The sequence below is a fragment of the Nipponia nippon genome, unplaced genomic scaffold, assembly GCF_047370975.1.
Source record: "Nipponia nippon isolate SJK-2023a ecotype South Korea unplaced genomic scaffold, ASM4737097v1 scaffold_3, whole genome shotgun sequence".
Classification (NCBI taxonomy): Eukaryota; Metazoa; Chordata; class Aves; order Pelecaniformes; family Threskiornithidae; genus Nipponia; species Nipponia nippon.
In genome coordinates this window covers 78,955,694-79,099,872 of record NW_028262347.1, presented here as the reverse complement: position 1 = coordinate 79,099,872, position 144,179 = coordinate 78,955,694, and the positions used below count along the sequence as shown (strand labels likewise).

At 39.1% G+C, this 144,179-nt stretch overlaps 1 protein-coding gene across 2 annotated transcripts; it reads right to left on the bottom strand.

Moving 5' to 3' along the window:
* Positions 1 to 31,011: 31,011 nt before the first annotated feature.
* ATXN10 (ataxin 10) lies at positions 31,012 to 138,750 on the bottom strand. Of its 2 annotated transcripts, none has more exons than XM_087765805.1 (11): positions 138,615 to 138,750; positions 133,046 to 133,237; positions 129,923 to 130,005; positions 108,382 to 108,478; positions 107,286 to 107,450; positions 95,097 to 95,177; positions 89,041 to 89,206; positions 83,882 to 83,990; positions 80,438 to 80,607; positions 48,388 to 48,451; positions 31,012 to 31,560 (listed from the first exon to the last, which is right to left on the bottom strand). In XM_087765805.1, the coding sequence occupies exons 1-11, from the start codon at positions 138,737 to 138,739 to the stop codon at positions 31,373 to 31,375; spliced, it is 1,440 nt and encodes a 479-aa protein (XP_087621931.1). In that variant the 5' UTR covers positions 138,740 to 138,750; the 3' UTR covers positions 31,012 to 31,372. The 2 variants fall into 2 exon arrangements, with proteins under 2 accessions (XP_087621931.1, XP_087621932.1); XM_087765806.1 differs by lacking the exon at positions 138,615 to 138,750 and adding an exon at positions 138,176 to 138,553.
* Between the last annotated feature and the right edge of the window lie 5,429 nt (positions 138,751 to 144,179).

The window sequence follows — 144,179 nt, the reverse complement described above, 5'->3', positions numbered from 1 at the left end:
GATAAATTAGCAAGCTCGAATCACCTGAACAAAGCTTTAGATGAAATCCATCTTCAAAACAAAGGACAACAGAGATGATTTCTAAATGTGACAGGATTCAGAGCAGGTTATAGCATAGAACCAACAAAGTCCAATCTCAAAGGGGCATTCAGAGAGGAACAATGGTGACCTTCCCACAGAACATTGCCAGTATACAGGGGCACATCTACCTGCTCTGAGCTCACAACTACTTCTGGAAGAAACTCCCAGTAAATTTTGCAATAGAAAGCCTTAAAATCACAGTTCTGTCTTCTGCACACGTGCCATAAATAAAAAGTATTCACTTAATGTGCTTCAGGTTCCACCTATACCATTAGCCATTAAGGAACTTGTATGCTCAGTATGCCCTTGTCAAGTACAACAGTAATCCACTGCAAAAGCATTTTGATTTCAAGCTCATATTTCAAAGGAGGCAATGATAAACAACTAAAAAGGGAACTACAGCATTAAAAGACAAGCTGAAGTGCATTCCCAATGTTGGAGGCCCAACTGCTACCGCAGCATTATATTAAGCTCTGTTCACCCAACTCACTATGGTTTATATTATCATGCAAAACTTTGCAAAGTGAGTTCACAGCGGTTGGTCAAATGTTCCCCCTTTGGTCCAATAGCATATTACAGGAGAGTAGAGAGCAACTGAAAGTGAAACACAAAGGGAGGAACTCCTTCACTAAGGCCTCTGCCTTACCTAAATCTTCTAAATTGAGCTGAAGTTATTCTTAAATGCAAATGTATATTGCATCTTCCATAGTTTTAGCTGAACGGGAGATACCAGTGCCATTTGGGCAGAACTGAGATGGGGCAATGACTGCTTTGAGCCACAGCTTCAGGCACAGAGACAGTCCTGTTCCACAGAAAAATAGAAAAGAATAAAAAGCTGACAGCCTCAGACAGCACAAGGCTGTGTTATCCAGATGATGCAGGCACTGTAGGGATGCAGGCATAAGCAACGCCGATTCTCTGGCTCCAGGAAGGTGTAATAGCATGTGTCACTGACCCAATGCACTCGCCATCGTACTGTTCCTTTCCAAAACAGGAAACATAACTCTTGTAGAAAATTACTGCAGTCTGAAGATTATATGCATCTACTCAGGCAATTACATTCAATATTCAAAAATCTTGATTGGCATTAAGAATAGCAGATCACTTCGGCCAAGTCATCCTCTTGCCAGAAGTGACAGATCTCTCTCTCTCTCTCCGCTGCAAGCCTTGCTCTCAGCACTCCAGCCACTCATTGTGCTGTAGGTTCAGTTGCGACGGATGTTACTCGTATTGGCAACCACCAGCCCATATCATTGTGCTTCCTATGCAGCTGCTCATAACTCTAGGCCTCTCCACAGCACTGAGCCTTCAATCAAAACAAATTGTTTGTTTCTTTCTGACCACAAGAAGAAGTCTGGTTTCATCATTTGCTTTGGCTACGTCGCCTGAGTAAAAACACGCTATAATGCTAGGAACTCCACTCAGCCCTCTCCGGAGCTAAAGCCATACGGTTGCAGTTTACAGTTCTGACTGACAAAGCAAAATAATTCACAACCACTTTTGAGGCCGTGGCACTCACCAAGAAACCCTTCTTTGTATGCCTTATTCATATACTGAAGTCCTACACAAGTGTGAAGGTGAAGATACTTACTGAAGGGTTTTGAAGGATGGCATGAGAAAGGGTTTCCAAGGACGGTGTAGCGCACAATGTAGGGATACTCAAGCTAGCATGGAAATGGTAAGCCACACAGCCGGCGCAGCGTGGGGCTCCCCAGGCACCAGTTCACCCTGTCCCCAGTAACCAAGCCTCCCTAGCTCAGCCTAGGCTGCACTGCAGGGTAGGGGATCTACTTTCACTCCTCTGACAGCAGGTTGGGAACAGTAAGAGAAATAATGTTTGGAAACATATTTTCCGACTTCATGCTCCTCCTGGCTGCTGGAAGAGCCACCCTGAATCCTCATTCTTCATGTTCTGCTCGCCAATGTTGCCTCCTTTGCCTTCCACAGTCCCCGGTTCCCTGGCACATTGCCTCATTGTCAAACAGCCACCAGCAAAAACTTGTGATAAGCTTCAGCATTGGTCCAATCCCACAGCTAATGGAGACAGAGGAAAACTATACTGGACTGGGACAAATCTGTAAATTTAAACCCCCATCTTTTGTATCATCTAACGGTATGTCAAGATCGTAACACAGTCTGAAAGAGGGTAACACAATGTGGTTTCCTGAGACTGGGAGGGACTGGAGCCAGTGACCCAGGAGGTCCCATCCCTTCCCATGCTCTTCTTTTCTTTCCATGCTCCCCTCTTGCTGCCACACATCTAAATTTAGGCTGTAAACTAATTTTAAGTGTAAGGGACATGGGGTTGACTCTTTTGAGAGTCTGACACACTGTAGGAGCAGGGTAACTAAAACACAAATGCTTATGTAAATTCATCTTTGATTTTGCAATCAATTTAGTTCACTAATTTGTTACAGGGATTGGCTGAAGTAATGTGCCAGAATTTTTACTGCCTCTCTGCCATAAAACCGACAAGCGTAGGTTTTCTGTTTTTGTTTTTACTTCCTTTCAAGTGTAATAACTTCCCTTTTCATAAAATGCCAACATATTCTTTTAAAACTGTCAGGCTGCCATCAACCTGGTCATGATCCAGTGCCAGGCCATAGCCAGACAAGATGAGTTACAAGGTAATCTTTTCCCTGCCAAACAATACAAAGATATTGGCACCTTTCTCATGGCTGCAAATCAGCTCAAAGGGCCACAGAAATCAGAAACCCAAGAATGACGACTTCTTCTTTTTGGTGTTTGCCTTGTGAGGAAAGTGGCGTTCTGCAAGGAATCTAATGTTTTCATTAATAGCACACTGGCTTCTCCCCTTTCTCCAAGCCTTTTCCTCCACAAAAGTCCTGGATATGATTTTAATGAAATTGAGGATACCCTCCCCCCTCCAAGTTACACACTGGATTCCTGAAGACTGGTTTCAAGGAAATGCTACTCCCGAGATGAAATACAAAGCAGCTGCACAACTTTGGCAGGGGAGGCTGCACAAATGCCACCAAAAAGTGAATCGCTGTCTCAGCCTAACTGGAAGTGTATCAATATTCCTATTCAGGAAGGCCGTGCAGCATTGGAGACCGTCACTTACATCATGTAGAAAAAATAGTACAAAAGGCCACAGAACTGGAGTATTGACCCCATTTTTTCCGTATGACTGACATTGAAAATGGGGCTTTTCAAAGTCCATCAGCTGGTAAATCAGCACACTCAGACTTTTAAGACAGATCTTTAAAGCAGTGGTAGCTTCATGTGATTTTGAGGCTGCACCTACATTCTTTGCTGCTACAGTCCCTCCAAATTCCTGTTGCTTTTACATGATTTGAGATACATGTGGGTGGTACCAAACTTCCAGCTCCTACCTCCATCCCTCATCTGGGATTTCAAAGGAGGACACGTCAGCCTCCTAATTTCATAGTTCAGAAAGTGCATCAAGAATTATGATGAAAACAAGTGTCTCCACACAGTACTTTCTATGCCCCTTATCCTAGTAAATGCAGAACCAGCAGCTTTGTACATGCAGAGAATGGGTAGAGATTGAAGAAGATCCAGTTAGTGCTGCTGGGAGAATTTTCTTTTTTTTAACAACTTTAATTGTATGACCACTGTACACAGTCAACCTAGCAACATTAGTGCATCAGTCCTTCCTCATACCAATTTATTGAGCAGCATGGTGCTTATGGTTGCCAAGCTGAGAAAAGTTAGCCTGGACTCTGACTGCAGTCAAGCTGGTTTTCATTTGGCCTACATAGCACCACCAGTAACAGAGATTCCTGGAGCCAAACTCTGCCCTCAACTCAATGTAGATAACTCCCTGTTTCCAATAAGGTAGAACAAGGGTAAATTAAAGGCAGGATTTGCATCCACAGTAGCAAAACAGTTAACAGTGCCAAGACTTATTCCAAAACTGAGACAGCTGCACACTTTGGCAGTGCTTGCAGCAATAAAAGTAGTAAATATTAATTTCTTTCACAACAGCAAGCATATAGGGATATGTTATCAGGTATTTGCTGATAATGGTGTGTTATGAAGCGATAACGGTATGTTATGAAGCAATAATGGTATGGAGGAAAGGTGAAATTTTTTCAGAATGACTTTTCAAAGTAGAAACGTCCTCTGGAAAGCATTGGGTTAACAAATATATTACTGATATTTATTGATATTACTGATAATTACTTGCTATTAGAACAAATATGCAGGTGTATCCACACACAGTACTTGTAAAAATGCCCACGCAACAAGTATAGTATGCATCACTCTCATACTTTTTGAAAACTTGGACTATCATTGGAATTTAGTCAGCTTTGGGCTCTGCACAAACTATTTAGCAATAGACAATAGCCATTTAATAAAGGATTTGGGCAAGGTATTATCTTTGGGAAACTTGAAGAAGAATTTACAGGAGTAGCTTACAGCTCCCCAGACTGGTAAGGGTACGTAACTCTAGTATTCACAATTCTGGTGTTTGCATCTTTTAATCCAATACAAGGTATCATTAGAAAGGTAATGTTTGCAGTCACGTTAGAAATCACAAACCCCAAAGCATGCATTATGAGAGAGATGGCAGCTGAATATCAAACTCACTAATTTTAAGATACGAAGTTTGAGACAAGCACGCAGAACGTGATAGTAAAACTTTCGCAATACTGCAGCTCAATCATTCCAGAAGCATGAAAAGAATGATTAAAGAAAATAAAAAAGAGAAAGGTTACACAGCTCACTGAAAGCATGAAGTGATTTGGGAGTTTGTCTAGTTCTGCTTAGGAAGCCAAACGAACCACTCACCAAGGGAAAACGATATCCAGTAAGGAAAGAAAATCAGATGAATACACAATTTACACACCGTCTAGATAAGAGATATTTACCTTCAGATAACTTTAAATTCAACTACTGAAATCAAGTATTTCCGGTCTCCAAAACTCTTGTGACTTAGACCAACATCTTAATAGCTCTAATCCATGTAGTTGGAGATGAAAAAAAGAAAAAAAAGAAAATCAAACAGAACTTGAGGTACCTTACACTCCAACTTGATCTGTTACTGGATACACAGTGAGATAAGGTACACTCAATAAGGAAGTCCTCAGGCAATCTTCTGCCTATAGAGTACTCCAAACAAAGTAGTCCTCTTTTTCTTGCTCAGTATATTTCATTTGCAATGTTTAACTAGAAAATGGGATTATATTAAAAACAAATTTCCAGGGAGAGTTGCACTTCAGCTACACTCCAAAGCTCAGTGCAAAATATTAGACATGCAAGTTATGATGATGGAGAAACCAAATTTCCACTCTTAAATTTATATAGTATAATTAGTAACAAATCTACTCAGAAAAATATTTTAAAAAGATTTTAGTGGCTAAGCAGCACCTTCCTTTCCTATGACATAATGTTATTCTTTACATCAAATCCAACCTCACTCAATAGCTGCTTTTGATATTAAAGTGGAGCCTAGTAGCATGAAAGAATATTAAAACTGATGTAAAATTTAATTTTACATGCTCTTCAAGGCATCTTTAAAAAAAGTGGTAAAAGGTTGTCTTGATGTTATTGGAACCCAGTTTCTTTGGTAATACAGGAAAAGCCTTTAAAGGTTTCATTCATCTGGAAAGGAACAACATACTAGCATGACACTTGTCAGTGAATCATGTAAACCAAATGAAAATGTACCCACTGGATCTCAGTGGGTCAGGAATCAGCACCAGCATCGTTCTCGTCTTGATCTCTGTGCTAGTCTCCATGAAATGGTCTATCATAATCCCAAAGAACTCAGGAGGACAAAGCACCAACAATCCCATTTTGCACATTGTGCCCACAGCACCAAGGTTTTTGGACAAAAGCATGTGGAAGAGTGTGAGGCAGAGGTAAAGGGGAAAACCCACAGAATATGTCCTATCAATGAGCTAGCCATCTCTTCTAAGTGAAACCTCATGTAAAGGGACCACTGCTTTTGTGCCAAAGCTGTAATAACATACAAAACAAATGACTAACCTAAAAGACGAACCTTATAAAAGACTAACCTAACTCCTCTCTTAAGGAAAGGACTCACTCTTCTTGGGAAGTACCATATGCTGTTGGATGTATGGAGAGTGGGCATTAATTATGGGCAAGGATCTAGGTGCTGTATGCACCTGGAAAGTAAGTTTGGTTCTTGCCTCAGAGAACTTCCAAATAACGAGGTCAAGAAAGATGGTGTAGATTCAGGCAGACAGGTAAAGCACACAAGATGCACAGGGACAAAGGAGGAGAACAGCCTTGTGAAAGCACCTGCAACAAGCTGTAGACAAAACTTTCTTTGTAGGCATTCTTGCAGTGCAGGCTCAAGGAAGATTTTGAAGGAAAATAACATAAGATGTGATTTTGTATGACTATAGAAGAATCCTCTGACATACGAATAGCAGCAGTAGAAGGGAAGCTTGACATATTCAGCATATGGCAATGCATCATTTTTAATAGTCTTCACTAAAATAGCTCGTGAAATGTCACCAACATACCTTGAGCACAGGGTGATATTTTTTATTTATCTTTATTTGTTTTGACGTTTCAGCCTTTACTATTTACACACTCTTTAGCATTAATGTTGAACCAATCTGGCTTTATTTTAGCAGGCAACGCTTTATTAACACTCTAAAACTTCAAGTTTCATCAAAAATGCCTTCAACATGCAATTTGGATGACAGCCACGCATGAAAAGCCACTTCTAACTGAAAAGTATTAAAAAATGGAACGGACTTCGGAATGGAGAATATGTATGTTCAGTTACCTAAGTCTTATGAAAATATAGCAAACATGAAGATTAGATGGTATGCCACAGGGAAAAGTCTTACACAGGTTGATTGCCTAATCAACATTTCTTTCATGGATGCACTCTCACTCATTGCACACTGGTGAGTAAAGCAGTGCCAGTACTTTGAGTTACATTCACATGTCAATTCAAACTTTAACTGTATTTAACATATTTGTCTCAAAGAAATGGTCCCATAGTAGTCTCACAGTCTTCCTCAATCCCCCCACCCCAGGCACCCTACAACTAGGAGGGAATCATTTGCTGCAACATGGGTGTGAGAAAAGCCTAAATATGGCTTGAAACATTTAGCTAGCAACTTTTTTTAAAAGTAGTTTACCTTGAATATGCATCCCATGTCCCCCCCATGCTCTATCAGCATGACAGAACTTACAGCAACACGGTGGTGACTCTCTCCACTTCAACTCCAAGGGTAGCTGTAAACCTTCACAACCATGTTTTGCCCTGCGTTGTTTGCTTCAAAGAGAAAGCAAAAAAAAGAAAAAAAGAAAAAGCAAAACAGGGCACAGTGTTAGCACTGTCCTTTTCACTCCTGCGGCTGACCAGGAGTAAGGATTAGCTTTCTTTCAGAAATCGTTTAGCCTTTAGCCTTTACAGGCCTGAAGAGAAGTAATGAAATTTTGCTTGTTCCTCTTCCTGGGGGTTTAAAACATGACTAGATTTTAGGAATTGAACCAACAGGAGAGGGAAAGTGTTCTCACAACTAAGTGCCTTCCTTGCATTCTTTCCCAGCATTCATGGGACAGAAAAAAAGCCAGAATAAAGTGCCTACCCTGCCACACCTGGTCATTATTAATTACATAGTTAATCAAGCTGGAATGGCCACACAACCTAATTTAAGCAGAAACTTGGACAGAAATCACTTTTTTTTTACTGTTGATCTTCCACCGCTTTGTATGTGTGGGTAATCAGAAGCTGTCATTTTCAGACTGCGTGGACAGGCAAAAGCCAGAACTAACATATTTAACTTGGGAGGAGGAAAGGTGAGATTTATGGTGAGTGGCAGGAGCCAGTTAAAAACTAAACACCTGTCATATTAAATAGAAAGAAACCTGCTATCTACCGAAACTCTACTGAGCAGAGTCTGACCCCACCTACAGAGAGCTTGAATTACAAGATATTTGTTATAACAAACAGAAAAATACTAGGGAACCCAAGGCAGGAGTCAGGCTGGGCAGTATGTTGCTGCTCTCTCCCCAAGGTGACAACCTTTCTCCCAGTGCAAAGAGCAGCCCTGCCGAGGAAGAATTTATTATTTGCATAGCCAACCTCCTTTTTCTCCCTTGGCCCCAAGGCTGGGAGTAAGCAGTTGCTGTTCGTGGCCATGGTCCCATGGGAAGTGTTACCCCCTCCTCATATAGGGAACTGAAAATAAGATGTTTTGTGTGAAGTGCAGAGATTCTTCAAAAAGCTTCAGACAGGTGAAAGAGTAGGCCTATCGATGGGAAGAAATACTCTGTAATACACATAAAGAGTCAGTGTATAGTGACAGAGGGAAATGGGGAAATTATAGTAAGAGGGAAATTATAGTAATGCTGTCACCATTTGTGCCAGGTGAAAAAGCATTTCTTACCATCTTGAGTCTCTAAATAATCATCTGGAGAATGCTTCCCAATGACCTACACGAAGGTCCTTACCAGAGGAAGCTGGGGAACTCAGGACCTCATATGCGCCCAGGACTGGTCTAACACAGCAAGAAGCAGGATTGCCACAGAACTGCAGGGCATGCACTCACTCCTTCAGCCTATCGTCTGCCATATTTTGTGGCTAGCTGATGAGAGATTATGGCCACAATTCTCTTACAACACATAAACCAGAAACAAGACTAATGGCATCAGAAGCATTACAGCAGGGCAAAGGCAGTAGGAAAAGGGAACAAGCTCTATGATTACTTGACATAAGATGGGTGAGAAAACAGATCCCATCTTAGGAAACTACTATATAAGAGCATGCCAGGTTAGACCAAACCACCATCTAATCCAATATCCTGCCTCTGATGGTATCCAGCAGCAGATGCCTAGGGTAGGTGTATGAGAAACATAGCAAGAATAAAACAATCCTCCTTGAAATATTCCTTCTCAGCTTCCAGCAATCCCGAGTATTACGGGGGCGGGGTGTGTGTGTGTGTAGAAAAACACAGATCGTATTCCTGCTGATGTGCTTCTTGGACCTGTGCAAATCACCATCCTTCTCTGCCTACCCTGGCTTGCCCTCCTTCCCCCAACCCTTTTTGCTGCTCTTTAGACTGAATCACACCTGGGCAAGGGCTGCCTTGCAGTAAATGTGAGCAGCACTTAATACAAAAAAGCCCTCATCTTGGATGGCCCTCAGCAAGGTCTACAGAAGAAATTGTAGGTTAAATCTCATCTTCATCTAGAAAAGTCAAATAAAAAGAAAAAAATCATGTTCTGCTTCTGCATGCAAAAACAGAGAGATGATATAGATAAAATCCCTCACTATGTAATTCCTCCCAACTTTTTCTGCTGCCAGAAGAACAAAGGAACTGAAAACAATTTTTTTTGCAACTTTTTTCCTTTCCATACAACATCAATAGCATAGAACAAATTCAGAAAGTAAGCTGAAATACAGCAGATACAACATAAGAGCTACTACTGCTGCATTTGCAAGAACTAAACAATCTGGTGATCCATTAGAGAACTAAGATAGCGGAGAGGATTGAGAGGCCAGTCACTGCCTTCCATATACAAACTGACTATGCTATAATTATTTTCATCTCCTTACTTACAAATAAATCAAAATTTTATTTGAAGGCATAGTTACTCTTCGGAAGCAATGGCAAGTATAAGCCACAGCCTTAGTGTAAACTACTTGCTTTCCAATGTATTTGGATACCATTATAAAAAGTGCATGCATGCAGCTGAAAGGTTGAACAGCTATAATTGAGGGGAAAATTTGACCTGGTCTCTAAAATCATGCTAAAATGATAGTTAGATCCATATTAAGTATAGCTTTTTTTTTTTTTTTAAAGTATCAAAACCATTAGTTTCCTATCTTCAATCTCTCGCTGAAAATGCACTTTAAAATCTGATACTAAACAGCCCAGCCATAGGCCTGATACAAAATACAGTACTACAGATGACACACTGGGAAAAATAAAACAAAATTAACATACCAATGTTTGTGGCTGGACCACTATACCATTACTGGCATTTTGCTTATGTAGTGATTCCATTGGTGTTTTGCATTACATGGCAAAACCATAGGTTCCCCTTCTAAGAAAAGAATTGCTTAATGTGCCAAATGGTACATCTGGAGAGAAGTACTGCCAGCCTGCAACGATAAAAAACAAAAAAAAAAAAAAAAGAAAAAAAAAAGATGAATCTGATGCTTGCTGGCTAGGTTTCTAAATGATGATGCTCCTCACAATATTCCTACTGAGAATCATATTTTGGTAATGTATTGTCTAAAGCTTTCTGGCTGGAAAGCATCTTTAATCCATTATTCTATGGCTTTTTATTTTTTTGGCAAATCTGGTAGCTGCAGGGGAGACGACTGTGGCTTTAGTGAGATAACATGTATTATTAGTGCTTTGCTTTAGCTTTTTAGTTAAAATATTCTGTTGCCTTCCACTGTCAGAGACATTATTAGGCACGAAATCTGTTTGATCTTTGAGTGACTAATGCAAAATGAAGCCTTTTGCCTTACAGTGTGGATTTAGTGTCATGTGGTATTTAAGGTTCAGCACGTGTATCAGAGAAAACAGGTAGAAAGGATCTATTAGATCATACGTGATCCATTATAATATGTTTTTCTGAAGTATATTACACTACTACCATATAAAGTCTAGTTGGCCCTTCCAAGCAATGACTTCTGCTACTTCTTTGGAAGGTTATTGCACAAATTAAGCTGTTCCTGGCAATGGGATTCCTGCAAGGAGGACCTCTGTGCCCCTTGTCTACTGTTGCAGGGCTCTGGGCTGCTAAAAGGCTCTGACTGCGCAACTCCAAGTAGAGTCATAAGGTGTAGCAAACCTCCATCTGAAGTTTTTAATTTAATTTGCTTCAAACTATGCCTCCTTTCTAATGGTGTTTGGTTCCTGACATTTCCACAGAAAGAAAGAAAAAAAATCCCAAGCATTTTAGACTCTGGAGACTCAAGTTTGCAGCGGCGAGATCTGCTATGATTTAACTCCAGTGATTATAAAATATAACCTCTATTAGCAGAAGTAACGTAACATATGTTGTGGAAGATGCTACTGCAGCAAGGTACACAAGTAATTCACGGTAGGTTCAAAACATCACCAAACACATCTGTCCCAGCAGGCAAGGCAGGGATACAAAGATGCCTTGGAGCAAGGCTCTGCGTTGCTAAAGCTGTGCCAAACCATCCAAGAACACAACTGTGCAAATCTGCAGCAGTTTCAGAAGCTGAAGGAGCTCTCTGGTTTTGAGGTTTGTAACAGTCCCTGCATTACAAAAGGCCATCCAAAGAATACAGATGATTTTTTTTCCACTAAAGGTGAATGATTTTCCAACTGAATACCTCCCTGATTTGATGGTTCCAGCCATGCTTTCTAGAGTTTTTGGAAAGAGACCTACATTATAGATCTCGGAGCAAAAGTTCTCAAAAACATTGCTCTGGAGTTGTTCATAACCAGTCTGAAATAGTCTGTGGACCATATTAAATACTCAGTGAAGAAAAAAGGTGAGGCCTTTTTCCAAAGAGTATTTCCCACCAAAAAAAAAAAATAAAAAAATCCAGAGACCAAGCTGAGATAGCTGAGACAGGGTACTTAATACAGCAATATGAATGCTTCAGGGATGAGACATCAGTGTGTGTGACAACGTAGACACAACACAGGTGAAATATTTGAAATTCTGTAAAATGCTAAGGCTATTATTACTAGCTCGCACTGCTAGGTTGGGGCTGGGAGGGGGAGGTGAGAAGAGATGTGCCTTTCAGGGTTACACCCCTCGGAAACTGCCTTTCTGCTGTGAAATTTCTTATCAGTTAGAATGAAGACACTGGTAGAGTGGGCTTGGCCAGACTGCTGGTTTTGAATGGCACATGAGCTGCCACACTTTGTCTGCTTCCCTGCTGGTTTAGGCATCTGTAATTGTGCTACAGATGTCCCTTCAGCTCTGCTGGGTAGATGTACTAGTCCAGTCTTCTACCAGGTAATTACCTCTTCCCATAGTATTAATGAATACTGAAAAATAGAATTAAACCCATACTGACTTTTTCAAAAGTCTCTGTCATTATCTCCCCTACACGGGATTGCCAGCCATTGCAGACAGCTTCCATGTTTCATAATGTGAATAGTATAAACTGCTTTGACTTTAATCAGTGTTTCCTACATGTGGAAGCACCTCCTCACAAACTGACTGCACACATTAAAAGACAGACTTGAAGTCAAGTTTGGCAAACTCACCTGTCCTCCAAATATATTGACATTTTTCATCTCACACAGCAGTTCCTTTATTTTACCAAAGATCAGAATTTTTACATTCCAGGTGGTAGTTTTCAGGTTCACTCTTTAGTTCCTTCCTGAAGAAACATGTTTGAAAATTGATCTTATCTAAGTTATTTCCCTTCTCTGACACAGAATATTAATGAAAATTTGAACAAAGAATTCAGAGCAGCATGCCTGTCGACAAGTGGATGAGGAGTGTCTACATTCAGGCACAAGTGACTGAACTTTTTGAACAGCTTTGGGAGACTGATTTCTACAGAGCCTGGTGTTATTTATTTACTTTCAATGTCCAGACCTGCGCTTCACTTTGTTGAACAATCAATTCTGAAGTCTTTCCAGTGGTATTTAATGGGCACCTCTTATTTTAGTGTCAGACATCAGATCCACAAGTATGGGTCTCATGGCATGTATCCTGAATTTCTGCTTAACTTATTTTTACGTAGTGAAAACATTGTTTTTCCTGAATAACAATGTAATAGCAAAAGAACAAAGTTCACAGTGAAAATAGACATGGCATGGTTCTATCCTACGATAATGTAACAGTTCCTTAATATTTAACTTTTATAATAACAGCTAAATGAGATACATGCTTTCAGAGACACAAACTGTTCCAAGCCTTACTGTTTCACAGACGGTGGATGCAGAGATTAAGTGACTGACTGAAAGTAACACAGGAAGCCTGTGGCAAAGTCAAAAACCGATCCAAGAACTCCTGATTCCTATCCACTGTCTGAACCACAAGACTATCGTGTCTTCCAACTTGTATTATTATTTTGTACCTGTATATATTGTTTGCCCTCACCATGCTCTGTTAAAAGAGCTATCGATACCATTAGAAAACACCAGTTCTTATCTCCGATAACGCCCATGTTCAGCCTCACAAGCCCTAACCCCCCCTCAAACCTGAATGGAGATCCAGGAGGCCCTTCCACCACTGTTCCCAGACACACGGCACTGTCAGCCCACCTCTCACCAGTCCTATGAACACCCTCCCACAGACCTCCCACCTCCTCCCAACCTCTTGAGCGCAATCTGCCTCACAATCTATTTGTTGAGCCTGCAAATCTGGCAGCATAACTGCCGAACTGAGCATTGTACGTGAGTCTTCTCTGTCCATTAGTGTCTTGAAAGTACTTGTGGTTCAGAAACCCCTTTCCTATCTGGTCTGTGAGGTCCACACTCAGTCTGGTGCCCAGCAGCTTCATCCAGCCAGCTCCAGCTGCAGGAGCGAGCTGCCAGTGCTCTTGGGCACGCAGTAAATGTCACCTCTGCAAATATATTTTTGCAGAACTTAAATTCCAGGGAAGAAACCCCCAAAGTTTTCACCTTTTATTTGGGATAACTGAGAACATGGAAACAGAAAGACTGTATGTGAGGGATTCAGAAAAATACAACCGGTTGTTAATCACTTCATGTTATTGCGTGTCAATGGGAAATAAATACCAGACGCGTGTCTTCGAAAACCTCCCTGATGTGATTTGTCTAGAGCTGCAAAGCGCACACACCAGAAATACAATCCAGAAATTGCATACCATTGTGTCCTGGCACTGATCACCACAAAACAGCTTGCTGCACCTCTCATTCACACATGGAGTGCCTCAGGTTCTTGCTAAGCGAAAAGCAATTGCAGCGCTTCTGAAGCCATCAAAATCCAGCTTCTGTAAATCTGCTAAAAATGCTGAGGGAAAAAAATGAAACAAACATGAAAAATGTTTGCATAGAGCCATAAATGAATATGGAAGTCTACAGTGCATATAAAATTTAAAATTAATCACCATTTTAAAAACAGTGATTATCTCCCTTTTAAAAATCCCTTAATTTTCACGAACACACATACCTGGATTTACTGTTCCATAAACCAGCTCATCCAGATTCATTCCTGTTAGCCAGATTCCATAACTTACAGCGGACTAAAAATGAAAAGCTGGATCCTGTCAATGGATGCCAGACAACTTGTGATTAAAAAAGATTTTTGGGACGAAGTTTCCTGAGTAACCATGGAAAAACCACATATTGATCATTTGAGTTCAGTGTTCTCCCTTTCCCAAGGGAAAGAACATAAAAACATGCATTTGTTTACATCAGCTAGAAAGGAAGTGGTAGAAAGAATGACTGTAATACTGCCCTGTCCAACATTATTTCCTGGCTCTCTCAGCATCTGCTGATGTTTGAAGTGAATCTGTACAAAGCGTACCTTTGCTAAACTTCTCAAAATATATGAAATCTCAACTATTTCTGAACAAAATCAGGTAATAATGGATATGCCAGCCAAGGCCACCTTCTCTCTCTCTCTTAGTCCACCAGCAGGAGCTAGCAAAGCCTATCCGAATTTTTATTTGAACCCCACCAGCACCAGTAGGAATGTGCTATTCAGAAATCTCAGAACAATGTTTATTTCAATACTACCACTAATTTCTGGTCCCTGCCTCCGGTTTGACCAGTTCCCATAGAAAAGTGAGGAAGCTGTGGAATGGCAATGACAGTAGATAAGGAAAAGAGGATTATCATCAAAGAGACCTTACAGCGATCATTTGTCAATATTTTAGTTATGCCTTTCATTATCATAGCATTTGCCATATTCTTTACATTATAGACACAGAAATGCCAAGGAAATACTCATTTCAAACTATGAAGTTATTCCAAGGGTGATCATTTCGAAAAAACAGAATACCTTACGCATGCTACTCATGAAGTTAGTTGCACAACATCGAAAACAGGACTGCACTCTTTCTAACAAGCATAAAATGGAAACAAACAGGTCTCATGTGGAGACTCCTGCTGTTGATTTGATCAGTAAGCCCTGGAAGACTCTCTGCCATTGGTGTATTATCCTCCTGTTCCATAACACAGCTGCCAATTTATTGACAATTTATTTCTCTGACATTCTATTACACCTGGGTGCACTGGGCAGCCTCCAGTCTGTAGCAGGCTCCAAAACAGCATGCTCCTAAATTCACAGTGCCTCATTGGCTCCAGTAATGATTGAAATGAGAAGGGGCAAGATGCTGAACATTTTCTGTGAGGGTTCTCTTGTGTAGCAATGCACACGACTGGATTTATAATCCCATTAACTTTGTTACCTCAACAATAAGACCAGATTTTTTTTTTAGTTTTTTTTTTTTTTAGGGAGTGATAGGAGATAGCAGGACAGCAGTGAATGAAATAGAAGGTATCTGTTTGGCATTCAGTGCCTGATAGTCGCTAATGTGGGTTGGAACAATTTAATTGAAGATTTGCCTTAAAAGAAAGAGAGAAAAAAAGGGTAATAAATAGAAGGAGATATCTCTTGGGGTCTAGCATTTGGAGAACGGTCAGTGGATTGGGCACTCAAGAAGAAGCAGCACTACTCTTCCCTTCATACCAGCTTCCACACAATCCTCCCCCCCCATCTCCAACACATCCTTCACAGCAACAAGTTGTCCTTGGCATGACCCACGTTTCCAGCTAGTAAAGTCCTCCGCTGTTCCCCCCATCCCCTCAGAAGGCATCAGTTTTCTATTTAAAAAATATCAAGTCACCCTATCTCAGCTGCATTATAAACAAAGACTAACAAAACAACCCAAAACTGTTTTGTGTGTGTGGAACAAGAACAAAACACTTCAAACCCAAAGAAGTTTCCAATAAGTCACTCATTGAAATTCAGGAAGAAAAAACCCCAAAGGGTAAAAATACCCCCACGTATCCAAGTTCTCTGAGGCCATTTCTTTCCCTCATCTGTGTTCCATCATCTTCTTCCTTATCCAAAAAAGTTGCGGTGTCCGTGGGAGTATGAAAAAACATTGGTGTGACCACCGAAAGGAACTCTCTGTCTGGCAGCATAAAGCCACGCGTTATCCCGTCTCCAGGAACTCAGCCTTGCTTTGACGGTCATAAATATTCTCTGATGACAAAGCAAAGGGTAGTTATTCATCCACACTGAATAATACTTTAAAACCTTGAAAAGCACACTGGGATCTGTGCTCTGTCCCAGGCAAGAATGTAAGATCCATGGGAAACCACCTCTGATTGGCCTTGCATGTAGGACACCCAGCGCTGCCCACCTCCATCTTCAGGGTGATCCAGGCAGGAAAGAGTGTTGGGCTTCTCCCTTTCAGAGGTCCCAACCCAGCTGGTGGCCATTAAATTTATCTGAGGACAGTGTGAAGCTTTAAAGCCTTCCCAATTCCCTCCCTTGTAAAAATACTTGCTAGCCTCATCCCATCTTGAATGTGTATAGGAAGCCAGTCTTCACCTGACGCAGGCATCACTGGATGTAGTTTCACAGGGCAGCAAATTAAAATATCATATCAGTCAGAGGTGATCAGCATCAACTACATCACTGAATGACACAGACACATGAAGGCTGAAGAAAGGATCCAAGCACAGGCTATCTGATTAATGATAGCTAGTGTATACTAGTAAAGGGTACCCAGAAAGTTAGGTCACCTTTTTGGATACACTCTGCCCTTGGAAGTTTTCAAAGCTTTACAAAACATTTACACACGTGTTTTTAAATGGGAGAGAAAAAAAAAAAAAACAACAAACCAACCCAAAACTCATTACGATATTAACTGTACACTATACTGCGTAATCAGAGATGTCCTAATTTTCAAGAGAGCATTACTTGACATCTTGTTGCATAAATATTCTGCTTGTGCAAGGAAATCTATGAATGATCAGTAATGTACGTCATAGTCTTGCAAGAGTTACTGATGAGAAAATTATCTTTATGGCCAGATTTCATTTAGTCAGTAGGAAAAAAAAAAAGATCTAAATGTAAGTCACTTTCTTCTTTTGGCCTCCTTTTCGACCCCCCAACCCAAAATTAATAATATATTCACAATGACTAAATAATAACTTTATGCTTACCTGTATATGCCTTCTCCTTTTATGGTAGGCTTTTAAATTAAATTTAATCTTGCCATTCAAGGTAGAAACAAGTCATAAAACTAACCTGTCTATTAGTCAGTGTAGTTTTAGAATTACATTCACATTTCTTCCTTTGAGAATGTAACTGATTGTTGACACAATGGAGGCCAAGCATGCATTTATGGTGCATGATACCATTGTGTGGCTAATAGAGGGAGTTTACTTATTCCACAGATGACTGCCACAAGAGAATGTAATTGCTCAATAATGTGTCAATGTACCCATGGGAAGGATTTAAGTCATCTGAGACCTGTATTGGGAACTTGCCAGGGACCCCAGCACTACCTCTAATTTGCACGACATGGAGGAATTGTAGTCATCTTCCGCAATAAGGATAAACAGAACGAGGGAGAAAGTCAGGAAGAGGCAAAGAGGCACCTCAAATCCAAAAATTGCTTAGACTTCCAGTTGATATGAATAAATTGGAGGTTTAGTGATTTAAAAAAAAATAATCAAGTTTTTAAGTTTCTGATTTAAGAGCAAGACTAAGAAAAAACATTACATTAAAAAAAAAAGCTTTTTAAAAAATTTTAATTTTTATTTTTTAAGGGGTCCAGGATGTGAAGAGTATTGCCACCTAGCCATAAGATCCTAGCAAATGTAAATGTCTCCACAAAAAATGATTATGACATGCTACTTTAAGAAAAAAGAAAAAGTATTTCTCAGAAAATTGAACACAACTAGAAGCGAAAAACGGTTACCCAGATGCAGGAAATAAAAGCTGTAAGAGTAACAAACTTCCAAGAGGACAAGTCAACATAAGTGTAATATACTCCAGCACATAAGATGATCTGCTTAAGGGAGAAATCACCTCACCACGAATTAAAGGCTGGAAAATAGATACAACACCTGACTGAAAAACTATTTACAGACAATGAAATCTTTGTACTACCTGAACCATGGCTTTATTTTTTTAATAATGTATCAAGTTAAAGTGGAACATCTGACTGACTGGATACTAGTGTGAGAGAAAAAAATAGTCAAAGCAGAGTTAAGAGCTCACTGAATATTGCAAATCAAGTAGCACAATGCAGGATCAACTCAATAAATAGGAATATTTTCCATACTCCTCAAGGATGCAGAGTCACAGGATGGGATTCAGCTTGTTGGATGCCTACTTTTAAGTACAGAACTCCTATAATTGCTTTTGTGAAGGCTACCCAATTGCTTTAGTTCAGGTACATGTGTAAAAAAAACTGGGCAAATGAAGGACTCGATTAGGAATTCACCTTTGGATGCGATGAGAAGCTTTTCAAACCAATGGAAATTGTAACTCCAACGAGACCCATAATAATGTAAAGACACCCCCTGGTTAAAACAAGAACCACCAGACAGCCCCCAGTGGCTAGGGCAGAACTGGAATTTAAAGCCTCTCCCAGTATCCAACTGGAGAATATTTCCTGAGTTTTAAAAATGGTTTATGGTATGTTTTCTGTCCACCTTTCCTCAAGACACAGCTCAGAAGCACTTGCCCACTCTTAGCACTAAGAGTTTAACCCCAAACCCCATGAGCCAAATGATCTGATTCAATGACATGCACTGTGTCATGATGTGATGCTCAGCTCAGGGCCCATGTGTAACCTACTACACTTAAAAAAAAAATCCCCCAAACAACAATTATACTAGTTCAGCTAATTTCAGGTTAGTTTTTCAAATGGGTCCTTTCCCCCAGCCCTCCCTCTATTCCTCCCACCACCCGTGATTTTTCCCATTTTCAAATAAGATTTAGAAATCTGCCCAAGGCAGGTGGGTGGAGGCGCTCCAGATACTATGTATGTTGGTAGCCCAGCAGTTATTTGTGGTTGACTTTTTTGGTTGACCACAGGAATTTCCAGGGTGGTGTAAACAGACAGATGTGGGTTCTTTTCTGCTATATAGATCACACCATAGAGAGATATCAAAGTTAAAAAACAAATCCATGAATAATGCACTAGTGCCAGCGTTTGAAGCTCAGAACTTTAAAGACTGGCCTCTGAATTTATTGGTTTAATTGTTGGGTATGGACATTTAGGCCACCAGATAGCTTTTGAAATCAAATCAGCACTGGAAGGTTTCCCAAGTATTTAAAAGTTCATACAAAGTGAAAGTGGGCTCAAGTACTGGCAACTCAAAGCTGCCCCTGTCCTGACAGTACTGCCCTAGTCTTAAATGCTAAAGTTGCTCTTTCCTTCTTTTCCTCAGTATCATATTGGTTTGCTTTTTACTTCAGTGAGGTATCTCAACAACTATTCCATGGCTCTTTGCTGCTGTACCGTTGGCAAGCTAAAGGGGAGGGCTTCGAGGGTATGGGTGACAAGGCAGACTTCTGCTGGCGTAGATGAGTAAAGCTCCACTGATCTCAGGCTAACTCATATAAGCCAGGAAATTTTGCTCCTCATTCTCTTTTTCTTTTTTGTTTTTACTGGTACCGTTACGCAAAAAATTATTTTTGTCATGTGATTTTTTGTGCCTTGTGCTCACACAACAGACACATCATGGCATTTTTTCCCTTGAGATTAACAAGCAGCACATGATTAAAATCATGTTAACTCAACAGTGCAATTTGCTAATCATTCTTACTCTGGAATTGCCAGCTAAAGCTCTTTTCATCATTTATTTTTTCAGGAGGATTTGTATAGGTTTCTGTCAGTCTATTTTAGAGCATGGCAGGTTATAGAGGCACTTTGATTCATGGCTGGACATAGATTATTTTAAGTAGAAGGAAAAAGGAGTCTTGGTTTTAACAGCATTGCACTGTCATCTTGCGGTTGCAGCGCTCAGTTCCTAACCCTTATTTGGAAATGCCTTGAACAAGAATCCGATGTGAGCAGGAAGAAATGGTAATTGCCTCACTCCCAGGGCTTTGGTTTATTTGGAGGCCTCCTTCCTGCCGCTCTTGTGACAACAAGACAGGCTGGCCTTGCCAACTGTTTCCACTTCAGTTCCTTCCATCTCCTTCCTTCGTGAGAGGAGAGCATGACCTCCTCCATAAAACCATCATTATTTAGAAGACTTCATCTCCTCCGGAATTGCAGTACTTCGACTATGAAAACTTACTCGAAGTCACATTTTCAGGGCAGTGTTGTGTACAGTCCTCCTTCCTGCCTGAGCTTTAAAGAGGGAATGCTCTACCACTGTCAGCTCCTGATTAGTTATACAACTGTTTCACAACTGAGGCAAACCAATTCAAACACTTTCTTGGCTTAATTCACTTTTTGCAACTTGTAAACAGCAACCATTTTTGCCTCTTTTTCTGGACTGCTCAAGATACCAGCCAGTGTGGGATTCTCCTTGTAGACCCTTCCAATCAGCTCAAAAGAGTTAATTTCCTGAGCTTGTCCAAGATGTAAGAGAAAGCCCTGAGCTAGGCCTCCCTTCGCCTCCAGTTGTGCTGTTCCCACCTAGAGCACTGCTCTCCCACCAGTCTCCTTATTCCAGAAAGATACACAACACAGATCCAGTCCCAGTGAAGCCTGACCTAATCATCTATCAGTGCACGAATGGAAACCATGAAACGGTAGTCAGCCTAACTAGTTACTTGGAAGCATGTAGCATGATGATAGCCCTAACCTAAACCACAGATTCCAAAAGCTGGGACCCTGTCCTCCTCCTCAAAAGGCAATATGTAAATTCCCTATTATACAGATTCTTCCTTACCCTTTTACCAACACCAGGAATCAAAAGCTTAAAAATCTATGTTACTTGTTTCTATTTGTGCTCTTCACTTTAGCCATTTCTTTCAAGCTAGAGAAGAAAAACTAGTAAGGTCACTATTGTTACCTTCAGTTTTGGCTTTCGTATTTGGGCTGCCAATACTTTGAGGGAACGTTTATTTTTGCAGAAACCACTGCTAACATTAAAACTCAGGGAAAAAAAAAAATCAGAAATGGGTTCCTACAGGGCTTAGTTTAGTATTTGGGGAAAAAGCCATTGTATTTTGCTTAGAACTGTGTTACTATTGTTCCCCTGCATGGAATCTGGAGTATCCATACTGAATTCCCCATTTTCAGAAAGAACTGCCTACAGCTTATAATGCTGTAAACCATGTTTAGTTCAACTTTTTTTAAATGTGGAAGTTTTTGTGATCTTGCAAATGGATTACCACAGATAGACTTACGCATCAACCCAAAATCTTACTACCAGCAGAGGGATCCTCTGTAGGCCTTGGAATCCATTAATGCACCACTCAGAGTACACGAGGGCTGTACTCTAAAACTCCCAAAATACAAGATATTTATTGCAAGATTCTTCTTTTCAGCTATCAGACATTTTAAAAGGTCAGAATTACCTATTTTTTCTTCACACCTTCAAAATGGCTACATTTTGGTTTAGCTTCAGAAAAGAACAAAACTTCTTGCAGAGATAAAATGTAAAAACACCTCAGAAAGGAGACTGCAAAACGACGGGGATAGTACGGAAACTTTTGTGACTGACAGCTACCACCGGTGCAATTGCCATTATGAAACAAATAGACTGAAATGTGAAGAATTTTATTTGTGGTAGATTTAGCAGAGAAGTTAGGAGACTAATCTGACTGATAAAGGATGTGTGGGAAAGTCCAACCGCCAGATATGGAGATGCCCCTGAAACCAGGAATCAATAAACTGCAGAGGACAAAGCAAAACCAAACCAAAACGGGGACACAACTGACAGATTGATATTGCAGGAGTAGGAAACGCTGCAGTCTCCGCAGCGGGAGAAAATACACACGCACACACAATCCAGGCCGTGTCAAAACTAAGCTGCTGCTGCTGCAAGACTCCGAGAGCAGGGTGCCTTGGCTCTGTTTCGGAGAGACCACCTCTAACAGCAAAAGACAACTCGATGGCTAATTCAGTCCTTCGCCTCACTTACCCATACTGCCAACAAGGCTGCTAATTAGTACTAACTGTGACGGTGGTTTCTGTGATGTGGACAGCTGTTTGCGAAAAGCTGGACGGAGACCACCAACTCACTTCAGACAGGCCACTAAACAGCCATCTGAGGGTAACCACTAGGTCGCTAGCAACTTGGGTTAGATTCAAACTAGTGACTTCGAGGTGAAAAGGCTCCATATTCAATTACCAGTCCCCTGAGTCATCCCATCCACCCTCTACAGTTATTTCAAAGTGCTTTGGTAAGCAATATCTGAGGACATTACATGTGTTCAAAATGCTAAAAATACACGTCTAAGAGGGCAGGGAAAAGATCAGATCACCCAAAAGCAAATTTTCCTTTCTGTTTAAAAAGAAAATAAAGGAAAAAAAGAAAAAATCACTATTCTAATACTTTAAGCTTGTTTTTTGTTTTTAAATATAAAAGCCCCCCTCCCCCCCATGCCATTTCAATTAATTCTTGCAAAAGAAAGAGAGACTGTTCTTGGAAAAAAATAGTAATATTCCTTTTACCTTTATATTTTCTGAATAACCAAATCAATAGTAGAAAGAAGGGGAAAGCACTTGAAGGTGGGGGTGTGAGAAGGGTAGCAGGAACAAACCAAAATGCTAAAAGATGGATTAAAAAAAGCCCCACGCTGAAAATGACAACTCCCAGGGATTCTACCCAGGGCTTCTCAAACTTGCAGATTTGTTTTAAGAGCGACGCTGCCCTCTGGTACCCTGGGATATGGTATTTTCAATGCAACTCCAGAGGTCCACCAATCTATTTTTGTCACCTTTCTTGGGATCTGACAACTCTCACCAGGGGCTCAGTTAAACAAGCCTCCAGTTTTTAAACAAAGTGGATTTTAATTGAGAAGCACCTGTGGTGAGCGAGTCTACTGGCATTATTAAAAAGCAAATTTATCACACTGAATCATAGAAGCAGGGGGCAGAGGAGCGAGCGGGGAGGGGGGGGTCCACGCATACGTCATACCTGCAGCACAGTACCATTCCTTTCATAAAACTCCCTTGAAGAAATGTGTAGGATTTGTCTGCACCCCATGAAGACTGTTTTTCCCAACAAGCTGTTCCCAGGATGTTGAAAAGCTATCATTCATAAAAAATTATTGAGGGGGAAGGAGGTAGCAAAGGGGAGTTCAGAAGGCCAGGGATGCCAGTGGAAACCACAGAATGAGACCCTCTGTGAAGCACGCACCTGTTTATGGCCACCATAATAGCTTAACTAGAAAGCTTAAAGTTCCAAATTGTGGGGGGTGGGAGAAGGGGGGAAAGAGGGAAAACATAATGAAAGCTTGTTCTAATATCAAAATACGTTTTAACCCGTGGAGTGCAGGCTCACAACGATGGCTGCAATTTCGAATAAAGCACTGACAATGCAAAATCCACAGAACTGAGGAGGACACTCTTCAGACACATCTTGGTATCATTAAATAGACATGGGCTTGGGCCAAAGACTGGAAGACACACCACTTTATAAAGTACGTGCCTAAAAAAAACCCTGCTTATTAAATAATATTTAATATTGGCCCAGAGAGCAGTTGAGAGTAGAGGGTAGGTGCCAAGGTCTGTCTAAATGCAGTAATAAACAACTCCTGTAACAAAGAATTTACAAGGCAAGGAAAAGAGAGTGAAGCCACCCTGCAAAGACTTGGACAATACACAAACGTTCAGAGTGACAAAGAACGTGCTGTAGTTTTAATGACACTATTAGTAAAATCCCTTGGTGATTTGTAACAGTGTTATGCATGCACTTTCCCCTCAGTAACTGGTAAAAATTGTGTACTCAAGCCTGTTGGTCCAGCTGAGAAGACTTGACATTAAGGATGAGACTCCTCACAGGTATTAGTCGGTAAGGACGCTTTTCTCCCAGGAAGAAGCTAGGCATTTTCATCCATTGTTCTCTTTATGAAGTGGTTTCGTTGACATTTGTGCCAAGACTTCTCAAAACATTTTGAGAAAAGAAATCTCAAACTGAACTGAAGGAAACCACAGGCAGGGGGAATACACATATCTCACAGAGAAGCTGGGTTTAAATCTTTTATCTGAAGTACTCCGAGTAATGCTGGAAGGCTGCCCTTGATGCAGAGCACTCAGTCTTGTTGACAAACTAACACTTCCGGCAGAACCTATCGTGATGGGCCTATAAAAAGCAGAACAGGAGGGCTGCCCCAGGAGTTTGAAGGGGAACACGGGGTAATAGAAGACAGTTGTATGTTTCTTTTCATTAATATTGTTAGCCCAACATTTTCCCATTTACTAGCGCATATGCAATACTGCTGGCTATTTTTGCCTTGTTTGTATAAATCAGCCTACTGAACCTCACTTTTAATGAAAAGTAGGAACAGTCTATGATGTGCAGAGGAAAAGAAACACATGGTGCAGAATAAAGGGGGTAAGGAACTGAACAGAAATACCACCTGCTCTACAACCTATGTCTGGGAAAACATGATTTTTTAATTGGTTTATCAACAATTTATGGTTGTTTTTGTGGTTTTTTTTTGTTTTTTGGTTTTTTTTTTGTTTTTTTGTTTTTTTGTTTTTTTGTTTTTTTTTTTTTTTGTCTTTTAAATTAAATCACCCCCAAAGTAATAAGCTACTTTTACCCTGCCAGAGGGCTTTGATCTGCAAGGCTTGTCTTTTTTAATTTTTTTTTTTTTTTTTTTTTTAAACACAGGCAACTTAAGACTGTTTAGATCTGTATTTCTAGGGCTAATCTTTTTTTAGTCAGCCTGTCTTATATATTCTTCCAGCATGCTCTTCCCCTCCTCCATTTTAATTCTTCCATATAACATTAACAGCTGCAAAAGTTCTGTAGCAAATGTAGGCAACTTCATCCACAGTTGATGAATAGGTAACCTGAAGCAGCAAACGGATTCTTTCACCCCTCCCCCAAAACACCCAATCCAAAAATAAAAAAAAAAAACATTGCAAAGCCCAGCACAAGATACTGACCTTGCAACATGAGACCGTAAGTCCAGGCACTCCAGACAGAACATGATAGCTTCTTATCACTCTTTCCACTGTTCTTCCTAGGCATTGCTCTACCCAAATTCAGTATCACTTCCTGATAGTTCCAATAACAAAATATTTTCAGAAATTACTGGGAAGGGATCATCACTTACCGTTTAACTAGTCAAGCTGTGAACTATGTAAGTAATTAGCCACAAAAAAGTCCTTTATCATGAATGTTTACTTGCCTAATTTTTCCCCAATTTTCCTATAAGCGATTTATCTTACAAAAGCCTAATTTTTCCCCAATTTGCCTATAAGCAATTTATCTTACAAAAGCCCACATACACTGGTTTCATGATCTGTTCTATGAGAAATGTGTCAAACAACATGTTACATGCTAATGCTCAGTGTTAAAATGATTTCTCAGTAAAGTTGTTTAAGTATATTTAAAACAAGCAACATATAAAGGATTTATCATGAAGAACCAAGAAAATGCTTTTATAAGCATTCATTAAATGCTCACAAAGAATAGATTTTAAAAGGTATGTAATAATAGAAGGATTTGGCTTTATAATAACTTTCAACAAACACAATTTCAAAACCCAAACTGCCCAGGCTAACAGCTAAAAACCCCCTCTATACCCAGAGTTGGGACTTGATATTTAAGATAAATTACATAATCCATATTTTTTTCCTTATTATTGTGCTGTGAATACAACATAAACAGGTATTTCTGAAAAAGAGGTCAACAGTAGAATAGCTATCATCACGAACATTTGCTATGCTTATGTTTTAGAGTTAACACCACTGTTGAGAGGCCTGTCCAGTTCGCACATTTCAGATGTATTTTTGAGATTTTTTTCCTTAGTCAACATAGCTTTTTTGCCTACTTTGGTCACATTTTCAAAACCCCATGAGAAGAAAACCTCTTAAAAACAACCCCATCAAAAAACAAATAAGAGGTTAGACTGTTCATCTTCTAACAAATATTGACTATGAATGTATGTCAAAAAGTGCTAATAAGGTGTTCAGCACTCTTGAATTATTACAACACACCCCACCAAAACTAAAGGCATTGCATAACAACTCCACAAGTGGACAGACAGGTTGAAATAATTCTTGAATGACAAAGTAAAAATTCAAACAGAAATCCCTTTCGTGCTATTGTCTCTCTAAACTTATGTTTGCTTGTACTCAAAAACAACAGGAAACTTTTAAGTTTAGCATAAATATGTTATGGGAGTCACCTGAAGTTTAAATGAGACCAAAGGCAAATTACAGTGCATCTTACTAATGGAGCTTCAGTGATGTCTCTATATCACTATTGGTGAGGCGTTAGCTGTGCTTCTGAACTGAGGTGAGATGCCACGCAGCAAAAAGAGGATGAGGTTAACTCTAAATGCTCTGGACTTCCACCTGTCTTTACCTCCAGCTGCTTTTTCCTTTCCTATGAAAAGACATGAAAATTAGAATTCTTGATTTATTTATATATTTTCTGTTTTTGATCTAAATATTTTAACTATTTAAGTATTTTCTGAACCATATACTACTTTTAGAGTAAGCTGTACGGCTGCAGAAAACGCTGAGCCAGAGAGCAGAGCATCCTCGATTCCAATAAGGCAATTAAAAGCAGTACAGATCCAATCCTGTCCAAAATAAATTTGGGGTGAAAGTGGACATTGCTTTGATCTTAGTCTGGAGAGGGGAGGCTCTTCCTAAAGGATACCTTTTGGATAGCAAACTTCTGCAACTGTCAGAGTCTAGGAGGAATGATGTAAAATAATTATACTCCCTCGTTTGTTTTACGAACAGACTGATAAAATGTTCCCCATCATCTAGAAGTTCTCTCTTGGACCTGAACTACTCTCCCTCTCTCATCCTCTGAGATCTGTTTTTATTTGTTGCTGCCATCTCCAGCCTAAGCAGTTCTTTACTCCATGTTAGACAGACATCACCAGGCAGCTCAGAGAGAAGTGCAGAGAATCCCTCAGTTCTCGATTTCTTTTGCCAGCACCACCCTAGTGAGGAGCAAGAGCTGTTGAAAAAGCCCTGTACAGACCCTGGATTCATGACTGGAACAGAGACAACGCAAAAGCAAATTCAGCAAATTTAGTAGCTCAGCTCTCACAAGTCTCTACTTACAATGTACAAACCAAGGATTTCCAGAGCTTACAATGTGGCCAAATTTGGACTGGATTATGACAGAGGAAAATGCATAACCCTCATTTATATTGGAAATAGATATAGTCTTAAAAAATTATTTTAGGGATACTACTAACATATACAAAAGCCAATGCTAGTTTCTCATCCTCGTAAATTACCAGATCTTATCAGAAATCACTGTGAGAGAAAGTTCCCATAAAGAAACCAATTAAGCCTAAAGCAGCACGGAAAATTTCCACTGGAATGGTTACGATTTGGCCAAGCTACAAGCAACTGGAACCGGATCTTAATATGGAAAGCATCATTTAACCCCAAACAGAGACACTGCTAAACAGGTCTGCCCATAAACAACAAAGACCTAAATATCTTCCACATGTAACAGAGTAAGAAGCGCTCGTCTTCGGGTATACTTTAAAACGAGCACGCACACTATCGCGCAGCTGAGACCTCAGCGTACTTCCTTTAGAGAGAAACTCGAAGGCAAACAGTGGCACCTGAGCTATGAAATTGCCGCCGCGGGGAAGGAGGCGGGAGGTTCGCAGAGCTCTCCCGCTGCCGAGACATGGCCGGTTTCATCAGAACCTTGGACAGCACTGGAGGGACGCCACCGAGGCGGAGCTCCGCCGCGCCGGCCCCGGCCCCCGCCGCCGCCCCCGGCCCCCGCCGCCGCCCCGGGCCCCCGGCCCCCAGCGCGCCTCCCCTCCCTGCCCCCGGCTGCCGCCGCCACCTTCAAATACCGAAGCGGTGCGTATCGCGTAAGGAAGCCTTAGCGATTTTAAGAAGGAAGCGAAAAAGGAAGGGAAATTCTGTTCTGCTTTACTTCAGAAATTTCCGCCCTCCCCCCCAACATTTACCACGAAGAAGTCTACTGTAAGCAGACAGCAAATTCTAAGTCAACATAAAACAATGATAGAGATAAGGCTAGGTACAAACCAAGATTTACGGTAATTTTGGGTACAGCCTCACATTTTTAATACTTCTTCATTTGCAAATAAAGGGGAGTTTTCAGAGTCTCACCATGCAAACACACGAACCTCAAAATATAGAATCAACCGCTATATAAAGATTGTGACAATGGCATTAACTGCCTGGGCTTTTGTTTTTTCTTGGTTGCATTTAAAAATTTATTTTACAAGCGCTTTAGGCAAAACAAACCTAAATTATTAGAAGCAGTAAAAATTCAGAACTTTGCAAACATTTAAGCTTACTTCCCACAATTTGCAAGAAAGGTCTTTAAAAATCTGTCCACTTATGATGAAAAACCAACTCCCTATTCCCTTTTAATAACAAATAGACCTCAAAAAAAAAGACCTGATCACTATTGTTTGAAAGCACTCGAAAGCAATAAGATGGTCACAAGACTTGATCTGACTGTTCTGCCCCTTTACAAACTCAATAAAGCTTGCTTTTTTATGACTGATTGCTGTGCTGTATTAATCCCCTAGCATATAAAACAAGCCTATTGGAGACTGGGACTCCACTGGGGGAGGACAGGGAAGCTGTTGTGTTCTGAGAATTAATCCATCTAGGAAAATCAAAAGCCAGCCACTCACAATACAGTAATCAGCATGTTCTCCACTGTGAAAGCACTACATTTCCCATTTAGAAAACACAACTATTACTCCATTATGTACGGAAACACACAAAACCCTTTTATTTATTTGTGTTTGTTATGATTTGGCTTATATTTATGGGTTTGTGCGTATTCCATTGGTGGGTACACAAGCATCAAGTTAAAAAAAAAAAAGTCTATTCCCAACTGCTTAAAAGGAAAAAGGGACTCCCACTGCTTTTTCCACAACCGAAGTTCTTTCTGGATTTGCTTTGTGAACCGGATTTTAACTCTTTATTAGCCTAAATAGGAAGAAATTCTTTGCATTTTTCCCCTAAACAAAGTTCATTTTCTTTTCAGGATAACTTTTTTTTTTCTTCCTTTTCTCACTTTGTTAAATTATTTAACATGAGTTTCCTAAGTAGCAGTGCTAAAGTAAAAATGCTTGAGGTTTTATAATTACTCAACTGAAAACTACTACACTTTATTTCTAGGTGCTATTCTATTTGATGCTCCTTTGTTAGCAAAAATTAAATTATTTCCTTTTAAAGTTGAATGATGTAGCCTTCGGAATAAAACAATTTTTTGTTTTTAAAGAGGAGAATTCTATTTTTTGCCATTTAGGTGCTAGGAGTATGAATTTTCCATTGTGTTATGGAGATGAAGATTAAAAAACCCAAACAAAACCAGCTGTAAGTCTTATGTGACACAGTAATTAAACTGCTAAATGAATTCTGGCTTAAACACAAGAATTAAGGCTTACGGAAACCATTGAGAAATCACAATCTGACAGACCATGTGCTCAAGAAGAACCAAAAACTTATATCCTTTTCCATTCAGCTAGCAAAAGGCACCTACCTGTGTAAAGAAGTGACTTTATAAACCAGCACTTAAACACAACAGTTTTTAATATCCTCTGAAATGTTTCCTGTCAAATTATTTTTAAAAAGCAAATAAAGCACTTTGCTTATATTCACATTTATTCTTTGCTCAAAGAACCCTTTTCTCCCCCATTTGTTTTTAAAGTAAGAAGTCACTACAAGCAACAAAAGTTATAGTCTTTGTTCCTATTGCCATTATCCCTTTATATACATCCTTTACTTAATAAACATCCGAAGAGAGCAGTTTTATATCATTGCTTTAAAACCAACAGGTGACAAGATCCCACTAGGTCAATTCCATAGTCCCACCTGGTCAGCATGGTAGACACTGGAATTTTATGGTTATAGTCCGGCTATACTCCCCATCAGTTTTAAGCATTACTATATATTTCTAATATTTCAAGGTACCACGTGGTTTTTTTTCCATTTTTAAATCAAAAAACGAATTGGAGGAGCAAAAGCTGATACACATGGCTGAGTGTCCATTACACGTACATGTAGTTTTAGGACATAAACCTGCCTTTCCATTTAAGAATGGCATCAAATGATGACAACAACACGAACAATTCAACTTTTCTGGGACCTTCCTGTTAAGACACAACTGAAGATAACCAAATGACAGCAAGGATATACAAGCACTAATAATATCAAGCTGTAATTCTTGTTTTGCTTAGGCACGGAGGATTACGTTTCTTGGCTACCAGGGCAAAGCTATGGCACACACAGAGTTAACCGTGCCCCCCCACCCCCCCTTCACCCCCCTTCTCCCCCATCTCATTCATGCCACATTCCACAGTGGCAGGGTCCAACAACAATATAGGAGGGTACCCAAAATGAAGAGGCAGGGCCTTCCATTCTTCTGCCTCTCTTGAATTAATTAACTGGAAATGAGTTTTGTCAATGTTTTGGAAAGGCAGAGGGGTGAAAAGAAACTGCTAGAATTAATCACAGTGAGAAACTACCTCTTCAGCAGTCTGCCAGAGTTCAGAAAACCCATGAGAAGTGCAAAATAAAAGGAAAGTGGGCTGACTTACTATCCAAAGGAACAAATAAAATTCAAACAAACACCCAAGTCTCCAAAACAGAGACATGCCCCAGTGCAAAGGAATGTAGCATCTGTTGCCACAACAGCTTCAGCATTGTTTTTAATACACTTGTCATGAAGACTGAAAGGTAACAAGGTAGAAAAGACAATTTACTAATAATTTAAATACACAGAAGGCATGTTGTGTTTAATTCACTAAATATTCATGTACACCCAATGTTCCACTGATCCTTATATAAGCAGAGATATTTAAGCACGATGATTGAAAATGAGTAACTTTAATTGTTTAGCCCTGACTCAGCACAGATCTTTTAAATGGAGAAGGCAGACTGCAAAGCAGCTATATCTTTGTTGAGTTTTTAATGATAGTTATCTCCAGGTTCAGCAATGGAAATTGTAACAACTCAATACTGCACGCATGACATCTTTCTACTAACGAAACAAGAAAGTAATGAAATTTCAACCATCTGAAAAGAAGGATCTTTTTCCATAGGTTAATTTACCTAGGTATTCAGAAAACGTGTAGGTGTCCTTTTGTTTACAACGGTGAGGCAGAAGTATCATTTGGCAGTTTTTCTGACAATGAACGTAGCACTTCCAGCAGACTGGAGCTAAAACTGAAGAAATCTTGATTGCCTGAGCAGGGAAAAATATTTTTAAAGAGAAATCCTCTTTTAATGATTTGACTGTTCTTAATGTTTTGATCACGAGGGCTTTTTCCTGACAGATCTCAGAATTAACTTGTCATCTTGTTTCTCTATCTCTAAACCCATACTCTCAAGGGCAGAATTGTCTGCCAGCCCCTTCTCTTCCATCTGCGCAATAAGCTCTTGGTTTCTCTCATTCTGTTCAGTCAGATTTCGGATAGCATATACTGCCCACTGGTTCACAACTGTTGGACAAAGTTAAGGATAATTTACTTATTTAAAGATGAAACAATGCTTATTTTAATTTATTACTGCATTCCCTTCCCCCTGCTGCCCGCCCCCCCCCCCCCCCAATCACTCAAACCCAGAAAAACAGTAGAAATCAAGGGCTGGAAAAAGGAAGACACTTACAGGCAATGACTCTGAACCTGCAAATACTTGCATATGAGGTAATTTAAGTTTAAATGAGGTATGTCCATTAACTTCAGGCAAGTTTACTAGGTTTTATCTTGAATTTAAAAAAAAAACAAACCCAAACCAAAACATAAAGGAACTGCAGGAATGAAAAGGACATATTGTTTTAAACCAAAACTACCGTTCATTGAAATGTTCCAATGATCTTCCTAGTGAGATTAAAAAAAAAAAAGTCAGTCACCATGTTTACGATCTGAACACTTCAACACCACACTTCCAAGAACTGGCAAACAAAATGAGCTGTAAATCAGGTGCAAGAAAGAAGACAACTATTATTTTCACTGTATGAGCTGAAGAAATGTAGAAAAAGAGAAACACATCTTATCCAGGTCAGCAACTGAAAATAGCATAAATAATGTGGGAGACACTTAAAAATATTTAACTTCTAACATTATCTAAATTCGGTTTTTCGTGCCTGGGTGCTTTTACAAACTTGCCAACAGAACAGACACTAAGATCACCAGCAGGTAGCTCCTGCTCACGTTTAAATGGGCACAAGCTGCAACTTATTCACCTTCTAAGGTGGTCCCTTGAGGCCAGGATTGAGGCACATGTCAGGGCCACAGACAAAGGATTTAAATTCCCAGGATTATCAGTCAGGCATCTTCCAAGTGAACTACAGTGTTCACTTTATGAAGCGTCAGAGATGTTAGCCCCAATTCTGCAGCTGAAAAGCTATGTTATGATATAATCTTTCCCAAGTTACCCATATGGGAGGCAAGCCATTCTGAATCACACAAAAGTGGTTTGCCTGCAGGGCACCAATTATTTACTACATGTAGCTTCACATCCAGTAGAAGATATGCATAATTTACTCATCTCCTTGACGTCTTTTGGGTTGGACAGTGTCTAAGCACAGCGATAAGACAGTGTTCTTACGGGCATTTGCCAGGGGGTGACTGGAGGGGAAAACTCCTCAGTTGTGGAAGATGGGAACTTCAGCCAAAACAATAAAATACAGGAACTGGACTTTCTTACACAATCTATCGTGACAGCATTTGGAAAATCCAGTACCACTGCATGCACATTCTTAGAGTAGCAGTCTTGCCATTTTCTCTGCACACCTTGCACTGGCTGTTGTGCCTACCTTGCTGCCACCTCCAACTACCCCTTAGGCTTATACACTTTCAGCAGAGGCAGTCTTTGATGCCGGGTTGTTGGATGCAGCAGGCAATGTGGATGAACAACAGCGTGTAGCAAAAGTAGCTTTCTTAATATAAGACCAGGTTCTGCCTTCACAAGCTTACATTTTAAGAGAGGGGAAGTGATAAACTGAGAATACAGAAGACCAAAAAAAAAACCCGTTTATGACGATACCTAACCACAGTGCTACTTAGATGTCAAAAGAGAATAGAGAAGGGACTGAAATAAAAAGCACACGAGGAATCCTCAGCAGAGAGGGAAGAGTTCAGATGAAGAGTAGCTTGGACAAACATATATGCTAGGGAACAATCCTGCATTGGCATGCATCAGTGAAACAGCCCCCTGCCTTTTAATAGCAGTTTATATTCATTTTCATATTCAAGCAGCCCAGAACTGAAAATCAAAAATGGCAAACCAGTAACAACTATAGGGCTTTTTTCTGACAGAGTTCTTCAGACTTTGTCAGGAAACATGCTGCACACCTCCTTCATTTAAAAAATTCTGTTGTGAGGTAATGACAGAGGAGAGAAATTAACAAAAAAAATATCACATCAAAGCCTTAATGGTGACCATGACAGAGAATATCAATGTATTCCCTTCTATCAATGCATCACTGCTATAGTTAAGTGAAAAGACAAGTGTCAAGCTACATTTAAGTTACATAAACTGAGTATTTCCACTGAAGATTATATTTGAGCATATAAAACAACAATAAAATCCCAAAGAAATAAAATCATATATGAGCAGAATCTCACTCATCAGCTCCAATGATGAGAATAAATTTCAGAATAGTAAAGTATGCAAGCTGATGACTGCAGATGAACAAATGCTGATAGCTAGCAGGTCTTTCCGAGGTCTGATTTAGGGCATTTCACGAGCGCCAAAAAGTAATGTGAAGTTCTCCCAATGGACTGTGAGAAACATGCTACCACCCTCCCTGGTTCTGCTCCTGCGATGAGGAGCAGACTTCTCTTCTTGTGTTCCTAAAATACAGCTTTGCATAAAATACAGCACTTGCATAAAAGAATACCTCCTAAAAAAAGAAAAGTAATTTTCAAAGACTGACAGTTCTCAATCACGCAAAGTGCCACACAGAAAAAAAAGTACTCTCAAAAAAATTTTTTTGTGTATTAGCCTTGGGAATAATCCTGTTACCATCATCTTTATGTCTTTCAACACAAAAACACTGCTAAACCCCACAGCAAATGATGTTTTCCTATTATCATATCCATTCATGCTTACATAATATCTAAGACATCCCCATTATCTTATGAACTCTATCATCATTATGGCATTTATCATTATTGACTACTGTAGCTGAAGCTGCAAAACGGTTTCAATAACGTTTTCACTCATTCAAAAACTCTTTTCTGTATGTAGGTTTTCCATTGTAAATTCAGTCATGAATATGCATGATTTCCCTTGTTCGCATGCTGTGTGAGGCTAAGACCTTTGGATGGCTGTGTGCAGACCTAGACAGACTTAAGTGTCAGCAGAGATTAAAGCTAGTCCCCAGCTAATATTCACATTACCCTCTTGCTTCTTTCCAAAGATAGAGACACAGAGAGAAAATTAAACATATTCTAGAGTCTCTAATCCTACCAACACTTTAAGCACTTTATTGTATGCTCAGCTTTAGAAAGAGAGCTTCTAAAGTTTCCATAGTTACTACAAATAAGAGCATGAGCCTATTTGTTGTGAAACTGCATAAAAGAAAAGAAATGCAGCAAGCACAGTAGGTCTGATTGCATAGACTTGTCTAGGTTTTTCCAACAGGACATATTGCATTCTCAAATCAATTAATATTATAGACAAGTGAAGATTACAATATCTCTGTCACAGTGCAGAGGGCATACAAAAGTAAAAAAAAAAAAAATTCTGTTTTGCAGGAGCTTCGTTACTAGACTACCTGTGTTTAGGGAATAAAAGCAAATATTTGTACGCATTTATAGCAACTCCTTTTCAAAATCCTTCAGTACTGTATGCTATGGGATTCCTATGTTATTTTGACTTATGCAAACAATAACAAAACTGAATCAACTTGCCCTGTGTTCCATACTTGCGTAACATCTTCATACAGTAATTTAAAATTTATCATCTAAACTCCTCTGGGTTGTAACTTCAGTTGTCAGGGAGGGGGGAATACAGGGAGAAAGGAAGAGAGGTGGAGAAAATGTGCTAGCAATCTGCCCTAAAGGATGACAAATTTTACTATCTACATAAACCATGAAAATCTATGCCACTAAATCCTGTGGAAGTTTTGCCATTGGCTGCAAAGGGAACTTTTCACAATTCCCTTGTTTCTTTTCATATGGATTCTGCTACAAGAGGTTGCTATAGTCAATGCTAGCAATAGCACAGTGACTGTTTTGTAAGTTTAATGGTGTGTGAAAATACAACCTCATACTGTCAGGAGTCGCTAACCAATATCCTATTGCAATGCATTACTGAAGAGGAAGACTTACAAACCGTTTCCCAAAGAGAGTATTCCAGCTTTTCATTCACATATTAGGAGGTCCAATTTGGACTAAATGTTATTGGCAAGTCTATTACAGCCACCAGGACCTCTATGAATTGTTCTACACAACAATTTGGATTTTATGGATGAAAGATAGTAGACGTCATTATTAATGAGGTTTGAATCTGACGAGGTAGACATACAGCAATGCATAAAGTAAGGTTGAAAGTACGTTGCTTGAAAAAGGCAAGTAGTAAGTTTTAATAGTTAAATGTTATCATTAACTAATATAGGATACTGAAGAGTGGCAACAAGGAGAACGAAATACGTACATCTGTTTTCTTAAGTCCCCTTGATATTTATTGATACTGAGGAATTTCTAAATATAACATCCTTGGTGAAGAGTTTGATTTATTACATAGTGTAGATACTTTTTTTTTTTTTTTTTTTTTTTTTTTTTAGGTAGACCATTTCCTGCACTACAGTTGATTTTCAATAATTAAATGATTACTTGGGAAACTCTCTTCCTTAAGAGTCATTTGGCCTAATGAGAAAAAGAGAATATTCTTTGCTCAATTCTATTACATCATTTAAATCAGATTTTTGACTATTTAAATATTTACTTCATTTCAGTCAAATATAGGAAGAGATACAAAACCTTATCAAGAAAGACAACCCACATGGGCTGGCACCCTAGTCAAACGGGCTGTTTATGCAACAGCTAAAGCCACCCAGCTTCTCTACGAGCTTTTCTGCAACAGGTCTATAGGGCTAAAAACCAGAGACCATGAAAATACAATTCTTGTTAAATATATTTCTTTCTGGTCTTCAACAAGTAATCCAATTATCGCTAAAACTTCTGTAGACAGGAATGAAATACTAAAGTGTCACATTAGAAGAATCGCTTCCACTTATAGACCTGACTGGACCACACTGAAAAGACATAAACCATTTCCCCTTCAAGTCTTTCAGTCCTTTTTAGTACTTTTGGTTCACAGCAACTTGAAGATAATTCTTCTCACCATTAAAAGAGGTCTCTAGACAGCTACCGCAACTGTTAATCACAGTTCGGATCCATGTGTCGTGACTGACCACACGTAGTAGACAGTCAGGATTTTGGTCCCTCACAGTCAGCCAAATTGCTTACAAAGCTCCACAAGTTTCTTCCTGTCGGGGGTTTTAGTAGTTTTATGAAGTCCTAGCAGCTGTATAAAATGATACCAATTCCTTACAACTCCTTTACCTTATTTACGTAACTTCTACTTCTGTTTAAAACATTACGAGAAAAGTAATCACAAAAAACGTAAAGAACTAAAGGTGTTATCTCAATTTATTTACTTATTTTAAAGAAGCTAATTCATATTTTTAGAATTAATATTTTGGATTCTATTTATTCCCGACATTAAATTACCTGCATCAGAAAACTTCAGAAATTCAGCCTATACAAACTTAAAATACTCTGCCTAGAAGTTAGAATAAAAAGGTCTAAAATATTTCGGTTGCCTGTATTTTTATTTATTCCGTATCAGCTATTACCATCTATTATTGCAGTCACCCTGTTCTGAGTTTAAAGGCTAGAAACAGGCAGTGTTGTGTCAGCCAGGAACGTTCTTCCTTCCCCTGCTTGACCTGGCTCTTGCAGAGCAGACACAGCACAACTCATCTAACCTAGAAGCCTCCAAGGTGGAGAGGCACCATTGGATGCTGGAAGAGGCATTTATTCCTGATCACACTTTTTAGGGATTAGATTTGTAACACTGGGGAACCTAAAGCAGAGGTTCATTTCTGCTACAGGTAACTCTCACCCGGTCCAAGAGATCAGGAGGAGGGTTGGCCATCCACTGCCAAACAGGCTTCAATCTCCACCACTACGTGGCAGCAAAGCTTCACTGGACATGCATGAAATAAGACGCCTGCAGCCAGCCCTTTCCTACTCCTGACTGGGACAGGAAGGCCAGGGTGGGCTTCTGATGCTTTCTGCAAACACTCCCCATTCAAATCTGCCTCCACAAAATGTTTTGGTAAAGACCCAAAGCCTATCCCCAAAAACCTGAACTGGGGTTTGCAGCTCAAATTCCACTCTGTAGAACACTGCTTTGCCAGAGAAAGATCTCAAATGATACCATCTCAGAATAGACAAACGAGGCAAAACTACTCCAAGTAATCAAAATAGTTTCAATACTAAGGCAGCATTCTCTGTAATTCACAGCCTACAGAAATTAGGAAACATCCGCAGCAGAAAATAATTGTACATTAAATATTTTTTTCCAGTTCCCACACCTTCACTAACCTCCCACACCAGTAGTTAATCTCTTCCTCGAGCAGACAAACGCCATCTTTCTGGCTACCTGTATTTATACCAGTCTCCAAATGTCCTACCTATCATTTGTAATGATGAATCCATTTCTTAAAGTGTGACTTGTGGGATACAGGTTTCTTTAAAATGGGAATTATATCTTCTGTGTAATCAGACAGGCATGTTATATCTCATGTATAACTTTCAGTGAAACTTCACCCATTTAAATATTTAGAGCCAACAAATCTACTTTAAGACCAGAATGGGCAATTATACCTCTTTTGCCCAACAGTTCTGCACAGATCACAGATGACCAAGGGTCAGTCACTCTTGAAATCAAGCCTCTCAGTTCTGTTTCATGTACAAGATATTTCACGCCTTTTTCTGAAAGACATCCAAACTTGACTGGGAGATTTCCGTGTGTCCCTAAATAAACTGTTCCAGTGGGTAAACTCATTACAGCCTGTGATTTATTTCTGGTTTACATTTGTTTAGAATTGTTTCCAAACATTGATTTTCATCACAGATTAAAAAAAAAAAAAAAAAAATTCACAGATCATAATCAAGGCACTTGGTAAACATCTTTTGCATGAACTAAAGAGAGAAACTGAGGGAGATATTCCAAGCTTTGCATAATTTTATACATCTTCCCTCCATTTGTATTTTTCAGCATCCCTTTTCAAGCATAGGCACCAGAGCTATGAAACAAATTCTGCCAAAAGTTTGCTATATGGCTGATTACAGATGCAACGCAACTGCCTGCTCCTGCTGGCTACTAATAATTCAGAAAAAGTGAAAAACAAAAAGCGCACAACATTCAGCTGCCCTCTCACTCCTAGCTACACTCCTGCAAGAAGAGTCCAAACTCTTTCTCCAGGTTATTCAGAACCACATTTTCAGCACTGTCCAATTCTGACACCCAGAGTCAAATCGTGAGGCTTGACTGCTTTTAACTACATACTCACTTCAGTGACGTCCAGCTAAATGGTACCCCAATGTTCATTAAAGTGCTATTTACTACTTCAGCAATTTGGGTTACTAAGGCATTTCTTACCTAGAGCAATGTGGGGATTTTTCTCCCCAGACCACTACTATTTCTAGGTTAACAGATTACACAAGACACCACTGAACAGTATTATATATCTAGATTGCTATTAGTCTGTAATGTCTGCCAGCTAACAACAGTTAATCCATATTCTATGCGCCTCCTTTCATGCTCTGTGGGACTTAAAAGCACAGTGCCAACACACCTTCATATACTAGGAAATTAAACACAAAATTTCGGTCAAGTACTCCAGAGCTACAAAAGCTATAGTACATGTTTAGCTATGTCAGGCTATTTTTATTATAATGTCTCTTATGCCAAAACTTACAGAATTTTTTAAAAAAATTAAGCCATAACCTCTAGTTTGTTTTACTTTTTCCTATACTCAGACTTGTAATACTAGCTTAAAACCATGAATATGACACATTCATTTTTGCTGCTTAGGCTGCCAATTTTTTTTTAGAGTTATGACTTACATTTTTAATAGAAACCCGTAATTTATGAGTAACTATAAATCATCTGGTTTTAAAACAGGAAGAATCACACTCTTGATCAATCTTAAGCTAATGCTCCACAGTAACAATATTCTGTTCTTACAGTCCCTTCTATTACACTAATCCCATTTTAAGAATTCGTGACAACTAAATCTGTTAGTTATCTACAAGAGGTACCAGAGAGTTAGCAGGTTGTTACATTAAAAAGAAAAAGCTTCAATTGCTGTTACCTAACTGTTAAAAATGCTTTAGCTTATCTTCTTTTCCCAGGTACAGAAAAAAATGCAAAATTCCATTAAGTTGAAACTCGCAAACACTGAGATGTAAAGCACTAAAGCATAGGGGGATGGTAATTGTGTTCACAAACTGATTAAATATCAGGCAGACTGTAGTCATTTTAAATTTCCTTGGACATGTAAAGAATAAAGATCCACCTACACATGGAAATATATTCATGTGCATTTATATGCATACATATAGAAATAAACCGCTTTTCTAAAACGCTTTAAAATGGAAATTACAGAAGTCAAATAAAACTTTCAAAAATTTGGCACTAGACTCAAAAACCCAACCTAGTTAATATCTGAGATGTGGTCAAGCTAATTATAATTTATCACTCTAAGTTAGATGACAAGATAAACTTACTCACAATTTGGATAGAAGCTCTTTTTATATTTATAATCTCCGGAGATTAATCTTTTTATATACATTCAACGAGGATACGTATGCCATCTTATCTATCAGCATTGTACTTGAGTATTTTATTAATTCAGGGTCCCTGAATAACTTCTGTGGCATAACTCCCTCCCCTGCTGCTTTTGGTAATTTCAAATGTTACTTTACAAGTAATTGGAACAATGAAGGTAAATGACAGTCCAGTCCCAGTCTCATAGATACCCGATGATGTCCAGTGTCCGTCCAAAAATAACTACAGTTAAATAAATGGGTGTTTTGAAAGATGCAACTAAATTATAACCAACTAAGGGTTTTCTCCCATGTTTTGCAAAATTGCCATTAGCCACAATTATATCTGCTACAATTTCAGGAAATGGTTGCATCTCCTTGAAGAAATCTCAGAGCACCAAGAGACAAGAACAAATCAACAAGGTCAGTGGAATGGACTAAAAACATATCCTTAGTGAGAAAGGAAAGGTTAGATTTTGGAAACCATTTCAGAAATAGAAAGAACAAAGTCTAAACAAAGATCTGGGGAAGTGAGGGAAAACGATTTAAGGATCAGGAAGGAGCTACACAGGACAATGCATTTGCCAGCTGAAGTTACAGATTGTTTTAATAACAGTGACACAAAATGGGACAACAGAAAAGTGTCAGAATAAAGATATTATGCAAAGCATTGGCCATATGACATCCGAATATTCTTTGGAGGCATGCAAGAAACAATGTCAAGAAGACAGACTGAAATATGATAAGGCAGTTGTAGAAGGCATTCCATTCTCAACAATATTTTTAAACCACTCCTAGCTTTATTTTAAAAAAACAAAAACCTTTGGGTCTCAAATTTCTAGTGCTCTGTCTCAGCCCAGAGGGGAATTTTTCAAAAGAAAGTCTACAGAAAAATCAAGCAAGCTGTTTGAGCTATAAAAGCAGTGAAATATTATATTTTCTCTGTTTCTTTTTTTTTTTTTTTTTTTGGTGCTCCTGGTAACTAAAGATCTGCTTTCTTTCAAGAATTCAAGCCTGTCATGGATTTAAATCCACCAAGAGGATTAGGGCAGAGGACAAATATGACAATATTTGGTTTAGAAATAGAGTTATTAACTTTAATTCCTCACTTTTACATGCATGAGTTGGTGCCTACAGAGATTACTCTTCTCAAGGGATTAGAAATTTTATAATGTAACATTTGAAAAAGGCTTCTTGCATTCTGTATACCTCTGTTAAACTTTCTCCAGCTCTAAGAGGGACTTTATACATCACACAGGTTTCTTAATGATGGCGGTTGTCACTTACTGAAGCTGGGTAGAATTGAGATACTGAAGAATAGACTTCATATATACATCTCGGCAAATCTGCTTTAGTAAATTATATACTCTCAAGAAAATTAATATGTCCAAACACAAAATTTAATCTGTGGTCATTTCTGGAAGGAAAAAAGGGACAGTGCTTTCATTTCCCAGAGTATCTTTTCCTGTACTGCAACACTGCATTCCTCCTGTGATCTTAGTCTTTTTCATGTTAACTTCGCATTTAACAAGAGAAAATTTGTTCTTGGGGAACAGTGTGGATTACTGATATAGCTAGTAGATGTAGAACATCTCACAAGAAAACTTCACATTTTTGTTTTCATTCTAAAGTAAACATTTTCTTACAACAAACATTTCAGAAGTGCAGTCTTTGAGTCGGAAGTTAAATCTACCAAATATGCTTAATCCTGACATGGTAGGTTTTTTCTTGGTTCTTCACCTTTAGGTGAGTTCTGTTCCAAAGAGTTTGCAACATACAGAAAAGATAAACAATGGGTTAAGACATGGAAGTTGTATTATCCCAATTCTTCAGATGGGAAGCCAATGTCAGGAGTGATTTAAAATAGGATTAGGTTACACGAATGCCTCCTGTACCCTTTTCAACAGGGACCATGCACCTAGTTCCTCCCCCTTCAGAGCTTTACAATAATCCCACTTTGGAGACTTTATTCAATATCGTATAGAAAATTCCTACTTAGAATGAAATCCAGACTTTAGTCCATTAATGCTTCTGTAAGAACAAGACTGGTTACTTCCAATGCTGCTTTCAAGAGTGTAAACACGATCTGATGCATAGTGACAGAAATAGGCATCGGTGGGCAGATAACCTTCCCAAATAAAACCAAAAGCAGTGTTTGGCAATAGCTGTGTTTTTCACCATGAGAAATAACAAGAAGGTTGAAGACTCTTGGGGATCATTTAGGAAACTGGCCCACCACTGCAGCCAAAAAAAACCCTTATCATGCAACACCGAGGGATTCCCTTCTGAGCCACGCAGACCCCTAGGCTCTGTTAGTATCTAACAAAATATAAAGAATTCATAGCAACTTGCAGGAACAGCATAGGATTTGGTCTGCTGAATAGGGTGAAAGAAATAAGCCCCTCTCAGAGACTGTTCTTGCTCAGTGAATAACCACACTTGTACCTGTTCCAGTTTCCAGTCTGACCAGTTCATCTGAATGCAACTGTAAGACAGAGAAGGAGCTAAGGTTTGCGCATATGCCACAAACCAGAAATCCTCCACTCTTTCCAGGGTTTTAGACAAGAATTATCAGCACGTACGAGTTGAATTGGACTGGAGTATGGCAATATAGTGATTTCTTCTTGCTTGACCATTTTTTTCATTCTAGTTCCATCTATGGTAGTTGGCTGCCACTCTGTTGATATTTTGTGTTGTCTTTGGCACTAGGAATCTAAAAGGTTCAGGCCAACAAATTTCTGTTCTTTATCTGCGCTGACAAGTCCCCTTCTTCCACTGCCATCCTCAACTACTGCTGGGTCACTAGAAGTGTACTATCTACCTTTTTGTTAAAGTCACAGTGACAATCAGTACTGGTTGACAGAAAGTAAGTTTCTAATAGTGCTCTGTGTCCGAGGATAAGGGCTGCAGCAGCAGCAACCTGTGATAATCCAAAATTTTAGCCATCTACCGAAGAACACACTTGCATTCAGCCCAAGCAGACTTTGGACTTACTTGTGCAACAAGGCAAGTGTCAATGGGATGAAGAAAAGGGTAATTTTTTTCCAAGTGGGCAGAACTTGACTGGGCATGACGAGGTCATTACTGTTTTCCTCAGCAGTCTAGGTCCTTTGTACTGACCGTATTCACCGAAATAACATGATTTTATGTATGCTTATGAAAATATGGAATCAAATAGGTCACCTCAAACTACTAAATGCATTGGCAGTGCCTAAAATGAGCTTTCCAAAGAAAGGCAACCATTACTGATGTAACATTATGCTGTATTTTCTTGCCAACATACATGAGATAGCCACATTTACGTGAAAACGCTCAACTGTATGATGGTTTACTCTAAAAAGTCAACTCACACTCCTATTTTTGCTTTCTACTGGCTTCTATTCAGCTGTGAGGCTTTTTTACAGTATGTGGCCTGGTTTAGGTTGCACTCTGTAACTTAGAAATAAAATGTCTGTCAGCTCCCCCAAAACTCTTTGCTGGCATCTCACAAAAACAAACTGCCATTGTTGTAGACCATAGCAACTTGATTTCTTCTAGCTTTAGCCAGAAGTTTCATGAACCACAATTATACTTGCTGCTGCCATGGAGTCAAAAGTATTTTCAATCTACCTCTCAGATGACTTTCAGACTGAATATAACAGAAGTTTGGGGAAGGAGTATCTGAAAATTAACTTACATTTTCTACATTTTCATCCATTATTCAAACTAAGGGGCCTATGTATGGAAATCCACAGCAACCACATGTTTTCCTTTCACAAATGCTGAAAATTCTTACTCCTAAAACAGCCAGTTGGGTGTTTACTCATATGTATAAACATTTATATCTATGTGTACATACACATACACCACACAGCAGGATATTTTTTCTTCAATATGACTGCACTTCTGGCTAACAGAAAAACATGCCTGATTAGGGGTTAATATTATATGGACACTTACATGGTCATTCCAATTAAATTCAGACATTCACAAAATCAATTTATCAAGACACTTACTATAAGAATCTCAAAAGGGTAAGATTGGCAAGCATCCTGAAAAAACAAGAATATTCCATGTTCAAAACTGCATTTCACTTCTGATTTTCAAGTTTCACTAGTTTAACTAACAGCTGTTATGTTGTAGTACTTTGGATATTACGTTTTTTCCTAAAATAGTAATAAATATTTTTAAGGACAGCCATTAAATTAAAAAGAGAGAGAGACAGAGAGAGAGAGACAGAGAGAGAGAGACAGAGAGAGAGAGACAGAGAGAGAGAGACAGAGAGAGAGAGACAGAGAGAGAGAGACAGAGAGAGAGAGACAGAGAGAGAGAGACAGAGAGAGAGAGACAGAGGGTACATCTTTGTGTGTTACTCATAAGCCTAAAAGTTAGGAAGGAGTAGAAAAACCAGACAATTTAGTTAAGGTAAACTGAAAAGCCTTCAATAATAAACCGTTTAAGTTTATTTCAAGTCTTTCATAAGCACCTTTTTTGTATGATTAGGGTCAATAGTCTTTTGATCAGAATGGGCTGGCCTCCCTCCTTATGTTTGCCTTAAGCAAGTGGAATCTGTGAAAGGTCAGAAATGAAGCTGGAAGGAGCAACAAGAGCTTAGGATGAGGTAAAAGACAGGAACAAAAAGAAGGGCTCTTGTCTGATACTAGAGCCTGTCAGAGATGAGGAAGATGGTGGCTCAGAGAGCAAAATAGAAGATATTTTAATTTAGAACACCTTTTCAACCCGAATAACCTGAAAAGCAGGATCTGGAGTAAATTTTTTACTGGTATTACCCAGATAGGCATCTCCAACCCACTCTGCTATTCTGTGGCAAGTTTAATTTATTTGTTTTTAAACACAGGTTACATAAGTAAAGCACAACACTCCCAACTTTTGAGAAGCTGAACAAAAAAGTGAATTTTTCAAAACCAAAAATTTATCTCACGAAAGAACCTCTCCTTAATCTAAAGATAAATAAGTCCACTTGCGTTTTGAAATACCCTTTTTTCTTTTGAATACAGAAGGACAGTTATGATTAGGATACAGCCAATTCAAGATGGAAGATTTAAAGGGTATAGGAAAAGTTAAAATGACGTTTAGCCTTCTCGGAAGTTTAACTCTTCAGACCCCAAGGTCTATAATCAACTGCATCTCCCAAGTCTCACTCTATTTACCTTTTCCCCTGTGCTAAAAGCCTGACAGCTAACAGTTGAAAATCTGGCATCTTTCAGCATTTCTCCACTGAATTTACTTGAAACCATGAAAAGTTACAGAAGCCAAAAATTTAAATTAACAATTCAAATAATCTTTGTAAGAGGTAAAGAAAATTTATTCTTAACTGTCCATAATCATCTTCATGTCTGTTACTAATGAGGGTTTTTTTGTTGCTTTCACTCATGAAATATCCTGAAGGAAAAAGTACTATTTGTTAGTATAAATGTAAAAGATACAAGTCTTCCCGAGATGTAATTAGACAAGATAACTGAAAGAGGAATTCAAACCTAGAAAGCTAAAGCAAGGCAACAATGTCAGTTGAACTTCAGCTAGCTACGTCAAAAGCGATGAACCTCCTGATACTTCTATGCGCATTACAGAACTGTTCAGGATCTCAAAGGATGCAATTTTAAGGTAATGACAGGTCTACAAAGGAATTTATTTTAGGATAAGAGCAGACCCATTTCCTCTTTCAGTATGCTTCCATACACTACAAATAAAAAGATTTATCAACGGATTTCTCTCAAAGGCAATAAAGAGCTCTTTTAACATCTAACATGGCAGTCCAGCTTCTACTGATGAATTGCATACTTTAGGGAAATTATGTTTTTTTCTATCCTGAAAAAAAAATCCCATCACTTTTACCACAAAAGTTATTTTTCTTTGGAAAATTTTCTATGTGTAATTTGAAGGCAGAACTTAGTTACTAAAATGTAGAAAATCAGTATATCAACTCTGTTTTCAGTAGAAAACATAACATCTTAACTGTAGAGCTTGGGTGTCTCTGAAACAGATAAATCTCAAACAAAAATGTGCATCTACAAAGACTTTACTAAGAAATCTAAGAAGTTCTTATATAAAAGGAATCTGGATGAAACTTTTTCCAGTCAGCTTTATCCAAGGAGAAATCCAAGTAACACAGCCTGAAACCACAAAAACAGGCATTAGAAACAAGAATGTAAAGAGAAGTTTCTGGACATGACTCCCCAAAAGGAACCCTGGCTGAAGAGCTACACCGAGCCGTCCCTTGCAGCTTTCTACATCACCCTGGCAAACTGCAGTACCACTGGGTGATCACATTCGAATTTCAGCAGCTCTCTCAACACCCAGCTCAAGAGCTGCCTAAATACTTCCTTTCAATTAATCTTCCTTGAAAAGAGAAAAGAGACAAAATATATTCACTCCAGATCACAAAGTTACAATGCAGGCAATTTTAGGATGTTTCCATTTTAAGCAAGTAGGCTTTGAAATCTTAGTAAGAGCACTGCTCTGGTTTACAAGCATCACAAAATGGATCTGCACCAAACAGGATGGGGTACACAGCGGGAGGAGAGAAACAGTCAAATCTCTTCAGAGGAATGTTATGCAATGGAGCCAGGCATCCACATGCTACTAAGGACTTGGTTTACGGTGTCTAGAAGTAGCAGAATATGCTGCAAAGGAGATGAAGTAGAGACAGATACAAACTGCAAACTCCTCTTCTGCTTCCCTGCATAAGACATGCTGAGAACATAGCAGATGAGAAACAGAGCCAGGAGAGAAGCAGGGGACCATGAACCTCATGTAGCACAAGAGCACCTGGAATAGCTCTAGGTCAAAACAATAAACATAGTAGCCAGAAGCTGTACTCCAACAGCTGACACAGCAAACTTTGTCACAGCAGGCTGGTCCCCACTCTGCCCAAGTGCTATTACTTTTTCATGTATCTGAATACTGTACACTACAGATCAGTGGTGAAATCTCATATTAAGAGGTGTCTAGTAAGTCTTTAAAACCAAGTAAGCAAAGTTTTATCTTCTGGTAAGAAGTTTATAGTTCAACCATAAAATGTCAGCCTGTATCAAAAGGTGCAAGAAGTTCCACATTGCCCAAAATGCAGTAAAGGCTCCCATGGTATTTTATTTTCATTTCATTCAAGATCGTAAATTACCACTCTACCCTTTGAAGGCCTCAAACTTTATCCTCTTTTACTAACAGCTGAAATGAACGATTAATCCTAGAAAGAAATTCTAAAAGTCATTGCACAGCTGGGCTTTCCAGCAATGGAAGAGTAACTTGGGATCAAAACTCCTTACTAGGTTTTCTCAGGGCTGCGCTTCTGCTTAGGGAAAGGTAACTTTCCCTGCCCTTCCCATCGCATCCAGCAGTGCCCCTTACCAGAACTGGACCATGGAAGTACAACTCTCCTACTCAGTGCACTGTCAAGTCTCCAACTACAGGAATAGTGATGAATGTAGAAACCTTTCATATAAAGCAACAAAGTGAACAACTCACAGGATACTTAACACCCATTGCTCCTCCACCCAGCTTGTTAACATTTTCCTATCACTTTTCCCTACATCACTTCATCCTTTTAACATATATTTATATGTAGATGATGTTCTACAGCACACAATTATGAAAATATGTAACATTTTCACAACTTTTTTTTTTTTACGGTACTTGTTAAAAAGTGAGCTTTTTCTAACTAATTTTAAAAACCTGTTTCATGTATTCAGTCTAAGAAAGCTGACATTACTTTAGACAGGAAAGGCATTTGATTTCTAGATGCACTTATCAGCGACTTATAAGGAGCTAATGATTAGATGACAGAAAATAATAGCTCAACCCACTGAACACACCAGCAGGGTTACTATGCAGTTCATGAAGAGATGGATAAGTCTGCTTAACAAGTGCTTATGTTCAATATAAAGTTATTTCCCTCTAACATCAATCTATCTTGTAAAGTCTCTGCTCCTAAATCCCAGGGAAAAAAAAAATCCCAAATATGAAATACAATGCCATTTATATTAAAATCTTCCCAACAATTCAGTAATCTGCATCATTAATTCTCTCAATTATACACATTTTCATTACAGCTTGCTAGCCTTGTCTCTGTGCTTAGAATAAGTTCTCCAGTCAGATTTAATAAGCATATAGAATTGATGGGGTACTTATTTCAGTCTACTGAACAGATTTCAGTTGAAGCAAAAGCTCCAAGATCTGATACAATGACCAAACGTAGTCTTAATTCAGACTTCTACCACAGTTTGCTCTCTGAATTGACATTTGTGAACCGGTAATATTTATTATGTTAAGAAACAGAATATAACCACAGTTCAACTTAGAATCCAGTTCATGAAAACATATTTGTGAGTTTGCTCACTTCTGCATCAAGCATTTAAATACAACCTAGAAACTCATGAGGCCAGTCAGACTTAGATACCAAGTAGAAGCAATGCTGGCATAAATGTATTAAACCCCCACACCTTTTCTTCTGAGTCATATTCAATAATTAGTAAAGGATACAAGGATTGTTGTCATCAATGCTGCAGTTGTCCAGGATCAAGGGGATGCCATCTAACTCGTAAACCTAAATGAAAACAAAAGTTTATTTTAACAGATGTCTCAACAATACTAATGATGTTTCATGCAAGAAATATGTAAAAACATAACAGGGATGTTTGCTTCATCAAAAATATTCAACATGTTAACATAAATTGCAAAGTAAATCTGGTATTATCAGCAGTAAATATCACAAAATAGTAACACAAGCAGACACTAACTTCACATTCTTCCTTCATTTAGCATGTGTATGACTGAGGTATTTTCTATGTCATGCTTCTCACACTGAGCCAGAAAAGCTATGCTTATTAACAGCTCGTGCTTGCTTCCAGAAGGAAGAACCACGAAAAACTACTGAGTGAAAAAAAAATAGGAAAAAAAAAAAAAAGTTGAAAAATACATATTCACATGCACACATGTTAGCATGGGGCCATGTGTCTTCTGTATCTATGCAGCCTTCAAAAGCAATGTGTTACCTGTATGCACCTAAGCACAAATTCTTTGTATCAAGTAAGAGCCACTGACGACTTTCCTCTGATAGCGTGTTTATTATGTTATCAGCAAACCAACAAAGATGACATCTGTCATTTTTTATTTTCTATATATACATATACATGTGAATTCACAAATTACACTAATACGTTTGTGTGTGTGGATGAGATAATAATGTATAATCCTAATAGACTCATACATATATACACACTCATACTACCAAGAACTCAGGACAAGCTGATGTTCACAATAAATATGTAGCATAATTATCTTAAGAAAAGTATATTCCATAAGAAATTCATCTAGACTTCTAAGGTACACAGTAACACCATACATCATCATGCATACTTACAGCTTTAGAAAGTGTTACTTATTTTAAATGAAAATCTGTTCTAAATTATCTGCAAAATTTCAGCCTTGGAAATACCTTCTTAAGACATATAAGCATTTTTCTTTAAATTACAAAAGTAGTTTTAAAAATACTTGAGAGCATGAGGATTAACTGTTTATATTCTTATAATCGTATATTATTTATATTCTTTAAGCCACCTGGACACGGTCCTGGGCAACCTAACCTGCATTTAAGCAGGGGGGTTGGACAAGAGGTTCCTCCAGAAGTCTCTTTCAACCTCAACCATTCTATGATTCTGTGATAGCGAAATCATACTTGTACAAATCTTAAATTCTTTAATTTCTTAAAATCTACTTTCAAACCAAGTACTGGCGGGCAAAGAAATTTAGACAGAATGTCAGTTTAGGTTGTGGCTTGATGATGGGATTCTCCTTTCCATCTTTTTTGTCCAAAATAAGATGCGCTTTTATATACTATGTAAAACAACAAATCACTAAGTTTACACTGCAGGATGGATCAGCTTTCTGAAATGCAGTTCTATGGTAAGAGAGGAAAGTTGGGTAGGAGGAGGTTTAGATGTGAAATCCAAACCAGACTATTGATCAGTATAACTGAATTCAATGACAAATCTGAGCACATCCCTCTTACAAGTTCCTTTTCAGATAATCTTATTGCAGAGTCTCAAGCTATAACATGAGAAAGTAACAGTAACAGAGACAGATGTACAAACAGGCAAGGCTTACATGAAAGAAAAGCAACGAGCACTGCTAGCTCTTGAGACCTAACTGGCACATCTGTGCTAACACGCTTAACTACACCTACATGAAATACAGTTAATAAGGCAAGTTTTAAAATATCCATTCTTTCCACAAAATTTTTGTGTGTTTTCCAAAGGTCATGCATCATGTATGATGTCATACTTCAAAGCCTGAACAAACAGTGACCTTTCTGTAATACAGTACTTGCACATGCTTGGGAAACGTTAGTTCTTTGTTTTTTATGCTGTAGCCAAACTCTGATACGCCTACAATGTTACCTTTTATTTTCCATCAGTGAAATGACGAACAGTACAAATTAATCTAGATTAAGTGCTGTCAACTGACATAAACCATGCAATCTGTTCCAGTTTGATTCAAATGAGACGTTCGGTTAACAGAGTAAGTAAGTATTCAGGGAAAGTGAAATTTTAATTAAAATCCACACATGCTTCAAAAAGTTACTGTGGGAATATAATGAGATTCCTTCAAAATAAGTGGGAACAGAAGCAGCAAACCATACCCTTAGTGATGTCTTTACATAAAGGCCAGTTGCTAACTACCACTGCCTTACACACCCATAGTCTCTTGAACAGCGTACAATTAAACTGTACATATAATTTGACCAAGTTAGGTATAGCTTTTGTCACCAGTACGCCAGCTTTAGTATGTCACCTGTGACTTACTACACAGTGAAATGAAGCAAGGAAAAGAAACCTTACAATGTACCCACCCAAGACAAATCTATATACTTCTCAGAAGACTCATGAGGCAAAGAGCTCTGATTCCTGAGCAATCACTGCTAAAGAAGTTTCAGTCCGTGCCAGCTGTTCGTGAACCACCAGTGATCCACTGAAACAGCATTTTATGGTAACTAAAATCCATGCCAGTGCACTGTAATAATCTGGGCTGCAAACTGAGCAAGTTAAGTAATTGCTCTGCATGTAGCGGAGCCATTTCTGCAATGAGAGTGCCACAAATAGTCAAAGGAAAAAAATCACTGTCCCCCATCAGGCTGTCCCACTTGCATGCTGAGAGTCTCTCAAATCTTCTCACTCTCACCTGCCTGTAATCGCCCACACCAGCAGATTTTGTAAATATCAAGAAACCATTACCCTAGGTCTCAACCTCTTACACAGATTTACTGGAACTATACTGCCAGATACAAAGAGGTTAGTGAATTTTTCCAACTAATTATTGGCCTCAGAGTTTTTCCTTTGAAGAGAAATGTCTGTGAAACGCACAGTGCAGAGTAAGGCAATGGACCTTTTTTGCAGGGATCTTCTGCAGGGCTTGGGAAAGGAGTCAATATTGCACAAGCCTCAAATCTCACTTTAAATAAGGTGCAAAAATAGCCTGGGAAGAAAACATGTAGTGGCTGGTGTGAAACTGGCTGTAATCCATCCAGATTTTGGAAGAAATTAGAGACAGAAACTAAGGAACAGGACAGTTCTGGTGTCTTGTCTTGTAAACATAATTGCTCATATTGGCCTGTGTTAGAAAAGAACACTAGACCTATTCTCCATTTACATTATTGACAACCTAGCTGACCAACAACAGGGAATTGCACTGGACTGTAAAAAAGCTACAAGGTTATTTTATTACGAAGAACTACAGTGCTTTATTCTGAACTACACTGCAACAATAAACAAAGCTGCAGCCTATGTGTAGGCTGAAATCTCGACCACATTTATGTTAATTACAAAGGTTACTTAAGACAAGTTAAAAATTAAAAACATACAGCTCCACGCTAGGGATCTCTAGTGCTTCAGTCAAGTCAGTACCAAAAATTTTGGCCTAATGTTATTGTGACAATTTCTGAAGCTGTTTTCTAAAAAGCAGAAAAATAGAACTTCCAGCATTCAAAGGCAGGTGCCCATCTCCACCAGTTAAGAAAGATATCTTTCACAACACAGCTTTATATTGCTGTCCCACTTGTTTTCTGTACTTGCCTTTGAAACATAATGAAGATCAGTATCATGCCAGTGACACATTAAAACATATTACACTTAAAAGAAAATGCCTTCCCCAGTGACAAAGTGACTGTTAGGTTTTTTCTCTTTCTCTGTACCTGGAATTTAATAATCTATTTCAATTACTTAAACCACACACTAAACAGAAGCCCATGTAGGCAGAGATGCTATGTAAATATTAAACAAGAGCTTACAAAAGTGACCAGCTCAGACCATATATGCCCACTGCTCTCATGGCCAAGGAACAATATAGTGTTTCATTCAGATGGTTTGGGACATGTCAATTCTGAGAAAAAAAGCTATGCTTTTTCTCTTGATAAACAGTGAAAATATTCAGACCAAAATTAAAGCTTTTATGTTATCTTATAGAATTCACATTTATTGACTGATATATAAATAAGGTCACTAGCATAATTAAAGATATGTGCCTAACTAGAACTACCTCTGATAGAATCATAGAATATCCTGAGTTGGAAGGGACCCACAAGGATCATCCAGTCCAACTCCTGTCCCTGCATAGGACAACCCCAAAAATCACACCATATGTCTGAGGGCGTTGCCCAATTGCTTCTTGAATGTTGTCAGTCTTGGCGCCATGACTATCTCCCGGGGAAGCTTGTTCCAGTGCTCCACTACCCTTTGGGTGAAGAACCTTTTCCTAATATCCAACCTAAACCTCCCCTGGCATATCTTCCTGCCGTTCCCTCGGGTTCTATCATTGGTCATCAGGGAGAAGAGATCAGTACCTGCCCCTCCTCCTTCCCACATGAGGAAGCTATGGACCACGATGGGGTCTCCCCTCAGTCTCCTCTCAGCCTCCTCTTCTCCAGGCTGAATAGACCAAGTGACTTCAGCCGCTCCTCATACGGCTTCCCCTCTAAACCCTTCACCATCTTTGTGGCTCTCCTCTGGACACTCTCTAGTAGCTTTGTATCCTTTTTGTACTGTGGTGCCCAAAATTGCACACAGTGCTCAAGATGAGGCCGCACCAGTGCGGAGTAGAGCGGGACAATCACCTCCCCCGACCGGCTGGCAATACAGTGCTTGATGCACCCCAGGACATGGTTGGTGCTCCTGGCTGCCAGGGCACACTGTTGTCTCATGTTCAACTTGCTGTCGACAAGAACCGCCAGATCCCTCTCCATGGGGCTGCTCTCCAGCTTCTCGTTCCCCAGTCTGTAGGTACATCCAAGGGTTGCCATGTCCCAGGTGCAAAATCTGGCACTTGCCCTTGTTAAACTTCATATGGTTGGTGATTGCCTAGCTCTCTAATTTGTATAGATCTCTCTGCAGGGCCTCTCTGCCCTCGAGAGTGTCAACAGCTCCTCCCAGTTTTGTGTCATCGGCAAACTTTGATAACAAACCTTGAAGTCCTGCATCCAAGTCGTTTATGAAGATACTGAAGAGCACTGGCCCCAAGATGGATCCCTGCAGAACCTCGCTAGTGACTGGTTGCCAGCCTGATGTAACCCCATTTACTATAACCCTTTGAGCCTGACCCTTCAGCCAATTGCACACCCATTGCATTGTGTTTATCCAGCTGTATGCTGGACATTTTGTCCAGGAGGATACTGTGAGAGACAGTACTGAAGGCTTTACTGAAGTCCAAAAAGATTACATCGACTGGCTTCCCTTGGTCAACTAGGTGGGCAATCTTGTCATAGAAGAAAATCAAGTTAGTCAAGCAGGACTTTCCCCTCGTGAATCCGTGCTGGCTGGGACCAATGACTGCGTTGTCTTTCAGGTGTTTTTCAATAACTCCCAGAATAATCTTCTCCATGATTTTGCCAGGCACAGAGGTGATAATCTCCCAGTATTTTCTTATGAAGTTCACAGAAGTAATTATCATTAACATAATCATTCACAGCAGAGCCCAGAGAAAGTAGAAATTAACCATAGACTGTTTCTTGAACCTTCCCCTCTAGCAGCAATGGAGCCAAGCTCAGGGGTAAGAATGCAAATTTTCCAAACGTGACAGTGCTTGTTGCTGAACAAGAAATCTGCATACATCTAGTAAAATGCAACTACTATCTCCAGGTCCAGCAACTATAAAGACAGTAACAGAAAACCTTCAGCAAAAATACTCTCTTCAAAGAATCATTAACACTTCAGGCATTAGAAACATTACCTAGTCAACTAAAAGAATAATATTATGCAAAAGGTACATTTATGCCTTTAGATAACAAGAGCTTGAACGTAAATTGTTCTTCTACCAGAATGCAACTGATTGCAGTCTCCAATCGATGCAGAAAGCAGAATGAGAAATGTGTTTGTTTCAGCCACAGAAATACTTCTATTTCTTAGAAGTTTTGTTTGGTGTAACTATAGATAAGCAAAGGGAAATGTGTTGTCACAAACAGAAGTGGATTACTAACAGTTTGAGTAATCCATGCTACCATTTGCTCTTCTTTTTACATTTTACTGACAAGTATGTTGACACATAGAAAGACAAATTTCTAGTTTAAAAAGTGGTTGTGGCAGGGAAACACATACTCCAGAAACAAGTCAAAAAACGGGCACAAGCAGGAACCATTTATATGGAAAAATTCCAGATATGACATTCTTTACAGATCACCAGTTTCCTACCAGAGAAAAAGTCTGTCTCCAACGACGTTTAGCTCCAGTGTATTAAATTTCAATTCACATTATGGAACTTGAAAGAAAAAAAGGTTTCTGTGAGCAACAAAACTGGCAAACTTCACACATTTTTATGGACATGGCTCCTTCTCTCTTTGCAACACTCCTAGTTCTGACACACAGCTAAAAGCGTCGAAAAACACACAAGTAACAGCACATGGTTCATAGGTACAGGTATGCTAATCGGTTGCCAAATGTCAGCCTTAGTTTGCAGTGGATCAGGGATTAAGCTGTCACTACCCAACTTCCCCTCTCAGGAGCACTGCTTTGGGTTTCTCATTTACCTGTTTGCTGATTCCCATGAGGCAAAAAGCAGGAGTATAACAATATTTCTGATACCCATATTTCTCTGACAAATTTGATTTAAATTGGCTAATGGATATAAAAGCTGGAGAAGGTAAAGTAAGGGAGAAAAGGAAGAATAACAAAGCTGGGATGGCATGACCACATAAAACCTGAAGAACGTATTAAGGTCGCAGAAAACAAACTTATTGACTATATTTTCTGTTTTGTCTTAGTACCCTAGAGTACTGAAATTATTATCTTTCAACATACTTCTCAAGAGCTGAATCATCAAGATATTAACATCTATCTTACATGAGACAACAGCATCCTAAGCTGTATCAACAGGAGCATAGCCAGTATCAAGGGAAGCAATTATTCTCTCTGGTACTCATTAGACTGCAACATATTCAAGGGGCTGAAGCTATGCCATGTGAAGAGAGGTTGAGGGAACTTCATTTTTTTTAGCCTGGAGAGCAGAAGGCTTCAGGAGAAACTGATGGCAGCCCTCCCATTCCTACAAGAAGCTTACTAAGAAGACAGAGCTGCTCTCCTGACTCGGATTCACAGTAGTTTAAATAGAAAAAATACAGTCGTAAAAATGAGACTGTGAAGATTCTGACTGGATAGAAGGAAAAATTTTTTACTATGAGGATACAGAGCAGTGTCTGTGGGCATCTTGGAGGTCTTCAAGACTTGTCTTGATAAAGCCCTGAGCAACCTGCTCTGAATTCAGCTTTGAGCAGGAGGTTGGACTATAGACCTCCTGAAATCCCTGCCTGCCTGAATGACTGTGTGAGTCTAAGACTTTTCCATCTCACTCCAACAAAAATGAAAGGGCTAAGACCATGGAAAGAAGCATTCAGAAAATATTTTTAACAGTAATGGTTAGTCAAGCACTACAATACACTGAAACATGAGTCTCAAAGACGCCTGGAGCAGTCTCCAATATTGGACATTTCCACAAATGACCTGACAAATCTTAACCATGAACACTCTAACCAGTCCTGCTCTGGACAGGAGAATGGTTGTGACCCTTTGAGTCCTTTCTGTCTCTAAATCTGCATGACTTTCTTAGACAGAAAATCACACTAGAATAAATCACGCCAAAGAAAAGTGATCCAATGAAATACACATTGGGGATTAGTTGCCAATCCTTGGTCATCATTAAAGATACGTTTAAGTCGTATTCCTTCTGAATGTACCACATGAGGACTACATAATGACTACATAATCAGAAATTTATCCTTCAGGCCCTGCCACCAAACAGGCTGATCAACAGGAGCCAGTTTTCCTCAAAGACCTGCTCAACAAGATAGGTAATTATTAATTAGACATCTGGGCAGAATCCAGCATTTGATTTGAGTAACAGAGCAGCTTAATAAGGGTAGGAATATATCAACTGGTGAGGTTCACAAATTGGCTCCTCTGCACATATGATGGAACTGAAAAATATTATTTCATTTTGTTCATTTGTGAATTTGTGTTTTGAGGGTTTTTGTTTGTTTTTGCAAGCAGCAAAAGTGGCAGGAAATACACAGGAGATTCTACTTTGAAGGAAAAAAGAACACTTCAATCCCTTAGTGCTAGTGGATTCCTAGGTCTACTGCAGACTACAGGCACTTTGGCTTAGAATAGAGGCAGCTGTGGCTTGCGGCAATCAAGTCTATTATTGGAGTTCACCACATCCTGCAGATCTACTGAAATACTTGTGGACAGAGGCTCCTTTCTCCAGGACATCACAGCAGACTTGCTTAGCTAGTTTGAAAGCTCCTTGCACCAGCATGAATGCCTTTGAGAGCTAAGAGAGATCTTTATGTCCATTTCAGTCAAGGCAGCATCCCCAGAATACTCTTCCACCTACTACACTGTTTAGGTAAGCATGTATTTAACATTTTAATGTCTGAAATTCAGAAGTCACAGCAACAAAACTTGTTGCTCCTGCTACATTAGTTTCAAATACATTCTCCCTCTTTCAGCATTATTTCCCAGAGAGACATGAGGTTTATTTCATCTATCCCAAAAGAGGTGACCTTTGCCTCTTTCTGGGAGATAAAAAAAAATAATTGAAAAAAAAAATCTTAGAATCAAAAAGTGGGATTCCTTTGTGATGTCCTAAAACTCTCTGAAGAGAACTGGTTTCGATGATGAAGGTTCTGGCCTTACTGAGGGGGAAGGGAAGAGAAGAGAACGCAAAGGTACCAAGCACATAATCAGGACTGAGCCAAAACAAGCAGAAGCTAGAGTGTCCAGCTGCTACAAGAGGGTAACAAGCCATCTCAGTTGCTGAATAATTTTTTCCACTAGTCTTTCCAAGAGCAAAACACAGGAGTTTCCAGCCATTGAGATGATAATATAAACACTTGAGAATTCAGAATAGGTTCCCGCAACAGACAGGAACACAATTGGTTCGTTTGTTTTTTAAACAATTCAGCTTTCATCATTCACTTATTTACAGTTCCTGAAACAGAAACCACTTTTCAGTAACAAACAGATGCTGCTATAAGGACCAGGCTCTTAGCTCTTTTTAGGTTTAGATCTGCTACTTAGCATGGATAAAGTAAGGTCCAACACAAGGGATCTCCCTTGAAACACCTGATATTTCCTAGTCTGGTCTTTGCCTATCCTGGCAGCAGCAGTAAGAGAAAACAATGCTGCTAAGCATCATCCAGTATTAAACCCCTGTGCTTTATATCAGTTGAGCTTGTACAAATTTGCACCAACAACAGAGTCTATGTTTCTCTATTTCTCTTATTCTAATGAGTCACTCATTATCTTATTCTCAGTCCACTAAAATCAGTAACCAGATGGTCTCAGTTTGCCGATTTTCAAGTCACTGTTATAAAAGAGGTTCTCTTAATTTTTTTCTTTCACCAGGAGAAAAAAAGAAAGCTAAAGGGAATTAAATGTAAGAATTAGCTATGTGACTAGAACTGGGCTGAGGACACAACTTATACAAGATCATCAAAATTTCAAAATTGTATTTTGTTCCAAAGCAGAGTGAAAACCGAAGACTTCAAATTACTCCAAAGTTCTAAAAACATACAGAAATAAAGGTTGGGTAAGTCACATGATTCATTTCAGCCGTTATAATCACCATTGCAATAGGAAGTTCCAAGTTGTTCTGGCAAGCTGCCACTGTTTTGGTGGCTACAGTATTTTTGTCTTCCATGTCAAGCTTAACAAAGCATTTTAAGCATCTCTCAATTAAAATGAGGGACTTTGTTTTGTTGGTTGTGTGTACTGTTTTTTTTTAGGGCACGATGTTTGGTATTTTTTTTTTTTTTCTTTTCAGTTTCACATTTTATATTATGTTGGAATAGCTTTCCTTCTGGAACAAAATTCCGGGCATTCCATAAAATGTCCCAATTTTGAAAATCATTGACAGAAAAATAGATTACCACAGAATGTTCTGTTGAAGATTTCCTCATTACTGTTCTACACATGATCACACACTCTTCTAGCCGAAAATCAGCGCAACAGTCTTGTGACTCTCCATTAACATCTTCACTCTATTACTCATTACTTACTTCATTTCCCCCACAACAGCCTGCATACCTGCTTTGCTGCTACCTTCTCTCAATATTCCAATTGCTCCTTAAAACCCAGTTCAGCTGAAATATCTCCCAAAACTGCTAGCTGCTTACAAATTAGAGTGAATGGGAATGAAAAAGGAGAAAAAGCAATTCAAATTCATACCCTCTTTTGATGAATACACACCCTCACTTAGGCCACATGTGTCATTCTCCCACATTACTACTGTACTCCAAAATTGCTTCCACTCCCAACATCAGGGATTACAACTCTTCCTTGGAAACTTCTGAATTCAGCAAGCAAAAATAAATGCCAGTCAGATGTTCTGTGCTCTAATGATGACTTTTGTTGTGTCCAGCATTACTTAGTATTCTCCTTTGATTTCACTTTGAACCAAGGGTTTAAAAAAACTCAATGTCAGACATATAAATCCATCTGTGGCAAAGACAGCAACACGCAACACTCCAATGATGAAAGTAATATGTGAGAAAAGATCTAGGATGATTTCAAAATGTACAATGATTTGTGCTGGTGATTGCTGCATTTCATGGTAAAATTCTGCAGCTAAATACAACAGCATGCCACACTGAACTGCAGCACCTGCAGTGCACTGACAGACTCAAGACTAAAAGCAAAGTACCACAACCACCCAAGTGGTGGCAGTTTCCCATAATTCCCCAGAGTTTCCTATTGCAATTATGAAGTGACTTTAGTAGCGATAAATTTTTTTAAGGAACTGTAAAGAATAAGTTATTGAGTATATTTTTATCACCCCAAACTTCACAGTCAAGGGAGGTGGGGGGAAATAAAAAAAGGAGAAAGCTAGTAAGCTTGAAGATTGAAAACAGCACATAGACATTGTTAATGGCATTCACTATTCTCTGTTTCCACATTCCGTCATATGCAGAGCATCCAGGATTTTAGTGACGGGTCAAAGAACAAACCATTAATTTTCTACTATGTGTGTAAAGGACGTGCACTCCATTACATGTTAAGTCTAAAGCTATCCTTGATGATAATTACATTTTTCACTAGGTTAAAGCACAGTAAAATAAAGCAAGTGTTTCAGGAAAGGACTGTAAAATGCCTTTCTAGAACTCTACAGAAATTGTAAATGGTAGACTGCAGGACCCAGCTGACTACTAAAGCCAGAAGACAGTTTAATGGGGCTTGCTGCTTGTGTTTTAAATCAGACCAGTCAGGGAAGCCTAGCCATACAACTCCAACACTTAATACGACAGTAAATAATACTTCTCACTGAGCAATGCCAATTTCATACTCCATTTTATATGAAATGTCGCATTTTCCAAGAAACACATAAATAACAACTACAGTCCTGTCGAAAGAAAAACCTGAAATCTTACAATTACAATAATTGCTTTGTTTCAGGACCAACAGATGTGGTCTCAATTTACTGCAGAGCAATACGTACAGCTTACTGGGGACAGTTTCAAAGGAGGTTAATGCAGGTGCAAATCAAGTCTCAAGTTGGGAGGAAAGAAGCTTTAGACATACACTGTTCTGCTGAGACCAAATAACTTTTTCCTTTTTGATACCTTCAAGTCGCAGAGTATTCTTCATCCAAAATAGAACAGGTGGCACATCATTTCAAATACAAAGCCAAGCAAGTACGCTTTCTTTCATTTTGCAGAAGTAATTCATTGGCTTCCTTTTCATTTTATAATCCTGTACAAAATATCGATCCTGGTCTAAGTACTTCCCTGTAAAGCCCTTTCATTTCTTCCTCCAAATCATTTTACAACCAAATTCAGTACAATTTTTATTCATTCCATGCTCAGTACACAAATAAATCCCAACAACTTTCACTGGAACGTTGAGGAAAGGTAAGAGAAGGCTGAAGTGTTCAGCTTAACTTCGTAACGAGGACTAGGTCCTCTTTTAAACACGATCAAGCACCAAGCTGCTTTCAATCCTCTTTCACAAGCTCTGCACACTCAGCTATCAGTTTTTGCCATATTACCTAGAAGAACAGCAATTAAAACCTACCACATTTGCTTCATATGTAGCAATAACAGACTGACTGACAGGTGCTGGGGTTCACATATTTAAGTTTCTTATGTCTCGTTTTGGTATTGTGCTTTTGTAGAAAGCATCTACCGCAAAGTAAAACAAATTGTTTGTAAGCAGTGTCAAAAATAAGAAATTACCATAAATTAAGTGATTACAAAATGAACAGAGTAACTTTGGGTTCACTTTAGCATGGTTTACAAGTCAGAATGAATTTATTTCTTCATGACTGAAATAATGCCACGAACTACTTCAGCCACATTTTTACTAAGACAACTATCGTCACACATTTTATGAATTAAAAAAATCTTGTGGTTAAGAACTTTGCCTGAAGAAGATAGTCTCTTGAAAACAGAGTATCCTAGACAGACTAAATGATTTCTCACACGCTGAAACTGAACATCAAAAGAAAACAGAAGACTTTCATTGACTTATTTAAAAGATTTCATAATATTAATGCAAGAGAAGCTGTGGCATGAGAGAAACACTTTTCTATGGAAAAAGCGTTCAAATACATTGAGAGAGGCATTATTCAAGTTAAAAATCAGTAACATGATGTGTCCATTCTTCTCACTTCATGACACTGTGAAAAACAATGACTATTTCAAACAAATGTTATTTTATAAATTTGATTTTTTTTAAAATCAAATTTGGTTTGATTTCTCATTGGCTGTGTCTTATATAAACTAGTCATTTAACGAGAAGTAGGGATATACTAATGAAGGTGTTTTGAATTGCCAGCCTATTACGAAGTGGCTAGCAGCACTGTATGCTAATATGAAACTTGGAAAATATCAATGGGAAATGTATGGGAAAACGACAAACCAGCCTTTTCTGTCGTTTAAAGAGACAAATATTAACATAAGGTTTGTAAACCAGCATTGATGCATTAAAGTGCTATTCTTTATCAGCTTAACTAAATAAGTGGGGGAAATCCCTGGGCACGCATACTATTCAAGCATTTAAAGTTCCTCACATTGCAGAACAAAAATGGTTTTACTTTGGTTTGGGGTCTTTTTTACAGCTTTTATACAAACAGAACCAAATCCTCAACAATTCCAGGATTTTGCTAGTGAGGGTGTTTCATTTTTAACTGAAAAAGAAACGTGAATGCTGATCCTTTAATGACTGTTCATCATTCTTGATACTTGCAACCCATTTTGCTAATGCAACTGCAGTTAAAAATAACTGCTAGAGAGTCTTCCCACTGACAATCATTACAAAGTGTGATTCTGGTGGCATAAAGTTTTCATAACTTTTCCATTATAGTTTTGGAAAGTCCCAAATTGCCAATGGCAAACCACAAAAGGATTCAGAAAGCAAGCCAAATTATACTCTAGGTTACACTAGTTCACTTGGCCCCTTCCAGCAGTTATCTACAAACATACCAGTATGTAAGGGCAGAATAAATCCTTGCACCTTACACTACACCTCCATGACAACTGAGGAAATCAGTTATCAAATGACATAGTCCACTTGCTTCATAAAGACATAGTGCACTTTCTTCATAACCCAGCTCCACTGCATTCTGAAATGCCACTGCCAACTCCAAATACCCATCCCCCGACAAACGGGTAAATACTTAACAAGTCTCTCCTGCAGGTTGAGAGCTATCTGTGTTTTGAAAACTATTTTCAAGTAAAACAAACCACTGAAAAGTTTAGGAACCAGAAAATGTCATGAGGTTAATACAGGAGCAGGGCATAGCAGCTTCAAAACCATGTGCTGCAATTAAAGACACCTGCAAATGAACCAGCAATGAGTTCTCAAAGGTTTACCTACACAGAACATCCTGAGGTGCGGGTCTCCATGGCCCAAGCCAATGGGACCCAAGGTCTAATTCCTCTTACTGTGATCAAAACAAGTATAGGAATCATTACAGGAGATGCAGAACACAGGGTGGAAGGAAGGAAAAGAATCAACCACCTCATCTTTGGTGAACTACACACTAGTGAAGTCTGAAGGCTGTAACAAACTTGGGTAATCCCAACTCATTTCAGCAGAGTTTCTAATTGCATTAGTAAGAGATGCAGCGTAGGGATGTCGGGCTTCAGCACTGGCTTGCGGTTGCCCTTTCTTGCTGTACTTTTCGGATGATCCCCGAGGGGCTGCTGGCTCATGACAACTAGCACTCCTCTGGACATTCGGGTATATAGCATATGCTATGGGCTCTTCCCACGGAGAGGTATGGGAAGGGCAGTTCTGTGATTTGATTTTGGTGGGGGAAGATGAAGGAGGAGAAGCCCATAAAGGAGAATTCTATCATGCGGATGTGACTCATCAAACTCTGTAGCTTGCCCTCAAGGCCAGAAATGGTCCCTAACCCATTTTACTTGCTGTACCCACCAGGGACTGGCCCAGTCCTCACATGACATTGACTGTGTTCCTTGGCTGACGATCCAGACTTACAGAAAGCTGAGCAATTATTCTCTACGTTTACCTGAAATTCTAAGAATATACATTTTCTTTTAATGAGTCACCAAGCATAACCTTTGTGCAGGATCAGATTCTCTTATTAAGATACATTTAGCCACCTTGTTGAGATTAAGATCAACTTCACATTTAGAAAACACAAGAATCCTGATGTTGTGATTTATATGTCTATAAAAGCCATATATTTAGCATGCATGATATACAATAACTCAGGTATGCATGCTCTAGCACTAAATTTCATGCTGAAAGCTTGCTAATGCCTCAGGCTATTGAGCGAGATGCTACATGAAGCTGTACATAAGGAGACTGCATACTAGTTTCTTAATTTACCTCTAAATTACAACTACCAGAGTTTTTTTAAAGTATTTGTGTCTCTAAATATCTTGCTGTTTGATAATAACTGCAGGTACTATGAAAGGAAAATTCCCAGCTTCTAGCTGAACTCATATATTAATGATGAACAGAATTCTAAGTTTTTAAATTTCTAAAGGTAGTGTTCAAATTGTTTTAGAAATTCTATAATAAATGTATCCTTTCATATGGTCAATTTACATGAAAATATCATTGTGCAAAACAAGACATGTACATATATCCCCAGGCACTAAGCCAACTGCTTATAAAATTTTAAATATTCTATTTAGTTTTATTTATATTGTTATTTCCTTTCTTGCAACAGCTTATTAATTAGATTACAGGTCTGTACCGATAAAGTCAAGACTGCAGGTTCTAACTGAAAACCAGAAAGAGTTCTTGTTTCAAGACACAGTTTCATTACTCTATATTAAATATATATATATATACACACACACAGCATGTCATTAAAACTTCATTAAAGGAAACCTACACATGCACAGCAACTCTTCCTAGCAGGTCCGTTAAAGAAAAAAAAGATCTCATATGAACAGAGCTGGAGGGTACATTTCAATAGCTGAAATTTGTACCAAAATAAATGCAATCATAAAAGTAGAAACATTTTAAAAAAATTCTTAAGATCAACAAGTCACTATTTTTTATTACTTTTTTTTAAAGAACAAAGAAAACTTCTATAGGAGTTTATTAATAAACTCAGTTTTCTTTGAAGTTGATTTTCAAAGGGACAGGTCGACACTTTTATAGAAAAGCCTGCAGGAGCAGGATGACAGTAATGGTGGGTCAGAAGGTGAGAGGAGACAGTGTTGGATCAGAACCTCAATCAGCTGCCACCAGATTGATCTATTGTAGGGGCATTAAAAATGACATTTTTACTTTTAAAATGAAGAAAGCATTTTTAAGCTTTTTTCCTCAGCAGCTACAAATTCTAAAAGCACTTTCAAAAAATGCTTTAAATGGTGAGGTGCTCATGACATTGTACAACTCAAGAGCTGGCATTAAAAGAAGGTACTCCCAACCACCAAATACTCCAACTGGACTGCAAGTTCCAGAAGAACCAGCAGTAGTGAATGTCCTCTCAGATGACGTGAGCTTCTCATGACTGGAGCTGTGGAGAACAGGCAGAGCTCAGACGACTAAATAGACTTGGCTGGAAAATGCCAAGGTAGTGATGCCTAAGTTCAAGGGAACATAACTTAGACCCAAGTTCAAGGGAACTTACCAGTTTATTATTAATTTCATAGAATCATAGAATTGGTTAGGTTAGAAAAGACCTTTAAGATCATCGAGTCCAACCATTAACCTAGCACTGCCAAGTCCACCACTAAACCATATCCCTAAGTGCCACATCTACCTGTCTTTTAAATACCTCCAGAGATGGAGACTCAACCACTTCCCTGGGCAGCCTGTTCCAGTGCCTGACTACTCTTTCAGTGAAGAAGTTTTTCCTAATATCCAACCTAAACCTGCCCTGGCGCAGCTTGAGGCCATTTCCTCTTGTCCTATCGCTTGTTACCTGGGAGAAGAGACCAACCCCCACCTCACTACAACCTCCTTTCAGGTAGTTGTAGAGAGGAATAAGGTCTCCCCTCAGCCTCCTCTTCTCCAGGCTAAAAAAACCCCAGTTCCCTCAGCTGCTCCTCATAAGACTTGTGCTCCAGACCCTTCACCAACTTCATTGCCCTTCTCTGGGCATGCTCCAGCACCTCAACATTTTTATTGTAGTGAGAGGCGCGAAACTGAAGACAGTATTTGAGGTGCGGCTTCACCAGTGCCGAGTACAGGGGCACTATCACTTCCCTGGTCCTGCTGGCCACACTATTCCTGATACAAGCCAGGATGCCATTGGCCTTCTTGGCCACCAGGGCACACCGGCCATATTCAGCCAGCTGCTGACCAACACCCCCACTTCGGTTTTCACTGAACTGTTTCCATTTTTGTTGCAGACAAAGCACTGCTTTCTTTTTTTTTTTTCCTACAATACTGAACAATTGCCTGAAATAACACTTTTCAATATTTCCCAAGCCAAATGAACAACCTCAACTTTGCTGGACTAAAGGGTGAAAGGATTTTTGGAAAAGCTGGAAACTGTCCTATGGAAAATTCCAAACCCCGAACAGCTTCATGGGTACCACTCCTCCTTTTCTAAAAAGACAGGAAAAAATCGATTTGGAGGTAAATGTTGCAGTTTACCCTTACTAAAACTCAACAGAGACGTCGCCAACTTTAATATGAATTCACTGACCTCCATAATTGTGCTCTAGAACAGTAATTTCTAGACCAAAATCTAAATCCTTCTTATTTTGTCATAGGCAAGATTAATGTCAAACCAAAGCAGACTGCAATGCTAAAAGAAAAAAAAAGAAAACAATTCAATGCTTATTTTAGTTTGTGACGAACACAAAAACTTTTATTTTCTCAAGATGAACCTAATCCTCATAGTAAGTCCAGTTTCAATATTTCACTTGAAATATCAGTCAGATTGTAATAACTTAAAAATATTAAAGCAACAGGAAATATTGCACGTCTCAAAAATTATTAGACTGAAATGAAGCACAGTGGGTATTTTTACTTTACAGCCAACTATCTAAAATTTTTTGTTACACTTAAAAGCAGCCAAATTATATTTCTGAAGTTACACAAGCAGAATGAATCTCAAACTCAAATTAAAATACTGCAACAGCCTTGGTTAGACCCATTCATATTGCAAATAGATCCCTTACACTGGGCGTTCTGTTCCTCAGGAAACCGTCATCAGTGGAATATAATTTCCATGGTTTGTATCATATCTAAATTGCACAGTGGGATACATACATTGTTCAAGACTCGCACATTTTTGGCGTTCATAGTTTTCAAAGTACCGTTGGCTTACACAGTAAGATTTTTCAGCCTCTGTAAATTCATGTAATTTATGTTCATATGAAATTTTTTGTTTTTTTCAAGTATCAGTGTTGTTTTTCTTTTTTCCTTTTCACATCATTAAGACTGCTCCATAGCTCATTTTTAACAAAGTTCATTGAGAGATGTCAAAAGACAACATCTTGCCACCAATGAAGAAAAGATCTAACAGGGTACATAGAACTCATTCTACTTTTTTTTTTTTTTTTTTTTTTTTTAAATTTAACAATGCAACTTTTTTTCACAGGAATGAAACAAAAGTTATGATTCTTACTAAAGAGATTAATTAGTCTTATATTTGAAAATCTCTTTAACAGTATATATGAGTAATATAATCTAAACACTGCTTGTGGGAAGATTAGTAAATCAAAGAGGTACAATGCGATTAGTTTCAACCAAAAATAACATCTCTTCTGTATTTTTTCCAAAGAAGCCCACACACAGTAGTATATTGAAGCAACTGATCAGTTTGTACATGTGTATGTATATACATGTATGTATGTATGTATACAGAATCATAGCATGGTTTGGGATGACCTTTTAAAGATCATCTAGTCCAACTCCCCTGCCATGGGCACAAGGCCACAATAAGGTCTCCCCAGAGCCTCTCTCAGCCTGTCCTCATAGGAAAGGTGTTCCAGCCCTCTGATCATCTTATGGCCCTCCTCTGAACTCACTCCAACAGGTCCATGTCCTTCTTATGCTGGGGGCCCCAGAGCTGAATGCAGTACTCCAGGTGGGGTCTCACCAGAGCAGAGTAAAGGGGAATAATCACCTCCCTCGACCTGCTGGTCACACTTCTTTTTCATGTATACATTTATATAATATATATTTATATTTGTGTATATATTTACATATTATATATACACACAGGTGCCTCTGTATATATGAAAAATACACATATACACACATGCCTGTATATAAAAAATTATACAGATTACAGATAGTAAACCAGAAAATAGCTAATTTCTATTGATTATCTATTTCCCTATTCCATTTCATAAATGAGAACAATGAACAATAAGACAAGACCACCACCTTGACAGAAAGGCTGTATTTGCAAATTTCAGAAACAAAGAGTTACAAGTGTGTGGGTTAGTGCTCAAAGTACATGCAAAACAAAGTAGAGCTCTCTTTTGTACCTCCTCCTCAGATCACCAAACTTTTACACCTACAGGACATTTATGATAACCCACCAGAATGATTACATATTAGTTATTATACTGAACTTCAATCTTGCCTTATCTTGCAAAGAATGACTTTGGTCAAAACCATCCCTTCTTTGTGTATCACAACTGTCAACAATTTCTATACCTATTTCAGCCATCTGGAACCTGCACACACACATCTGTGGCAAAAAAGTGCATTTCAGAATTTCAGACTGTGAGGATGCCTCTAAAAATTTAGTAAGTCAGTGTTGGAGATGACAATTGTTTGGGCATAGTATGTTTGTATTATCACTTTTCTTTTCCAAGCAGATACAACCCTGCTAGAGTCCACTGGAGCCTGTATCAATGACTGGAAGGTGGATAAACAGATGTGCAATGCTGTTGTCTGTTCAGTTACTCTCTCTCACACTAAACCCATGGGGATCCTCCACCTGGATACACACTGATTATTAGCAAACACTTATCTTACCCTACTGAGTGAGCAAGAAATAAAATAACATCGGAGGTGCAGGTTTCTTCTTTCCTTAGAGGAGAGCTTAGCAGCAGGATATGTGATAGAAGCAATCAGTCCTGTGGCGTTTTCCACTGGAAATGCTTGGAGGGAAGATGGAAGGAACCTTGCTAGCAGTCTCTAATCTACTAAAGCTTAATACGTACAATCAAGCCATCACCTTGGCTTTTGTAAATCTAGTGCATTCTGCATTTCACAAACAGCAGAGCATTAACTCAACATCATCTTGGTGCTCTGACTTTCAGCACAGAGATCACTTGACATGGTACTTTGATGTTGCTCCCGCTGCTACAATATCTAAATATAGGCAGTGCTCTGTTCAAGGAACTTAAACTAATGAAGGCATGAAAAGCTAGGTAGGTTTCCTCCAATTATTGGCTGTTGATAGCAAGGAGATTAGATAATCTGTAGTTAATAAAAAGGATGCAAAAGTGATCACCACTTATTTTTATATTATTGCAGCCCTCTAATAATATTGGGGCTCTCCAAAGAGCCCCACATTTCAAGCAGAAAAGATAACTGAATGGAATCCTGCAAATAAGAGCTGAACAGGCAGAACCTTTGCCTACATGGAGATGTGCATCCTCATTTCTAGTCTCCCTCCCTCCCCTCCCCATGCAAATGAACATGCACATGTTCACCTAGCGAAGACAATAATTAATACCTAATCTGTGACAGTGTGCAGTGGAAATCTCTCTCCAACGTCTAGTTTAGGAACAAAAGAGCGCAATGTGGACATGGTGAATACTGAATGCTAACTAGAATGCACTTTGATGCAATAGTATTTGATTAAACCTTTAGCAATGGGCAAGGAAAGACTTTGGGTTTCACAATATTATTTTGTAATTCTGCCTCCTCAGAATGATCTATTCTTGTTTACTATTAATTCCTAATAAATATCTCAATTAATTTATCAGAGTTGACATAAGCATTTCCTCATCTAGCATTAATGCACAGTTGTAGTACAAGCTTTTCTTAACTTTTAAAGAACACGCTTCACAGGCTACCTGGATCTCAAATACTAGAAGATCATTCCACATTTAACATAAATTCCAACTGAGTAATTCTTTTTAGATCTAGTTAATTGCTATTGTCCTGCTGAATATACATTAAGTGGACAGACAGCTTGAGCAGCCTGCGCTCCATGACAGGCAAAACATTCCTCCCTCCAGAGCTATGCCTCTGAGAGGACTACAAGTTGCACCAAGAGCTCAGCACCAGAGGGGCAGCTCTCTCCACCCCCTGGTTCCAGCAATTATACTGCCAGGGAGAGACCACAGCCCCACTCACCTGTTCAAGGGTGCAAAGGAGGACCAGTAAGCATGTCACCTGCACAGCCCTACGCGTTTCTATCTTTCCGTTCCCACTGCCCCCTTACCCCCACAGGGTCAGGAAGCGTACACAGACAAAAGTGAGGTGTGGGGTTTTTTTCCTACTTATATAAGCATGATCTGAAGAGTGTAAATTTACAGCCATTAATCACAGTCCGTCCCCTCTTGCTGCAGAAATGACAAAACCAAATCAGAATTAGGCTTTTGTCTGCCCACGTGCTAAATAAATAATATACTGTAACAGTAATGCAACATCGGTGTGTCAATTCGTTTCAGCAAGTATCAAAACAAAACTCCCTTTTCCGTTCTAATTCACATAAACCACGGCCAACAGATTCAAATTTTAAATACTACAATACACACATATAAAAGGGATTTGAGGTGCATAAACTTCTCAAATGTCTAAAATGAAGAATTTTTTGCTGCTATTTTCGACTTGCACAGTAGATTAGAAACTAAATTTTTACCAGAACAAGACAAATACAGCACATGAACTGTTGGTGTAATTGCTCATTGAGGGGGAAAAAAGGAGGCTTTTTTAGCATTGTATCTCATACTCTTTCATTTTATGCTACTGCTACCACCAGCAAAACACAATAAATGTAGAAAAATCAAGCGACTGCAGAGTCTTTTAATGTCCCCATTTGCTTATGTAGGATCAGAACTATTTTCCAGGTCTGAAATAGTCATTTTTCCTTTTAGAAATCTGAATGATGTACACGCTCTGCAGAAAACTTTGAAACTTCCAAATTAACAGGAAAAATTAAGCTCCAGTATCTGGACATTTTAATATCAACACTCTCTACAATATGTGAGGTAACCCTTTTTGGGGACATATTTAGAAGCTTGGTAATAAATAAGTGAAAAGAAAACAATCCTGGAGAGGACTGTTTATGTTGGAAATGGTGCACAATTTCACCAGACTCATTTCCTCTATGACCTAACGTGATTATGACATGCAGGAAAAACCAGGCTTACCACTCAAGCAGGTAGACCCTCACTGTCTAACAGAGCACAATTAAAAAAAGAAAAAAAAAGGGTGGGGATTTCCACCCCTCTCTTCCCCCCTTCTGGTTCCGCAGCCTTTAAAAATGAGACTGTTCAAGTACTTTGGTTCCCTTTGGGCAACGGCATCACCAAACTTCACTCAAGCATTGCCACACTGTACAGCAAGGAGCAGAATAATGCAGGTCTACAATTCAGAACAAACAGCATCACCCAATGGCAGAAATTCAAAACTGCAGATGACAGTCACTGCAGTTTCCTTTCTCTTCCCAAAGACACAAAGAAAAACAGGAGAAAGGGGGAAAAAAAAAAACTAAGAAAACCAAATGCTCAGTCTCTATCTGAAGACTTCGTGCTCTGATAAGGCCTCACGTGCTTCAACAGGAGTTTTAGCAAACAATTTTCAAGGCTGGTAACAGAAGTTATACTGGCTTGAAGGCACAGAGGCAAAGAGAACTGAAGGCTCACAGCTGCTTTTTTGGTAAGGCAAAGCCAGGCTGAAGCCTTGCAAGACATTACACCTCTAATGAACCTGATGACAGGCTGCCGCAGGAGTGGAGGGTGTGAAGTAACTGAACCCCACTTTGATGAAACAGAAACTGGACACCAGACTTCTATAAGCACATTTGTAAGCTTCTGTCTAGCTCGATGCTTCTCTGATTTTGGTGGGGAAGTTAATATCAGGACTCAGTGGCATGCATTCAGCATCCTGCTTGCTGATCAATGGTAAGGGATCTTCCACCACCCCCTTCCACAAACCCTTCACACGGTCTCCTTTGTGTCCTCCTCACCCAGAATGTAGCACAGAGTACCACTAAAACCAAGAGTTATGTGGCAGTAAATACATCACAAAATGTAGTCTACCACATATGCCATGTTTCATTATTTCTTCAATGAAACTGTTTTATTTGTGCTTCCAAAATGTGAACTGAACTGAGAGATCACAAGGAGTGATGGCCAAATCTCAACAACCAACAAAAGAGAAAACCTTCACTTTTTTTTGCTTGTACCTATGTTTACAAAACTTTAGGATTGTCATAAAAATACAAGCTGAGAAACATTAATATCTCACAGTAACCAAAACTTAGTAACCACACAGGAAACAGATGAAAAGATGACTAATTCTTGTGCCTCACAGGGTAATTAAAACAGCAAACACAACCTCTTGTAAGCAGAAAGGAAGAGAAAGTTTTATGTATCCAAAAGGGATCACGTTCAACACTCTCAGCATTATAACATCAGCCCGTTGTAAAGTCTGGTGCACCTTTAAAGAAAAAGGGGAAAAAAAAAAAAAAAAAAAAGGAAGTTTTATGTGGGATGGCAGTTAAGAAAAAAATGGGGAAACTCAAAGTTCATGCTGAGGTTAGAACAATGAAAAACAACCTAGAAAACTAATGAAATTCCCTGTTATAGTAATGGAAAATACATGTCACTTGTATCTGACACCAGTAAAAGTGGAAAGAATTTGGATTAACAGCTCAGTTCTGAGCTGGAGAAAATGTATTCAGAAAGGTAGACATTCTTCCACATATGGTGGTCTTGCCCCCAGCAATCAATAACACTGGCAAAGAGCAGGAAACACAGATGAACCCTTTTCCTGCAATACAGGTACCGTATGTCTTCTGAGCCTTTTTTTTTTTTTTTTTTTTAATATTAGCCACATCAGAAGGTGGTTATTTTAGTAAGTTTTCCTAACATTGAGTACCTCAAACAAATTCAGTTCTTCACCACCTAGTAAACTAGCAAGGAATGTTTTTGGTTGATACAGTGCTCTTAACTGAGAATGATATACGGAACAACAACAACAAAATCTCTTAATGCCTCAGAATATTTTTGCAAGCTACTAGAACTTTAACATCCCACTTCTTACTAAAAGTATCCAAACCCAAGCTGGAGAAAGGAAAACAAACTTGTCATGACTCCCAGACTCCTTTTTCTAGAAGCTAGGCTACACCACCTCCCATCTTCATAGGCCTCAAAATATACACCCAGAAAAAGAAATGATGAGGCTGATGGAGATCACCGAGGAAAGCAAAGATATTTTCTGATTTCAGTGGACTTTAAATGAGGGCATATGCCCAACAGATGCTGAGGCTATTCTTGAAGAGAGAAAGCACCTGCAAAGCCCAGGAGAACACTCCTCTGTTTCACAAAGGAGGTAACACAGTAAGAACCACCTGCGATATCTGCAGCACAGCTGTAACCCTTCATTATACAGGTACTGGTTCATTACAGAAATTACTCCAAGCAGCGAGGACTGCCACACCTTTCAGGTAAGTACTGCATCAGACCATTCTGCAAACCAACACGTCTAAAAAGCCTGCAACAGCACGAAACACACTCTGGTGAACGCCAAGTTTAATTCATGTCTGCCACATGTATGGTAACTACTACTCAGCCCATTGGACCAGGAAAGGAGTCACAGGAATCTCTGGGAATTCTTCCACACAAAGGTCAATACCTTATTTTTAGATTTCAGTCTGGCTTAAAACGAGTATTTTTACATGATCTGCTCATCTTAAACAGGCACATTAAATATCAATGCTACAGATGCAGTTTCAACACTTATTCTAAGTGCTTATTGTGAGTTTGAAAAAGGTCTGGAAATGGCTGGTTGACAACAGCATGCTGAGCTTTCCTTTAAAAACGGCTAGAGTCCTGTGCTGCGCCGCAATGGTAATAGGGTTCAACACCAAATAGGGTTCAAAAAACTGTTCAGAGTCAAGAAGAGACCAACAAGCCTATAAGTTGGTATCAACTGTTTGGAAATATATGCATAGCCAGCTTGTTTTAATTTTGAATGTTAGAAGACATCTAGTCATTGTACGCTTTCCTATCTTCCCTCTCCACTATAAATCAAAGCAAGTAATTTCTAGAGCTATCCAACATCTTAATTTAAAACACTATGAACTTCACAAGAATAATCCTCCTCCCACAATCTTTCTTTTACTCCAAAATGCCCAAGTCCTGTTCTTGCTTTTGGCAAATGTATGTTGCATAAAATCATCATTCTACAGACATCTTCGCATTGGCAGAAGCCAATTTAGTTTACATTTATGTATATTCAAAGTCTCAGCCTATGATTCATGAGAACATAATAATATACACATTGATCTTTATACCCCTTTATCTGTTAGATGGTAATTATGGTAATCCTCCACATGAAGCAGGCCAATAATATACTAGAAGGGAAGTATGGTACTATGCTTATGTCAGCCTTCACCTAATCATTGAGGATATCCAGACAATCAATATGCAAAGATGCCTCTATGTTGTATCCAATTTAAATACCAAAGGGAAGCTGTTAAAAATAAAACGTAAAGAAAGACAAAAAAATAGCTTATGCACTATTAAAATTACCTTTAATACAAAACTTTGACTGCATCTAAGTGCATCTAAGTTCCTTGCAAGAGAAAACTTTCTATGCATTATATGATCAAGGCTTCAAGTGAAATTGGTCGAACTGGACAAGTCACAAGGAACAACTCGATCAACTGTATCAATTGCCAAAGATTGGTGGGGCAGAAGGGGGAATAGGAGCAGGACAAGAGGGAACATTAACATTAAAGGGGCAGCACAACAGAATAAAGTTTTGTATTATTCTCTAACAACAAATGAGTTGCATTGTTATAAAAATAATTCAGTGCTTTACAAACTATACTGCATTAGGCATGCATCTCTGACCTCAGGGCAAAAAAACTCCACACCAACCCTTTATTACTCATATTGTCCTACCACTTAGAGATCTCATTATTCTTTTTTGTTTAGCAGTCTCTAGCACGTTGATGAAAATCTTGGCACTTCATTAAGGATTCATGATTGTGGCAGAGCTGAAGACTAACATAAAATCCGTATGGGACCAGAACTAGAGACAGTTACCTTATATGTCACAACAGCTACTTTTAAAGACACTCTTGAACCACAGATGCTTTTCTCCTTGGGGTAACTCTATACTAGTTAGGCAGAGATCTCATTTCCACAGTAAAACCTAGGCTTTTAAAGCACTTCTGTGAGAAAGTCCATTTTAAGCTTTACTGGTGACTTTTACAGTGCTATACATAGACAAAACTCAACAATTAAAGGGCTCAGTCCTGCAACATCCTGAATGTTTTATCCTTATCTAGCAAACCATTAAAACATACAGATAGCTGCAACGTTAGAATAGCCCCATCCAAACAGTGGAACCATGCAGAACTTTACAATGAGGTGTGCAGGAGCTCACCACTTCAGAGCATCCAGATCCAAACGGCTCCTCCTTTGTTGCTCAACTCTAAACCAAGAAACTCTTCCATTTTAGGCTTAGGTTTAACATTAGGAAAAATATAATAATCTCAATTACGTAGGTTTCTAATGAAGAAATGAAAGTGGTTTATTTCTCTCCTCCCTCTCTCAACAGCATATGCAGATAAATGTGGGATGCTCTTCATTGCAAGTAACTCCAAATCCTGCCATGCCAGGAAGAATGCAATTACTTTTAAAAGTTAAACTAATCCTGAAGAAAAAGAACAGATAAGCTCATACGGTCTTTCTGAAAACCTGAGGTGAGAAAGAGCCAATTGTTAAATAAAACAAAGTATTTGCCTTTAGTTTGAAATTTTCTATTTTATAATCACTCCAGCAAGAAGATTAAGTTAAAGAGCTGAGTGGTGACAATTTGATCTATGGATGCTGGCACCTTTTTCTAACTGTATTCTAAGTGGATTCATTGCACATCCAGCCCTAGTGAAAAAAGGAATGGAAAACTGAATTCCAAACAAGTCTAATCTTGTTCTTACTTTCAGGCAGAACAGTCTTCAAATTAGGGAGCTAGTCTCATATAAAACAATTTGGCTTAGACGTATACAAAAAAAAATTCCAAGTTACATTAAACACCTTAAACAGTATCCAGATGTTTTCCTTGCTACTTTTATTAAGACTAATTTTATCTGTAGCTTTTTTTTTTTCCTCCCAGAAGACTTCCTTTCTCATCTCTGCATTGACCAAAACCAGTATAATTGCATTAGAGGAAGCATTGCTGCCACCTCAAATAAAAACCAGGCATGTGAAAAATTTCCTGCATAAATTGTTCATCTAATTAGAGTGACTCCATTTAGGTAAGAAGGTGCCAGGTGCCACTACCAAAGACAACTCTGAATTTAAAATTTTTTCCCCTACATAAACAACAGAACAACTTTACCAATGAAACACACACATTCCGAGATTAATATCCTACCATTGGGTCCATCAGCATCCCCAGTATCTAAAATGTCCTTGGCATAAGGGTATGGATTGCTTTCTTTACCTGAGGGGATCGGTTTTGCTTTTATCAGGCTGATTAAGAAAAAAGACATCTCAAAAATGTACTTGTGCGTATTCACTGTTCTGCAGGGGACGGAGAGACCTCAGCGTGTATCAAACTGTGCCAGCATACTAACTGTATTGCTAGACAAAGTAAGCAGGTAGCAATAAACTACTGTTCTATAAGTAACAAGAGTCAGTTAAAGACGACAAAGCCAATGCAACCAGATTACAGCACCAAACCCAAGCTAAATGCTTTGTTCTTACTAAGTCAGGCTTAACTTTGCATTCAGAAACGTCACAATTTTTGCCTTCAGGATCCCTCTCAAAAGGCAACAGTACAGCATGATCTCAGCACGTCGATATTCTGCCAGCTGGCTGCTCCCCCGTTGCAAGGAACGCAGCTCATGTCTTGCATCTAGCTTGTTCCAGACAACACTACATCCTTTGAGAATAGTTTTCACAGGACAGAACCCCCAGGCAATTCAGATTCCCCCCCACTTGATCTCAGAGGTAATAGTGAACTGAAGTAAATAGTGAATAAAGATGGCAATTAAACTTCGTCAAGCTTTCTACTTCCTTTCAATTCCATATTTACTAACTCCAGCAAGGTTATGTGATTGAAGTCTATGTAATTCCTCTCTTTACAAGAGAGGATGGGAAACAATGCAGAATAAGGTCTATATCATTCCATTCCTTATTCAAGTACTGATGACGCAATTAAATCAAGTATTTTAAACAAGTCATACTGCATAAACACCTCACAACATATGCAACAGTTTTAGGGAAAGGTAATAAGGTTGTGTGGAGCAGTGCTATCTGTCACAATAAGGCAGAGATTAGTCAATCTCACCTTCCAGTACATATTCTTGTAAATGAACAAAGAAATAGGGGTGCAGATTAATTGCTATGACCTATTTTGGTTTTGTTTCATTTCTACAACAAAGGGTTATATCCTCTATAATTCATTCATTAGGTTTCTTTCATGAGTTTTACTCTTTATTAGAACAGTTCTACTATACTAAACCAGCAGAAAGAGCTGCACTGAGTCCATTACTTCATAGCTTTAACAGTGAGAGTGGAAAATAAGTGCCTATAGCCTCCCTCCAAGAAAACAGTATACGTTCTGTCCAGATGATAAAACTGAGGTGTTTAGAAGACAAGTCAAACAAGGTGAGGGGAGTATGGAGGAATTTTCACTTTTTCCTTCTGATAACTTCATTTGTCAACTACCAGCCAAAACCTCCACTCCTTGCTCAGCCTGAGAGCCCACCTCCTTCCTGCCAGTATATTTAATAAAAACATACAATGCATATTTGTGAAGGAGACATAACAAAATACAAGCCACAGGACTGCCCCACATGTATGACAATAACTCTTGTCAGCTTTTCCTCCTACAGAGAGAGAACGCGCAGGGGAACTGCACATCCATTGTAGGCTCTTGGCAGGTTCAACACGGAAACAGCTCAACACTTGGTGTCCTAAGTACAGCATTTTTATTTGTTCTTCCCTCCTCTTCATGCAAGAGTTTGTGCAACTCAGGACGTGCATGTACCCAACATTTATCAGTCCAAAATGAACATTTTATCAGATTTTTATTTATTTATTTATTTATTTATTTATTTACAAATACCAACCCACCCACCCTCGCAAAACATGCAAGTGAGCAGTAAGCCTGGCAAGACCCATTTTAATAACTGCATCTCAGTTTACGGCTTAAATGTCTGCCCACTCCCTTATATCTTAAGAACTTATCACAATAGTGTAAATAAAACTATGAGGAAGAAAAGATGTAAAGAATGCATTCCTAATGCTAACAGAGTACCAGCTAAAGAATGCTTTTTAAAAACAAAGAATGGTATTAAACAGAAAGTGAAGTAGTAATAAAGCACTAGGTAAGATATTTCTCTGTTCCAAAGCATTACAAGACTTTTCACCACTGCCAACAAACCAGTGCACTAATCCCCTGCAATTATTGTTCTTATAGCAGGTGGAGACCATAAACAGAGATGGAGAAGGAGCCTTTGCAGAGCAATTATCCTCCCACTCCAGGCGTTCTCTGTTGCTTTAACTCTGTCACTAGCGCCCCATGCAGTAGGACGGCACCGCCACACTTCAGGAGCTACACACTGCATGAGCCGTAGGCTGCTCAGGACCCACCTCCCAGAGAAAAGCAGGTTATCACTCAATTCTTGAAGAAGCTCCTGAAGACAGTGATGCAACTCTGTCCACTCGGAGGGCTTAGCCCAAAGTACCATTCGAGCCCCAGGTCTTTGGGGACTACTTATGTTTTCAGAATAAGTCAGATAGACCAACACCAAACACTTAAGGTTATATTATAAGAATAAGTGCTATTTTTTTGTTGTTATTTATTATTAGTAGTGTGCTATTACTCCATTTACTAATGCATTATCATTGTTACTGGGCAAAGAGCTCTACTGGGACTGGAAATTACAGAAAAATATTAGAGAAAACAAGTGTGAAAGCCCCAGTTCATTAAAGACTCGGAATACAAGCAGTGCTGTTCAAGAGCCTTTGGTAAGTTATGTGCAGCCCTCTCATGCCAGGCAACCAGCTAAACCGGCTGAAGAGAAAGCCACTTCCCCAGCCTGTGCCTACAATTCAGACAGTAAATCACACAACAGCAACAGCCAATGGTAAAGCTCAAGGTCTCTCAGATGCCCTGGTCAGTTGGCTTGTTATATAAAAACCACAACCTACCCTGCATTATGTTACTTTTGAGTGAATACAGAAGGTAAACTCTGTGTGAACCCAATAATAGATAGAAAATAAGACTTATATTGTGAGACACTACTCTGAAGAGAGACGTGGGAACCCAGGAACTAACCCCATATTCATTCAGTTCTAGATCTGACACATGCACCACTTTGAACAATTCACTCCCACCTCAAAACTTAAGTTTTTTTTATCTGTGCAATGATATAGGCTGCTTGCCCTGTCCTCACAAGCACGTGTTTATGTATGGAAACTGCCTTAAAAATGACAAGTGCATTTATTAGAATCAATTTAAATGTATGAAATAAACTGAAGGTACAGACAGGATATCATACTATCGGCATTTCTAAAGTTTCAACGGCACTTAAATAATGTTCCATGATATCACACACAAGAATCTAAGTAATTTTCGAGACAGCATAAAGCAATAATATTTGCAGGCAGTTTAAGGCAAGTTAATACCCAGCTTCCATTGAAAGCACTAAGCCTGCATGCCTAATTGCTCCAGGGGCCTTTGAAAATCCCAGCGAAAATGAACAATAAGCAGTAAATCAACCCTTTCAAAATGAAAGCAACCCCCTCCCCTCCGCTATCATAAGGTATTCCACAAAAATGTATTTCACTTACATAAACACATATTACATCACAACGGGTCAGAGCCAAAGCTACGCAAGGGTAATTAATAATAATATTTTTCAGAAATATTAAAATCTTTTATTATATAGTGTAATATGAATGGGGAAAGGGAGGATCATTACCATATTTCCCATCTATATGCCCATATTAATAGCAATTGTCAGACAAAGAGGGTAGCATTCCTCAGATTTTCCATTTGCCTACCCAAGGAAACGGGAGCACTCCCCTCATATACTATGAAAATGCCCTGCTGCCATTATAAAAGTCTAACTTGGTAGACACTGCAGCAGTTGAAACCAGATTTGATGGCATCGGTAAAAAACAATCTATTATCTTTGTAAAATTAAGTAATCAACAACAAAAAAATATTTAGGAAACAGAAGCTTCTAACAGAGATTGATTTTGCAGTATTCAGTGTCTCAATGGCTCCTTGGCAACACAGAATTAGACTCGGAGTACGTCATCATATGTAACTTGCTGCAGAGTAACCAGTATTAATTACTGTATTTTTGGTACTTGCTGACATGGGCCTCATTTGACATCATAAGAGGGAAGTAAAAATACTCCATTATCTCCTTTGCTCCTTCTTCGATACAGCCTTTCTTCTATGTTTTTCATTTTCCAGCCTATAAATTGCTTCCTTGAGAGCAGGTGAAAACTTTGATTCAAATTAATGAAGAAAGGAAAACAATCCTAAATTTCCCTGTTCAATAACAAATATCAATAACAAAGGCTACTCAAGACCATTTTCTTCCAGGACAAGCCTGCCATCAGGAAAGACATTTCTAAGAGAAAGGAAGATAAAGGAATCAACAGAGGGTTTCTCTACAACAAGAAGCTCACAAGGAAGAACTAGAGAAACAGAAAGCTTTCAGTAAGCTGAGGCTACTGTAGTACACTACATGGCTGCTTAGGCTAAATGAGACAAGTAACCTACTTGATTTTTGGAAGTGCTCAGATGAATCATAAGACAACATTACTTCATGACTGCTTTTCTTGCTAAAATTAGGTTAGTCTCACAAGTCCTGGAGGAAAGCCACATCTTTTATCACTCTAAGAAAAAAGGTTTCATATTTAAAAACATGCTGCTCTTTCCTCTTTTTCCGCATTGTGGAAACAAAACTCATTTTCCATACAGGAATTCTAAAGATAAAGGAAGTAGACCTACATTTTTAAAGTGGCATGAAAAAATTTAAGGAGGGGGAGAGAAAAAGCATTAGAGACTAAATTCAAGGATTTTAAATTAAGTTCATGCAACAATTCCCATCCATTTCCCTTCAAAGTGAAGTTGAGGTTTATTCTTAGACATTTTCTTTTCAAAGAAAGTGCAAATGTAAAAACAATAAAGGAATTAGACACTGGCTTGCATTCTTTAGGACTGAAGTAAAATGTAGACACGCACACATCACATTGTTATTAAAAAGTTAGCATACCTGTTACAGTAACTCAAAGACATTAAAAAAAATTACCTCCTTTACATGACCAATTCTAATCTCTATTTGTACATCAGCAATATATTTTCATCAGTAAAGTCATGGTCAGGCACACACATCTGTTCACATGTCAGAGTTCTGCCAGAGAAATGTATGAACTTACCTTGTCTTGGTTTTCCTTATTTTTGTAACACAAATTTCCAATCAAACGAATGAGATGAGATTTAAAACCCACAGCTGGATGTGAAATTTCTTCCTGCCCTGTCATAGCATGTGTGGCAGTGAAAATATTTACAGCCTGTTTCCCAGCAAGATGAGTTAATCTCAGGGTATCTACAGAAAGCAAGAATATTTTAATTAGTATCACTTTGCACAGAGCTTTACTACTAATTGTTAGGTTAAAAGTTAACCAATATACTTTCAGATATTCAGCAATATGTCAAAAGAACTTTGAAAGTTTTCTTAATTTGTACTAGTATAACCACAGAAGGCCATCCCAGCGTCAGAAGGTGTTTTTGCATCCTTTTATACGCACTTATGTATTTCAGACATGAAGTCTGAAGGCTGGTGCTATGGGTCTCTACTTGAAGAGTCAGAATTTATAGGCTGTTGATGATTCCGGCACCATAAATATATTTCTAAAACCTAGTTTTTTTAGAAAACTTCCTTTAGTTCAAACTTGTCACAGCAACACATACTAATCACAGAATTCCTTTTTTCTCTCTTCTCCAGTTTGTTCCTAGCTCTGTAGTATAAGAAAAGATTTTGAGTACATCTAGCACCTTCACACATCTTTACAAATCCTTCAGTGCCATAATCTTGTCAACTAAGAAATACTAATGTTCCTGTATGGGAAATGCTAGTTTACAGCAACTATGATTTTTTCTACTATGCTCCAGAGAGAAATCAGGGAGAAGGGTAACTGAAATCTGTGAAAACAACATTCCACAAAGAGACCACACCCAGAAGAAAAGTTGAAATTATGTAAACACCTGAGCACCCATACAGCTGAGAACCCAATTCACTAAAGGCTGTGCCTATATTTAAAAATTAAGAAGTGTTTCTCCTCTAAGCGACCTGCAATACTAATAACTGGCCTGGCATGCCATTGTCCCCGAATGCTTCATGCAACTTCTATTGGAACAATAACGATGTAGCAAAACCAGGTTATAGCACAGGGCAGTATTTAAGCCCTATGCTGCTTCTGCTCCAGATGTGACAACCACCATAGTGAAACAGGCACTATATTTCCTGGATTTAAATTAAAAGAAACTTCATAGGTCCTCGTATTACAGTTTCATTCCCAGATGGCTGATACAGGAGAAAAAAAAAAAAATCTCTGTGCTGATAAAGAAGTAACTACATTTTTGGTAGTTTTTTTTTTTAATGTGAAAGTATAATAGGGCCTAGGGGCCTCCTGTATGAGAGCTGCCACTTAAGTCTGTTCATATTTTGAACTAGGAAAAACCAATCAACCTCCTGATTGTCCCTAAAAAAATGTCATCACAGAACAGCTTTAAACACAATCTACTTTCACAGAAATTTGTTTGCTTTTGTAAATTCATAAAAATTGGCAGTCTCTCACATCCTTCTCATGGCATTCACTTTGTGTGCATCCTTGCCTTATACTCTTAGCATTTTCCCCCCGCACAGACACATAAGAGGGAATTCCAGTCTTTCCAAACCTCTGCTTGCCCTTAAGAAGGACCCCTGAACAAAAGGATTAAAACCAAACAAACGAAACAGAAGACCCACCAAAAAAGTAAATAAAACTCTTCAAATTTTATTATAGTGCAGACAAAAATGCAATGAGCAATGCACCTACCTGGAAAGAGAGGTACAGGAAGAGGTGGAAGAAAAGCAGTCACCTTCCATGCGTGATGCCAACCAAGAGTGCTCCTCTCAAACACTGCACATCAACACAACACAGCAACTGCTCCCAGGATGTCACCCTTGCTCTCAACTGAAGGACACCTCTATCTGCCGTTCTCTCATTATCCCAAAGAGCAACTCTTCCAAAGTGCCCCTCAATCCAAAAGATCATTTACCTCCATGGTGATATTCCCCAAACACTGTGCAATCAAGCTGTTAACAGTGCTAAAGATATTAATAACACTGCAGTATTACTGTCTAACTTAATCCAACAATTACTGAAAATAGCAAAAACACACTCCGTAGTCGATACTTAAAAGATCATTCAGATATTTTTCAGATCTTTCCATCAATCTTTTAGTAATTTCCAGTAGGAAATGTCTCATGATATAAACTCAAGAACTACTTCATCAAAAGATCTATTAGATGAAAATCTTTTGCGCTATCTATCTTTATTCTTCTGGTCTTCAGAACTAAATACTGAAGGTGATATAACACATCAGTACAGTTTTTTTCCCTTTTTGCTAATCCAGGATTAAAGGAGTCTTGTAGCCAAAAGGTGGTCTTAAAAGAGAAACTATATGAGTTGATAAATTCCTGTTGGCTGAGGGCATGTGGGAAATACGTAGGATGCACATGGCAGCAATGTTCTAGCCTGCACCCGTGTTTCACTAGCCTGGAGACAGCTGGGGAGAAAAGTCAGTCCACACACAGCTAGAGCAAGAAGGACTGGCCTACAGGCTGCTAAACTTAACTGATCTGCAGCTCCTTGAAATTCCCATTTAAGTTAAAAGAGACTTAGACAAGCTTTCAGATGATACAATACATAAGGTTGAGTTTCCTCAAAACACACACACACATGCAACAAAATAATTTGTTGTTAGTCATCTTACTGTAAGCAATAAAACTATAAACTTGTCATCAAAAATAGAGGTTTGGTGGGGGTTTTGTTTTGTTTGTTTGGTTTGGTTTTACAGCAAGGACCCTCTGAACATCTCAAAATAATCATAGTTAACAGCTGTTTCAGCCTTTTTCTTTTTTTTTAGACAAAATACTACACATTTCTCTTTAAAATCCATAAAATTTTACCATTTTCTCAGAAAACAGTGGCATACATCAGCCTCAGAAAGTGCTAAGATTTAGGAAAGGCACAGGTATACGTACATGTATACTTCTTCCTCCTTCCTTCCCAAGTATATAGGGTCTCTCTGGACCATCCTGGCTTAATTTTCTTTGTGTACAGCCCTTTGCTTGCTGTTTCTTAGCAGAAGAAAGCTTCTTTCAAACTGACCTTTAAAAGTCACTGAATTTGGTTAAGAACATTCAAACTGTACTTAGTTTCAGTTTTCAGGAATTTGGGAAACAGAAGGGAACAGGCGTGGAAAAGTCCTTTTTCTACTGCTTGAGGAAATTCTTCCACGCACATTCAGCCAGTGGAAGAACATAGGAAGCAGCTGTCCTTTGCGCAACTCTTACTGCATAAATAGCACATTGCTGACAGTTGAATCAAGGCTCTGTTGGGTAATAGGAGCCAATAGAGCAAGTAGAGAAGCAGAAAAGTTCCAGGAACAAATAAATATTTGAAAATGTAGATTAACTCAATCTCCTATTTATTTATTTTATTAAAAGGTCAGAATCATAATTACCACCAGTTGTGTAAAATGTGTTTTCATTCACAGGGCAACATGATTTGGAGCAAGCCAACAGTTAATAAACCTTGTGGCTTTTCACTCACCTATGGCTGTTTCAAGCAAACCAGGCAAAGCCTGTAGATGTTCTAGCTGTCTGTTGTTTGATGTCATTTCACAAAGAACGTCAAGAAGACGAATTGTAACCAGTGCTTCCTGTAAATGAAAATTACATTTCTGAAAATGGCTTATGAAGGATACCATAAGAGCATAAAACTGACAATCTAACCAGAGGACAGGAACTCTCAGCACCTCAGGTTCTCTGCAGGCCTCCTAAACTGCCAAGAATAGATTTATATAAAATGAGGACATTTTTCTACAATAACAATAATGTATTACACTGCAGTAATTTCTTTTCTACAGTCAGTGTTATATGTGCCCTGCAAAATCATGGGGAAACTAAAACAGAGCCATAAAGGATAAAATTTTAACAAAAACACAGTAGCTTCCAAAAGCAGAAATGCAGAAAATTACTAGCTGAGAAAATTATTTCTGTATAAATGTTTTCTTTGAGTTTATTCAGTAGGAGCGTCCCACTTTAAAGACACAAACACCGCCTGCAAGACACCAATTTGTTATCCGCAGGAATTCTGTAAAGTTCTGTGGTCAAATGAACTTTGGCTGCGAGAATTTACATTATTCTTGGGTAAATAGGATTGGGATCATAGATGCAGCATTTTGGTTAGGTATGAGACACACAATGTTATTTGCATATTATTTATGCAGCCAGAGAACTATTTTTTCTCACAGACTATGTTGATGCGTGCTTATAATGACAATCCAGCACTTACAGAAACTACCTTGAGAGTGTATGGCATAATTTGGACCACCACATATTGCTCAAGAACCAGACTGCGACTGCAAGATGATTCCACATAAGGTGCGGTACGTAAAATGCAAGCAGCCTTGAAAAGGCTCAGACACAGGTCACAGTAACTATTCCTGCCTTCTCCGGTTCAGGACAGAGACATTTGCTTACCAACAGTATAATATTTTTGAATCCGTATAATCAATATAGCATAACTGAACTCATCAACAATAGTGTTCAGTAATTAAGTACTACGATTATATCCATTCTTTGCTCCTTTCTATGCTCCTGGAAGACAACAAATTGGTATAGGGTCCAGGTCCTAAAGCTGTATTTTCATTTTTTTCCTCACACAGGTATAGAAAGGTGCAGGTCTTGCCTTAAGTTAGTCAATAAATTGCTTTCAACAGCACAAAAACAGCTGAATACATTGGTCATTGTCCTGTTATAAAGTAAGAATACCCCAACTGTATTTCACAGACAGTAAAGCAGGTATTTACAATTTTAAAGCCATTTTGCATTGTTACAAGACAGTAGCTTAACCAAAAGCCTCTTCAGCTCATACACTTAACACTTACCTTTGCACAAGAAAAGGTTATGTGCTTTATAACTGTAAAGCAAACCAGTATCAATAGGCAACTACAAATCACACCAGTAAGGTACAACAGCCCTTGCTGCCTATGTGTACCCCACTACCCACGTACATAATGCAAGCTCTGTAGCAGCAGATACCATGAGGTGTGGCTTTTCCTTTCTCAGCCTTATCCTTTTCCACACTCGCCCCCCCCTCCCCCTTCTTATTTTAAGCGCCTTTCTTCACTGTCCTCTACGTATTTCTTCCCAGGGTTTTATACTACAATCTCCCTTTCTCTCATCCCACCACCTAGCTCAGTTCAGCAACTGTTTCAGCTAGATTTGAGAAGAGGAAGAGATTATTTAAAAAGCAAAAAACAACCCCTGTATTTGAAACGTGAAAGTTTCAAAAAACTGTTTAAACATCTCTGGTTGGGTCGTTCCCCCCCGCCAGCTTTCCAATTTTTCTTTTTTTTTAATTTTTTTTTGCCCTCCACCTGTACAAAGGAAAGGCAATAAAGGCAGAATACTTCCTTTTTAAGTTCAGCAACAAGATGCTGTTCAAACCCCAAAATATTTTGAAATCTGACAGCCATCTTGATGTGCATATAATGTGAAAAGTAAGTAAGGAAATAACTGAAGAGTTTTACAATAAACATATTTCAAGAGAGACTCAGAAAAGATATTCCTTATAAAGAGATGAAATAAGAACTTAAAATCCAGTGGAGGGTTTTATTTTGCAAGTATGGTTGAAAGTTAGTGAAAGCAAACTGATGTTGAAGTCAGGCTTATAATGGAAAAGCTATTTTAAACATTGGTTTAAGCACTGCAGAAGCATATGATTAGCTTTTCATTGGTTTGAGATGGAAGCTACAAGACCTGAGGTTCCCTAGGGAAAAAATGGCAGTGTCTACATATAATAAATTAAACAGTGGATGGGACACCCAGACAACATTTTGGGAGTCAGGCCAGTTCAAGGACTGCTCCCAAAAGAGAGTTTTCAAATGTGGCCTCCCAGTTTTGGAGGCTAAGACAGCTTACTAGTACAGACATAGCCTGACCAAGGCACTTGGTTTCAGGGCCACAGAAAAGTCCAGGCAGAGTTTAGTTTAATATCACAGATGTTGCCTAAAGCATTTTTAATGACAGACTTTACATGCACAATTGCATTTTTTTTTCAGTTAAGTACAACTCTTCTGCAAAAACTAAAATATTTTAATGATTGAGGAGAAACTGGTGCAATTTTTGATCATTTCTAATAAGAAAAGAAAACAGTTTTATGAATTTAAGCTGGAATTTCTCTTTTCCCATGGCAAGCATATGTTACGAATAAATGTATACAGACAATATGCATATACACACTTTTTAAAAACTATTCTTGTCATTTCTCTCCATTCATTCAGCTATTATGACTTATATTTTGTGCTCATTAAATGATCCGCATTTCCCACCAAATAGTGACACTCCATTTATTATATATCATGTTTACGTGAGAGAAGGATAAAAAGTCAGTGTAAAGCAGGGCAAGTTATACAGTAATATTCTCAATACTGCTGTCCCAGCACCTTCAAGTTGGACAGAGACCTCCTTCTGCTAGGCGCAAACAAATGTTTTTTTCCAAGAACTGAAACCACAGAATACTTGGAAAGTAACCACACAGGATAAAAAAAAAAGGGGGGGGGGGGGAGAGAAAGCAATGGAGAAAGAAGGGGGGGGAGGGGAAAGATGGAATTGTCTCAGTAGATGTCCTCTTACTGCCACGCTGATACCTTTTCCAGAAGCAGTCAATTAAGTTTTCTAACGTAACTTAGACTAAGAAGTTGGGGGAGGGGGGTGGAGGAGATGTGCTTCTTGGACAGATAAGAGATTGCTGTGTGGTTGGTGGTTTTTTTTTAATGCATCCAACTACCACATCCTCATGAAGTGATTTTTGATATCTTTTTGTAACACCTCTCAACATACATTTAAAATTCTTGTGCCCATTTAAACAAACAAAAATATCATCAAGTACAACACTGTGTAACATTATCATATAAAAGCATTTAAAGATCAATATTTTTTCACTTTGATAGTAAATTAGTTATGATAGAATTCTCAAGATTTTCTACAAATGAAATTATTACAGGTTAATTTTGTTTTAACAATAAAATACTTCCGACTACACATATATTGGGTAACACAATTTCAACATACCACTGTAGTCACTTGGCAAGATAGAAGCTAGATATGACTTTTTAAAATATCCTTTTAAGATATTAAGAAAATATGTTAATTACACTTCTGAAACCAAGTATGATTAATCAGTGAGAATCAGTGATTAATTAATTCTATGTTTGAGTAAAACTCACTAGATTTCTCAAGCTTTTAATTTTCTGGCTAGTTGTCTTAAAAAACCAACCAACCAAACAAAAAAAAACGCAAAAAACCAACCTCACCCCCAAATCAGCTGAAAACATTAAAACTTTATCTATGAGAGGGATCTCATATAGAGTCACTGAGACCAATGTGACCTGGCAGTGCCCACTCACAATACGATGATCTAACACAGCACAAATAAGGTCACTGCAAGTTATGGTGCAAGTTGCTTTCTGTATTCCCAAAGGCGTTGTTAGATCTTCAAGCAGCTTGTTGAAAGCAAGAGGAAAAATAGAACACCAGATTATTTGAAAAGACCTCTACCCTTAGATGGCCTAAACCTCCTTACTGCACTATATGGTGTGGCAAGTAGCCAGCAACTCTTGGATACTTCATAAGGAGGAAATAAAATAAGGCCATGCAGGACAGCTCTGCATCAGAGGTTCCCAAAGTGCAACCCACAAACCATCTGTGACCCATAAAAGCCTTCCTATTTAGCTTGCAAAGGGACTTCATTGTGGCCATCCTCAACAGAACCAGTTCATTAAGTCTGAAGCAATAACAGATTTCTTCCAAGTGGACTGGAGTTGGGGCAAGTGTCTGGGTGCTCAGGAGACAGGAGCCGTCTGCCACTAAGAGCCCAGCGAGCTCTGCAACTTGATGCTGTGGACGCTAGCGGGCCCCAGGAGTGCCGCCTTGTCAGAGCCATGCAAGGTCCACCAGACAGCCCCAAATCGTTGGGAAATGGGGAAGAGTCAGTAATGAAAGCCCTTGCTTGCAGGGAGGATCACTCTACATTTCAGACAGCTCCCCTGCACTGAGTCAATCACATACACACCACAGCTCTCCATGATCAGAACTTGATGTTTCAGGTCCCAAACAGATCAGGAACACCTGTTTTACAAGTAGCCAAATGCATTTGCAAAGAACTAGTACTTGGGACCTTAATAAATATTCATTATCAAGTTATCATCAGTTATTTAAATTTAGAAAAACCCCCATGATTTACTTATTTTAGTACTGCTAGGAAAAAAAATAATTTAGTCCATTTTTATCCCAATTTTAAGGGAAGGGAAGAGATGCTGCTTCCCAGCTATAAATAAAATAAATATTTTAAGTTTTGATTCATATTTGAATAAAATATAATTCACAACCCAAATAAATTATAAAAGCGATCCTTAGTAAGAACATAATACAACATCCAAACATGTACCAACTTGAACATTTTTAAAATTTTGAGGTCTTTTAACACTGTGGTAGATTTATTTCTATCTCAAAGTACAGTATTCTTTGTCATCCTCAAATTAAAAGCAAAATTGGCTGCTGTCTTACAGATTCTCCTGTGAACTCTGTCACTGATTTCCCAATATAAAGTAAACTGGGAATGTACACAAGTGCCACTTGGGTAATAGTGGCAACGAAGATTCACCACTTCAATTCTAGTACTATGAAGTTTTTTATCAGGCATACCTCATCTTCTGCATCTGCTGCAGAAGTTAACTTGAGCACAGCTTCACGCTTCTCTTGGAAACAGCCTGCAAGGAAGTCAGCATGTCTCATGAACACATTCATTTCTTCACTAGTAACTGGGTTCTTCTCACTTATTTCCGCCATTATCAGCTCTAACAAAGTAACTCTAGAATTGGAAAACAACTTGTTAATCAAATTCACTAAGCTATATAGAATTATCAGTAGAATAAGCAGATACAGTTGTTAAAAATGATACAAACAATTAGCATGCTAGTAACAGAGCTGATTTTTAAAAATTAAGAAGTCTTATGAACACTGGCAATCAGTTCCTGTTTGCTGGTTTATTTCTGCACACCATTAATTTAATTCATCATTCAATTAATACAATCTGGCCAGACAGGAACACTGGCAATCAGTTCCTGTTTGCTGGTTTATTTCTGCACACCATTAATTTAATTCATCATTCAATTAATACAATCTGGCCAGACAGTCAAGTCAATATTTTTCTCAAGTCTATTTCAATTTCTAATTTCTTATGTCCTAACATAACATTACTGTGACTGCATATTCCGTATGTGTAAAATTTCCACCAAAACAGCTCTTAAAAGCTGTTGTTAAGTTCAGCAAAGTAAACACAGACTATTCGACAGCTTCCGTTTGAAAATACCAGCTTTTCACAGCCCTTGCCTTGCACGCAGTCCTTCATTAATTCTCCTCCCTAACCCCAAACCAATTCTGAGCAGAAACAGGGGAAATAAAACTTGATATGCACACTCGGTTCTTTACAGCTGTTTTATAATTGCCACTAGATAGACTACAGTAAATCCAAGTTAATTATTCATATCCCCAATAAGAGTTATTCATTGTATTAAACCAGCAAGTAAGTGGATACACAATGAAGCTGCTCTATAAATGCACTTGGGTCATTTATTTTAACAGCTTTAATGTCGTTTTATTTCCAATATCCTTTCATGTTGTTAGGGCGAACTGGGAGTATTTTGTGGAAGCAGGACTTTAACATGGCAGAGGCCCTCCTACAGCTTCCCTGTTCAACTCCAGCGCAGAGGAGCACATGGGTTAGTGAAGTCCCACTGTAATTCTCTCAACCTGAAAGAGAGCTATTTATTGTATGAATTCAAGAGCAGGCTCAGGGTTTTCTTTCACTAAAATATTTGCAATTCAGATGGAAGGACTGACATTTAAACATGTGGAATAGTTCAAATGCTTTTTCTTTTTTTTTTTTAAATTTGCCAAGCAGGTTGTCACAGGGAGAAGAGAAATGTCTCTTTCTGTGGAAAAAGCACGGTCACTGCTTTATTAACCTCCAAGAACCCACCCCTATTAATCACGTAACAGCTACTCAGTTCTTGCTAAACTCAACACTCAATGTCGTTAATACAGCTGCATTAAACAATTATCCGAATGAGGACAAAAAGCTTTTTCAACACGGTAGCACAGAAATGCGCTCCACACATTTGGGAAAGGGTGGACTCCAGACAGAAGGCTGTCAAACACTGGTAACCTCTCTCACAGGCTTTGCTTACGTATGTGACGGAGCACCGACACAGAACAGTCGTTCTGTTTGTTCTGCAGGTTACAGCTGGGTATCACACGCTTGCCCATCTACAGCCTACCAGAGTCCAGTTACCCAACATCCCTAACGGAACGAAGGTTTTCAGATTTGGCATACTACACAAAAATCAAGTTAAGTGCACAGACGTGTCATTCATCCCTAAGACAGGGCTAGATTTTACATGCCAGTTTTTACCAAGTTTAGAGCCTTTCAAGCATATACTCAGCTAAGAAAACAGGCTGCTCGCAGACTTCATGATTACGGGAATTATTCCAATAAAACGCTATCTCCTGCGTAACAGAATTCCAGTCAGCTATTGTTGCGCCAATGGTCCAAATACACGTTTAACGACAACAAGGAATCCTTCTGTAAAGAAGTTGGAGGTTCACCACATACTTGCATAAACTGTATTAGTGAGATGAAATTATTGCCAATAGGGGAATATTTTCATAGCTCTTCCTCTTGCAATATAATTGGGTGCCCTTTTAGACAACCATAATCCTTTCAGAGCAACAGAAGTGACACTAAAACACCACTTGTATGTAATTTCTTTTAAAGTTTTCTGTTCTCTTTAGGCATTCATGTCAAAACTGTTTTCCTGAGTTTTCTTCCAGGCACAGTCATTCAGGGCATGCCCATCTTTCCCCTGAATTTCAAGCAAGTCTTGCCATTCAGCCAACAATTTCCTGAGAGCAACGCTTTTTGTTCTGGTGCAAGTTCCCTTACATTCCTTTCTTCTATTGTTTCTCTCAGTTTTCTTCCAAGACTCACCCAAATTTTTCCAAGTTAGTTCTCCCACACAATACAATTTGCTCATTTCTTTTGAACGATCTCACAACTGTTTAGCCATTCAGGTGACAGCTTGTTCCTGCTTATTTGCCTATAGCTAAGTACAACAGATACGACAACTGTTAGTACCAGTTTTAGCATGTCTCATCATGAATTTTTGTAACACTCAGTTCAATATCTAAAATATAATTTTGTATATTTATGATTATATTTCTATTTCAAAATGATCATGCTGTACGCGTCATCTTCCTTTTCTTTAGGGACCACTTAGGAAGACTTTTTGTCGCTCTTGCCTTTTTCCCCCCGCCCCAGCGAAATTTAAACTAGTTCTTCCTGAAGATGACCAAATTGGCAAGAACTTAGAACAACTACTATAAAGTCTTTACAGTCATCAGTAAAACACATTGCTGTCTCCTGTAGTCTGCAAATAAACCACAGCATGAAAGTGCAATTTAAATCTGGAAGCTCATTATTGCAAATTAAAGTGAAGTCTTGATAAGCCTGTCTAAAAATAGTATTGTAAAATTCTATCGATTGTATTAACACCAAACAATTTTTGTATCAAGTGTGCTTGGTTTATAACCTCTTAGCAAGTGCCAGACACTTGGGACATTCTCTCTCTGTGACTGGGACTTCTCTTTCCTGAAATGCTTCACTGACAGCAATGGTTCTCTAAGACAAATTAGGTCCTTCCTCGAAATTTTCCAATTCTTTCATCTTCGAACGATACTTGTAAGCATCCTATTAAACGAAAACTGGTAAACTTGTGAGGGACTATAATGCAACACTACCTTCAGCTATTCTGTGTCTGTGAGCATTACCAAGAACAAAACCCCACCACAACATTGACATTAGCAGCCCTGTAGCTGAACATAAGCAAGAAGCGGTGCTGCTTACGCTACCTGAGTGCCCATTTCCCTGCTGGTAATTCAATCAATGGCTACATCATTCACTGAGAATACTTCACATGAAATAACACAAAAATCAAAACTAAAGATGCAAGTAGTTGAGCTTCCTAAAAACACCTGAAGCTATTCCGTTGCATTTTTGTTGCTGTTAAAGCAAGACCCCTTCTTAAAAGGGACAATAGAGATGTCCTCGTTTTGAAGATTTTACAATGTAATTAAGACTATCAAGGCATTAACTTCTGCCAAATACTTGCACACACGTGCAGGGAAATCTCAAATTTGGCAAAGAATTCAAGAATCTACAATCTTTTAGCTCAATATCGTAGCCATATGTTTCTGCAATAATCACTTGCAGAGAAACAGCAGGCATCATCACATCATCATACACTTTTCAAAGCCAGAACACCATTAAAAAAGCTGATCATATTATCACAGTATTTATTTCAGGCCATTTGCAAACTCAGACATGCAACACCGAAGTGCCTAAATTTGTTTGGAAATGAAAGAGAAAGTTGTCCAGAAGTCAGGAATTTGTCTTTTAATTGAAAATTCAGATTCCAGATCCACTTCTGCAACAAGAACTATTTCACGGCACACACCATGGCCGCAGTATCACAAATGCACTAGATGTCAATTACAGGAAATACTTTGAATAGTGCGAATACTGTGAATAGTGCAAATAACTGCGGTTATGCAACTGCATATACTTTGGTTATCTAAGGCAACTGCCAACTTTAAGAGTCGCCACTAATGTATGTATTCGCAAACTTTCTCAGCATAGTTAATTTTGTTTCAGTAAATACATCTAAAGTAAGTGTACTTAACGTGCACGATAGAGAATACTGTAACTGAGAGTTACCATATATTCATGAGCTCAAGCTGCTTTCCCCAGACACCTCAATACCACATCTGTCCTTTCTTCATTTATATGACTTAGTCAGCCTTATTGGACACCCAATGCGGCAACTCTTGCGGTGAAGGCTCCTTGTCTCGTTTTGAAACAATGAATTCCCTATGCTTTGGTTTATACGGTTACTTTTTTCTCCAGTTAATGACAGTCAAAATGTTTTTATCTGAATTGGATTTGTCTCCTCATATATCTCAAAAGAATGCATTCTTAAATATGCTAACATTATATAGGAAGATGCCACAGCAGGGTTTTCTTCTATAACTCAGATGCAAAAAGACTATTTCTGCACCACTTACTTCCATATGTTTGACAGTAAATTAAGCAGTATCAAATTCATAATAAACCGTACTGTGATTATGTTTTTGAAAAACTTAATTGAGTTTACTTGATTTGCAGAACTCGAGATAATAAATTCAGCAAATATGCTGTGTCTATCCATCCCACATGTGATCATCCGTATGATGCCTACACCAAAAGCCCTTCACTCGAAGTAGCCGATCGTCATCTGTAGCATGGTGTGTGCAACAAATCCAGCTGAGACCTTTCTAGAAACTGATTGCATCTATTGCTGTAAGTACAACTGAACAACCCTGGCTGTCCTCAAGGGGATTACGAAAACATACAAGCTGCCATTCATGACATCCCCCAAAATAATTAAATCTACCTCATTCACTTAAAACAGTCTTTCCCGCTAACTAGTTAAGGAGCACCGACCTCCAGGCACAGTAAGCACACAGCTCATATTCGTTCCCATTTGGTCAGCCTGAATAAAGGAAGAAGACAGTATTTCCCTCCTTATCATTCCCATCCCGTGTTTTCCATCCCATACCTATACATTAATGATATTTCATCTATGGTTCTTAACCTATCATATACTCTTTCTTTGCCTGCCATCCCTTTTGTTTCTTTACAATCTCTGATCAGCATCAGCACCCCCATTTCTAATAACACTGTGGCTTTAGTCACAGCAAAAAACACAGAAAAAAAAAACATTAAGAAAAAAACAAAACCAAAACCTTCTTTGTTTACTGCTTTGTCTTTCACTTGCAAAAGCTATAGGGGGAACTTGCAGTTTCCCTGGGTGAATGGGGAACAAAGTAGCCATGTTGAATACACAGACCAGATCAGAAGATCTTCAAGCAGCTGGAGGAGCTGAAGAATTATAGCACAGGATTTCCCAAAGTTGATTATTCTAACAAAATAATTTTTTATCTTCCCAGATTATTTACTGAAGCAATTGTAAATGAGCATTTTCCCAATTACAGCAATGGCCATTTCCTATCAATTCAGCATACAGTTACTCAAACGCTTGAAGGAAAACTAGCTCTTTTCTTTCAAAGTGAAGGTTTTTTGAAGCATTTTATATTTTCAATAGTGGAAATGCTAAAAGATTAAGTAATCATAGGCATCTGCACATCTATGTTTTTTAGGTTCTGCTAACCAGTATTAGATACACTTCCAACTTTAGTAAAGGCTTCCTTTTAATTTCTTGTAATTACAACAGGAGTATGAACAGCTGAGGACATTTAAAATACAGCTGTAAAACACTGCAGGGTGTGGTGCTCTTACGAAATCAAGACACAGGCATGAAATCTTGTCTTTTTTTGTTGGGTTTTTTTTCTTTTTTTTTTTTTTTTCTGAAGTATTTCTTTACTGAGTAATGGCGCCAACCTGGATTCTGCAACCCTACATAAATCACTGCCAGTTGTGGCTAAGCTGTAATGTTAACCAACCAATTTAAAACCATTACTGACATAGAAACATGTATTTAGAGATTTTGTGCCAACTATGAAACCACACAGTTTTTCAATCATGTGAACAGGATACTCTATATGGAATGCTAAATACTAAAAGCCACACTGGTTTTTGGGGTTACCTTTCTTGATTGCTCAGTTTGGCATACAGGGCTTTTACCAACTCTGGACATTTCAGCAAATGGTCTGTAACAATCAAGAACCTAAAGAAAAAAAAAAAAAAAGAGTGTTACTGGTGCTACAAAAACAGCATCTACATTGACTCCAAATGGTGCTGATTATTTTTACTTGTAGATGACCGTGTGACATGCTTCTGATCCTATTTGCTCATAGATACAAATTGTCACAAAATAACTGCACATTGTTCTGCAGTATTTTTCCTAATACAGCAATGGCCATTTCCCATCAATTCAGCATACTTTCACTCAAATGCTTGAAGGAAAGCTGGTTAGTCTCTTTTGCCAGTTATACAAAAGGCACACCACAATTCAAATAATAAAACACTCATCCAGTTGTTCATGCATCTCAGCAAAAAGCCAAAGTTCAAGCTTGAAAACTACTATGCTACTTGTCAAAACACTGTTTTTAAGCCCACCAAACAGTCAAAAAAGTGCCCAAATGATTTCTCTTTTACAGAAATTCTAATAACGCCTCAAAGCAAATGGAATCTTCTTTGTCAGATGCAAGACAGTAAAATACTGGTCTCACAAAAAAATACCCTCCTTGTGTAACAGGAACCTAAGCTGATAACCAAATCTAACTCTTTGCTCTACGAGGCAGGTAGGTATGGTCAGTCCACCCTTGTGCTAAGGCCAATATTTACACTGACCACTTTCCCAAGCACCATTCGCAGCAGTCAACAGCAGATGCTAGTCATTTAATTTCAACCCAGATGTACTCTCAGCATTATGGGAAAAAACAAAGTATGTAAAATTATTTTTCTCCTCAAATTACATTCCTAGGAGTACTGACAGTGTCACATATGCTGCTAAGCTATGCATTTTTAAAGCAGCGTGTCTATCTACTAAATATAAAATAATTACAGGTCAAATCTCAGAGCATCCTCTGAGCTGATGAAGCTCCTGAAAAAGAATAGCTAACATAATACGAAAACCAAGTGATTTCAATATTCCCTCCACCTCCTCCCTACTTTTCACTTTGCTGACAGCCTTTTATTTTGTGTATCCATAATCCACGACATAGCTAACAGGAAGATCACATAGAAGCCTTCCAGCTGCAACAAAGTATTTTTTGGTCAAATACTCAATGACAATTGGGGAAATAGGAGAACAAGAGGTCCAAAAGATTAATAGCTATTATATTTCTAACAGTAACTGTGGACTTAGCCAGCATCTGGTTCAGTTACCGTAAACTAGACATTTTTAACTGGGGGAGGGAGAAGAAAAGCTGTTTTGTGCTGTGCTTTTTTTTTTTAACTGATATTTGTACACACATTCAAGGAAAAAAATAGCATAGGGGTAGGGAACCATCAACTTAAGATTGGCACTCGGAGCAGCGAAGCACTGATTCAAGAGTTTCGCAGCACAAATTTGAACCTACAGACTTCCCCAAAGTCAACAGCACAAATGTCTTCCAACTGAGCAGTGCAGACTCAGCCATAACAACTGAATCAAGCTATCAGCAGGGCAGTCAAGGGGAACACTTCTACAGTTCCTGAACCAACAATTCACAGCATATAAGCCATCCACAGTTAAACCTTCAGAATGGTAACAACTGACTTTATTTTTTAAGCATTTGAATAGAAACAAAGGCTTTTATCTGGAGCTGCAAAAGAAAAAAGCATAATAATCAGAGTTGTGCAGAACACAGTACTTAGCCTCATAATGTACAAATTTCAGATCACAATGAATTATGGTAAAAGAGCATTTAAAGAGACAATCTGAAGCCCAAGTTTTCAATTTTGCAGTTGGGACTATGAATTTAGATCTTAATTTTCATGATTAACATTACTTTGAGGAAATCTTCTTGCCTTGAAGTTAAAAAGCAATCAATAATTATCACAAAAAGATCTAATGCTAGTAGGTGCACATTAGTGATTACTATTGCAAAGCTGAAGACCTGTACTTCAGTCGTTACTTGGGTCTATGCTCTTGTATTTATTCACACACATCTTTCACGCTCTGTGGACTACACCTCTACTGCTTGAGGAGCTTGTAGCATTTCAGAATAACGTTTCTGCTTATAAAGGAGCACAGACATCTGTATATGTTTCTTACCCTTTTAAATTCATGACATGATGTAACACCTCAGAAATTTCTGCTTCTGTATTTAAGTTTCTCTTTTACCTTATCCGCTTCCTGCATTACTGTATCATAAAGAACAGAGCACTAGCATATATTACAAGAGCACCACTAAGAGATAACAGAAGAATTAGTAGTGGAATAAAGCACTTTCAACTCTTGCTACCATGCTCAGAAATTCTGGTGGTAGTTAAGCAAGGATGCAGCAAATTAAATCTAATATCTTTAGTCCTCAGCTCTCCTGTTTTTCATTTGGGGCAGGGGAGAAGAAGAGGAAAAGTAAGACCATCCACAGCTCTGAAATGAAAAAAGACATTCAGTTTTGGGTTACTGACTGAATATGGCATTTCAGATGTACACAAAAGGCTTTGGTAAGAGATTTAAACTCTCTTTGGGGGCCAACAGCAGAACCACTGGGATAAACTGAGGACCACTGTAATTTAGTGAAGGAAATGGTGAAAATTAAAGTTGTTCTGCAAGCGTAACACAGTAACAAATGAACAGTGTTAAATATGCCAATTTTCTTGACTTTTTAAATATTGTTTGGCTAAAATCCTAAAAAAAAATCAAGTGCTTACATAGTAGATAAATACAGGAGATGTTCAGTTCAAAGACTTTACAACAGCACAAGGGCTGCATTGTACCAAATTGAACTTGAGAAGCAGCCAAGATGAAATGGTATAAGCCACATTTGCGCTCAGTATATTTCAAATGACCACTAAGCTTGCTCCAATCAAAGACGGGTGTAAGCAATCAACTTTATCATCAAATGTCATGCTCCATATTAAGTTGATTTGATCCCATTAGCAAGTTTAGACAACAGTGTCCTCAGTCTCAGAAAATTAGGAAGAAAACCCCCACAAATGTTTTAGAAGAAAGAAGACGACATGGCATTCTCTACTTGATCAGCAAACTTCTCTTTCAATCTCAAAACCAAAAGCATTTTTCATCATCCTACAATAATGCCACTCTATCCAAAATATTTAGTAAGAATGAAATAGCTATTTTTACTGTAGTTTAACAAACAAATGTAAGAAATCACCCAAATTTTGAAGAAAAAAAGAAGAAAATTTAGACAGCTAACCTTTCAAAGCCATATCACCGGTCTTTTTAGATGCTAAAAAAGCAATATGCCCCATGAGGAACTGTTTGGGACCAGAATATATTTTAGAACCAAGTATCAAGCACCACAATACTCCTCTCCTGAGCGGAATCAAGCACAACAGTGAACATCCTTCCATCTTCGAAAGGCATTACCCATAATGAATGCATCCTCCTTACAGGACACAATACTGTCCACCAAGTCAACTCACAGGTCTAGAAGACCGAGTTCAGATTACCTGTAATATTTCTCTGATTCAGAAGACACTCTCATTCAATTTGATAGCTACATCTGAAAGACACTAGAAAGAGATTTATTTTTACTTATGGGCAAAGTTGGAATAATTTTTTTCTGAAGAGCTACCAAGGAAAAACTAGAAGATGATCAGCAATACAATTGCTTCCTGCTCCCCCCTCTTGACAAGATCCACAAGAAGAAAGAGGTGATAAGATAAATAAATGTGTGAGGCTGGGCTTTGAAAGATTGGGGGAATCTGTGCCAATACACTGCTACTACAAACAGAAAGTAGAAGCTACTCAGATCTCTAAAATTAAGGAAACTTTTCCAATTGTCAGTACTATTTAAAACCACAGTTGAACTTGGAACCTGCAACATAACTCCAACTTTCCTGGAATTAAAAATAAGAATTACTTTCTGGATAGTAGAAGAAGGGGGTGGAGGACACCCTAAACTGTCAGAGAGAAGAAACAGAGTTGCCAGCCCAAAATGAAAAAGAAAAAAAAAAAAAAAGGTAACATTTTCTGGTTTCTGTACCACATGCGTACCAATTAAGCAACAAGCACTCTACTGAGGAGTTCCATCTTTGCCTTTAAATTTGTGCCCATGGGCAAGACTCCTTGCCACAGGAGCACTAGTTTCTGTCCACACTTCTTTCCATAAGCCAGGACAAAATAACTAAAGGCAAAAAATGGGGAGGGGGAGCCCCACATCCTAATCTTTACAGTCATCATTGAGCTGTGGTTTCGAAAAGAGAAAGTGGATGTTCAGAAAATCTTACTTCCAATGCCAAACAGCTGACCACACTCTTAATATCATTTTTCTGGAAGCCAAAGGGCATATTACGCTTCTTATTTTAAAATGGAGAATTTTTTGTTCCTTGCTCTTCAGGAATCAAAAATACAACCTGTTTTTTCTTTCCATAGTAGCTACACTGCCCCATGCACACACTTGGAAAAACTGATGACACAAGCTATACTCTCATCTCTAATGGAACCACCAAAGTATTTCTAAAATAAACAGCTTTTAGAATACACATTGGTCTTGGTTAGGATAAATTATAATGTAATTTTGTACTACTTTTTCCTAATTATTTTACAAAACACATATGTTTGCAGGTTCAATATTCTAAAATAGATCTCGTGGCATTCTGTGCTGGTTTCTCTTCTAAATACAGTAGCTTCTAAACTGTGTGACACACTTTTCTGCTGTTGATTAATAGAAACCCAAAAGGGAGTGGATGTGGATGTGTAGGGAAACACAGAGGAATGACTTTTTAAAGGCTCCACAATTTTCCAGAGCCTAAGGCATAGCTCTCTGCATGTTTTAAGAAAAAGCTTTTACTGGGGAAAAAAAAAAAAAAAAAAAAAAAAAAAAAGCTTTTACTGAAAAAAAAAAAAAGGCAGTGCTTGGCAATCCTTATACTGCACATGTGACGGGATACTGCTTGTGCTTTCTAGTTCCTTTGGAAATGCAAGGGAGTTTGTTACAGAGGACTCTTCAGACTTTGGTAGTAATCACATAGAAATTGAGTAGGAAATACATTTCAGATACTGAACAGTATATTCCAGCTTTGTTTCCTAAAGGAAGGATATGTCCAATTCCCAGAGAGCATCCTTTGGTAGGCAGCAGCTGTTGAAAGAAGGCAGCACTGGAAAAAGAATATTGGCTTATGGAGTAAGTGTGTTTGCTTACTAGTTTAAGATACATTCGACTTAGTATGTCAACACTTCAGAAGAATTAAATCAGCATACCATTACAGAGGTATGTTGGAAAGATGGAAGACACACAGAAAATAAATAATTGTCTCACAAGGGCTTGAAAACCGTGCTCATCCCTTTGAATACAAACAGAAGATGGAACACAGAGGTGGAGGAAGCAGAACCAAAAGATGCACAATGCAGAAAGAGTGATCACAGTTTAAGAGACAGATCTTCCGCTCTTAGGGAACAGACAGAAAGGAACTAAGTAATACTAAAAGAAAAAAGAAAAAAAAAAAAAAAGATCAGAAGAAGCTGGAAGCAACTGAACTGAAGTTGAGAGTTTTAAAAGCTTTCCATATGCAAGGAAGTATTTGAGAAGGAATGCTAATCCCACAACCGTGATCATGAGCAGAGCAAGCTGGAAGCAACAGATCATAACCAAACCCTGAAAGAGGGCGCCTGCATTAAAGGACAAGGTCTCAGGACTAAAGATGGGACAGGAACGGTCACTCATGCACCAGACTGTAGCAGCATGGAAGTTTTTCACTGAAGTTAGAGGGTATTAATTCTTAAGCTAATAGCCTAGATAGTAGCTGCATGTTCCAAAGAACAACACGTTTTCTAGAAGACAACTGCATAGCAAAGAACCGCCAAGGAGATAGGATCATTTAATTAGTGTATGCCATAAATCAAACCAAAGAAAGGAAACCAACTTGTTTCTGCAGAGCCAGTGTCTTTGCAAAGACATACGCTTTGAAGTATATTCTGTAACATCATACTCCTCGAAATTTTCTGAGAGCAGCAAGCTCTGGGCAATCTTCGCAAGCCCAACTACAGATCCAAACATTCAGGACAAGACAGGTAAGTTTCAACGGCTTTCAGTCCTGAAAACTTCCAGTTTCTTCTTGCTCTAAGATTTTAGCCAAAAGCTACAAAACAAAGGGGTATACAGCCAGTCAGGCAACATTTTGAAGAACCTCAGTTGGAGATACACAATCTGCCTCCTCAGATCATTGCTCTTGGGAGTTAGACCAGCAGCAGCAACCTCAGAAGAGCTCCTAGTATTCAAGATTACAGGATTGCTAGCCTGAAACAAGTTCAGGAGCTGTGTTGACTAGAAGTTTAGAGGCAGTTTAAAAATACATTGTCTAATATATGTTAATTAATACTATTTTAAAATGCCACTCAGCATCTAGTATTAAAGACGGCAAAGGTAGCAACATTAAAAAAAAATAAATCTTGGAGCTGTTTAGAGGATCAAGCTTCTAAACGCGAAAGAGGAGGAGGTATCAGTTCTTAAATCAAGAGAATATTTATTAAATGTGTGAATTGTATTCTGCAACTTCACAGATTTCGGAGATAGAAGCATTTCCGATGCTTACAAGTAACCACAAGCTTAATGAAATGAGCCTTCAGACCATGTGGTCTGGATAAACAGGTATGATCACACAAGGACTGAATACAAAATTTGACCAGGGCATTCCTTATAGAACTGACTTCCTTCTTAAATTTATTAACTATTTCTTAGCCCATAGCATGCCACAGAAAATACTTAATAAAAAGCGTATGACTCATGAAGACACACTTAGGTGTGCATCACAGCACTGTTACCTCCCTTTCTTCCAAGTTCTGAGGCAACTTTTGTTATGCTGTCCATCTACAAACATGCTTTAAAAATGCGTCAGTGCTTATAGTCTCAAAAATCTCACTATGCTGATCTGAAAAATAGATCTCCTCTATTTCGAAAACTACTTAGAAAGTGGATGGCTTGGCTTTCCATCACTGATTAGATTCAGAAGTTGCTAAACTAAGGCCTTCTCTCCCATAACCCACCCCTCTCAGGAAGCATAGCCAACACTTCAGACATTCCCTCTTCCCCGACAGCAGATCCTTGTCTTCTACCAAACATCTCGTGATTCGAGAAGTAGGCAAATAGGACAGGAAAATTCCAGAAGGCTACATCCTGCCTTTAAAGATGCTTCTTCTGCTCTCTTTAACTGGGGGATGGGTTTACGGCAGACAGAAGAGGAATTGCAAAAGGTCCGCTACCAACAGCTGCTTCTAAAAAAGGAGCTCTGAGGAACTCCTCAGAATAATCTCAGATTTCCTCTGACAAAGCCTTCTCCCTATAGAACTGCTGCGAGACTGGAGGGAGAAGCCAAAGGCGTCACACTTGGAAAGAAGATCCTCCTGAACTTTCCCTAAGGACTTTTCCAGCTTGGAGACAGAAAACTGGACTCTATACATGAACGTGGGATCATGAACAGAGAAGGAATTGCAAATTCACCAAAAAAAAAAAAAAAGATTTTAAAGATGTGCTTGCCCTCCAGTGATGGGTGACGAGTAGAAAAGCCAACATGTGCTAGCTGAATGGGGCAGTAAGGACCCCACGGGAGAAACTACAGATCAGCCAATGGCCTTAAATCCAAATATTTGTCCTGGATGTCCTCTCTCTGTCCTAATGGTTCATGGCAGCAACTGCAAAAATAACTTGAGCATCATAAGTGTTTATTTGCGGAATTCATTGGATACTAACTTAGAGAAACATTAAGTCATAAATTTCAGTGCACAATAAAAGAAAAGGGAATAAAATAGTGAATAAAAGTTTTGCCTATAACCAAAACTTGCCTGGTAATTCACAGAAAGATTTTCAACACCTAAAAGCAGCATTTGACAGCAAGAAAGCCCAGCCAAGAGGAATAAACACACGTGGCATTCACTTTTTATTCGGTGTAATACGAAACCGGATGCTCCAGCTGAGAGACAAGAAGGTAGGCAGGAATTAAGTAATATTTTTAACTTTAAAAGTAAGAACATTTTAATTCCAGGCATTTGCGAGTCCAGCAGTGAGCATAACCTCCTGGACGAAGAACAGTTTGTATTTCGGCTCAGCCATATAATGCCGCAACAGCCGCTTAAAAATGGTTGCGGTGCACTTTGTTAGCTGTGGCGCAAGGGACCCAAATCTTCACAACAGAGTACTGGCTCTGTTGCAAATACCGCGGCTATGTAAATTCGTTTAAGCAATCCTAGTGGTATGTACTTCAGTGAGAGCTAAAGTACAGCTCCAAATTTTCAATGAATTGCTGACAAAAATATTTTTTCTACAGTCCAGCCAGAGAGGCGTCCAAAGCTTAGATTTGACTTCATAAGAAAAGGGACAGAAATCTTTTTATGCACTTTTACATTATTATATCTCATGCATACTCTTCCATATCAGAAAGTAATATAGTTCCTCGATGAGGGGGAAAAAAAATAAGCACTTTACTAATGAACCAAGAATTAGTTCAAACCAGGAAGATTATATGCAATGATAAAAATGGACACCAAAGCAAAAGCAGCAATACATCAGAGTCCAAACTTATTCTAAACATATCCTCCAAACGACTGTGTCTGTCTTTCACACACCTAATTGCAAAAAACTGCAATTCATTCAATATCCAACAATGTCTTAGAAACAGAAGGCTCTAATGAAAGAATAGCTAATATTGGCATAAGGCACATGCAAACCTACACAATTTCAAAAGCTGTCCTAAAGAGACAGCATTACTACATGTAAGGAACAACACTGATGCAAGGACAAAGCTTAGCTTTTCACTTATCATTGTCAAAAAAAATGTTCTTATATTCAAGACAAGAATTTTCAGCTTTCATCAGCCAAAGTAAGTAACATTACTTCTACCAAAGTAAGAAATCCTGTTTACTGTTCAGCTTTTCTGTTCACAGCAAAGTACATGTTAGGAAGCCATTTCTGGACACTGCCTGATCACAGGAACAGACCAGCGCTCTACACTAGTAAATAGAGAGCGGTGAGAAGTTGACAAGAGTTTCCTACAGAAAAATAGATGCAACATGGCTGGCATCAGTAGAGCTTTCCCCTGAATACAGAGAAACAGCAGACAAAACTGCTCAAGCAGGCAGGACACAAGAAAGTCTGCACAAGAGCTGGCTAGCTTGCTTCCTCCTGCTCAGCAATAGGAAAAAGGAAAGCAAGCAAGCAAGCAACGGAAGGTATCATCATTACATTACATGATTGTATCCACCCACGTTTATCTCACAGTAGAAAGATTAGGGCTAGTAAAAGAAACAGGCTTTCAGGCCCAACTCAAGACTACCCTCAATTCTAATATTCTAGGAAAAAAGAGAAAACTATTTGGAGTGGGAGGTTCAGCTGTGTGACATCAGGAGTAACACCCTGTAAACACTCTTATAGTATGTGTTTTACAACTGGAAAAATGATAGAAAAATGCAAAGAAGAATCTAAGATACAAACTGCAGGTACCTTATGAAAATGTAGTCAGTTACTCATAGGATTAAGCGAATATCCTCTGTAATTAAAGCTAAAGTAAGAACAACTCCTTGCCTCTGAAATACATGCTGTTTTAATACTGCCAAGATAACAGGTGGAAAAAAAAAAATTCAATACTTTGCAAAAAAAAAAAAAATTGCAAGACCTTACAATGGTTGTTCTACTTGAAACAAGACTACCGACTTTGTAGGCTCTTCCTAACCTTTAACTACACAGAAATACACCACGTAGTACAGACCCACAAGATGCACGTATGGTCTAAGAGAAAAGCGTTACATTAGTGTAACACACTGACCTATGGCTAACTGGAAGAGGGGAGAAAAAAAGAAAAAAAATCATAACCAAAACCAGAAAAAAAAAAGACTTTGTTTAAATCAATGTTGCGTAAGGAAGGGTACACACTAGCAGATTTCCATTGAAAATATGAAAAACAAACCTCTTACACCAACCTTTTTTTTTTTTTTTTTAAATAAAGAAGTATGTGAAAATGTTACTTTCTTACCTCTGCACCAAGTAGACCAAAGATAACACACACATTCTAATATATAAATATCATAAGTTTGTTTCAGGATGGAATTTTTTTTTTTTTTTTAAATCTAATATGAAGAAAGAACTTATTTTGCCATTTAAATTACCCTCAGCCATGACATATAGTATCTCACAATAAGAACAGATGAACACGAGGGAGAACCAAAGAGTAAATGTGTTTCTTGAGATGGAAGATATAAGAAATTGAGTATTAGAAGAACAAATGAAGTGAGGATCAAGAAACGGAGGGAAATAGGTACAAGATGAATCACAAAAAGGCTCTAGAGCTATAAAAAGACAGAAAAATCAGTCCCTTTCTAGCAAGGAATTATCTTTTTCGCTTTCAAGGTAATGCTGTTTGAATACCTAGTCAATGCTTGATACTGCACTGTTGCAATACACTTTTTGGTTTAGGTTTTGCAATTGTGAATGCACTTTACCTGTGTTGACTTGAAAACAGTGCCAGCATTATTGAAAGATTTCCATTTATAATTCGGTTCAAGACGACTGTATGAAATGTGAAGAAACTTATACTACAAACTCATTACTTTTTCTTTCAGTGGGAAAACTGATAATGAGCTTTGAGACTTAACTAGACCATGTTAAAGTACTACGAAAGAAAAACACGTGTATTGTTTTCTTAACACCTGGAAGATATTCCAATGCTTTTTGTATATTTACTGTATGAGGAACTCAGCATTCTGAGAGGAACTGGAGGGCAAACACTCTGCAACTGCCTTACAGCAGGACTAGGATTACTCTTTTCTACCCATCTTTTTTCCTTCATCATGGTTTTATATCTTGTATAGAAGTTTGCCTCTTTTTAATTTCAAGACTACTCTGAAGAGAGACCATTTCCCACCCACATCAAACATCCATAGAGGAAGTAAGACATTTTCATTGTAATGTCAACAGAATGCACTTCAGACTAGAAAGAACAGGGAAATTGATACCTCGGCATTTATTCTGATGCTGCATTTATTCTGTGATTACCTTCAAAATAGAAATGTAACAGCATGACAACCTCTTCCGACTTTCCCTGGCTTTCTATCTCAGTCAAAATACATTTCAGCATATCTTCAATACATAAAGAAAATGAAGGATAATCAAAATAATGATCTGAAAAGCAAATCTTTCACATGTGTTTATATTGACAGATGCCAAAAATAAAGACTCGGTTTGTCACTTTTGAAATAGAAGTCTGGTCGCCTGGCCCTTAAACTTTAAGTTTGCTTTCTGAAAACTATTTATGTCCTATGCAGATTGATCTAGTTATGAAAAAAAGCTCAGCCACAAACAAATTTTAAAGTCATTTTTTCAGTACAAAAGCAAACCATTAAGTGACATTTGCTTTTCATTCAGTCAACTCTGTTTAGAGACTTTTCAAATAACTAGTAAAACCCTGACAATTCTTCCTAATTAAATTTTGAATTTAAACATGACCTTCAAAGGAATGCTACAAAAACATACAAACTATCCTTTTTTTCCCCTTGGAATGCATCATACAAGAATTAACTGAATGTGTATCCTTGCTGATGCAGGGCAGAAAGTTTCTCAAAAGCATAATTGACAACAATTTGCAAGAATGGCCATTAGCAAAAAATATAAAAAAATCAGTGAAATAAAACCACTGCTTAGGTGCTCTTAAAGTATGAAAACAAAATGTGCAATATTCACAAACAAAATGTCTTCTCTGTTTTAGTATAAAAATGATTGCATGCTGCATGAGCCAACAGATTTGTCAAAGAAAAAAAATCCCACATTTTATGTAGTACTCACAAGCATTAGTCATACAAGTCTTCCTAGCATGCCCCAATAACCGAAGTCTCTAAGACTATATTCTGTGTTAACTTTATTTCAAAAATCTCCACAAACCAGCACACAAGTATAAATTAGTTTGCATTATAGAACACTTTCATTAAAAAAGAGACCATGATTTTAAAATTCCCATCTATATCCTCAACAAAAACGTAGTCTTATTTCGGAAGAAATCAAAACAGTCAGTCAAAATACCATGAAAATTATCTCTATACCAAATTAGTAACTTCTAAATAGATCTTCATTCACTACTTAGCAGTGCCACAAATTTAGACATTTTAATACAGAGATTTCCACTAGAAAAGCACCTAATTAATGGGGGGGGGGGGGCACACAAATCTAAAGATACATACGACCACTCAGACTCCAACTGCTCTTTGTAGACTTTCAGCACATGGAGAGCCACAGTCAAGTTCCCAGGATCCAGTAGTTCTCTCACTTTCACTGAATTAAGGCAGGTGAACAGGACCATACAACAATAGGCCACAATTTTCTCATCACTGTACGTTAGGCATGTCCTTCAAGAGAAAATAAGGAGTTAAGAGAGTAAGTTAAAACTGGCCCTACAAAAACAGACTAGCGGCATTCAGCTTATTGAGTTGTTGTTCTTTGCTGTCTTTTAGAGAAACATGAGTTTGTCATTGCCTAAGAGGGACAGAAGTCATCTGCAAAGAAAAACATCCGACTCCCAGCTGAAGGTCAAACTTATATGCAACTTACAAAACTAATGCTAAACTGGAGCTAACTGGAGATCTAGAAATTGGGTGAAACCATAATAATTATCTGCTGCTATTACCATAAAGTCTTTCTACATCCAGTGCTGACAAGTGGGCTCCAGAAACACTCAGAATGAGTATCAAATTGAATGAATGTGCCTTTGTTACTAGCTCACTACAAAAAATGTGGCCAAACACATCAACAATATTGTCATGTGTCTGCATAAAATCGTTTATATAACATTTCATTACATATATGTCATCAAACCTCCAGGAAGGTATTTTGGTGAGGTTAGGAGGGGGGCAAAAGGATTGGAAGATGCAAAGATTACATCATTTTTGTAGATTCTGTCTGATCCACAAATACTGACAGGTCTGCACAGCAGCAAAGTGAATAAAGAAAAAGCTCTTTTCTTGGAAATTAGTATAACTACTTGAAAACACCTCTGAAATAAAGCTTACATTTGAAGCTCATAATTTGAAATAGTTTTCTTCCGGTTTCTGTTAAAATCAATTTACTGTTAGTTTAGAACAAGCAGGTTTTTAAAAGTCCTGACCCCTGCGGTTGACTAACAAAAAAAACATCTACAGGATATGGTCTCAACTGTCCCATTCTCCCCAAAGTTATTTTTCAAAGCTTCATAGTGCTAGTAGAGGCACAACTATCATGTACAAAAGATTTGAATATAACCACAGAAATTACATTATAAAAAAAACCCGCATCCATGCTTACAAGAACAGATCTGGGAAAGCACACTTCCAAATGCTATTCTGGGAATCTCCGTTTCCTGCTGCAATGTTTCCAAGAAACTGGAGGCTACAACGAAGAGCTGAAAAAAACCCAGAAAATATATTAACAGGAATTCAAAGAAATACTAATAAATTTCATATAAATGACAAACTTTTCAACATTACAGCTATACACTACAGAAACCATCTCAGTTAAGCTTTGGGTGCAGTATTTCACTGTTACTGTACATAAATATCTGGTTTCTCTTCTAATGCAAATAATTTTACAAAGTATTCTGGAATTATACCCAAAACAAATCAATTTTTTTCCTCAGACTTATATGAATATCAAACATTGGTTACTAGTGATTACGAGAACTAATTGATTGTGCCAAGGTTTAAGACAGATTGAAATCAATGAAAGCCTGGAGCTACAGTTAGGACAAACTGAAGCAGACCCATGCTGAACCAGTGGCTGCCACATGGCAGTGGCCATTTTTGCCTCTTCGGGATCTGAGGTGGCTTTCTTCCTCATATTAAATTAACTCAAATAAGCTGCCTGTCATCACCTGAACTCTGCAAGAGCAGCTCTGCCTGCTACTAAGAGAGCTCCCCAGGCACCCTCCCCAAGCTGGCCAGAGAGGGCTTGGAAATTTTGTTGCAGCAGGTAGAGCCACAGCAAGAGAACTGAACTTGCTCTGTCGCTACCCACGTTAAATTCTATTTAGCTGGACAAATCATTATAGAATATGATGATGTGCTCAATACTTTCTGATTTCTATCCCAGAAAAATTAAAGCCAGTACTCCAAGTACTTTGCCTCCAATTTTAACACTGAATTTAATACGGCAGATTTCTACTACTATTACAAAGGATTTATTCCAGCCTCCTCTCAATACAGACTTAAAATATGGAGACATGATATTTCATCATACAAGTTACTATCCTAGAGCCTGCCAAAAGATGTAAATTCATGAAAAACAAAAGCATGAACCCACAGATCTCAAAATCAAAACACTTTTTTTGGCCCTATTGACAGCTCTCAATAGCCTGGCCCTTATTAATAGGTTGGCGAAGAAACTTAAAATTAAATGTTAAAATGCAGTTTACCAGATACTACAAACAGCAGCCTGTTACAGATGGAGGTGGCTCATATTGCCAGGTTCTGAAAATATAAAATTAGGTCTCTTTGAAAGGTGCTGTGCCAGCTGGCAGCCAGATTTCCTACAGAGGTCTGGGCATATGTCCTCTTGGGAACAAAGAGAAAGCAAGTCTCAAATGAGGTCACTTGGGCTGAGAGAACAGTAACTTTTTTTTCCATATATATTTTTTAAGCCCAAGATATATATGTCCTCTCCATAGTGCATTTTGAATCGTCTTCTCCTTTATGTTTTAGTTCTTAAGATCTGTTCTCTCTCCCTGCACATCTGCACTTTTTTATTATTTTCTGCCCATCATTATGCTTCCACTTCTCCCATCCATCTGGTTCCCATCCTGCTGACTCAGAATTTTTCTGAAGGACAGCAAGCATGGGCACGCTACTTTTCTAGCAGACATTTTATGGAAATACTTCCCTGCTAGAAAAAAACTAACGAGGCAGTACCTTCTAGGAATAGAGTATTATTTCACTTGGTGAACTCCTTACCTACTCTACTATGAGAAAGATCTTTCAAAGAGACATAAGGTTGTTTAACTATACTCCAATGTTTACCTGAAATTTGCTTGACCCTTTTCAGCTATCAGTTACACTTTGGTCATTAGAGACTAAGCTGTTGTTGTGGTTTAACCCCAGCCAGCAACTATGCACCACACAGCCGCTCACTCACTCCCCCCCAGTGGGGTGGGGAGAGAATTGGAAGGGTGAAAGTCAGAAAACTCCTGGGTTGAGATAAGAACAGTTTAATGATTGAAGTAAAATGAAATAGAATGATAGTAGTAGTAGTAATAATAATACAATACAATAATAATATACAAAGCAAGTGATATACGACACAATTGCTCACCACCCCCGACTGATGCAAATCTGACTGACTAAATCCAAAACACAGCACTATACCAGCTACTAAGAAGAAAATTAACTCTATCCCAGCTGAAACCAGGACAGTTGTCAAAAAAATACTACAGACTAGGGGAAAAACAAGTTAAAGATCTTTTAAAAGTTGCCATTCTTACTGTAACAGTGATGAAATGCTATCAACACAATCGCAGTACAATAATAAGTATCTACACATTCTCCATTAATCACACATGGAGTTTTAACATCTGTGAAAGCAACCAACACTGTCCTTGTTGAATCATGATGTCCTGAACAAGCAAGAAGGATCCAGGAAAAGATCATGATTCTGTGCATGTACCATGGAAAAAACAGTTTTATTTGTAAGTGCTTGTTTTTAACCAGTAATGGTTAACATTTTGCTTTTAATTAGAGGACACAAATCAATATATGGGCAAGCAGATAACCTGTGAGACAAAAGAAACTGTATCTAATCACAACTAAGCAGAAAAAGAGGATGTCTTGATAACGCAACATTTCCCTATGCAAGTAATTTCATGTGATGAATCTCAGCAATTCAAAAGAAAGATGTGACTCTACAAACACCTGAGGTAATTGAGCTACACCAGGAGTACGGATTAGACGCGACAGGACCTAGCTCACAATCTCTCCAGTCAATTCATGTGCTCTCTCACGACTACACTGCAACTGCTGCACTGCTTCTGCAGTGCCTGAACTCCTTTTCCCTACAAAAAAAGAATGTAATTCATATTACAAAAAAAATAAGTAATTTCGGACTACTTAGTGTGATGCCAGGCCAATGACATATGCCAAATATGGTTCATGTACTGGAGTGTGAATACTTATGTTTTGGCTTCCATGATCACGGACCTACCTTTGAGAAGCCGGGTCTGCTAGGAGCTGATAAGATTCACCTGACCAAGTGGGACAAGAGGGTCTTCACCAACAAGCTGGACAGACTTACACAGTGAGACCCCACCTGGAGCACTGCGTCCAGCTCTAGGGTCCTCAGCACAATAAAGACATGGACCTGTTAGAGCGAGTCCAGGGGAGGGCCATGAAAATGCTCAGAGGGCTGAAACATGTCGCCTATGAAGAAAGGCTGAGAGAGCTGGGGTCGTTTGGCCTGGAGAAGAGAAGGCTCCCAAGAGACCATATTGCAGACTTTCAATATATAAAGGGGGCTTATAAAAAAGATGGAGGAAGATGTTTTACAAGGGCCTATAGTGACAGTACAAGGGGCAACAGTTTTAAACTGAAATACGGTATGTTTAGATTGGATATAAAGAAGATATTTTTTATGATGAGGGTGGTGAGACACTGGCACAGGTTGCCCAGAGAAGTTGTGGATACCCCATTATTAGAAGTGTTCAAGGTCAGGTTGGACGCAACCTAAACCAAGTTGCATTGAGCAACTTGGTTTAGTGGAAGATGTCCCTGCCCACAGAAGGCAGCTTGGACTCGATGATATTTAAAGGTCCCTTCCAACCCAAACCATGCTATGATTCTATGTGCCATGTCCAGCAGTCACAGATGGGAAAACGATTCTACGATTCTATGAAGAGGGGCAAACAGCATTAAAAGTCATTACAGCACCACAACTAGCTCATCACAGCATGTTGTTCTCTGAATCACATCACAGTAGTACCTGCATGGTTATGCTTAAAAACCCAAACAAACACTGCCCTGCAAAACCCCACAGGAGCACCTGGCGGTCCTGGAGTATGCAAAAGTCCCATATGCAGTGTTTCTCTCCAAAGATGATTCCAGACAAAAGGTACTAGCCTAGTACCAAGCTACCAAGTGACAGTGAATTTTGATATGAGCATTGGAAGTCTATACTTTAGTATTTATGCTTTAAAAAAGAAACCCTCAAAAAATCCAACTAGAGCTGTTAATTCACAGCAAGGTATGCATGTGTTAAAAAAATGCAAATGCTACAATAAAAGTGAAGCATTGCATTCCCAACTATAGAAGTATCTTATCATTCAATTTGCACATTTCTCTTTTTTGTTTTACCTCTGTTGGACTTGACTGCTGCAACATACGATTCAACTATGCTTAGAAATCTGTACAATACAGATACTGCTTTTCTCCTCTCCAACAATTTCATTGTTCTTACAGCAAAAGCAAGAAAATCTAGAAGCTGATTAAGACAGACTTCATTGCACAGTATACCAGCTGAAACCATTTTGCCATCCATTCAATAAGTCATGTGCTTTCTGAAAATGGGAAGAAGGGAAAGAGGGAAAGAGGGAAAGAGGGAAAGAGGGAAAGAGGGAAAGAGGGAAAGAGGGAAAGAGGGAAAGAGGGAAAGAGGGAAAGAGGGAAAGAGGGAAAGAGGGAAAGAGGGAAAGAGGGAAAGAGGGAAAGAGGGAAAGAGGGAAAGAGGGAAAGAGGGAAAGAGGGAAAGAGGGAAAGAGGGAAAGAGGGAAAGAGGGAAAGAGGGAAAGAGGGAAAGAAAGACTATTTCACCTTTTCCCTGAAAATGTACAGATCTTTATGAAGCTAAAAATAACTGTCAACCACTCTTTCCAGCTGCATTAGCTAGTATTCGGGAAACACAATTATAAAAAAGTATGTCTTTTCCACAGGACTGATTTATTTAACATCTTAAGCCCACCCCCTAGCTGCTGATGTCTATAAGCACTGACGTCAACAAATAATTCTGTAGCTATCGGCACAGCCAAATTTTAATTTTAAAAATGTTACTCTGTGTGTGGTCAACAAGACTATTTTTAACCTGATGGTCAACCACTGTGAAATTACATGTACTAAGATGTAACTTCTGATACACAGATCAACCCTAGAGCTGAAAAAACTTTTCCCCCTATTGAGATTTCAATGGTTCCTATAAAAGCAGGATGTTCTTTAGCAAATACAAATACTCAGATTACACGTTGCTTTCACAACCAGCCGGCAATGGGTTATGGAGAATTTCCTAGGTTCTACAAAAAAAACCTCTTTACACAACAGGGCAATGTGTACAAGGGGAAACACTGACTCCTCCTAATGAATTTTGGTACCTAAATGTTTGTCTGCATGTAAACTGATCTTTTAGAGTTACTCAATGCCACCCATGCAAAAGGTGAGGCAGCTGATACTACTTTACGGCCCTGCATGAGGATGGCTTAAAGGCACTCCAGCAGTTCAGTACCTTCAAGATCACAGCTCCTTTTGTTCCTTTCAGTCTCTTATGATCACACAATAACTGAACCATGCTCTAGCACACGCTTTTCATTTAACAATTATATTGCAGTACTATGCAGACGGTCTGAAGGACACACATGAATCTTTCACAGACCTGATCCTGCATCATGCTCCTCATGAAAACATAATTTCACAGTGTCATTTGTAGAATCAGATTGTGTATTAGATGATAACTTAAATCCTTAAAGTTATTAGGGCAAAGATTTTAAGCACTATGATTGAAAAATGCAATACATTGTTTCCTTCTGCTCCACACAGTTAGGTGACAATACTTCCAAAAAATGTATTAAAGTTCCAGTACTATAGCCAGAAGAGTTAATTGCTGGTAAACCTCTATCAAGAAGATTAACTGCAATTTCTCCCCCCCAGTATCTTTCCTGATTAGATTGCTACACACAACCATTATGTTATTATGTAACATATTTTGCTATAGTGTATATTATTTAAATGTTTATATTCATATACATTTTACATCTTCCTTACCGAATATGAGGTTTTTTCCTGGTGGACAATCAGACTTATCTTTCAAATTCCTACTACGATTTCTCTCATCAAGAACAGGAGCCTGTGAACTTGCTCACCAATCACTTTGAAAAACCGTGACCTCAGCTGCAGAGGCTTACAACAGTCATAAGAAGGTATTTCCATTCTTTTTATCTGGGACAGACAGCACAGAGATAGTTGTAAGTACAATCCTTTGCCTTTACTGGAGTTACATAGACATATAAAATAAATCTTATCAAAGCATGTATGAAGCTGTACAGCATCACTTGCCAGACTGCAAACACAAGACTAGCAAACTTACATATCTCTCTTTAATGCTAACCATTAACTATGCATGAAAGATATAGCTGGTGTGCCCCCTGTGCTGGGGGCATGCACAAAGGTTTAAAACTACTTGGACCAAATCACAGCCTCCCAACAGCCTGCATACCTTTTAAGTCGCCTGTGAACTTTGCAAATCTAAATTGTGGACTGCGAGCCATTACACAGACCACCTTTGGCTGTTTGTAAACAATGGCAGAATGTTTTGTGATATATTGCCATCCCTGAAAAAATAAAACCTTGAACTCAGCATAAGGTGTAGACCTCTATTACTCTAAAATGTTAGTTTCCACCACTATCATCCGGTCATTGACTTGTTTCCTTGTGGCTGCAAGTTAAAGCAACTTCCAGTCATAAAAAGAGTTATTTGCCTCTTCACCACCATGAATCATACCACAAATACTGATGAAAATGTATTTTCCTTGGAAAACAGTCTGTCTAGACTACTCGAATTGAATGTACAATACATATATGGGCTCTGTCATTTCAAGTTATTAAAATAGTGCTTAGTGTTTTATTTCTGTAAATAAAATGAACGTCTAGCTACCGATTATATTTCCGCCTTGATCATACTGCACTTGCTGCAGTGCAGACTAGTAAGTCGTTTTTACCATCTGTGGAATACCAAGAATGTTGTGTTTAATAAGTTTCTGTTCCCACTCCTCATCTCCTCCACCTCCAAAAGAAAGTAACACTCCTATTTTTTTTCCTTTCCCTTCAGAAATGCCAACTCTAATATTAATAGAACACTATGTGCAGTGACTGGACAACCATTCTGTCCTTGGAAGATAAACGTCTAGGCAAAATATCAACACTTTGTTCTTACTAGAAAGGAGAACTTGACTTAAAGACAAGAAAAATCCCCACCACACTATTAAAAATGTGGAGTTACAAGTGAATTAGACAGGAGCTGGAAGAAACCATCAGACCACTCAAATTGGCCTCTGATGCAAATTAAGTTCTAATGAGATCTCATAATGGTAGATTCAAACAAATTTGTTCATTTACTAGGAAAAGAGTCAGTTTGACAGCCCACTGCCTGACATGAGATCAGTTTCATACCAATTTTGATTCATACAGCATTAGCAACACTTATTAAATACAGTAACAGGACTGTTCTCTTTATCTTCTGGTATTTTAATTGCATCATTTTATTTTTAGAAAGTAAACATCGTAAGTGTGTTCATTTCTTTAATAAATTATCTATTAAAGTCTAAAGGCATAATAAATGGGACTCCTGTTATATCCCCCCAAGTAGCAAAAACACATGCCTGAGATTACTCTCCTATGTGAAGTAAAACACGTGTAAGTGCTTACAGACTTGGGAACTGCATTTATAAGCTTCCTGCATGCGTTAGGATGTAAAATCTTTTACTTGAATCAACCTAAAAGTGGAGCCTAACTCTAACAGACAATGTCTCTTTAAAGACCCTGCTCTAGCAAAATCAGCAAGTTTGAAGTACTGGGGAGTCTCAACTTGGACTTAAACCATGCCAGGAAACCAAGAAAAATAACAAAAAGGACTGGCCACCCACTATGCGTTATTCGTGGTATCTAACCATATGACACACAACTACATGATACCTTGTACAGGTCTTAAAAAAAAAAAAGGAAAAAAGAAAATTATTAACATGTAAAATACTAACCAAGATTACGAGCAAATTTCTCCAATTATTTTTGATGGCATACTGTGGATGTTGATTCATTTAAACCAAAATTTCCACTGAAGTGCTTAGATTTTCCTTAGAAAAGCTAAATGATCTTTTTCTGTAAGTCTGTGGAAAGGATATCAGACACTTTCTTTTTTCCTTGGACCATTTATATTCCTATCTGGCTAATAATGGATCATGGTCCTTTTGCAATAGACAGAGATCAACAAGTAAGCTTACATTTGGTATTTTTACTTGCATATCCACATTAATATACAGCAACAGTTTTAGTGTCCATGTTTTGGGGCATTACCATTTATTTTTATTTATTTTTGTACATCTATAAAGGTAGCTTGCCTCTTCTCATTGCCTTGTTATGGTCCCTTCCGTATCACACATGATATATGTCCGGAGGATGGAAGAAAGGGAAAGATCTTGATGTCTCCTGGTACAAATCTTGGAACTTTTCCTTTCTACACAGGCAATATTCCCTAAAATTCTCACTGTGAAGTGAAGGATAGGCACGAGGCATTTCTCTCCCAGCCCAAACATGCTAGCAAAAAGGATACTACAGAATGGAAAGAAAGTCTTGTAGCTTGTGTCTGGAAATCCACAGTTACAGATGGCCTCCTCCTTCTCCACCAGAACAATGCTCATGTAACTGGAGAGTCTAGAAGTTGTGTCATGGCAATGATAATCAAAAGGTTGGACGAATGCCATGGTGAACTTTTACGTAATTATATCTACTTGGATTTTGATCCAAACAGGTGACAGTTTAGCAGATGCCTCACGTTATTCTTTTTGCCTGGATCTTCCTCCAGTTCCTTTCCACCCCCTTCCAACTTCACTTTCCCTGGAGGAAGAACTATAACACTCTGGGGCCTCCATGGGAGACCCTTTAGCAGGGGCGTTTCCTCTCAGTACATGTGAAAACAGCTAAGCTTCTTCTCCCTACAATGAATTTAGGATGCTCTATCTTTAGGAAGCTCTCTGCATTAAAAGGTTTGTTTGCCCCATTCTTCCCACCTTGATCTTACAATCCTGATGCCCCTGCTGGGGAAAACAAAGCCAACCTAGATCTGGTCATACCCCATAAGAACATAATGTAATCTTTACAATTATTTATCCTTTCTCTCTTCCCCTCCTTCTCCTCCATCACAGCCATAAGACAGGGAAGAAGCACATGACCTGCACTACGCACATCATTGCCAATAACCACAGGATCTATTACGGACAGTAAATAATTGGCAAACCCGATTGATACCTGCCCTTTTCTGGCCAAAGTCTAGCAGCAGGTTATGAGATAAAGACTGGTTCCTCTTCCTGCCTTTGATGTAGCGGGAAGCTAGAAACAGCCACCGAGCAGCTGCTGTGAGTTAAGATTATCAGAATTATGATGGTCCTGCTCACACCAGAGCTGTCCTGTGCAGCTGCTGATTCAGCACACAAAGTCAGAGCAAAATAAAAACACCACAGCCTTTACATCAAAAGAAAAAGGCAGGCAATAAATTTTCCATGCATAATAGAACAGAATTTTTTTTTCCCCTCACCCCTTTACAGTCAACCAATGGTGACCATCTTAAATCTACAGATATATATATACATGAGATATAGATATATATACACACACACACACAGGGTTGTCCTATGCAGGGACAGGAGTTGGACTGGATGATCCTTGTGGGTCCCTTCCAACTCAGGACATTCTATGATTCTATGGTTTCTTCAATTTTTGATTCACATATATTTATGTAGATTAGAAACCTGCCTCATTATGAATCTTGTTGACATTATTTGCTGGTAGCGTAGGGGACAGTAAAGAGCAAGGAAGGAAGGAAAGGACTTACAGAACACTGTATTTAAAGGTCCACAGAAATATAGGCATTACTGTTCATTTCAAGCCTCAACCAAAGTAACCAGAAACCATTCTAATTAAATAGACATCAGCAAACTCCCATTTCCTTTGTGCTCCAAGTGGGTATCAGTCCACATTATAAAACCACTATGCATGTGTCATAAATCAGCAACATCTTGGCAGGCTGTACTAGAAAGCCTCCAAATTGCAGGAGCAAAAAAAAAACCGAAACAGCTATACACACTGCCTAAAAGCAGTATCAGCAACTAGAAGAGGGAACCCTACAAGGCAGCCCATTGATCTACTAATTGTTATAACTTAAGGACATTAGTTCAGGTTAGTCTCTCTTCTAGAAGGAGCAGAATGATTTACATTGACTCTGACACAGTCACCACCTCTGTCTCCCAGTACAGCAATCAAAAAATTTTTCCGTAAGTATTATGGAAAGGACAGTTTTGATCATCAGTGCAACAAACACCAAACTGTTAGAAAGCAGCAGCTTTTTTTGTTGCTACTCCGAAGTCTGCTTCCAATGCCATCCATGGCAACAGGATCAGACAGGTGAACCTCGCTAGGCAGGATCTGGTCTCTAGTTCAAACTGTACCTCAACAAGCCGCTGCAATAATACACTTTTATACGGACAGTTCATGGTAAATAAAGTAATTCAGCTCAGCACAGCTTAAATCAGTAAGTCACTCCAGAAGCAATAGGACTCAAGTAGGGAATAAAGCCCGAAGTAGGAATAAAAATACTATCAAGAACCACTGGATTCAAACTTGGTAGGACATTTTGACCAGAGTTAGGAAAAGGTTTTTAAATAAGAGGGAAGTGTAACAATCTTCCAGAGGACTAACGGGGTAAACAGAGAAAGCTGGAACTTACTGCATTGGGACACAAGAACCTACATTTGCCTGTGGTATCAAGAGTCTAGTAATGATGATGCAGGCCCTCCTCAGGCTTTTATTCTCAAATTAGAAGCCCCACTAGTACTCTCCTCTGCCCTTTTTCCCCCTCCCATTAACATAAGAATATGTTGCATTTAAATAGCATCCCTGGTCCTAAAGGTGCCCTTCTTCAATGGATCTGAACTTGATCTCCTCAAACCTCATTCCACTCTGGATGTTATGAGAAAAACAAATTAAGGCACGTGTAAAGTTTCCGTATTAATACCAGAAGTCACAGCCAAGTCATGTGCACAAACACAGATGTGTCAAGCTGAAAAAAATAGTTAACACTGGCATTTATGCAAAATGACAGCTACTGCTGTATTACATAAATATAGTTTACTGTACTAGCCATGCAGGGCACAGTTATGAAAAAAACAGCCCCTCCAGGATAACAGCAGCAGTCAGTTGTGCCTGTACACACTACCTAAGATTCAAAGTGTGAGAGTCTCGGTACATGGGGCAAGAGCTAACCACTGCAGATGGGGCAATACTACACACACATGAGCTAAAGAGAATTCAGTGTTTGCAAAGTCAGGACAATTCATTGGTTTGACTCACCTTAGTCCAGGTTTGGCTCTTTTCCTTCTGTGGATAGCTGGAAGAGGTGCAAAAGCTGGCTCCCTATTTTGCAGTTTCTGAAACAAGGCCAAAGAACAAAGACCTGGAACAAAGCCCACCCAAATCAGAGTCTTTCCATGGCCTTCAACAGATTTTGGGACCAAATGAACCTCTCATCCACAGAAGGTGGCATCAGGTTGACATACTTAGGAAGAGTGAGGCTTGCACGGCTGTAATCCTTGCCGTAGATGTTGTGAAGACAGACAGTTCATTAAAGATCCGTGGCAATATTCACCAAAACACAGCACAGAGCAGTTGTAAAGTTAAAACTGCAGTATAGGGCAGGACGGAAGTATTTTTACACCTGGTAACTTACCATCACCCAGGAGCAAGAATGCCTAAGTCCTGTCTATACCATTAACTAGCAAAGGGGCAACTGTCTACTGTTAGAAAACCTAATACTTGCTTCCTAGCATAGATGTTTCTGGGAGATGCTCACAGTCACCTTTCTAAAGCACTCAGACTCACTTTCAAACAAACAACAAAAAAAAAAATTAAAAAAACCTAATGAGCTAAACACAAAGGAACAAAAAAACCCAAACAACCCCTAATGATACCAAGAGAACAAACCAATTACTTAAAACTTTCCTGTTTGGTAAAGTAGTAAAATGCTCTGAGCTATAATAATTAGGGGATAGCAAAACTCAAAAAAAACACAGGATTTTCTTAAGCTATGGAAACATGAAACCAAAATCCCAATACAAGTGCAAATAGCAGTTTACTTCTACCAGATAGTGTATCAACTGATTGTTAGGGCATACACTCTGCAAATGCTACAAAGACCATGAAAATCCCAATATTATTTTTACAGATTGGAAAAACACAAAGGCCAAAAACAACACCAATAACTCAAATAAAAAACTCATGCTTATGTTTACATAAAAGTTTGATGAGTATAATATATTCGTCACACTCCCACAATTATTCCCCGAAAATACTATAAATATTATTTTGACAATGTAATTATAGTTTTTACTTTAACAGTGGCAGCAAAGTACTGGCACCAATCCCCCATGAAAAAAGCCTAGACAGACAAAGCAAAGATCACACATGGAAACTGGCAGCTCTTAAGATCAGGGCTGTCCCTTATTTATATGGCTAAAAAAAGTCTGTTTAAATTAGCATCTGGTTTATTTAAGCTGTAAAACATAAGTAGTTTAATTATGCTAACAGTAAGCAAAAGGAAACCCCAAATACAAAAATAAATGGAGGTGAAGATTTTTAAATTCTCCTTTCCTCCGAGCAACTGAGGCATACTCCTTTCATGCTGCTTTTTGGGAATTAAGCCCAAGAACTGTGGGTCCCTTCAGGAACCGCTCTCTCCCACTTCCTCTCCCTTGAAAGAAAAGGTAATAGGAATATGAACTTAAACTGACAAATGTCATGTATTAACAGTTCATGATGTTTTGACTCTGTATGACAGTAAAATGGTTCAAGCTTTATAACCACCTACTCTCTCACTCTGCATAAATCAGCACATAACACTGCAGACAACACTAAGTTGGGTGGGAGTGTTCATCTGCTGGAGGGTAGGAAGGCTCTACAGAGGGACCTGGACAGGCTGGATTGATGGACCAAGGCCAACTGTGTGAGGTTCAACAAGGCTGAATGTCGGGTCCTGCACTTGGGTCACAACAACCCCATGCAATGCTACAGGCTTGGGGAAGAGCGGCTGGAGAGCTGTCTGGCAGAAAAGGACCTGGGGGTGTTGGCTGACAGCCACCTGAATATGAGCCAGGAGTGTGCCCAGGTGGCCAAGAAGGCCAGCAGCATCCTGGCTTGCATCAGGAATAGTGTGGCCAGCAGGACCAGGGAAATGATCGTCCTGCTGTACTCGGCACTGGTGAGGCTGCACCTTGAATCCTGTGTTCAGTTTTGGGCCCTTCGCTACGAGAAGGACATCGAGGTGCTGGAGCGTGTCCAAAGAAGGGCAACAAAGCTGGTGAAGGGTCTAGAGCACAAGGCCTATGAGGAGCGGCTGAGGGAACTGGGGTTGTTTAGCCTGGAGAAAAGGAGGCTGAGGGCAGACCTTACCACTCTCTACAGCTACCTGAAAGGAGGTTGTAGCCAGGTGGGGGTTGGTCTCTTCTCCCTAGTAACAAGCGATAGGATGAGAGGAAATGGCCTCAAGCTGCGCCAGGAGAAGTTTAGGTTGGATATTAGGAAAAACTTCTTCACTAAAAGGGTAGTCAGGCACTGGAACAGGCTGCCCAGGGAAGCGGTTGAGTCTCCATCCCTGGAGGTATTTAAAAGACAGGTAGATGTGATGCTTAAGGATGTGGTTTAGCGGTGGACTTGGCAGTGATAGGTTAATGATTGGACTTGATGATCTTAAGGGTCTTTTCCAACCTAAATGATTCTATATAACTTGCATAACAAATCTGCAGCATAATAATTTACAGTATTTGCTCACAAAAAAAAAAAAACCAAAAAAACAAACGAACACAAAACAAAGCAACACCACCACCAAACAAAAAAACCCCCAACAAAACCATTTGCCTCCTCCTCCAGAGATAAATATAGATGGCACTGATGTGGGAAGAGAGGAAGGATTAACTTTCCTTCCTTAGTCCTGTTGGTTTAAATTTAGTAGCCATTGTGTTTGAGAGTCTCCAGGATACAATTTAAAAGTTACATCTTCTCTAACTGTAGCCACATTACCATCAAATCCATATAACCAAGCCTGTGTGGAGGCACTTGTTGTTCAGACAGCAAAAAAGACCTCCATTTATAGGCAATAAAACTTAGCAGTGGTTTCCCAAATGCATTGGGTGAGCTCTGGATACTCGCTCTGCTATATCTGTCTAGTAAAAATCTACTGTTCCATCACACTTTCCAGGCATATTTTAAAATATTTATTTTTCATATATAAAGCACAAGCAATAATTTGGAAATGAAACAGTTCAATGTATCATGACTAAAGATTGACAAAAAGCAGTGAAAGCAGAATGCAAATTTTTTAAAGAGTAAAATGGAAACATGGAAGATACTGACCAGGAAATAAAAGAAACACACAAAAGATAAGAGACAGACTCCTTTAGTCAATATTGGCATTCATTAAAGAATATTTAGGTTCCACAGTTGACCACTCTGTTTCTCTTTCCTGTTAATTTAAAATACATTGCTGAATGACCAGTCATTCCAAATGATAAGGTACAGAAAAAAAAGTATCAAAAATAGGCCACAGATAGTTAGACTCCTATGCCAGTACGTAAGCCCTAAATACCCTGATTTTCAAGCTAACTGGTTCTGCAAAGGTACCACTCAGATGCATTCTGAAACGGTCTGAATACTTACTTCTAGCTCATTTTCCTATTGCCAAGATACAGTCTTTTTAGTGGGACCAAAAGTAACAGCGCTGCTGTTGCCACTGACTTCCAGGGGAAGAAAGCAAATAGGTAGATAAATAAATATTGACAGGAACCAAGAAATGGTTAAAGACATATGGCTGCCCATTTAAAAAAAGAATAGAGGAAAATAAATTTAGTGTTCTTTGGCAGGTTTGAGAACATCACCTTCCCCTGCTTTTCCATACCCTCAAAATTAGCCAGTGTCAGTTTTCCAATGCATTTCCAATTTGCAAATGGTTGAGTGCAGAACTAGGAACAGGTCAGAGCAAAGAAACATCTCACGTTTAGTTTCACTGAGTGAGGACAGAACTGAAAAGCATATTTCTCCTAGCCTCTCTTGAGGAAGTAGAAATCACTTGAATCACTTAACTGGTATTCATTCATTTTTGTTTTCAGGAATACTTCTGCAAACACAACTCAAAGCTCCCTGTTTTACCCAGATTCTTCTTCAGGAAAACAAAAACGTTTGATTAAACATCTCCTTTTTTGTAAACCCTTGAAACTTACTTTGAATTAGAACTTTTTAGGCATAAGCTACCTAATGCAGCTCCTGGGAATTTCTGATCTCCGCTTCCCCATTTCTTTTCAGGGATCTCTCATAACAAAATGTCAACATGATTTTCTAGTACTACATGAACTCCTACAGCTTATAATTCAGTGGCTTTTTAACACAGAATGCCTTCACCTTCAAGAGTTTACAAAGAACTCAAGTATCCTTCTTTGCTCAATTGTGTGGCGTTCTCCTTCTGCAGACCTCAGGAGACAGTTTTTGTCTTTTTATTTCATCAAAGATGAAATGCTTCCATCCCATCTGGCTTTTGAAAGAAATAGTATCTCTGGAAGCAATCTATAGCCTAGGTTTCTTACCCCTTATTTTTGAAGCACATGCACTTTTTTTTTTTTTAATCTCCGTGAAGGAGAGATGTTGTTTTGATTTTTACAGTGTTCTGAATTTCAAGAACTTATTGCCATTTCTTCTGCCAAGTACTTCTCTTCCACACTGACAGATTAAAAAGTACTTTCCAATGCACTTTCTTCCTAGACCACGATCAAGCCGTAAGGCAGCAATGGGTCAAGAGCAATTGTTTTTTCATTAACTAAAACAAAATACGCATGATAGCTGATCAGGTCCAAATCATTTTGAGTACTTAAAGAACACTGACTGAAGCTGAACCCCAGTTATTATTCATGCTGCTGGCAGGCTGGGGGCGGGAAGCACTGAAGACGTTTCAGATTCACTGTGCTCATCTTTACCTGAACAGCATCACAGGCTTTCTCCTCTTCTGCTCAAAGTAAGAAACATTTCTTTGTAGCTGCCTTGTAAGTACATGGCATTTGGAGTATTTTAAGTATTTAAAACAAGATATTCCGTATTTTCCCACACATCCTCCCTCAAGAAGGGACATGTGAACAGGTGTTAGACATATGACACTCATGCTGCTGAACATCCTACCAGAAAATGCTCGTTACTATAATAAGCACAGTATTAAAAATCTACATAGAGTCATCTTTCATCACTGCTTTTAAAGGAATGTTTTAAGTTCTGTTCTGAATAGAGTATCTGTAGCAGTTTAACTACACCTGAACACTTTTCAGAAAATTGGAAGCAAAGTCAAATTCCTGTTCAAGGATTCAAAGCTTATCATCCACTATAATTTACTCAACATTTCTGGACTTCATGACGTTAAGAGCAGCGGACGACCTAAACCTTTGTACAACAGCTAGCACATCTAGACCCTGATTCTGACTGAGCTCTCAAGGAGTACCCATGACATGAATGTATGCTGTTAACGTTCTCCCATTAACACATTTTTATGCAGCTTACCCTGGTTGGTTAAAACCCCTAAAAACTTAAGAGGCATGATATCAGCACAGCATAACAATAACAATACCCACGCCACTTGGTTTAAAGCTAGCTCAGGTACCACCAGCAGCCTGGAACTGAGGAATGCTGGCACAATGCTCAGAGCAGCTCTCTCAGGCACACACAAACGGCGCGGCATTGCTCTGCGGCTGCCGTGGTGCAGTTGCACTCAGTTCTGCTCAGAGAGTACAATCAACTCATTCAGAGAGCTTGCACAACAAATTGTCCTACACAGGGCAGCTATCAGGCATTCCATGCCTTTTCATCCTAGAGGAGAGAAAAGTATTTTGGCAGATAAATACTTTTTAAGCAATTATGTTGGAATTCAAAGCACATTCTTCAGCATTGGCAATATTTTGAAGCGGTGAAAGGTTTGAGAAGATCTATTTACAAACAGAAAAATTAAGGCTCCTTCTGTCCGGGATGGGGTGGGGGTGGGAATCAATGAAAGGGTCAAATGGGACACAGCCTATTGAACATAAGCTTGCTTCAAAACAGGCATGCCCTCACTACAATTTATTAAGAAGAAACAAAGCTTTTTCCAGATTTCTGAGATGAATCCTAAATACAGATCTCACACTCTGGAATCTAAAGATCCATCATCTTGACAAACCTCAGTGTACCTTCCCAAAGGTCTGCTAGATTCTGCTGGAAAGCTTAAGATTTGCCATAGGAAAAAGGAAAAAAAAAAAACCAACCCCACCACCAAACCAAGACACATGCTATGAAGTGAAGGAGATTTTCTACTTGGGCTTCTGACAAGGATATTTCCTATGTCTGCTGCAATCCCTGACATACTGAACTACTTCTTAGCTCTTAAGAGATCTGGGTCTGCTTTAAGTTCAGTTAAAGTTCATCTGGCAGCTTCATCAGCCTGCTCCTCTGGCAAGTATTCTTGGTCTCTGTACCCACGGCAGAAAAAAAAAAAAAGCTTGCTATGATGAGTTGTTTGTTGTCTTTTTTTTTTAATTAAAAAAATAACTGAAACAAAACAAATGTGGAGAGGGTACTATGAAAATGCCATTAAATCTATATTCTGCAGAAATTTAATTTTTTTCCTAAGACTCAAAGTAAGAATCTGAGTATCTTATTAGCTATTTGTTGGAAGACTGTGGTCTCAAATCAGTTAACGAAGAAATGTAATGGACCTTCTTGCATGCAGCATTTCTGTATGAGTATGTACAGTTCCTGCATCTTCAATCCCTATTCAAATTAATTCTGAACTGGAGACAGGGGCACAGCATTTGTCATCATCTCTGTCTTCCCACCAGGAATATCCAAGCTCCGTAATCTAAAAGGTTAAGTACCTCCTTACACAATCACCCACTTCCTAGACTTTCAGCGTGTATAGTTTTAACAACACTGAGGTGAAGTCCAGTTTTCAGATACTGTCCAAGAAGTGTAACACTTGAATTTTTCTCTACTTGACTGGGAAGTTCTACCTGTTGCAGAGAGGAGGGAGGACTGCTGGAGCAATAAAAAAATAGAACACGTTTACAAGTATGTATGACTTACCTGACACAAATCAGTCTTGACGCTGCCCAGAAGAAGGGCTACAAATTGTTAAACACTTGTTTAGCATCATTGCCCATCAACCCCCTGCACTCATCTGGCTGTTGGCTTTCACTGTGCAACTCCCTACAGCAGGTTCCGTTCTCTAAGTACTACAAAATATGAATTGCTCAAGACAAATTTACTGTTACGTATTGTATGCAATTACGAGAAGAGAAACTAGGCCATGGAATGCAACTAAAACTAACTTGGGAAGTAAGAAGGGAGGAAGAGTGGTGACAAACAGCTATCTGTAGCAACACCATACAGGAAAAGCCTAAAAATGTTCTTTCAATGTATGTATTAAAGAGATAGAAGATTATTATTACAGTGATGGCTGGCTTGCAGGTGTGGTTGGACAATCTTTATATGCCATATGTATGAATTAACTGGTTATTTTTAAACCTATCTGAAGCCTTAAAGAGCTATTCCAGGACAGACATACTAACTCACCTTCAGGTTTTCCGACCCATTCCCTTAGTGGCACATCATGTACTCAAAACAGCAGCTTTTTCCACAGCTGGCTGAGACAAATACATTACAAGCATACAGCAATTTATCTAACTTTTTATAGCATTTTAAAAAAAAAAAAAAGATATGGTGAAAACTTGCAGTAGAGTTGTTTCAGTAAATATACTGAAGTAAGGAGCCAAATTAACCATGTATATAACACTTGGGCCTAAGATAAACTATTTAAAAAAAGCATTTATCCCACAGAAGACGCAAAGGACTCTGGATTTAATTGTATGAATCTTAGCAACAGTCTTTAATCATACCACTTTGCACAACACCTCCATTTTTGCCGCTTTGATCACTAATATATTGTTACAACAGGCAGTTCATCCCCTCCCTTAGAACCACCATACTGGTCACAGTAGTGGCCAGAGAATATATACTTTATTTCATTTCTGGTTTTCTCTACTACAAATTGTACTACACTGAACTTTCCTACAAAAATTACTACACCATTCAGAGACTTACCAGTCTTAACAGTTACCAATGGATAAAAGAGCGAAACCACAGATCAGGCTAAAATAATTTTTCAATCTCTCTTCTTCATAAATATGATAATGTTGGACCTTCAAATTTATTTAGCCTACAATTCCTCTGGGAATTTTTCACAGGGATATGAACTGAAACATTATTTAGTGTTGTTCAGTCTGCATTACCTCTTTACCCTTGTATTTTGTTGCTATGGAAGCACGATGAAGGTATTTAAAATACCTTAAGGATATAAACAGGCACCGAGAAGGATCATCAAATCCAAGCAGCCATTTAAAGGAGGAAACAGGACACATAACCAAATGAACAGCTTGAAATATTCCACTTAACACCTAATTATCTGCTAGAACAAAATATGTGACCTGATTTCCTATATGATATATGAGGAGGAGAATCATGAAGCAGAAATATAGTTAACACAGTAATATTTACTAATTTCATGGGTTTCTTTCGTTTCAACAGTGCTATCCAAGTCCAGTTTAGCAATTTGCCTCGCTTTAGAAGGTACGACTAATAATCCAAAGTTGAACGTAACTGTTAAATTCTGAGGTATACCCTGTAGAAGGAGCTGGCGCTCTAGGGTCTAGCTTGATTTTCACTTAGAACAAAGTTCATCAGATCACTCAGCAAGGAATTAGCAACATTTGCTTGTCTAGAAATTTTTTTTGTTGTACTAACATAAACGGAATACCTAAGCCATGCTCATCGCAGATGTTTCTCAAGGAGATCAATACTACATACAGTATCAAACAAGCCATCTATCCTGGGTCAAAACATCAAATTTTAGTTATAACTCAAACTCACTTGTTGAATGGCTATGTAGAGTAACAGCCACAAAACACTTTTTATTGAAATACTGTTAAAAACATTCTGGTCAATGCCCCCCTTAATTTTCAGCGGTGATAAAAAGAGATTTTACAACGTCCTCTGGCTAGGAAAAGGAGTCTGAAGCAGTTAATCAAATTACTGGGTTCCACCCCCTCCTTCCTTTTTTGCTGAGTAACATTCATTGCTGCTTCTTCAGATCCCAGTAGCAGAACAGCACACATGCATAGGATAACCCATCAAGGAGGGGTCCGCAGCCACAAGACTGAGGGGGAAACCTCAGGCCATGCATGTAACCAAGAAGCGGTACATCCTGCTCACTCTCCTGCAGATGCTGGGAGGCACCCCTGAAAGGTGGTATTCTCACACCGTAATTCCTCATGCTTTGAATAAGCTGAAGGTGGGAAGTCCACTTCCCCAGGACAGCCTTTCAAGCCTACTGCTGTCAAGGACCCCAGCAGGGACAATGTCAGGCTGGATAAAATCAACATTTGAGTCCCCATTGCTTTTCCTTTTCTCTTACTGGTCTACGAAGGGGTTCACAGCTGTGGGGCAGGACATTCTTGCCCTCCAGGCCTTTTCCCAGTCCTCCCTGTCTGACCCTATGACATAGCTTGAGAGTCACTCCTGTGTGCTGTCAGTTCCTCCTCCTTATGGTCATTGAGCAAGCCCTCTTTTTGCCACCCACAGGGTTTAGTTCTCATCCTCCCACGCTGAAGGGCTGTGCTAGCATCACTGATCCTTCCCTGGAAGAAGGATTCCAGCAACGGTGAAGGAGTGAACGTGGCTTAAGCATAATACCATCACATGCCTGAAAGGCTTCATTTTGAGCCAAATATAGCAGCAAAAGGAAAAACAGTATCCTGGACTTCACTGCTCTTTCCCAGCTTCATAAAGGTGTTTGAGGGTAAGTTACTGTATGACAGTAGTTTCACTTGCCTTCACAAAAGGATAGAAAAGCAGCAACAGGAACCCAGTAAAAACCTCATCCAAGTAACAGGAGTGAAAAGAAACAGAAGTAGCAAGAGAAACCAAATGTTCCCTACTCTCTGCAACCACAGACGGTAAAGACTGGGGTCCAATGCCCTGTATCAAGCTCCACATGCACACACAGGGAAACGCAGACTGTGAAGAGAATTACTGAAAATGCCTTAATATCCAGTGAAATGAGTTTGGTAGAAATCAGTAGCAATAACTGCCATTAAGGAGGAAGGATACCATAGTCAGATTTTTTCTTCACTGCATGAAAAGAAAAAAACTCATCCATTAAGGAAATGTGAACACTACTCAAATCAGTACTTAGTTTTTGGCAGATATTACCCTCACTGGCCAGTAACCACAGTACAGAAATGAAAATTAAAAAATAATTTAAAAAAAAACCTCACAGACAAAATTTGTTTCCTGGAATCAGGTAAATTATTTCAAGTGTCATCAAAACAAAAAAAGGAGTATTTCTTCATTTCACTATGTTTGAAGATCAAATAAAAAGACAGTAAAACAGCAGAACATATTTTGAATGGAGGTATTACAGGAACTTTTCCTTTTCGCTGTTCAAATATCCTGGTTAATTTTAAAGAAGTTTCCACATATCTTTCCTATAGCAATCTACAGGGAACGGTTGAGAAAAAATACAATTGGACTAGATTTGGGGCTCAGATTTTTCTTTTTTCAAGTAGTATAAGAGAAGGCCCACAATTCTTAACTGCAATTCAAGAAGCAATTAAGCTTATTTATGGAAAAAAATGCATCAATAAGGTGACATGATACTACCACAAGACTTCCCACGTAAAAAAATATAGGGCAGGCTACATATTTAACAAAATCCACAGCCTTACCAGTCAGTAACAATTCTTCTTTGATTTGTATTCCATGAAGCAATTTGATCAAATTGACAGATGTAGAGATGAGACCCAAGTTCCTATTATTATATTGGGGGAAAAAAAAAAAAAATGTAAAAAATCACTTGATATGAAATACACTCAAATAAAGCAAAAAGGCTTTCCATTGAAGTTAACAGCAAGTATTTAACATCTTCAGAAACTCTAAAATAAAAAGCAGTTTCTCCTACTTAACTGTGCTGACTATCAAGAGTCATACTACTGCCATCAGAAGCAAACGGAACAGGTTTACTGCATCAGCCTGCATATTAACACTTTTGGACACAGTACCTTCAGAGCTACGTACCTTCTCCTCTTTTTACTGTTCTTCTAAATCAGATGTTAAAAATTAGCACGTTATTCCTGTAATTTAAACACCTTTATTTGTGTAAAAACTTTGCTTTGTTTGAAGTTCAATTGTTCAAGGAAATTGTCAATGTATTTTACTTAATAAATAATAAATGTTGAGGATTTTAAATACCAACAAAGTGATTAGTGACTGCCCTCAAACAAACAACAGGGTCAGTTCATAGGAAAACATACAAAATTCTCAGAGGGAATCTTAAGTAATCATTTATCCTTTCTCCAGTGAGAAGGAATCACAGGTAGAATCTCAGAATGGTTTGGGTTGGAAGGAACCTTTAAAGATCATCTAGTTCAACCCGCCCACCATGGGCAGGGACACCTTCCACTAGACCACATAGCTGAAAGCCCCATCCACCCTGACCGTGAACACTTCCAGACATGGAAAAAACATGGTGATAATGAAGATAAACCAGAGAAGTGAAGCCATTTGGAATCAAAAATGCCAAAATAATTCTACAGCCAAAGATCAGCAATCCTGGAGGTAGACAACAAACATACCAGGATGTGCATGCAACAGGAGTAAAAAACGAAAGTCAAAGAATACAGTATAAACAGATGAAGTTTTCAGCTTTTAATTCATTTGTACTTTAGTAGCCAAGCTTTTTGAGAAGCAATCAGCCAAGACAGAGTTGCTGAAACTTCAGAACACGGCAACTCCATCTCTACCAACCCTCCACACCCAGGCATGAGTTACTGAAAAAATATCGTGTCATCACATATGAATGCTGAATAATTGTCTTCTGCAGATGTTTGCTAGAGAAACATATGCTCTTTCCCATTGAGTTCTAACAGAAGAGAAGCCAAAGATACATTTGTAAATATATAATACACACACGCACACTGGTATACACACAATCTATTAAAATCAAAACATTTCCCATTCCTTCAGACCCCAAATTTCTTCACAGCACACAAAGCAGAAAAACTGACCCTGGAAGGAACAAAACTTCATATTCCCCAATAGTTGAAAAATTGTTACACAATCCACATGTTTATAATCTTTGCATTCTTTCCTAGAAATGATCAGTTTGAATTTTGATCAAACAATTTGTAGTTCGGGTTGGTTTTTTTTTTTTTTAATATCTGAATGTTGCACACTTCAAACCAACACCAAAGGCACATAATTTTCCCTCCATTCGCAACTTTTGATCATTCAGGACATTTAATCCCTAAACAAGCTGTGCAATAGCAACTGTTTAAAATCAACACAAACATATGGCTAATAAACAGCTGGCTCAAAGCACGCAGTGCTGTATTAAAAGGAGCATAAATTGTTATGCTGCTACAAAGCCAAAACAGTATCCGATGAGTGACCCACAGTGTCCTTCACTGTTACAAACGTGGTCAGAACTTTCTATCCACACAGGTCCTCCACCACCTCCTGCAGTCTAAAGGAAAGCACAATTATTAGCATCCAGCTTCCTAAATGAGCAAGGCTGTGCTAACTGCCTAGTGAGGGTAATTACGCAGCACAAGTATAACCAGTGCAGAGCACGTTTTTGTTCAGAAGCAGGTTGGCTATCTGAATTCTGTTAGAAAGTAAAAATTAGGACCCATAACTGGGTCGTATTTGTCACGCTACTGAAAAGGGCAATCCTACCAATTCCCAGCCACACGATGCTGTTTCCCTCTTTTTGTTAACATAAGTGACTATGGAGCTACAGTAAGTTACAACAAGGAACCCAGTCTGGCTGAATACCCACTCAGCAAAAATTTATAAACAAGTATGTAAATTTCCTCTCAGATTAGTTCCTTGACCCACAACATACATGATCAGGAGTGCTAGTGCTGCCAGGAACAAACAGGTAAGAGCCTGAACTGAGATTTAACTTATTACAAAATTAATACCTTCTACAAAAAATCCTGCATCTTTTATGGCATTAACAAAATTCTGCCCCATCACAGAAGCTGGAACTTTGTCCCATGGCAAAATTTTATTTAGTTCAACAAACCAATTTTGAGAAGTCCCAAGAAACCAAATTTTAAGATTGTATTCCAAAACAATTCTTCATGATCTAACAAACTCATAACAGGTTGGGGTTTTTTTGTTGGTTCGTTGGTTTTGGGTTCTTCGGGCAGGGGGGATGGTGGTGGTGGTGGTTTATTTTAAAAACAGCAGGTAGACTACCAGGTTTTCAGTAACTACAGCAGCTTGTATCCCAAGCATTCCCTCAATGTTGCAACAGATACACACAAAAAAAAAGCCTGAATAACTTATGGAGCCAGATTGACTTATTATCCATTAGTATCAGTTTACCTGTACATGTATCAGGGTTGACATGCACAATTCTACATGCTATACCTTACCGTGACTGCCAGACACGTACATTAAAAAATCCCATACTAATCCTGTAACTGATAATTAAGACTATTTACTTACTCATTATATTATCAAAAAAATTAAAGGAATTAAAGAGAAAAAAGGATAGTTCTGCAGTCAGACTTCCAAAAGGCTTATATCATTTGCATAATCCACTCATACTTAAGGATACAAACACTTTGTTCTATTATTCAGCAGTGCCCCAAACTCTGACCTACAAATAGGTCAGCTATTTTTGTTCCTTGCATACTTCATTTCAAGTGATTGCATCAAGCAGGAAATACCAGTTAATAAATCAACTAACACGGCAGTGTAAAATAAGAATCTCTATATAAAACCACACAAACATCAGAAGGTTATATTTTTATATGGGTTAAAATGGATCATAACTATACCTCATGACATGTTGATTCTTGGCACACTCAACACAGGCATTCCTCAGACATCTGAAACACTCTGCTATGAGCAGCAGGCAGGTGTCTAGATCTACCAATTCACAGGAGTTCTTGTAGGCCTGCTCAATTTCACTTGAGGCACTCATCAGGATTTCCAGAAGATTCTGAAATATACTTTCTTCTGCCATTTCTCTGAAATAAATAAATTTGTAGTGAACAAAAACCAAAATGTGCCTCTATCAAAAAGCATTATGACAGTTATACTTCTTATTGTAAACCCAAAGATGTTTCTGCATCAGTCTGTAACTATCCTTAGTATACAAGGTCTTTCAAGTAGAAAGAGCAAAATACACACACAATTGTCCCACCAGCCTTTTCAGAAAACGTGCTGTCACCTTAGCATTCCTACAGCTTTCCAACAGCTCTTTGGAATCTAAAAAAAGAAAACAAACAAATAAACAAAAAAACCAAGCCAAAAAGTCTCCCCAATGTATATAAGCTACCATGATTACACATGACACTACATCTTATTTTAAGAATTAGGAATTTATTTACTTAACGAACACAGTTTCTATGTCTAGCACTAAATGTTTCAGCAGAAAGTATCAGAAGCTCCATTATAAAATAGCCTGCCACAAATTTCACAAAAAAAGGGAAAAAGAGTTGTGAAAAACGCCAGTGGCTGCACTAGCATCATTCTGAAACGTGTGAATCAAAGCCAAGGGAGAAAGTCAACACTTGTCTACTTCAGCAGACAACTACCCCAAGACATAAAATACCATGCCACTTCTTAGAGTATCCAGACCTAGGAAAACAACAGTACAAAACCATAAGCACATAGAGAGATACTATATAAATGGATGAGAGAGCTGATGCTGCTGCACTACGTAGATTCACTAAACTCCCCAGGACCGATGTGCAGATCTGCAAATGACCTGTCACACAAATACAGACAATGTTTCCAAACTACAACTATTCACATACTCTCCCCTGATTTTATATTCAGAAAGGAGATGAGGGGAACACATTACAAATATTGCTAATTCAGTTTTGATACTACACACTGGTGAAAAAAAGCCAGACCAAAGAGTGTTTATGGCATTGCTACAGGACAGCTCAGTAAATTTGCTCATCTAATACTTCCAACCAGAGTCAAAGAACGGGAAATCCAGATGCAACTTCCTTGAACCTTAAACAGACTTGTTGTGTACTCAGGATCAAACAGGAAAGCTAGGATTTGAGACGTAAGGTTGAGAAATACCTCCTAAGCTATGAACAAAAGAAAATGAGATGAAATGGAAAGTAATATTAAACAAAGTATGTTCACACACAACTCTTCCTAAAGGAGAACTTTAAAATTTCTTGATCAAACATTAGTGGATGATACAGTATTACCCATGTTCTGCCATGCCCTCAAATGTCTAAACATTTGCACAATTAGAAATTCTACCTATTCTTTATCATAAGTGATCACACATCCATAAACCAAACCACATACACAAATATCATTAAATTACTACATTAGATTTCAGATCTCCAGGGAGTATGTATTTTATTCCACAACCTCACAGTTGATCAAGACCAATATCCTTACACACTCTCCAAGTACATTAAAATAAAACATCACGCCATCAGTCAGGACTATCTACCGGGGGCAGGGAGGGCATGGGGAGAAGCAGCTACATTTTACAGCGGTGTACTACTAAGGGGAAAATACCAAAGTGGCACAAGAAAGACCAAAAGCAGACGTGGTCTGCCGTCATAAAGAAATCAGCGGGCCTTATATAACCAGAAAGAAGGTTTGGAATTTGGTTTTGTTTTTAAGACATAAGAAAAGACATTCATGGGACTTGAACGCTCCACTTTCCAAAAGTGGTGCTGGCTCCTGCCGCTTCATCACAGGCATGCATGCCAAAGGAAATTCAATGGCTGACATACTGCAGTACACATGGCAAATGCATCCAGACACAAGTTTTTCTAAACATTAGAAAAGCTAAGGTAAAGGAGCGCCCAGCCAGGCCCCGTCCCAAACACACAAAAGCCGTGTTTTCTCTATTGAGTGAAGATGCCATACAGAACCATCAGCTGTTAGTCAGCTGAGTTTTTAAACACTGACATTATTCTAAAATAGGAATACTTTCAGTCCAACTGCAGTTTCCTTTCTATTTGCCTATGCCATGTGTTGGATTATCACATGAAACTGGTCATTTCCTGACCCAACTTCAAAATACAGAAATCAGTGGTCAGCGCAAGACACGTACTACTGCACAACATTCAATTATTTGAAACTGGTAAAACAGAAATGAAAAAGCTGCAAGTACTTTTGTGCGTGTTCTTGTGAGTCTGCCACTAAAAGGACACCTTAAAGTTATTCTTATGCTGGAAAAGTTTCTGTTCTTGTTAGAGAGTTACGCAGCAGAACAGAAGTTTTAGTCACGTACTGGATCACAAACATACTGGGCCATTGTGACAACTTTTCTCTTAATATTAGATTGAAAGTGAAAAAAACCTAAGAGTGTTTCTAGTAAAATGCGAAGATGAAACTCTTGCCTGTCTTAACAGAGCAAATGCGAGGTACACAAGGAAGCGCCTGTCCTCACTATGAATGTGGAAGTAGATACTGGTTTTTACGTATCGGTGAGGAGAGACAGAACTCCAAATCTCTCTCTTGCTCACTATGAAAGAAAACAAATGTGCTCAAGCCAGATCTTTCTGGGTAGAAATAAAATCTCTTCCTACAACAGAAGAAAAAAACCTAAGTGAACAAGCAAAAGTTATTCCAAACGAACAAGGAATGACTTAAAGGCTGTTTGGTAAAGCAGGATTCTATACAGAGAAAATTTAAATGCGACTCTTGTACTTCAGCATTTATGCATCATTGCAATTTGACTGTGTACTACAAAGGAATTTTAATTGAAATCATCCTTCTGCACAAAAAACAAAATTCTCTAATTAGTGAGGAGGGCAGGAAGTGTTTAGCTAACATTAAGAAATCAGTCAAGAGTGGTTTCAGGTAACTGTTCCGCAGCAATACTTAAAACCATTTTTTTAAAAAATTATCTTTTTCCAGCAGCATGACAAAGATTCACATACATATAAAAATAGCAGCGACAATTATTTGAAATGTATTTTTGAAAAGTAAAATATTTTCCTTCCATAACGTTTTCCCTAGTCTTTAAATATTAATCTATAAAACTAGCAAAGAGCCTGTTAAGTAGCTTTTAAATTAAAAAATACCTTCTATTGTAAACAGGCCTTGACATTTATTTAGAACTGCTCTGTGGATATTCCACAAACTTCTGTTTCCAAAGTTTTGTTGCCTAAGACAGGACCTTCATAATTTGCTACTGCCACCTGCCCTTGATTTCATCATCAAGTATCCTGCAGGAATACAAAAGGAAGCAGAAGCAAAGGGTACAGCAGCCCAGCTCCCAGACAAGGAAGACACGCACAATTTCTTGTTAAGTCAAAACAAAGAGTCAGAATTCATGTATCCATGCCAAAAGAAAGATTACTGTCACTCCTTGTAAGATCCAAGTGCTTGGTTGTTAAAAATAGAAACTGTTCAAGATAACATGCTAGTGAACACAGAGTTAAAAACATTACTACAACCCTGTTCAAAAGACTAGGGCTCCAAAAATCATGAAATTAGTCAGGAATTATGCAAACAATCCAGAAGTTTGCATTTCTGTATTTCTACTCTATGTTTTAGGTACTTACACAATTCCACTCCTGTAAGCAGAGTCCCTAAAAAGCCTTTAAAGTATTTATCGTCACAATATTCCTGGAAATAGAATAAAGCCATTTTCTTCCTTTTGTAGATTAGTAATGGAAGCATAAAGAAATCAGGTCATCTGCTCAAAAGCACTGGAAGTCTCGAGTACAGCACACAACTGAATTCGAGTCTCCCAAATTCCAGGCCATGGTCTTGTAGTTGGGGCATTGTTTTCCTCACCTTATTTGCTTCTGAATTACAGACCACTACAACTCACATTTTTAAATTATTTTGTTTCCACAAGCACTGAACAATCATGTAGTAACAAAAGAATTGTCACTGAACGTCACAACTTCAAATACCAAACATCCATTGGGTTGTATCTTCTGGTTCAACAGCACCAACAACAGTATTTTCCACAGCTGACAAATTTATTGCCAAAGTTGCTCTCAGATCCATTCTGTCACATCCTATAGGATGTAAGCTAACACTACAGCCTTGTCTTTCTGGAAGGGCAATTACAGCATCTCTCTTCCAGCCCACCTGCACCCATAAAACTTGGCTATTTTGGGGAGTATCTACTTCTCTGTCAAACACAGTGGCAAAGGTTTCAGGGAAGAAGGCAAGAAACTGGCAGAGAAACATCAGCATGTAAGCCCAAAATTTGCACGTCCTCCTCTCTTCCTAGAGAAATTGAGATGAACACCAGAAGGTCTCCTATACACACAGAGATCACAGAAGAATAGTTGTAAATACATCTTCCACCTGCCTCTCAACTTTTCAATGTGGATCTAATTAACAAAAATAGTATTGGGAATTTAAAAAAAAAAACAAAAAACAACTACCACCACAATTTTATGCTAAGCTAAAAAGTTTGATTTCTTCTCTCTTATGTGTTATAACCTCCTAACAGCTAGTGTTAGGAGGAGTGAGCATGAGCTTCACACCAACCTATGCCACCTCTCACCTTCCAGGAAGAGCAGAAACCCCTGCTGTATGCCTGGTTATGCAGCTGAGCCTCTGCATGCCCAACCTTTGCCACAGCCAACAGTGTTGTGTGGTATTGCAGAGGTCCCCCCACCCTTACAGGAACAGCAACGCTCCATACCAGACCCTTGCTTTCTCCGGTAACCCCATGCTTTCTCTCCCATTCTTAAAGCTGCTGAGAGGCATTCAGCCTTTCCTCCCATTGAAGCTACCACAGCCCGTCCTGCTGCGCAACACGTGCCCTCTGCCGCCGAGGCCTACAACCACCACCCTCGTCCCAAGGCCTTGCCCTCACATGGGCATGAAACTGTTGCCCAGCAGAGCCTCACGCAGGCACACCTCGCCCATTTCTGGCTGCGCTGTAGGGCTCGCCGCGGCTTTTTGCCCCACAGCAGCTGCTCCCACGGCTACAGCACACCTGAGCGTACCTGCCTAGAAGGGCAACCGTTGTCGTCTGTGACTGGGAGACGCAAAGCTTTCCTCCCTGCCCCAGGCCTGCTACAGGCGCGGGGACGTGAGCAGACTGCCAGCTCCTCATGGGACCCCAAGGAAAAGGACGGAAGAAAGGACGGGTGACCCCCCCGGGCTCCACACGAACAGCCCCCGGGGGATAGAGATTTCACAGCAGGGACCGGTGGCACCCGGCCGCCCCTCTGTGGGCACTGAGGGCCCCTTTCACTGCGGGGCCCGCAGGCGGCACCCCGAGGGGCAGGACTGCGCTGGGAGCAGAGGCCAGCTCTGCCTGCCGGCACACGGGCAGCCGCGCCGCTGCAAAGGCCGCCCAGGCCTGCCGGCACCGCCGCTTCCCGCGGCCGGAGCTCCCTCCCCCGGCCCACGTGGCCGCGGGCGGCCCCTCCTCCCCGCTACCTGGGCTGCGCCTCCCGGAACAGGCCCGCCAGCGCCCGCACTGTATCGAGGCGGGCCTCCGGCGCGGCCGCCACAGCGCGCCTCAGCCGCGCCGCCACAGCCGGCAACGCTCCCGCCGCCGCCATCGCCTGCCCCGGCGCGGCCCAGCTCCGCCCCCCGCCGCGCGGAAATGGCGGCGGCCCGGCCCCGGCGGACGGGCGGTGCGCGCGGCGCGGTGCGGCGCGGCGCCGGCCCCGGGGCCCGGCGGTAAAAGGGCTGCCCCGCCTCTGGGGCCGTGGGGCGTCAAACCTTGCCTTCCCCCCCCGTGAAAAAACGATGGTGGGGACAGCGTTCAGTCCCGCCTCCTTCTGCGGGCCCTCGGCTCTCCTCAGGGAGTGGGGTGGAAGCTGGCTGCGCACGACAGACCTGGCCCTTCCCCTCGTCCCACCTGCTTTCAGAGAGGCGTCTCTAAATGGTTCAAATATATGTTTCATCACGTTATAAACATATGTATGAAAAGTTAACATATATACATCGGGAGGGGGGGAAAGCTTCTCATGGATAAATGAGATTTAATTGTGGCCAAATACTCCAGAAAGCCTCGTTAGACTGGGCCTGGCTGAACTAAATTTACCAAAGATAATTGAAAGAACCTGAAAGCAATACCTCCGACAGAAAGCATATGGCAGAAAAAAACACTGTGGATTAATTTCTCCCCATTCACGCCTTCCTCCGGGTTTCCCAACGTGCTCCTGGTACCTGAGACCATGTGAGCGGTGCCTGGCGCTGCAGGGAGCGGAGGGGGGCTCTCTGCCATCCCAGAGCTAGTCCCTACACAGCTGGTGTCTGAAGGCAGTATCCCTCTTTTAGAAATAAACTTGCATGTCTTGGGTTAGCAGTCGGATGGACTTTCTATTAAGTCTGCTGTCGAACTTGTTCGTACATTAGTAAGTGCCATTTCCAGGCCTCTTCCTGGCAATTCTTGTGTATTACTAATGCACAACCAGTTCTTGACAACTTTATAGCACAAATAGCTTCAAATAGCAAGTAGAAATTAAGTAAGTAAAAGATGCCAGGCAAGATCCCTTGCAATCATGCAAGTTGTTCCTTTTAACAGTTTCTATTACTTTTAAGAATTGCCTCTTCATAAGTAAAGAGTAATTTGTTTCAACTGCAATGAAACTCGAGACGAAGAATAGGGAGGCATCAGAAGTGTCCTGGCTGTGCCTCAGTATGTTGTGCCCGATGGTGATGACTTTAGGGAAGATACGGCTACGGCATGCAACAACACTGTTCTGCACATTCGCGATGACCGCTGATGCAGAAGGTCTGGGCAACCAGCAGATCACAACTTCAGTGAAGGAAGCAGTAGAGTACACTGAAATCCAACAGGATAGTCACACGTGCTCTGTGAAAATTACCTGCAGATATGTAATTGTGTATTTGGTTCTATCCTACCCTGTTTGGGAAGGGACAAAGTGTGCCCAGCAGTCCAATTTTATTCAACCTTCATCATCTTTTACCATTTTGCCTGTCTTTTGTCAAACACAAATCTTGTAAGTAACAATTTCTTGTTTACCCCTTATAAACATTTGTCTTTAGGGATTTTCTCAGTGATGTCTGATGTTTTAAGGTGACCATTAACCAGCTTTTACCCCCTTAAGTATACAGATTTTTCATGTAGTGTACTGATGAGTGACATTGCAAAATATTTCAGATCATATAGCTGAAAATACAGACTAGACCACAGATGTCCAAGACATCTATGGGGATGCATTAGTTCTCTAATTCACACTAGTACATTGTCAAGGCTTCAACTTAACCCGAGCTGACATAAAGGAAGACAAAAGTAACTCATGCTTACCCTAGGGCAAGGTTAGATAGCATACAGCAACTCCACGTATAAATGTTTTGTTTTTAAGAACACTTAGAAAGCAATGCAGAACAGAAAAGTCTTTTTTTCTGGCAATTTTAAGAGAGTCCTGATCTTGGTGATATCTTCTTCCAACAATTTCCATAAGCCAGCTTTATCCTGTTCAGATTTGCTGCTTGTTTCATCAAATGCCTTTTGAATTGGTATTATTGATTATTACTTGTGGATCTGTGTGAAAAATAGTTTGCATCTGCTCTCTTTTGAAATTTTTTTCTGCCTTAAACAGCCACAGTGTTTTTGGTTTTCCTCATTTTATTCTTTCCATGCTTTCACTCATTCTCAACAACGTACTCGAAACCACCTTTGTTACAAGGCTATGCAATACTTTGAGATAGGCTTCTCATAAGGGAGTTCTGCAGGGTCTCGGGGATATAAATTATAGAATTTAGTCATTTTTACCACATTACTCACAGCTGTTGTATCTTGAGCTCATCTGATCTACCTGATTCTGTGAACAGAGGCAGATCCCTTAAAGATCCAGTTTTTCCCCCAAAGAGCTTACAATCTGAATAGTGTTCGTTTTTCTTAGCACAGATTTAGAGAACAACAAGAAGGGAAACAAACCACCTAGAGCCGACTACCCCATCTGAAAATAAAATGATGCAGAACCTATTTTTAAGAGTTCTGCATCAAATTAAGAGGTAGACCAGTCTCTTGAGGCACCGGTGTTCGAAGCTGGACACAGAGAAAGATCTGCCACAGCTGAGACTCCGGAGGGAGACAGTTCCCCCGTTTCAGCAAATGCTGGCTTCTGCAGGAGGCAAAGAAGGTCAAAGACTTTGAATCCCTCATGTCTCAAATGTTGAGAGATGGTCGCTCGTTTTAATCAAAAGATGTATACTAGCCTTGCCTTTTTTTTTTTATTGGAAGTAACTTCCATCAGAAGATAAAATTTGGGCTCTGGAAAAAGTTACTTTACACTAAAGAAGCAAATCCTGCAGCATGTTATATTTCCGGCATAAATATTAGTTTTCTGTCTCTTATTTTGGGCCTGTATTAGATTAAGTATGACTTGGGCCACAGAGCTTTGAAGCTGTAGACCAAAGCTTTTATTTTTGGTCTAGCATTTAATAGGATCCAGTGAAACTGATTGATGCATTTGGGAAAATGCTTTTGATTAGCCTTTGTTGCTGAGCAGTGAGTCCCTCGGCAGATCCACTGAGCCATGGAGCATGCCGTACCCTCATGCCGGTCCTCAGTTTCATGCTTATACCAGGCAAATTACAGTAATTAGCCGAGGAATTCTGAACACCTGTGTTAAGAAGAGGAAGAGCACATCTGAGAGGAGATAGCACCATCTTCTAAACCACCAGAGATGGAACGCGAAACAGCTTTTATGGTTTTTGGAGGTATTCAAGAGCAATGAAGAATTCATATGAAATGGATACTGCAGACTGTCTTAATCCCAAGAATAGCTATTGCAGTCCCAAGCCAACAACTCAAGAGGTTATTTGGCTTCAGATGAGATGTTACACATGTGTCCGAGAGCCATAAAAGAGCGGTTGCATTTGATGTTGAGATGTATGTGTCACTCCTTTGTTATGTAATAGCAGAAATAAATTTAATTCTTCATAAGAAAGAAATCCCTCCGTCTGGAAAGAAAGCCTGCAAGGCCCTGGAGGAGATGTTCAAAGCACTTGCAATTTGTCATGGAAATGAATGGTGTCTTCCAAGAAGTAAATACAGATGAAATGCTGTCCGCTGTGCAGTTGTCAGGCTCTGAGTCACTGCAGATACTCTCACCTCATTTGTTAGATGCAGTCCAATTTCCAGAGTGAATGAGGAATTTCGTAACTGTCATCTGCCCTTCACAAAGTTGTTATGCCATATCTGCATGGAGTGGTTTTGTCAGGATCAGCATCAGCATCATCATGTTGGGCAACGGCAGGAGCGTATGGAAGGACACAATCCTTGCCCTATTCAGCTGGATCAGAGAGACGCTGCTTAGGATATCTGGTACCCAAAGTCTGGTTCCTTCATAGCCTGGGGAATTTCATGATACATGAATTTCACGGTACCTGAATTTCACCTTGTTCATGTACCAGTTGATTTATATTATGTAGAATTTAACGTCGGGTTTTGCTCTGATATGGAAAGAAATGCAGTTAAACTCTAAGAAGGCTGGTGCTAAGTTAAAGGAGGCTATGTGTACGCTAACTTACATAGTCCTGCAATTTTCTTATGTGTAAGGGACACAGAGATTGTTTTACACATCAGTAGAGTACATGTCAGCCCTGGGAGTGTGAGGGCTGCATCCACCCTGCCTCATTGCCTCTGCACTTCTCCATCGTTCTGATTTTAAACTGTATTGACCAGGAAACACCCAGGGAGGGGTCCTTTTTTTTCTCTGCTTGTCATTGGCTTTGCCCGTGGCAACAGCTGCCTCCAAGGACAGAGGAAAAGCTCGTGCTATTTCACCACCTCCTCCTTTTCCCCATCCCAACCCGTATGTGCTGTGCACGGCTCTGTCCGCACACCTTCCGTGCATTTCCCAGCTGCTGCCGCCTCTCCTGTCTTCCAGCTGAAAATACATCTTGGGCTGTTTGAACTTGGATGTGAGCTGGCTGGGCAGCCTCTGGAGATGCTAACGAGTGCCTCTCTCCACCTGCCTTTCTACTATCTCCTGGCTCTCTCCCCTGCCGCAGAGACCTCTTCCCTCCCTGTTGTTTTGATGTAGTTGTGACAAGAAGCAATTCCCATGCTGCCAGGGCACAAGCAAAGCAAAAACCTCGACCAGGGCGAGGCCTCCTTCTGTTGAGAAATCTGTTCTCACAGATAGAGAATGTCCCTATTACAGGGTCTGACAGAGATTTTGGGATTTAATTACCATCCTGCTTCGGAGGAACCCAGTGGCAAAATCCATAACGACTTCTGTGTTGCAGGAGCAGCATTGCACACAGGGCTTGCCTGCTTAAAACCCCAGCATCTGACGGGCACAACAGGATCCCTTTTGTCTGCAGCTCATGGCATCCCACTGCTACAGAAACGGATGCCTGGTTCAGTTTGTGCATGCCTGCATGTGTGCTTGCACCTGCTTACATATATAATACTGTGGCATACCAGAGAGACCTGTGAAAAGCATGGGGAGTTAGTCTATGTTATTGTACAGTATACACTAAATCAGGACTCAAATTGGCACATGGGGAGTGACATTCTGATTTTCATGAAAGCCAGGGTAAGTATGGATTGGGATGACTAAGGAGGTGAGCGTGGCCAAAATAGAAAATGGATGCATAGAGGAGAAGGTGGGATACAGTCCACTTCACTGTCCATCAGACACTGTGGGTGACATTTTTCTTCTTCCTGTACACTGAAATAATGCAAACTTGGGTAAAACTAAACATTTAAAAAGTCACTGATTTTCTCCTCTTTTTGGGTGTCAGTTGACAATCACATAGTTTAACACTGTGGCAGGGAAAAGAATTCAGTTCCTGCAGTTTAACGTCTGTAGGAAAGGACAGGGATGCTCCAGGCATTACACAATGCAGGGAAGGACATCTCTCTCCACAGGACAGGTTACCATTGACACTGCTCATGAGAATAAAGAAGAAAAGATGGATGTGGGGAAGGTGACAGTAAGCAGCAGGTTTACAGAAAGGCATACCCAGAAATGGATTGTGCTGCATAGAGACAAGATAGCTGAAATAAGTTGC

Excerpts from the sequence above, each read along its gene's own strand:
- ATXN10 (XM_087765805.1), bottom strand. The coding sequence starts at position 138,739 with ATGGCGGCGGCGGGAGCGTTGCCGGCTGTGGCGGCGCGGCTGAGGCGC. Across the intron at positions 133,238-138,614 it reads TTCCGGGAGGCGCAGCCCAG|AGAAATGGCAGAAGAAAGTA; the intron begins GTAGCGGGGAGG and ends TATTTATTTCAG. Across the intron at positions 89,207-95,096 it reads AAACTGAGCAATCAAGAAAG|AGTTACTTTGTTAGAGCTGA; the intron begins GTAACCCCAAAA and ends TTCCAATTCTAG.